This window comes from Ipomoea nil, unplaced genomic scaffold, assembly GCF_001879475.1.
Source record: "Ipomoea nil cultivar Tokyo-kokei standard unplaced genomic scaffold, Asagao_1.1 scaffold2165, whole genome shotgun sequence".
NCBI classification, from domain to species: domain Eukaryota; kingdom Viridiplantae; phylum Streptophyta; class Magnoliopsida; order Solanales; family Convolvulaceae; genus Ipomoea; species Ipomoea nil.
Window position 1 is genome coordinate 2,619,944 of NW_017618593.1, and position 144,179 is coordinate 2,764,122.

Genomic DNA, 144,179 nt, shown 5'->3' on the forward strand with positions numbered 1-144,179 from the left:
GATGAAAATAATATTTTTTTGTACAGGAAAAAAAATGGATTTATTAACAAATTAAAAAAAAAACTATAATTCGCGTCCAAAGTTCTTCAACTTTGGACGCGAATTATTAAAAGAAAATGATAAATCGCGTCCAAAGTCGAAGAACTTTGGACGTGATTTACTGACTTTGCACGTCCAAAGTTGACCAACTTTGGACGCGCAAAGTCAGTAGTCAACATTGTAATCAGATAAATTGCGTCCAAAGTTCTTCAACTTTGGACACGATTTATCATTTTTCGCGTCCAAAGCTGATTGTATATACAATCAGTGTCCCCGACATCTGCGTCCCAGCTACTTTGGATGCGAATTATGCTTTACTTTGGACGCGAATGACTGTTTCTGTACTAGTGAGGAGACGAGCAGGAGAAAGACAACAAACTTACTGTGGCCATGAAAAAGTTCGAGGACTTCAAGATGCTGTCAGCCGAAACCATCACAGATATGGAGTTCAGATTCACCAAACTGATGGGAGAAATTTTTGATCTCAGGAAGGAATCGTCAAAAAAAGAAAAGAACCTAAAGATCCTTCGAGGACTTCGCAAGTCATGGGAAATGAAAGTGACGGCAATGACAGATCACCGAGATATGAAAACCATCTCCTCGACAAAGATCTTCAGTGATCTCAAGGCGTACGAGTTTGAGCATGAGCCGAAAGAATTAGAGAACACAGAAACCAGAAACATTGCTCTAGTTGCAAGCCAGCAACCTTCAACTTCTAACAGGTCAAATTCTATTCCTAATGAATTCTTATCTGACGAACAATTTGTCGTGTTTGTACGTAGAATGAAGCGGTTTATGAGGAAGAACAATTTCCAAGAGCAACAAAAGTTTCAGAACTCCTCAAACCAAAGGCAATACGAGAAATCACCTCAAACCTCTAAACAAGAGTCAATGGATGGACAAATGCTGTGTAACAACTGTCGAAAACCAGGGCACTTCAAAGCAAATTGTCCTCATCCAATGGTTCACAAATATCAGGATCAAGAACTCAGCACCAGTACATCAAAAGATGCTGCTAAGAACAGTAAAAGAAGTGATCAACAGGAACAAAACCAACCTCGACACAAGAGAAGAAGAAGAGCTATGGTGGTGAACGAATCCGCCAAAGCAGCTCTTCAACTTCAAGCTCTGAAGACGAATGTTCTGGAGATGAAAAAGGACTGCTATGCTTATTCAGTCAGGAAGAAGGAACAAATGATCTATGCTTAATGACTGATGATGGCGAGGTAAATTCTCAAACCTCCTCGTCAAATCAAATAGAACCTAGTTCGGATAGTGAAAGAAATCCAAATGAAACTATCTTTGAGATGATGATGGATTTCAAAGTAATTAAAAACACATACTCTAAATTAAAGGAAGAGAACTCTCAACTATTGCAAAAGATTAGCTCGAAAAGCAAGTTCTTCTTCTTAAAGAGAAGTGTACAGAAAGAGAGTTGCGGGAGTAACAATTGCGTGAGGTTCTTGATTGGTTTAACAATTCATCCAACCTAATGGATCGATTGGTGAATGGATCAAAACCGCCAGGGGAAAGAACCGGAATTGGTTATGACCTCAGCTCCCCTTCACATATTCTTTTGAACAAATCCACAGACAAATATTCACACGAATGCTTCAAGTCTGTGTTTGTTCAAGGTCCAACCCAAATGTCTGAGTCAATGACCAAGATTAACAATCATGTTCAACCACAATCAACAAGCCAACCGAAAGAAAAGGCTTAACAACGAATTGTGGAACCCCGAAATGAGAATCCCTTGAAAGGCAATCCTATGCATAATGATAATGTCAAAAGGAATGGACCGAAAGGTAATAGACCTAGTTTATACCATCAAAAAGGTCAGCCTACAAGAGATCGATAACCAAACAAGGGTGAAACCGAATGTGAATTAGAGGCAAAATCGTTCTAAGTATCCAAGAAAGGAACCTCGGCGAGGAAATCTGAAAGAAGAACGAAATGGACATGCCAAGAGGTCACTTAGAAGACCAATGACAGGCAACGGATGGAGTGGACCATCCGAAGAGGATTGGGTTGTTTATCCTGAACCCTTGTCTAAAGTGCAATTTGAGAAGATACATCGGCATAAACAAACTAATTATTTTAAGCAGTATCGCAATCCACCTGGTAACTATTTTCAAAGTCGATACAAAGCCAAAAATTTTGCCAAAATCTATTATGATTATCAAGTTTTTAATGGATACAAAGGACCAAGGATGAGTTGTGTTAACTCTAGGTTCATATGGATCCCGAAATTGACAACTAACCTTCAAGGACCCGAAACTGAAGGGGTACCTAAAACTGCATAACTATTTTACAGGAAAAATAAGTCATATGGTATGTCGACAGTGGATTCTCAAGACATATGACCAAAGATAAGACAATTTTGAGCAACTATAAAGAGATTGATGGACCAAAAGTAATCTTTGGAGGAGAAACAAGTGGAAAAACTCGTGGAACAGGAGACATCATCAAAAATGGAATAACAACTCAAGATGTCTCGTATGTCGAAGGATTAAAGTTCAATCTACTAAGCACGAGTCAATTCTGTGACAAGGGATACAATGTTGAATTCTCAAAAGATGTGTGTAAAGTGATCAGCACGAGAGATAGTGACGTCGTTCTCACAGCAAAGCGAAAGAAAAACATATACGTTATCTCTTGGAATTTATCTAACACTAATGTTTGTCTTGTCGCAAAAAGTAATGCAGATCTAAGCTGGGAATGACACAACAAGATGAGTCATCTGAATCTAAAGGCCATTAACAAACTAGCCAAGAAAGATCTCGTGGAAGGCTTACCAAAAGCTACCTATCTCAATGATAAAATATGTGAAGCATGTCAGAAAGGAAAACAAATTAAGACTTCATTCAAGTCAAAAATCTCAGACACGAACTCTCGACCGCTAAGTCTCTTACAAATGGATCTATTTGGACTGGTCGAACCTGCAAGTCTAAGTGGACGAAAGTACTCTCTCATTGTAGTAGATGACTATTCGAGGTATACTTGGACACTCTTCCTAAAGAAGAAGAATGAGACTGGGGTCGTGCTACCTGATCTCTTAAGACGACTGCAGACTGAGAAAGAAATCAACATTATAAGAATAAGATCATATCAGTGAACAGAATTCGTAAACAAAGTAATCAAGGAGTTCTGCGGATAAAGTGGCATATTTGATCAAATTTTGGCTGCACGCACTCCTCAACAAAACGGAGTGGCCGAAAGAAGAAACAGAACCTTGAAGGAAGCCGCACGAACTATGATCGCACACTCAGGGCTTCCTAAACGATTTTGGGCCGAAACTATCAACATTGCATGCTATACTCAAAATCGGTCTCTAATCAACAAAGCTCACAATCTGACCCCATACGAGTTGTGGAAAGGTAAGAAACCTGTTGTCAGTTATTTTCAAATCTTTGGCTGCAAGTGCTTCATTCACAACAATGGGAAGAATCATTTAAAAGCTTTTGATGAAAGAGCTGATGAAGGGATATTCATGGGATACTCCTCAGTAAGCAAAGTCTTCAGAGTTTTAAACAAAAGAACTATGGATATAGAAGAATCTATTCATGTCAAGTTTGATTAGCAAGCTGAGAAAGTCCCGGTTGATAACGAATCATCCAACATAAGGAATCCTAGCATACATACGGATTCAAGAAATGGAGAAGAAGATAGTTCAGATCATGAGGATCTTACTTCATCTTACGAGAGATATCAACCCAGAACAAGAGAACCCGAAGTCACAGCTCAGAATGATTTAACCTTGCAAGAAGTCGTTCCTATTGCTCAATCTCAATCTGAACCAATGATCTATGTTGAGCTGCCTTATATTCCTGAAATGGATGCACAAAATCATCAAACATTTTTTGAACCATATCTAAGGTGGTTAAGAGATCATCCACCTGATCAAGTTATCGGAAACATTCAAGAAGGTGTGAGAACTCGTGCCTCCATGCATGAAAGCATGATGGCATGCTTCTTATCACAAATGGAGCCAAAATCTATCGAAGATGCTCTGAGTGACCCAGATTAGGTCATAGCTATGCAAGAAGAGCTTCACCAATTTGAACCAAACAATGTCTGGGAACTTGTTCCTAGACCCACTCATCAGAATGTAATTGGAACCAAATGGGTTTTCAGAAACAAAATGAGTGAGGATGGCTTAATTGTCAGGAACAAAGCTCATCTTGTGACAAAAGGCTATTGCCAAGAAGACGGTATTAATTTTGATGAAACCTTTGCTCCAGTTGCTAGACTTGAAGCTATACGAATGTTCTTAGCCTATGTAGCGTACAAAGATTTCAAATTATATCATATGGACGTAAAGAGTGCATTCTTAAATGGCCTTCTTGAGGAAGAAGTCTATGTGGAACAACCACCAGGTTTCACCATAGACTGTGGAAATGAAAAATTCTATCACCTTAAGAAAGCTCTATACGGGCTGAAACAAGCTCCACAAGCTTGGTACGATACCTTGTCATATTTTCTTATCAATTGTGGATTCACGAAAGCAGTTGTTGATAAAACACTCTTTCATATCAAAGATGATGATCATGTTTTGCTTGTGCAAATATACGTTGATGACATTATATTTTGTTGCACAAATCCTGATCTATGAGAAAAGTTCTCCAATCTCATGCAAGGAAAATTTGAAATGAGCATGATGGGAGAACTGAATTATTTTCTTGAATTACAAGTCAAACAATGTCCTGATGGAATATTCATCAATCAGGCCAAGTATACGAAAGATTTGATCCAAACGTTTGGTATTGATGGAAAAACTTCTGTTAAAATTCCCATGAGCACATCTTTACGAATGGAAATTGACAATGAGGGACAAGATGTGGACCAAACGAAATATCATGGGATAATCGGATCCGTCCTTTACCTAACAGCGAGTAGACCCGACATTTCTTTCGCTGTTGGGATATGCGCAAGATTTCAATCCAAACCTAAGGAAAGCCATTTGAGTGCTGCCTAAAAGATTCTAAGATACCTCAATGGAACTCAAAGTGTTGGACTTTGGTACCCGAAAGGAGGATCTTTTGATCTAGTTGGGTACTCTGATGCTGATTTCGCTGGTTGTAGAATTGACTGAAAAAGTACCTTAGGAACCTGGCAGTTCTTAGCGGGAAGACTCGTGTCATGGTTCAGCAAGAAACAAAATTCATTAGCAGCTAGCACATCTGAAGTCGAGTACATTGCGGCTGGAAGCTGTTGTGCTCAAATTCTATGGATGACACATCAATTGAGAGATTATGGTGTGATAGCACGAGAAGTGTGCATAAAATGTGACAACACAAGTGCCATTGCTATCACGCATAATCCCGTTTTACATTCTCGAACGAAACATATTGATATCAAATATCACTTCATTCGAGATCATGTTGAAAAGAAAGACATATCACTCGAATATGTCAATACAGATGATCAGCTAGCAGATATTCTTACTAAACCACTTTGTGAGAGTGGGTTTGCAACACTCCGACACGAAGTTGGTATGATTGAAAGGATCTGACAAGCATGCTTGTCGTGTGGAATCAATCTGCAAGATTCCTGAAAGATTCCAAATAGGGGATTTTGTTCATGAAATAAAGATATTATGGAAATATCTACACGCAACCAAGTGTTATTCTATCCTTATAAAAAGATGCCTAGCTCAAAAGAAAAATTCACACTAACCTACTAATCCTTTTTCCAGTTGCTCTAGTTTTCTTGATTGCATGTATGAATCAAGACAAAGGAAAGGGTAAGGTAGATGATCAAGTTGAACGATGTGCTGTCTGACGAGAACGATACTTAAAAGAAGCCAGAAAGATGACAATGGGAATAGTCACCAAAATACGAGAGCATCATGATTAGGTGGAAATTACACACTCTCTACCGGATACAGGAAGCCGAAAGGAAATGTTTGCAGATTCTCAGACAAAGAAAGAGTATTACTTGGAACAAGATCGGAAATTTGCAAACGAAAGGATTATGATTCTCAAAAGATCCAGCAATCATTCACACCAAGAATCACCGCACATCTTTTGTGGGTATCCTATTCCTAAGAATCCACAGAGTTTGGAAGATTTCTCTCATGTCCAAATTCGGTCAACATCAGAAAATGAGTTACATGTGCCCTCTCTCGCTGTTGAAGAATTGGACAATTATGGAGATAAAGCTTATATACCTGAAATGAGTGAGAGCGTTGATCATCTGGAACTCCACCTACCTTATCCGTTTCTCTAAGATTCACAAGAAAATGAAAATTTAACTTCTTGCTAGACCCATGAGAATATGTCAGTTAATATCACTCATGTAGTCTGGTTTATCCCATGGAAGTCTTAAATAAAAATCCTCATTCCTGGTCGTTGTTCGTTTAACGGTTTCATTCCTCTCAATAATGACTCTATTGACCTGAAGATTCTCAATGCTGAACATATATGAATCTGGTCAAGGGTTGTAATGACGATGGAATATATTCTGAAACAACAACTCATTTATGTTTCTATGCAAAAATTGAGCGTTATGGGAAATCTAATGGTTATAAATGCCACTATTCGTGTCAGCTCATCCAATCGACATAGGACACATAAGTTGAGAAATGGCTTTTGGAATATTTTAATATTTAGGAAGTGAAATCAAGGCTATATATTTGGCTGTCTTGATTTCTTTTTTCTTTTTAGATTTAATTTTGGATTCATTTTTTGCTGAGTTGCAGGAGGAATGGATCGATGACAAAGAAGGTCCATCAAATTTCTTTGACTATCTGGACATTATAAATAAGAATTTGAAGACGCTTAATACGGTAAAGATTGAATGGTTTAAAGGATCCAGACATGAAATGCTTTTCTTGAAAGCACTGCTCTCAAAATCAGTTGCACTAGACAAAGTTGTTGTTCAAGAATTACGTAATAGGCACAACGCCTTGGCTCTTATCAACTCAAGGAAGTTGTTGGACTTTCCTCGTGCATCTCTAAAAGCACAAGTTGTCTTCATGGAGTACAACTTTAACTATAGGCTAATTGGTCCGCCAGAAATTTAGGAATGAATTCAGATGCTTCAGTTTGGATGCAACATAGAAATGTTTTTTTTTTTAATTTTTTTTTTTTTTGGAGTACAATGCAACTTATGACTTTGTGTGATGCTCCATAGTTCTGATATGTGGCGCAGTCTTTAAAATAAATTTGTTTGCTCAATAGATTTTGTAGTACTATATATATATATATATATATATATATATATATATATATATATATATATATATATATATAAAATTTAAATTATAGACTAATTGTGAAATGATAACAATTTTTATATATGTTACTAAAGATACGAGAAAAATGTGTAAGCTCCAATGGTAACAATTGTTGATTATAGTTCAAGTTATAGGGTCGCGCTCAGGTACGAATAAGTGCCCAGGAGAGAAATGTAAACCAATCAGCACGCGCCACGTGTTAGCATTCATTGATCGGATGCACTTGCTTTCACCTATAAGTGCACATATTTTCGCCTGCAAGTGCATGTAGTTTTTGCCTGTATTCATTGATCGGGTGCACCTACTTTCACCTATAAGTGCACATACTTTCGCCTGCAAGTGCATGTAATTTTGCCTTGTTAACATTCATTGATCTGAGTTCAGTGGGTAGTAATACCCCTGAAAACCACCCGCAAACATTCATGCACCTAGGTGCAACTACTTATAACTATTAACATTCATTGATGATCTGAGTTCAGAGGGTAGTAATACCCCTGAAAATCACCCGCAAACATTCATGCACCTAGGTGCAACTACTTATAACTATTGGTGCAACTAATTATAACTATAGGTGCAACAAGTTATAACTATATGTGCACTTAGTATTGATGCTCAGTGTAAATTTTTACTTGCACCTATAATATATTTTACATGCACTTGTAATACATTTTACTTGCACTTCGATGTTTAATTATTTACAAAAATGTCATCGCGTTTTTTAAAAAAAATCAGTGTTTCCCATCCATTAGATCTGGACACGTGGACAGATGAGATGCATTCGCACTTCTCTCCTGGACAAGTCATTCGCACGGGAGTGTAACTCTCAAGTTATATATATGTAAATAATATACGTATTATATATATACACACATATGATTTATCATTCTTAGAAATTTAATTAAAATATAATAAACAATTAAATTAATTATATACTGGTTTTAATAAAATGATAATTAAATGCTCCATAATAGGAAAAAGTTAAGATATGATATGATATATATAAGTGTATGATATGATAACAATGATGGAGTCATCAATGTTATAATTAAATAATAATGGAGTTATAGCGGTGTAAGGGTATTTTTGTCTAACAAGAATTTAGAAGGGACATATTTTGTCCAATAAGATTGATGTGTACACCATTTAAAGTAAAATGTATACCTTTATTAGCATACCTAAAAAAACGAACATAAATCAAAGATACAACTTGGATTTAGACTTATTATGTTTTTTAGATATGAGAGTTTCTTTTTAATTATTTAAAATTAACAAAATATATATATAATTTATTATTTTTAAAAAATTCAAAATGACGCTTGCTAACCAGGTAGTAAAAGATTTTACCAGAAAATTAAACTCACTTGCACAAAATTGATTAATTTAAAGATTCAATTGCATTTAAAAAAAATATTGTGATTCAATTATATTATCATGTACCTTTCAATAGCATATGGTGATATAAAGTTACCAAAGAGTATTTTATGGAAAGAATAACAAGGCAAGTAGTATTGTTTAATAGTTTTGAGTACAAAGTATTGTATATTCATTGTCTGCCACAGTGATAATTATTTATACTAGTTTTTTTACGCGCTTTGCACGAATAGATTAATGTCCAATAATAATTTTTAAATAAGTATTTCAAAGTATATCAATGCAATATTATATAGGAGATGTATGTTCATGCATAGGTAAATAAATGTTGAATTTGTTTATTTAAATCGGTAATTTAAAAGTATATAAATGCAAGATAATATATGAGAGATTGGTTATAATTGTCACTAAAATAAATGTTTGCAACTTTGTAATAATGCTAGTCTAAATACTTACACTAAAAGCGATAGTCTAAATAAATACTACTTTTGATTTAAATTTCTCAAATTATTCTTAATTCTCTTTTGAGTAGCATTATCATTATCTTCATCTTCAGTACATGTCATCTTTTTTTTTTGTTTTTTTTTTTTTTATTGGTGGTGTGTCATGTGCAATTGGGTTACTAGTGGTAGCATAGACAATCGTTATGATGTGGAACCGTGTCCACCTTGCTATGTTCATAATTACTGAACTATATGTTCATAATTATAAAGTTATATATTCATAATTTTTGAACTTCATATTCATAATTATTGAACTCTATATTCATAATTACAGAACTCTATATTCATAATTACTGAATTATATGTTCATAATTATAAAGCTATATATTCATAATTTTTGAACTTCATATTCACAATTATTGAATCTCTATATTCATAATTACAAATTATATGTTCATAATTATGTTCACAACTCTATGTTCATAAATTTTTAACTATATATTCATAATTATGAACAGTTTTGGAACTGTGTCCCTCTTGCAAGGTGGACACGGTTCCACGGCATAATTTGCCTAGGATAGAGGGATACATCGTACAATGAGATTATAGTGTAGGAAGCTTTAGATTTGCCTTGCTGTGTATATGACTGTGATCTTAGTTGTGCTATGAACTCTTTATCTTACAAGCACTTATTGATATTTGGTAGTGGTAGTTTTCCCCCTACATGTTTCATGTGTTGTAAGATGTGTATCGTAGGTTATCATGTGAAAGTGCAAAATCATAATTGAAATATTAAGTTTTGTTCTAAATAATCAAATGAAGATTAATTAAACCAAAAAAAAAAAAAAAAAATCTTAGCCTAATTTTATTTTTTATTTTTTTAAAAAAAAATGCAAGAAAATCAAATGATTTTTAAAGTTCCAGATTTATAATTTTTGATGCTCAACTTTGAATGTTATGTATTTAGTCGGGCTAATTATTTGAACAAAGTTTATGTTGAGCAAACCAAGCCACACCTCTCCCCCTCTCACCAAGTCACCGTCTACCCATTTTTTCCTTTCCATTTCCCTCTACCTCCCTCACAAACAACCAACAGCAACATCGAAACAACTTTTCCAGTGCCGCCCTGTGACGTAGATTCAACCTTGGTGAGCAGTGACACCTTATGGCTAAAGTAAGATATTCTATTGCTTTGCTGGTTTTTGCTATTAGCTTTTATATATTTGTTTTCAATTTCTTGTGGTTGATTCCATTTTTGGCATAGATAAGTGTGTTGTGTATTTATGTTGTTGCTTATAATTTTTTTTTGAAAGTAAACTGCTGCATGTATTAATCAATCAAAGTCGAAATGAAGGTAGGAGGATTATCCTCCCACAACATAGAGTTTGCCTGTATAGAGGCCGACTGAGCTAACGAATGAGCTAAAATATTTAACGAACGAGGAATATAAACAACAGAGCAGGAAATTAAAAGATTCATCAAGTCCCGACATGCTGAAACAGCTAAACCATCGTAGGTGCGAAACTCCGTCGCTGAATTACCAAGGGCGTGACATAGGTCCGAACAATCTGATCGTAGCACCACCTCCACGACTCCACGATCCCTAAGCCAGGAAAGGGCCTCCTTACATGCATACGCCTCCGCCATAAAGGGTCCCTGACAAAGCGGTAAAGGGCCGTTCTTGGCTGCAATAAAGTTTCCACTCGTATCCTGTAGTATAATGCCGAACGCCCCTTTCCGAGTTGTGGCCGAATACGCCACGTCAAAAGAGCAGCACAGCTGCGCCGTGGGCTGGCCAGCAGCGTCAGTAGCGACGTGAGGCAGCTGCTGCCTCTCCGTGCGGCCTGTAGCCGAATGCCATGCGGATAGAGAAGCCATCGCCCTTTCGTACACAAGCCGTGGTCTACCCACCTTATGCTCCCACACTGCCAAATTCCGTTGTAACCAAATATTGTACATAATGGCCACCATAGAAGTAAACTGCTTTTCATCAACATTTCGCAGCAACAATTCAAGCCACACACCAAAGTCATCATCCACCGTACTCTGCACAACAAAGCCCGAAATATTCCACACACATTTAGAAAAGTCACATTGTACTAAAGAGTGTAAAATATTTTCAGGGCAAAGAGCACACAAAGGACATGCTAATGGGACATCTACCCTCCTATTATATAAATTCATGGTGGTGGGTAACACTCCTCTCACTGCTCTCCACAAAAAAACTTTCCACATCGGGGTTACCTTTAGGTTCCAAATTTTATTCCAAGATGTGAAACCATTTGGGGGTACAATAATGGCTCCCATTAAATTATGGTAGGCGGCTTTCACAGTATAAATTCCTTTGGGGTTCTCATGCCAATACCACATATCTTCATAGGCAGGGCTAATTGGTATTGCCGAAATCCGCTCAACATCCGCAGCAGAAAACAACTCATTAAGCAAAGGTATGTCCCAGGTAGAGGATGCCGGATCAATTAACCCAGAAACTTTTACTTCCCCTAGGTGAGGAGGTTTTTCTGACATAACTCTTGGCTCAGAATCACTCGGCAACCACGGGTCACCCCAAACTAAAGTGGAGTCACCGTTACGAATCCTCCGCCTAATATTTCGAATAATGAGTCCATGGGCAGCCATTATACTTCTCCAAGGAAAGCTTGGATTATTTCCAACCGAGGCATTCAAAAAGTCTGAATTCAGGTAATACCTGGCCTTATATATTCTTGCCACCAGAGATTGGGGATCTGTTAAAAATCTCCAGCCCTGCTTGCCCAGCATAGCTACATTAAAAGCTCTCAAATCCTTGAAGCCTAAACCACCATATTTCTTTGGTATACTCATTTTATCCCAGGCGAGCCAATGTATTCCTCCCCCATCCTTTCCATTACGCCACCAGAATCTGTTCATAACACGCTCCAGGTTCTTGCATAGCGAGTCAGGTAACAAAAAGACACTCATAGTAAACGTTGGCATTGCCTGCGCCACCGATTTGAGTAAAATTTCTTTACCTGCTCGAGATAAAAGTTTCTTATTCCAAGAACCAATTCTTTGCCTCACCTTATCCTCCACATAAGCAAACACCGCCCGCTTATTCCTCCCCACAAAAGCCGGTAGTCCTAAATACTTTCCAAAATTTTCTGCTTGATGCACCCCAAATTCCGCCAACACCAAATCTCTTTCAGCTTGCTGGGTGTTCCTGCTAAAACATATATTTGACTTATGATAGTTAATGGTCTGACCAGAAAGCTCCTCATAACAAGTAAGACACCGTTTGACTGCCCGTGCCTCTCCAACATTTGCCTTAAAGAACAGGAGGCTATCATCCGCAAAAAAGAGATGTGAGAGAGCAGGAGCTCTTCTCGCCACCCTTAATCCATGCACATCACCTCTATCCTGAGCCTGTTGTAATAACAATGATAACCCCTCTGCACAAATTAGAAACAAATATGGGGACAAAGGATCCCCCTGACGAAGCCCACGAGATGGGGTTAATTGACCTCCAGACACACCATTAATCATAACATTGTATGAAACAGTAGTGACACATTCCATAATTAGATTTACCCACCCTGTTTGGAAGCCTAAAGCCAACATCATTTTTCTCAAAAATGACCACTCCATTATATCATAGGCTTTTGCCATATCCAACTTCAAAGCTCCCCATCCCACCTTACCTAACTGCTTTCTGTTTAGAAAATGTCCTACCTTAGCAGCAATCAAGATATTATTAGTAATCAACCTGCCATGAATAAATGCACTCTGCGAAACAGAAATAATATCACCTAACAGGGGCTTGATACGATTAGCGATTACCTTTGCAATAATCTTGTAAACAACATTACTTAAGGCAATCGGGCGGAGGTCCGTAACCACCTCAGGGGACTGTGTTTTCGGGATTAGCACAATATTCGACTCATTAAGACCAGTTGGCAAGGACCCCATATTTAGACATTGAAGCACACAACTAGTCACATCTGTACCAACAATGTCCCAAAACTTTTGATAAAAGCCCGGATTCATTCCATCCGGTCCCGGTGCTTTGTCTGGAAACATAGCAAACAACGCATCTCTCACCTCCCCCGGATCATACGGCCGATTCAGCCAAACATTGTGGGACTGGGTAACACGAACAGGGATAGAGGCAAAAAAGTCCGCTCCATTACTCACATCGGGGTTAGCAGTAAAAATATCATTAAAATAATTCATTACGACTGCCTTCATAGCATCACCATCTACCCATCCACCCAACTCATCTTTAAAACGTAAAATAGTATTCTTACATTTTCGGGCAGAAGCATACCTGTGATAGAAACGAGTATTTGCGTCCGCCCCACGAAGCCAATGCTGCTTCGCCCTTTGCCTCCAGAATACATCCTCCTGCTTCTCCAATCTTACTAACTCAGTTTCCAGACGGCGAAAGTCTGCTAACGCCTGGGGGCTCATACGACCACGGCAATTCAACTGCTGTTTCTTGAGATTAGCAATCCGTTCCCCAAACTTATGGAAACGGTCACCACCCCACTTCTGAAGCTTCATACCACATCTCTCTACCCGGGCCTGCAAATCCTCCACCTCATGACCCCACGCCTCCTCCACAACCTCCATACAACCCTCATCCAGCAACCAGGCCATCTCAAAGCGAAAATGTCGCGGTCCAACTCGGGGTGCCCCACCTGGCCGTATGTCCAGGAAGAGAGCCGAATGGTCCGATCTCCTCGTCAGTATATTATAGACTCGGGCCCCTTCGACCACCTCTCGCCACTCATCACTCGCCACCACTCTATCCAACTTCTCCTCCACCCAATCCTCCATGCCTTCCCCCTTTTCCCATGTAAATTGATAACCAATCATGGCGATCTGTGTCAAGCCGCAGTCCTCAAGTGTTTCACCAAAACCCCTCAACAATGACTCAGGGTGTCTACAGCGTCCCCTCTTCTCATACTGAAAAAGCAAGTCATTGAAATCTCCCAAGACCACCCAAGGCAACATAGAACGAGACCTTAAGTGTCTTAAAAGATTCCATGACTCCTCTCTACTACCACGATCCGGAAAACCGTAAAAACCCGTCATCCTCCAGGGCGCAAAACCATCCATTCGTACCACCACATCCACATAGTTTCGTGAGTAACTTAACAGACTCACCGCATCATTCGATTTCCAAAATAGGGCTAAATCTCCACTACGCCCCCTATTATCCACATAGAACAACCCCTGGAACCCCAATTTCACACGTAACCGCTCAACATGATCTCTAGCAACCTTTGTTTCTATTAAAAACATAAAGTCGGGTTTCTTTCTGGATGCCATATCCAACACTTCCCGAACTGTTCGTGGATCACCCAAGCCGCGACAGTTCCAGCACAAGGTACTCATAAGGACGAGCGGGTCTGGGAACCAGAACCCGCCATGAACAAGTTTTTTGAGATATCCGTCATTGCCACATCCTCCCCAACCCTCTCCCTAGCTCCCTCACCACCCCGTCCCTCCTCCGTACGCCTTTTTGGACCACACGTCACTCCCTCCCCGTCCACCGGTTGCCCTACCGGAAGACTCCCCACACACGGCCTTCCCCCTCCCTCCACCACCGCCACTTCCTTCCCCGAGGCACACAGCTTTCTCCCTCCGTCTACCACCTCCTCCCCCTACGGGTACCAACCAAGAATGGCCCACCGGCCTAGGACCATGTGGTAACCCTGCCTTCATCTCCGCCCCATACGGATATTGATCCAAAGTGAGAGTTGAATTTCGTGCCTGTAAACAGAACTTGTATGAATGGCCTAACAAGCCACAAAAGAAGCAAAATGTGTGTAACCTCTCATACTTAAAAATCACCCAGCACCATGAATTATCCCGTTTAGCAAATTTCATCCTCCGTCGCAAAGGTTTAGCCACCGGAATACTAACACGGATTTGGTAAAACACCTTCCACGGCCGATCATCAAACCTCTCATCCCCCTTCACAAAACCACCCAAGAAGTTACCAACCTGTTCTTGTATGATCATGGACGTATAGCCCATTGGGAGTCCATAGACCTGCACCCACATATCAACACTATCCAGCACCACGTCAATCGGAAGTACCCCATCCTCCATCGGTCTACACACCAAGGTATGATTATCAAGCGCCCATGGCCCCTCATCTAACACACGTTGCAGATCTGTTTGATGATAGAAAATAAACAGGAAAAGATTCGACTGTAATTCTGAAACCTGCACACCGCACACGGGTTGCCATACGGAGGCTAAGACCTCCCGCATGAACTCGAGCTTCACAAACTTACGTGTCAAAAACCTACCAACGAGCACCCAGTCCGACGCCCCTCCCCTACCTCCGGCGCAGCGACCTCCCCTGCCGGAACCATTACATCCTCCTCGTCGAGCAAAGAGATGCCCGCGTAACCTTCGACCAACTCCTCTTCCAAGTCGGCGTTCGGCTGGTGCTCCATCGACAACTCCTGGTGCAGCGATGTCACGCTGGAAACGTGAGCAGATTCGCCAGAGAAACGCAGCAGAACGCAATCGGAACCCTAGCAAACGATCGGAACCCTAGGAAAACCTAGTAGAGATGTAGAGAGAACTCTAGAAAAACCCTAGAGAGAAAATTATTCATTTCCCGTTGTTGCTTATACTTATTTCAGTTGTTTCACATTATATTTGTGTTGGTGTGGCTTGGTTTGCTCTAATTTTAAAATTTTTATTTTTCATTTTTTTTCTTTTAAAAAAAGTTATCAGTGGGTAAGGTGGATTGAGGTTTTTCTTCGTCTTCCTCTAACCTGCATTGATAACTCTAGTTAAAAGTAAATTAAATCTTAACCTTATATGTTAGAAATTTCAAATTAAAATTCATAGAGTTAATGGAATTTGTAGGCTTGAACAATGCAAAAAAGATCCTCCAAATATTTCAATGACACATTATTATATTCCTTACTTATTTTTTATAATAAAATCAATGTATAAAAAAGATATCATTAAAAATGTCTTATTCAAATATTTTAAATAACACTAATATTGATAGATATTTATAATGTCTCTTCAATAATTTTATGATGGATCTATAGTATTGACTTAATAAAATTATAATAGTGACTTTTTAGACATGTAGTAGTGATCTGATTTGATAAACTTGTAAGAATAAGTTAATGAACTTGTAGTAGTAAATTGATAGATTTATAATAGTGACTTAACGAACATACCGTATAGTACCATAGTGATTTAATGGCGTACGGACCTTTAATAGTGACTTAATGATTTATCTTGTAATTGGGATTTAATAAACATGCAGTAATGACTTAATAAACTTGTATGTGGTTTGACAAGTCTATAATAGTATGTTTGTAGATCTACAGCAATGTCTCAATGAATATGTAGTTGTAACATAATTGACTTTAAGCTCTCTTTTTTTGAAAGAGACATTAATTAAGTTCATTTAAAAATTGAAAATAAAAAACAAAAGATTTAAGGTTTAAGCAAGCAAAGTGATGGAAAACTTGCATTGGTTCCAACAATGGCGGGGAGTGCAATATCAATATTTCATCTCAGTTTTTATTGGAAACAGAAGGTGATCCTATACAAGAGATTGTCGATAGCACATATCCTTCATACCGTAGTGGTAAGATAATGGACTATAAAATCTGGCGACTCGAGCCATCTTGGCTCCGAAGTTAGATGTTGTCGACTATGTGAATGAATACATTAATGGTATGAATGAGATGTCGTCTAAGACATATTTGAGTTGTGATTCTGTGTACAAGTCACACTAATGTTGATATATATGTTATCTGAATTTCACATTCCTGAATTCTTAAACGGTTTGAGGTGATCAGGTATACCAAACCATTCGGTTGAAGGTTGGATATCAGCTAGTTATGCTTTTGAGAAACATAGACCACTCATTGGGTCTTTGTAATGGAACACGATTGATTATCTCAAAACTAGGAAACCATGTGCTTGAAGCGCATATTATGAATGAAAACAATGCAGGTACAAATGTGTTGATCCCACAAATAGCATTGACTTCGTCAAATCCAAGGCTTCCATTTAAATTTCAAAGGAAGCAATTTCCTGTTATGTTGTCATACGTCATGACAATAAATAAAAGTCAAGGACAAACTTTAAATTATGTTGGTTTGTTATTAAAAAATCTTGTTTTTAACAATGACCAATTGTACGTAGCAATTTCAATTATGTTGGTTTGTTATTAAAAATCTTGTTTTTAACAATGGCCAATTGTACGTAGCAATTTCAAGGGTTAGCAACCCAACTGGTCTTAATGTTCTAATTTGTGGTGAAGTTTTTTTATGACTACTCAAAATGGGTTTACAAAGAAATTTTTTATAAGAGTTAATACTCATTTTGGTCCTTTGACTATTAGGTAATGCGCAATTTAGTCTCATACTATTATAAGTACCCAATTTAGTGCTCTAACTTGTAAAATCATACCCAATTTGGTCCTCCGTTACAATTGCCATCCATCCACTGTTATAGAAAGGGAAACAAAAATACCCGTACGGGCTTAGCTCAATGGTTCAGTGGCCAGTATTTGGGAGAAGAGACCAAGGTTTGAACCTCGATGGCGGCAGTGTCGAAATTATGTCTAAAGTGGGTAGATCCTTTATGCGCACCGGCATTTGACCCTGTCTGCTGAACCATTGAGTGGCGAGTTAATTTGGTCCCTGTGTTATTAATTTTTAGTCCCTCGTTATGAGACAAGTGGCGAGTTTGGTCCCTAACGCTAGTGGTGTGTTGACAAAGTTAATTCCATGGATAAAGAAGTAATTTTCTTAATAAAATTAAACTTGTAAACTTAGCCAAAATACTTTCGCCAAATTGACAAAAACCCTAATTCCATGGATAAAGAAGTAATTTTCTTAATAAAACTTGTAAACTTAGCCAAAATACTTTCGCAAAAATGACAAAAACCATAAGAGGGTGTTTGGTTGAATGTAATTTAGTTATAATTCAATGAAGGCCTCAATTACAGTGTTTGGTTGGAGAGAATTGCAATTCCCTCCTTTTGTTGAATTGCAATTCATGGGGTACCCCATGAATTTCAATTCAATGCTTGTCGGGAGGAAAAAAAAAAGGAGAAATAACAAAAATACCCATGTTGATTGTTATTATTATTATTACACAAGGACATTTTAGTCTTTATACAACTTTTTCATTTTCACTCCCAATAATTCTATTATTCCTCCGTACCAAACAATGTAATTTGAATTCTTACATTATTCTTTTCCCATCGAATTGAAATTCCTTACCCTCCTAAGTTGCTAATGTAATCAACTAAGAAACCATACTCCTGTTTTTCTAAAAAATCGAAGTTCAATATTTCAATTCTATTTATTAAAAAAAAAAAAAAACAACTTGAATTACGATTTTTTGAAAAATACACAAATTTGCTCCATAACATGGACAAGCTTGGTATCTTTTCCCTCGATTAGCATAACTACATGACATTTTAATGGGTAATAAATCATTACATCTACATCAAAAATTATCCTCAAATTGAGGGAAAGATGAAGTACCACAATTAAGAGATGACATCCTATAATTAACGGCTAATATTAGTTCATCAATACGGAGAATATTGATTATTTATTAAAACATATAAAATAGAGAAACAACTTACATGTGAATTTCGCAGCTTGGAAGTGGACGAATTTGAGATTTCACAGCTTGGGGAAGAAAAAGATCTTTGATTGTAGGTATAAGAAGAAAAGAATGACTGTTGCGCAATGAGTTTCAACATAAGAAGCGGATTATAATTTGAAATTCCTAATTTACCCCTCTATTATTAAATTGTTTTTAAGTTTCCGTTAGTTGCCGACGAAATATTAACGCTAGGGATCAAACTCGCCACTTCGCTCATAACTGAAGGACTAAACTAGGATACGACCATAACTTAGGGACTGAGTTGGAACTTGATTATAACTCAGGGACTAAAGATGCAATTTTCCCTTATTATTATTATTATTATATTATTATTATTATTATTATTATTATTATTATTATTATTATTATTATTATTATTATTATTATTATTATTGTTATTGTTGTTATTATTGTCATTATTATTATTATTATTATTATTATTATTATTATTATTATTATTATTATTATTATTATTATTATTATTATTATTATTATTATTATTATTATTATTATTATTATTATTATTATATTTGATGTTGGGACAATGCCTCCCGCCACCATATTACTTCCTACCGTATTATTTTAAAAACTAAAATGTAAACTACTAAAGTCTGTTTGTCCTTAAATGTGGTGTGCATCAATTGTCCAAAAAAAAAACTAATGAAATCTCAATTTCTTTTCTTTTAGTTAAATAAACATATACGATTAGAGTGCACTAATTATTATCCTCTTGAATCTAATCTTATAATAGTTATTTGTTGTCGAGGCATAGCCATTACGTCATGATATGATGTATTCTAAGATTTTCCCCATTTTTTATTTGTTTCATATGGTCTTTGTACTCGGAAAATAATTTTCACAGAACATTCTTTATGTTGATCTTGATTGATCCACTATCAAGATGTCTTCTTTTTTTTTTTTTTTTTTGGTGACGAGAAAAATTCGCTATGTATGAACAGATACTACATTGTTTGAGAGGAGATAGTACTTAAAAAAAATAATGTATTTTCATATGCTTAAATTATTTAAGTCAACGTGTAATGTTCATGAATAATAAGTTATTAGTTGTAATATATTGTTTAATCTTTATTTTCCTGAAAAATAAACATTCAGAAGCATCAGAATATAAATTTTATCATTTGTCATTTTCTTGAAATCAAAAAAGGTTAGTACAAATTTCAAAACTTGAAAATTAAAAGCAAGGTTGAAAAAATTGTTAGACGCCCTCTAGGCGCCTGGGGACTGCTTAGGGGCTAGATATATACATACCTAGGTGGCTGACCGCCTAGCGTCTAGGCGCAATTTTTACAACACTGATTAAAAGTAATTATTTGTTGTCTGAATAAGAAAACCATGCTCATTTATTGCCAAATAAAGCAGCTGACATTCTAATTCTTAAAAAAAAAAAAAAAAAAAAAAACTAAGTAGTCAAGTAGTGCATGAAATTTTATTAAAAGTGTGATTCATTAAATAATCAGAAAGTAACCCTTCAACAATTGATCAACAACATTTACAATAAGTGAACACAGTACACTATAAGTTTTATTTCGGTAAATTTTTGATTAACTGATCAAACCGACAAAGTTCGATTAATCGTTTTTAACCAGACTTTTTCGGTTCGATTAATGGTTAAATATATTTTTTTTAAAGATTTCGGTTAACGGTTAATTCAGTCCAAAATATGGTGGCAGGAGACACTGTCCCAATAATAATAATAAATAATAAATAATAATAATAATAATAATAATAATATAATAATAATAATAATAATAATAATAATAATAATAATAATAATAATAATAATAATAATAATAATAATAATAATAATAATAATAATAATAATAACAATAATAACAATAACAATAACAATAACAATAACAATAACAATAACAATAACAATAACAATAATAATAATAATAATAATAATAATAATAATAATAATAATAATAATAATAATAATAGCTAATACCAATTTTGGTCCCTTGACTATTAGATAAAAGGACGTTTTTGCCCTCTCTATAACGGTGGATGGATGACAATTGTAACGGAGGACCAAATTGGGTATGATTTTACAAGTTCGAGGACTAAATTGGGTACTTGTAATAGTATTAGATTAAATCGCGCATTACCTAATAGTCGAGTGACAAAAATGGGTATTAACTATTTTAATAATTTATAATTGTATTTCTGTTTAATGTGAATTTTTTTTTATATTTTGTATGTAATGAGCATTTCATATTTTTAAATTATACTATAACAAAATGATCGTGCATTGCACGGATGCAAATACTAGTTTAACATAACATTAAATGAGAAAAAATTACAACATTTAAAATAATTTAAGAGCTGAAATGAATACATAAATACTTCAGGGAAAAAAGCACCACAAACATATAATAAAATGAAGGTTAAAGTGTCATTTCGCACCATGAACCATAAGCGATTCTTCATGCTGCACCCTGACCTTTCATAATTGCTGTTTCGATCCACAAACCATTAAATTTTGTTCTGCTAGACTTTTTTACAGGTGTGAAATGATACTTTTAAAATAATTGAAGAGCTGAAATGAATACATAAATAATTGAGGGAAAAAAGCACCACAAACATATAATATAATGAATTAATACTCCGAACAAGTTTTAAATTTTGTTAAAAAGAAATAAGTTATTGAAACTGATATTTAGATATATAAACTAATACTAGTTCTTTTACGCACTTTGTGCGAATGAGATAATGCCCAATAATTATTTTTAAATAAGTATTCCAAAGTATATCAATACAATATTATATAGGAGATTTTCATGCATATGTAAATAAATGTTGAATTTGTTTATTTAAATCGGTAATTTAAAGTATATAAATGCAAGATAATACATGAGAGATTGATTATAATTGTCACTAAAATAAATGTTTGCAACTTTGTAATAACGCTAGTCTAAATATTTAGTTTTAAAGCGATAGTCTAAATAAATACTACTTTTGATTTAAATTTCTCTAATTCTTCTTAATTCTTTTTCAGGTAGCATTGTTATTGTTTTCATCTTCAGTACATGTCCTCTTTTTTTCTTTATTGGTAGTGTTTCATATGCAATTAGGTTACTGGTAGCAGCATAGAGGGATTCATCATGCAATGGGATTATGGTGTAGGAAGTTTTAGATTTACCTTGCTGTGTATATGACTGAAATTTTAGTTGTAATATGAACTCTTTAGCGTACAAACACCTATTGATATTTAGTAGTGGTAGTTTTTTTCCTACATGTTTCATGTGTTGTGAGATGTGTGTCCCAGTTTATCATGTGAAAGTATTGAACGAAATATTAATATTTATTATATTTGTATAAAATACTTGGTAAGTAAATAAATAAATAAATAAATAAATATATATATATATATATATATATATATATATATATATATATATATATATATATATATAACACATGTTTTGTATTATAACTTTGATATTTAATTACAAGATAATGTAAAATAGAAGACAATGAACAATGTAGCAAATATAATAAATTAATAAATTTGAAGGTAAGGAATCTTTGATTTGTAGAAAATAAAGATAATATAACTAATGAAATTATATTTGATCAACAACTTTGTAGTTAGGCCGCGCAGGTCTGACAATGATGTAAGAACATTGTTCGATAAAAAAAATAATAGTATAATATTAGTAATGTAATGTACAATTGTACCATTATAAAAAAATACAAAAAAAATATTAATACCATAATGGCCTAAATCATTCCAATAATGCAAAAGCATAGTTGAAATATTAAGTTTTGTTCTAAATAATCAGAAGAAGATCAATTTAAAAAAAAAAAAAAAAAAAAAAAAAACTTAACATAAATTTGTTTTTTTTTTAATAAAGGAATAAGGGTCAAATAGGCCACTGAACTGCACACAATAATACAATTAGGCCACTGAACCTAAAAAACAACAATTGGGTCCCTAAACTAACTAATTTTTTTCAATTTATCCAATTTACCAGTTTTCACAGTTTTTAACAGGTTACCCTTCCACCTAGGATGCATATGTGGCATTTTTTTTAATTAAATTATTTTAATTTTTTTAAATATTTAATAAATAAAAACTAAAACAATTTAATTTCCTATTAAAGAGACTAATCACAGTAAACAATCGGCTTCATCAATCATCGCACCTCCACCGCAAACCACCATTCGGAACTCACCACTCATTCTCCGTTCACAATCGGAACTCACCACACATCACTGCTAAGTTTTCAACCGCAATAACTTCCAAAAGGTATGGTTTAGCTTGATACTTAAAGTACATATAGGTATTCGTGTTTGTTAGTTTTATGTTAGGGTTTGGGTTGTATGTATTCTGGGGATTGGGTTTATGTAAGGGTTTTGTATAATTTATAAATTGTATTCCTGTAATATGTATACAATGATTTTAATTATGTATTCTAGGGTTTAATTTATAGATTTTAGGTCAATGATTTTAGATTAGGTTTATTTTATATTGGTTCATTTCAACATTTTTATTTTTACGGCATATGTTTGGGTTGTATGTATTCTGGGGTTTAATTTATATGGTACTGTTTGGGTGTAATTGCAGCTCTCCCAAATTTATAAATTGTATTCCTTGAATATGTATACAATAATGCTGACAAGTTTTTTTTTTTTTTCCTGAAAATGTGGTCCTTTGTTGTTTTGATGTTGGAATTTTTTGAAAACTGGCCTGCAAATGGGGCCCATGCTGAAACTTTGATGGGTATGCATCATACTAAAGTTTATTGAATTTTTTAGAGTATTTAGTTAAATGAATGCTAGGTGTCATGTTTCTATTTGTTAAATGGTACTTAGTTTGCTTTATTGTTTGGTAGTACAGTGTAACAGTGTTGTTAAATGGTACTGAGTGTGTTTGGTTGTTTGGTGGCTTAAAGATGTGTTTTGTTTTTAATTTTTTTTTAAAGTTCTAATTAACTTCTTTACTGCACTGCTAAATAGTTTTTAATATTACCATAGTTATTGCAGAAATGTGTGCAAGTGTTGAGTTAGTAGTCCACCATGGTGGAAATTTTGTAAGAAGTTCTGAGTTCAAGTATATCAATGGTGAGGTTAATAGGATACAAATTGACCCCGATCTTATTTCATATCCCCATTTAGCAAAATATATAAAAGATGGGCAGTATGGAAATATGCAAAGTTTATACTACAAAGCAACCCATGAGCCTCTGAGACAACTCAAAGTTCTGTGGAATGATGAAAGTACTTTGGACCTCATTAGTTTGGCAACAAAATGGAAGAAATGTGACATCTACGTACATCATGGAATTGATGAACCTGAAGTGATTCCAGAATTGTTATTATGTGTACCTGAGAATGTTTATGAAGGACATGTAGCTGAGAATGTGGATCAAGGTCAGGAGATGGATCATGTAGTTGAGGTTCCACTTGAAGATGATTTTGAAATTAATTATGAAGCTGAATATGAGATAGATAGTGAACATGATGAGGATGATAATGGATGGGTTACACAAGATAATGAGATTGGAAATAACTCTTGGTTAGATGTTGGGTTGGATGCATCAAAAGAGGATCTTAACATGGAAGAAAATGATGTCAGACATGGAAATGATAAGGGAAAGGGTAAGGCAAAGGCAAAGAATATATATAAAGCTAAGTCTACAAGATCAAATCAGAATGAAGTTGAGGGAAACAAAGTATGTATTGATTATGGAAGTGATAACTACTATTATGACTCCGAAGATCCACCAACTTGTGATTCAGAAGATGATGTTGAAAGGGAAGCCTACAGATGCAAATTCCCATCTTATAACCCAGCTTGTGATTATCCAGAGCTTGAGATAGGAATGTTGTTTGATGATGCAAGTCAGTTTAAGAGTGCAATGATAAAATATGCAGTGCATGAGAAGAGAGATATTCAGTTCTACAAAAATGAGAAAATGAGAGTTAGAGTGAAATGTCTGCCTGGTTGTCCTTTCCTCTTACATTGTAGCTGGGAAGAGAGGTTTAAATGTTTCCAACTGAAAACAATGGAGTTAGAACATAGGTGCAATTGTAGATATAATTTAAGGGTTGTAAGTCAGAAATGGCTTGAAGAAAAATATGAGGAGAAGATTATAAGAGATCCTACCATGAAACACACTAAGTTGAAGGATGATATAGAGTCAGAGTTGAAGATTAATGTTAATGTGATTATGGTAAGTAGGGCGCACAAAGCTATCCGGAAGAAAATTAATCAAGGCTTTTCTGAACAATTCAAAAAAATAAGAGATTATGCACAAGAATGTTTAGATTCCAATCCTGGAAGCAGTGTGCCTATTACAACCAATAGAGTAGTCCCTAATGCACCATGTACATTTCAAAGAATATATGTGTGCTTTGACGCAATGAAAAGGGGTTTTCTTGCTGGGTGTAGGCAGGTTATAGGACTAGATGGTTGCTTTCTCAAAGGAACACTTAAGGGTGAGATTTTAGTTGCAGTTGAGAGGGATCCGGATAACCAAATGTATCCCATTGCATGGGCAGTAGTTGAGATAGAGAATACTAATTCTTGGGAGTGGTTTTTAGAGTTGTTGATAAAAGACTTGGGCATCACCAACAGCCATGCATGGACAATTATTTCAGACCAACAAAAGGCTAGTGATTTATTGCTTCCTTATTTGATTTTTACTTTATCTGATATATTTTTATTAATATGATTTACTGAATTTTTTTATCTAATTTCTTTACTGATCTGATTTCTTATATTTCTGTACTTCTATTATTTCTTTACAGATTATTCTTTATTGCTAATAACACTAGTACTACTTCTTTTTTATTACTTCTAATACTAAAACTATTAATAATGGTTTTGTTTAATAATATGATGCCTTTAATTTACTGCTTTCTAATTAATATGAAGTTTTTACTGCTGCTTTCTTACACTTTGTAATATGTTTTTTTTTTATTATTATTATTTGTTTCTGGTTTTGTAGGGTTTGGTTAGTGCCATTCAACAATTGCTTCCTAATGCAGAACATAGAAATTGCGCTAGACATATCCATGCAAATTGGAGCAAGAAACATAGAGGCAAGGTGTTAAAGAGACTATTTTGGATGTGTGCTAACTCAACAACTGAGGACCAATTCAAATTCATGGTTGAGCAATTGGGGAAGAACGATATCCAAGCTAGAGATAATTTGTCCAATTATCCTGCTAAATATTGGTGTAAGGCATTCATTAGGACAGAATCAAAGTGTGATTCAATTGACAATAATATGTGTGAAGCATTCAATGGAACAATTGTCAAAGCAAGGTCAAAGCCAATCATCCCATTGTTAGAGGATATAAGAGTTGCCATGATGACAAGAATTGCAACCAAAAGACAAGCTTTGGAGAAATGGCCAGGGAACTTTGGACCAAGAGTGATGAAAAAACTTAATGCAAACATAATGGAGAGCATTGGGTGGCACGTTGACTTCAATGGAGATGATGGTTATGAGATCAAGAAAGGGAGACAGCAATTTAAAGTTAAGTTACAAGGAAGAAGTTGTTCATGTAGAAGTTGGGATCTAACTGGTATACCCTGCCCTCATGCTTTGTGTGCAATTTTTGATAAGGGTAGAGATCCAGAAGAATTCATTAATGATTGCTACTCCAAAGAAGTTTACAAAAAAATCTATAGCTACACAATTCAACCTTTGAATGGAGAACTTAGTTGGCCTAAAACTAATGCTGAAGAAATCCAAGCCCCTGTACCGAGGACGATGACGGGTAGGCCAAAGAAGAAAAGAACTCGTGAGGCTAATGAGCCTCCTGTTGGAAAGATGTCACGACAAGGCAGGATTATGACATGTTCTATATGCAAACAAAAAGGTCATTCCAAAACAAATTGTCCAAGTACTAGAGGTCAAGGTCCACCCCCTACTATTACAGGCACATCATCAACTTCTAGGTCTTCTGGTGGTGGATTGGGTATTTACACAAATCCTAATACTGGAGCAGTCATATTCAATGTAAGTCATTTTTTTATGAAATATTTCAACTAAGCATTCTAGTATTATAATATAATTGTTATGACCTAAACATGTTTGGGAATTGATTTATTCATTGTATTATGTAGCCCGGACAACCAGGAGAACATGTAATTTATCGGGGAAGGAAGAACGCAGGTGTTCTGGCTAGGGGCAGACTGTGAAGTCCATATTTGAAGTGCAAATTGTTTGTTGAAAATGTCAGAATGTTATAATATTGAAGTGCAGATTTTATGTGTATTGCTAGAATTTTGGATGCTCATTAGTACTTAGGATGGTCAGTATCTTATGAAAAGTATTTTGGAGTTTGGATGTTGAATGTAACATTTTTTTGTGTTTTGCCATCTTATTGCTATAATGGTGTACTTATTTTGTATTCTAACTATTCTCGAAAGATGTTGATGCTAATATGTTTTACTTTTTCCATCTAACAACTGTTTTTTTTTTTTTTTTTTTTTTTTTAGAACGAAAGAAGAAAAAAACCGTTAAAACAATTCAATTACTGCCAAATATACCAATAGTTCAATTAATCGTGGCCAGGAACGTTCAATAGTTTTTTAAAAAAAAAACCATCGTTAATTTTTTTAAAAAAAAATTTCAAATTAAATTATTTTAGTTTTTATTTATTAAACATTTAAAAAAATAGTTTAAAAATAATTTTTTTATTTATTAAACATTTAAAAAATAATTTAAAAATATTTTTTTAAATGCCACATATGCATCCTAGGTGGAGGGGTAACCTGTTAAAAATTAGGAAAACTTGTAAATTGGACAAATTGAAAGAAATTAGTCAGTTTAGGGGCCTAATTGTTGTTTTTTTAGGTTCAGTGGCCTAATTGAATTATTGTGTACAGTTCAGTGGCCTATTTGACCCTTATTCCTTTAATAAAAAATTCAAGAAAATCAAATAATTTTAAAGTAGTTCCTGATTTATAATATTTGATGCTCAACTTTAAATGCTATGTATTTAGTCGAGCTAATTATTTGACCAGAGTTTATGTTAAATTTTATATTATATATTTTTTTAATACATTTTAACATATTCATAATATATGTTTAACAATTATGTCAATTATACTTGGGATGAGGTTCGAACCTAAAAATTTATATAAATTAAGAGTATGTTAAGAATAATAAATAGTTAACGGAATATATGTTTAACAATTATGTCAATTATACTTGGGATGGGGTTCGAACCTAAGACCTTATATAAATTAAGAGTATGTTAAGAATAATAAATAGTTAACGGAATATTCCGTTACTAAAGTTTAAACTAACGGAATTTAGGGTTATTTAAGGGAAGAAAATAATATAATAGAGGGTAAATAAGGAAAATCATTAAAAGATACTAAAATCAAAATAATATGAACCATTCATTTTAAGAAACAATTAGTACCGACATTTTTTTTTGTTCCAGTTAAGGGCCTAACATTATTCGCTTATGTCAATTATACTTGGGATGGGGTTCGAACCTAAGACCTTATATAAATTAAGAGTATGTTAAGAATAATAAATAGTTAACGGAATATTCCGTTACTAAAGTTTAAACTAACGGAATTTAGGGTTATTTAAGGGAAGAAAATAATATAATAGAGGGTAAATAAGGAAAATCATTAAAAGATACTAAAATCAAAATAATATGAACCATTCATTTTAAGAAACAATTAGTACCGACATTTTTTTTGTTCCAGTTAAGGACCTAACATTATTCGCTCTTATTAGATTTGTATTTGTAGATGTAGAAATTATGGTGAGGGTTTCCGGCCCGTTTACGTCCCTTCTCAGTTCTCCCGGCCAATTTCTGTTTTCTTCCCAAATTTCCCTCTTGTAGTCGAAGAATGGAACGATTTTAGGTTTTTATTTCGATTGTAGCGAAGAATCACCTCCCAGGTGTCTCCAATTTAATGGCTCGGCGAAAGCCTATAAGCGATTTAACAAGTGAGCTACCAGTAGAGGTAAAGGACAGGATTTTGGAGTATTTGCCCACCCGAGACGCCGCCAGAATGGCTCTGCTCTCAAGGCACTGGAATGATGCTTGGTTGTAGCATGGGCAGCATGTGTTTGATTCGGACTTCTTGCATAATGGTGAACAGTGCTATGATGATGAAGAAGAAGAAGTAGGTATAACCTTCGTGAACATAATCAATAATATCATCTTTTTTCGTGCTGAGCCGGTTAAGAAATTTACTATAAAGATAATGGAAGGAGTTGGTCCTGAGCCGGAGCAGTCTGATTCTGATAAGTGGAGTCTTTTTCTGTCAAGAAATTGCGTGGAGGAACTTAACATATCTTTAGCGGAATATAAGTTGCCATTTTGTTTACTCTCTTGCAGGACAATTAAGCAACTGATAGTCCATTCTCTCGTTATTGATTTGCCTGTAAATGCTGTTGGTATATTTTCCAATGTCACTTCATTAGCTTTCTTTGCTGTTGAATTTAAGCACAGGGTTAATGGAATTGCCTCTAGTATTAGTATTCTTAAACTTGAAAAGCTGGCTTTCGAACTTTGTCCTGGGATCAATAAATTCGAGATCAGCCCTCCAAAGCTTGAAATCTTGTCTGTTATTTGTTCTGAAGGAGTTGATTCGAGATGGTTGGCACCTCATTTGAAAGTCATTAAGACTCTTTGGTTGTCTGGCTCTTTGTTGCGAGTGAGAATCTAACTCATTCTACTTTATGCAAATGGATATATGGATACATATAATTCTATACCTTCTGGCTTGTTAAAGTTATTGTGATGGCTAATTTTGTTTCTTTATTTCTATTTTTCAAGTGTATGGAGATGGATGTATCTATGATTACAACTGCAGTAAATTTGCAAGTTATGAAGCTGTATGGATTAAGGTTTGGTTGTGGGAAGTAGGTCACCGTTGCTATGCAAGTGCTTCAAAAATGCCCCAACCTATGTGAACTAGGAATTATGGTGGATAAGCAGAGGTTGAGTATACATGCATTTGGCAATATATAATGCTTGATTCTTTGTTTTTTCTTTTTCAAATGTCCTCAGAGTTGTGCGCATATTATTTTGTTTGCAGTATGCACATATAATATAAAAGAATATTATATATATATATATATATATATATATATATATATATATATATATATATATAGGTTAAGGTTCAGGTGCATTTAAGTGTTTCCCATGCGATTGTGCGGGTGATTAATGTGCGCGAGTTTTGTACTTAATATGCGTGAGTCTTGTGTTTAATGTGCGTGAGTGTGTAATGTTTAATGTGCATGAGTTTTGTACTTAATGTGCGTGAGTCTTGTGCGTAATGTGCGTGAGTTTTGTGCTTAATGTGCGTGAGTGTGTACTTAATGTGAGTTGTTGTTGAAACTTTAAAATACATGAGTTTTATGCTTAATGTGCGTGAGTTTTGTGCTTAATGTGCGTGAGTCGTGTGCTTAAGGTGCGTGAGTTTTGTACTTAATGTGCGTGAGTGTGTACTTAATGTGAGTTGTTTTTAAAACTTAAGGTGCGTGTGTTTTTGTGCTTAACATGTGTGAGGCTTGTGCTTAACATGCGTGAGACTTGTACTTAACACGCGTGAGGCTTGTGCTTAACATGCGTGAGGTTGTGTTCTGAAGGTGTTTTGTTTGTGTACTTTATGTGCGTGTGTTGTGTACTTAAAGTGCGTCAAATTAATGCTTAACGTGCGTCCACCCGCACAACCGCACGAGAAGCCTCAAATACACCTGATCCCTTCCCTATGATATATATGGTATAAAAGAAATTGTTTTTCTAATTGCAGTCTATATGTGTGTTATGTGTATTAGTTCAGATAATCAAATCATTGAGATGCATACCACATTTACTCAAACTAAAAAGAAGTTGTGCACCACTACTTTCAACATAACTTTAAAAGGTTACCATTATATATAAATCACTTTTACTTTTGTTGAGGCACGACGAAAATGCAAAAGCTTCTACATCACATTAAACTCCTTATTGCTTTCAAACATTTTGTAACAAATAATGATAGCATTTCAAACTTTGATTCTTTAAATGAGCTTGAGACTTTGAGCTACACTATGAAGTACCTCCAAAAATTTCAAAATACCATCTTTAGAGCATCTCCAACCCATTTAACACTAAAACACCAAAAATCTCCACCAAATGCCACATCAAAGAGAATATTCTCAGCATATTCTTACACCAAATTTTATTTATCTCCAACCCATTACACCAAAACACCAAATTTCTACCTCGATCAAATTCTATTCTACACTAAAATAATATGGTTTCTCTAATTTTAAAATTTTATTAGTTCGAATTTAATTAGTTTAATATAAATATAATTTGTAATGCAAATAATAATTTTTTTAGTAACATTATTTTTATGTTGTTGTTATGTTTGATATATTTTTACTATTTTCACCCTTGCGATGCACGAAATGAATTTGTTATAATATATTAAGAATATTTAGATCGATATACAATTATTTAAATTATAAAATTAAATATTATATAGTACAATTGAATATATGGTTTGGATCGTTTATGTTTGTTGATGTTACCATGGCTTGAATTCGAGCAAATAGTTGCTCAAATTAATAGCTAATTTGTAGATGTACGCATGCGGTACTGTAACTTTAGAGATTTTATATATCATTGTTTAGGATTTTTATAAATTGGGTAAATGTGCTCGTTATCTACCAAGTTAGTTATAGTAATCAATTGTTATCCTAATTCATTTGTATAGAGGATATATTTTTGTCTAGATATATAACAATTTTGTCATTTAGAAAAAAAAAATAGGGAAAAGGGTCAAATAGGCCCTTGAACTTTAGCTTAAAAATCAATTAGGCCCCTAAACTTTTTAAAGGTGCAATTACACCCATCAACAATTCATTTAGGTGCAATGAAGCCCAAAAACAAGTTAATGACCTGCTATCACAGGTCATTAGGGTTCAGGCCACCTTCCGGCGAATTTTTCGACAAAAAAAATGTGACCAGCAACCGACCCAAATTTGCCGAAAATTTCGCCGGTCACTTCTTTTGTCGAAAATTTCGCCGGTCACCTTTTTTTTTTTTGCCGGAAAATTCGTCGGAAGGTGGCCTGAACCCTAATGACATGTGATAGCAGGTCATTAATTTGTTTTTGGGCGTCATTGCACTTAAATGAATTGTTGATGGGTGTAATTACACCTTTAAAAAGTTTAGGGGCCTAATTGACTTTTAAGCTAAAGTTCGAAGGCTTATTTGACCCTTTTCCCAAAAAAATATCATCGATTGCAGTTGCACATTATTGAAAACCTCTTTGTAAAGTGGTAGTCGCAACACAATCTTATCCATCCTCGTCTAGATCTAACACCTTCAAGCCATCAGGATGGTGACTCGGGAGAAAGGCACGTACAATTGTCTGTGATTAACGACTGATTTTTTCAGCAATAATCCAACGTGAGTTAGTGTTTGACCTTGGCTTTTGTTGATAGTCATGGCATATGCAAGCATAACGGGAATTGCTTACGCTGGAACTTGATGGGCAATCTCGTATCAGAAGGAGTGATGAGAGACATTCGAGGGATAAGAACTTTGGTTCCTTCATGTGTCCCATTAACTATTCTTGCTCCATTCATTCATCACAGAGTCGTAAACATTTTTTTGCTCGTCGGTCAATTGTGTTACCAATGTTTCATGCTCTGTCTTCAATGATTCCTTGTCATACGCCAACTCTTCAGCAATCAAATTCAAACCCATGCTAGTTTCGCTGGAATTGACATTTCTGAAAAGTCCTTCAGGCTCTTCCCCCACAAAGATAGCAACTTCTCCAACTCCACCATAAGAAACTGTTTTTTTTTTTTTTTATATGAATCCGATAACATCAACTCTTAAAAGTGAGAAAAAAAAACAAATTAGATTATTTATAAATAATGACAAGAAAATAACAAAGTCGAATAAATAGATTGGAGTTAACTAAATATCATTGATTCTGAGTAGTTACAGAAAAAATAGGAATAAGAATTTTAATATTGTTATATTTTTAATATTAAATAGATTGCACAATATAATATTTGTTGCTATAATTTATATAATTGTATATCGATTCAAATATTCTTAAAATTCTAGTATTTTCACATGTGCGTCGCACGAAATTGAGTTGTTATATTATTTTAAGAATATTATATTGTGCAATTGATGAAATGGATTTGATCGATTATGTTTTTTGAATTATCCTTGCTTGAATTCAAGCAAATAATTGCCCAATTATATATTCAATGCACAAATAAATTTTTTTATTATATATTAGATAATAAAATTAAAGATGAAATTATAAACAATTCTAATATTTAAAAATGTACATTTATTTGATTATAAGATTAGTGCAAAAGTATCACTCAATTAATTGAATACTATAGGACTCATTTGTATGCAATCATCCTTAAAAAATCGATATCTAATATAATTTATGTAATTATATTATTACTAAAATAAATAGGAGAAAAAAGGATAAATAATGTAATTGTAATAATTATTATAAAAATAAATCCAACGATCCATGTTTAGCTTAATTACCATAATAATTATTAGTCAATTAGTAATATCATATTCATTTTCAGCGAAATTTTTTTTTCCAGACAATTAGTCAATTAGAATATCAAATACAGTGATATTTTTACCTAATTTTCATTCCATTTTTAGATAGCGGACAATTTTAATATGTCATCGCAAGCGCACGAGTCAATTGTAGTTTAGCGTGCAAAGCAAGGATCGATCCCACATGGAATTGATAAAATGCAATTTATAAACTTGAAATTAAAACAATTAACTTAACAATTTAAAGTGCTAAAAACGAATAACAAAGATCAGTATCAACTCAAATGCAAAGTAATTGAATCAACATTCAGGAAAATAAACAGAAAAATTACCAAAAACCAGAATTCTAAATTAACAATTAAATTGGAAAAGCCCGGAACATGAACTTTTAACGATTGTTTCATACCCTGTTTACAACTTCACAACTAACAGCAGCTCAAAGGGGACAAACACAATACTTAAAGCTTTAAAATTACCAACTAAACATCATAATTAATTGCAGTAATCCATTCTCCAAATAGCAACACACCATACAATGCAACCAAATTAATATGGAGTAATAAATTAAGAATTAGAAAAGAAACCAGAATGTTGCTATTGAGATAAGTTGCTATGGAAATTGTTGATCTCCTTCGCTGGAATACTTAATCACTGCCCTAAAATGGACAAATTGAATTGAGCCAAAGGGAATTTGTTGCCGAACAAATTAATTACAGCAACTGTCGTAGAAAATTTGCACCTCCAAAAAAACTGTCGATCAGAAGAAAATAGCTGCCAGAAAACCAAACCCAGCCGTACCAACCAGAATTGCTACTGGGTGAATTGATGATTCTTCTTCTTTAGAATCACCCTCTTTTATATTGCTCAGGTTTCAACCGCTCAGGTTAATATTGTCCTATTGTATTACAGATAGGAATTTTAATGTAGAATTATAGTATGGATAGAAAAGTAAGAAATAATATATTCTATTAGAAATTGTATTAGCATAGGAATTTTAATGTACAATTATAACGAATAGGAAAGTAGAAAACAAAATATTAAAATTTGAGGATTTTGGACAAGAAGTTAAAGTTTAGGATTTTGTTTTTATATATATTATATAGTATAGGAGAGATATATTCTATTAGGAATTGTATTAGAATAGGAATTTTAATTCCTTTCAAAAAAAAGAATAGAGGTTTTAATGTAGAATTATAGTACCAATAGAAAGTAGAAAACAGTATAGATATTGATATTGATTGATATTGATTTTATATAATTTTTTATTTTTATAATTTTAACGCTTCTTAATATTTTCACACTCTGGTCTCTATCAATCTCCATTTAATCATATTTCCGAGAAAGTACAACCACAGAAAGCACAGAATCAGTTAAATTATCTTCTATAAATATTAGCGCTGCTTGGGGAAGAAATTAAATTCATCGACTGCACTCAAAAACACCACTCAGCTCGCAGTAGCTACCTGCAGACTGCATACTCATACCTCATACCCCTTTAATTTGATCAGCATGGAGTTGAAGCAAATCCAAATTACTCCCACTTCCACTCTACACAAAAGAAACCCACCAAAATTATTATTGATTATGAAAATCAGTAGCAATCTCTGGCACTGCTTCGCTACCTTATGCTTCCGATCCACATCAATCAATTCAATATCATATTCATACTAACTCCTAAAATAATAATAATAATAATAATAATAATAATAATAATAATAATATAATAAGAACAGAGAATTATTGCATTTTATTAAAAAACCGTAGAGCTTGCAAAAAATTAATAAGATTATAAGATTATCAACTCCACCAGAAATCAACATGTAATATAAACCGTAGAGCTATAATAATAATAATCACCTGTGAGTCATGGAGTAAGCATTCTCGTGTTTGTTACGTTGGTTGGCTGTGGAACGTGGATATTCCCTTGACAAATAACATCGCATTAGCGGGAGGGAAGGAAAAACAGATCCCATTAGTATTTACTAATTGAAGAATCGAAAGAATTTATTTATTTTTTTTTTATAATTTGCAGATTCAAAAGTATTATATGGAGATGTCAAATTCTGTGGGCAGATTATAAGATTTCTAGTATTTATAGTGCCAGATTTATTTGTATTGTCCTATTGTATTAAGAATAAGAATTTTAGTGTAGAATTATAATACGAACAGGATTGTAGGAATTTTAAAGTAGAAAACAATATTTTTTTTATAATATTACAATAGGAATTTTAACATAGAATTATAATACAAATAGTAAAGTAGAAAACAATATATTTTTATTAGGAATTGTATTAGACTATTTTATTAGGAATTGTATTACACTATTTTACAATATTAGAATAGAAATTTTAGGAATTGGGCGGGAAGTTAAGTTGAGGATTTTATTTTTATATATAGTATAGATATAGTATAGATATAGATATAGATACATACATAGATTGTCCTATTGTATTACGAATAAGAATTTTAATGTAGAATTCTATTACAAATATGAAAGTAGGAAATAATGGGGTCGTTTACCAACTTGGAAAAATGGAGGATTTTCTAGTAAAATGGAGAAATTGAGAGGTGGAAAAAATAAAAATGGGAGAAGTTGTTTACTAAATTTCTTCTTCCAAATGCTTACTCCATCTCCATTTTCCAACTTCATGTACATTTTTGGAGAAAGAAATTTTGGACTTCTCCAAATGGAGAGATGGAGGAAAACTCGGGTGAATAGTACACACGGTTAGAGGTTGTTGGTTTTAATCCTACTGAGCGCCATTGTTTCAGTTTTAATTTTGTTTTGCGCCATTATTATTATTATTATTATTATTATTATTATTATTATTATCTTTATTATTATTATTTTTAGGAAAAATTGTAATTTATGCCCCTCATAATATGCCAATTATCAATGTCATCCCTGAATTATTAGTGGTATAAATGTTGCCCCGTCACCCCTGAATTACTAGTGATGTAAATGTTGCCCCTCAATTTTTAACACGGTACATATATTGCCCCTTCCGTACTGTACGGGAGAGGAAATATGTGTACCGTTTTGAAATAGGATGGGCAACATTTACGCTACGGGAAGACACTATATGTAGCGTTTTGATAATTTAGGGGAAGAGAAAATTTCAATTTTGATCCACTGACTATTGGGGTTGTGTTAATTGCAACACTTGACTTTCAAAAATGTTAATTTAGTACTTTGACTATGCAATTTCTATCAATTTTGGTCACGCCGGTCAAATTGCCGGCCAAATCTCACCGGAAAAATAATGGGTCAAATAACGAGGATATTTTAGTCATTTTACACAACACCCCTTTCTTCTCCGATGAGTTTCTCCATTTCCGGCGATGAACAACTTCTTCATTAATTATACGATCCCCTCTTACACTTTATGTTCTTCAAAATGAGCCCCCTGTTTGTTTTTATATGCCTGTAGAGGCAAATTTGCATATGCTCTAAGTGAAGTGAGCAATGCCTCTCTGTTGAAGCCCAAACCCGCCGTTAAACTGTCGCCGGAGGACCCCAAGCCGCCGCCTCTGTCCACGTCGTGGTTGTGTCTCAACAAAACTCCCAGGATGAACAATGGGGTGAAGAGGACCGTCCGATTCGACCCCGTTGGCGTCATCGTCGACGAAGACTGCCGACCCTGTGGCCACAAGCGCATATACGATCGCGATTTCGCCGCCGACAAGCCGGAATTTCAAGAAATCAAGAAACCCAGGAGGGGATGGGTAGTAGGATGATAAATTGAGCAATCAAGAAATCTCAGAGGCGGATACCATCAATGGAATACTGATTTTTACGCTAAGGAAGATGAGTAGTAGGATGATAAATTGAGCAATTTCAATTCAGATTGTGTGTGTGAATGAAGAAGTGGGTCAGATCTTGTGGCAATAGGAGGGGATGGAATGCAAGAAAATTATCAATTTCTCACCGGAAATGGCCGGAAATGAGGGAGAAGCTCATCGGAGAAGAAAGGTATGTTGTGTAAAATGACTAAAATACCCTCAGTATTTGACTCATTAAATTTTTCCGGTGAGATTTGGCCGGCAATTTGGCCGGCGTGACCAAAATTGATAGAAATTGCATAGTCAAGTACTAAATTAACATTTTTGAAAGTCAAGTGTTGCAATTAACACAACCCCAATAGTCAGTGGACCAAAATTGAAATTTTCTCTTTAGGGGAAATATTTACACCACTAATAATTCAGAGATAACATTGATAATTGGTATATTATGGAGGGCATAAATTACAATTTCTATTATTCTTATTCTTTGTATTATTATGATCCTCTTTTATTATAATAATAATAATAATAATAATAATAATAATAATAATAATAATAATAATAATTATTATTATTATTATTATTATTATTATTATTATTATTATTATTATTATTATTATAGAAATGTAAAATGCTATATGGGACCATTGTATTTAATAAAACCAGAAAATTAAAGAAATGGGGAGTGGAAATTGGAGAAATGGAAAACTAGAAGAATGGAGAAGTGGAAAATTAGAAATGGAAAAACAGAGAAACGAAGTAAACCACCCCAATATATTCTATTAGGAATTGTATTACACTATTTTATAATATTAGAATAGGAATTTTAACCTAGAATTATAGTACGAATAGGAAAGTAGAAAATAATATATTTTATTAGAAAGGGAGATTTTTTAGGAATTGGGCGGGAAGATAAAGTTAAGGATTTTATATATATATATATATATATATATATATATATATATATATATATATATATATATATATATTAGTGTTGTTTTAATCATATTGATGACATCTTCCAAATGATATAATTTATTTATAATAATATAAAATTTATGCTTTTAATCATATTGATGACATCTTCCAAATGATATAATTTATTTGTAATAATATAAAATTTATGCTCAAGTATTTAACAAAATACATAAATACATAAAAACAAAATAAAGGATATAAAAAGAATTAACAAATAAAAGTAGGGGCAAAACAAGAATAAAAAATTATACCAAAAAATGGAGTGGATGAACACTGTTGCGCCATATTTGACGCAGCACTGTTCACGAACGACAAAAAAATTGCCAATTTGGTGCTACTTTGGAATTGAAAAACGACAATTTTTTTGGCGCTACATTGGAGATGGCCTTAATTTACAAGTCGGTTACATCGAATTTAGAAGAGCATAGAAAATAAAAAACTTGATCAATTCAACATTTACACAACAAAGTTAAAAAATAATAAAAAAATAGTTTGAGTAGTTCTTTGGTATCAACTAATTTCATTTTAAAAAAAAAATCTAATTACTCTTAATATTATTGGGTTATTGTGGTGTTTATGTTTATTCAATTTTTGTTCAAATTTATGCTTTCAATATTTAATTATTTTTATTTAACAAAAATAAAAACAGTACTTCTAATATAATAAATTACATCAATTACAACAACAACAACAACACCAACAACAATAATAATAATAATAATAATAATAATAATAATAATAATAATAATTATTATTATTATTATTATTATATTATTATTATTATTATTATTATAATAACCAAAATAAACTTATTTTAAAATTTATACATAAAAATTAAAATAATTTAAGGATAATTCAATAAATAAAACAATATTTTATCCGATCCCTTAAAGTCATTTTAAAGGTAATCCACTTACCGTAAACAACTAATTTACGAAATATTTTCATACAAACAACTAATACTACTAATTGGTTAAAACAACAAACATAATTAGCTATGAACTAACAACTGATTGTCAAACATCCCTAAGAGTTTACCGAATAATTTATCCATAGAAATGAAGATTACATATAAGTTTTTATAATCTAAATAATATTCAAAGATATGGAGGATGAAAAAATTTATTTAGAAAATAACAACATTCTCATCAAATATGCTAGTAATGATTTAATTAAATGAAATGCTATTAGGGATGAAGCCGTGGGTCCTCATGATGTCGAGGAGGAGGGGGTGGTCACGGCTTTAGCCAAACGCCGGCGTTAGGATGATCGAAGTGGTGAGGTGGAGGTGCTTGTCTCTGGTATGGATACAAATATGGTTGACATGTCAAAAAACTTGCATATGGCGGGTTCTGGTTCCCAGACCCGCCCACAACAATGAGTACGTTAAGCTGGAACTGTCGTGGCTTGGGCAATCCACGGACAGTTTGCGAGATTGAGGACATGGTGTCCCGGAAGAAGCCTGACCTTATTTTTCTTATGGAAACTAAGGTGGGACGAATACATGCTGAGCGTCTTCGTGTTAAGCTTGGTTATGAAGGACTTTTTTACGTTGATAATGTGCGGTTGAGTGGTGGTCTAGCGTTATTATGGAAAAAGAATAGTACGGCGCGACTTTTGGGTTACTCAAGGAACTATATTGATGTGGAGGTGAGTATTACTGGCTTTCCAAATTGGAGAATGACGTGTTATTACGGTTTCTCACAGCGAACAAGACGGACAGAATCATGGGACCTACTTAAAAGTTTGGCAACACAATCTCAGTTACTATGGGTTGTGATTGGCGACTTTAATGATCTGTTATATCAGTCTGAGAAGAAGGGTGGGAATCCGCATCCAAATAGACTCCTACGCGGATTTGGGGAGACTATTGAGCAATGTGGTTTGTCTCAATTGCCAATGAATGGCTATCAGTTTACGTGGCAAACTGGTAAGGGTACCCCGAACTGGATTGAGGAGAGACTGGATAAAGTATTGGCTGCTGATCAATGGAGGGATATTGTAAATGGAGCCTCAGTGACTAATTTAATAACAAGAAAATCGGATCACTCGGCAATATTTATGGCTATCCGACATTATGGGGCCAGGAGGAGGAGAACGAAAAGATTTCGTTTTGAAATGGCATGGCTGCATGATGAGGGGTGCAGGGCAGTAGTGGCAGATTCATGGGAGGAAGGAAGGGGTGGTGCCACGCAAAATTGCATTAAACATTGTGGGAATCGCCTATCCCGATGGGGTGGAGACCGATATCACAAGTTTGGAGAGAAAATTCAGCTACTTCGTAGGGGACAGGAGCGATTGCGGGGATGTACTGATCCAACTTCCCTAGCTGAATACAATCGGCTGGAGGAGTCCTTGTCTCGACTGGAGATTCAGGAGGACGTATACTGGAGACAGAGGGCCAAGCAGCACTGGCTCAAGAATGCAGATGAGAACAGTAAATTCTATCACAGGTACGCCTCTCATCGAAAAAGAAAAAATACTTTGCATAGACTTATGAATGGTGATGGGGAGTGGGTGGAGGGGGATGATATGATAGATGTAGTGTTGGATTATTTCAAGCAAATCTTTGCGACAAAAAATCCTACGAATGGAACCCTTATTTTTGATAATGTTACGCCACGGATCACTCAAGCACTAAATGAGTGGCTAATTCGGCCATTTGAAGTGGAAGAAGTAAAGTCTGCCCTTTTTTCAATGTTTCCTGATAAGGCACCTGGCCTGGATGGAATGAATCCAGGTTTTTATCAGAATTTTTGGGATATTGTAGGAGGGGATGTCTCGAATTTTGTTGTTAATTGTTTGAATACATGCTCATTTCCCCCTGGACTTAATGACACTGATGTGGTGTTAATCCCAAAAAAAGATGGCCCAGAGTTGGTCTCTGATCTTCGACCGATTGTGCTCAGTAATGTAATATATAGAATTATGGCCAAGATGATGACGCAGAGAATGAAACCCCTGATGGATGGTATTATATCCGAGTCACAAAGTGCATTTATATCTGGTAGATTGATTACGGATAATATCTTGGTTGCCTCGGAAATAGGGCACTATTTAAACAGGAAACAGTGTGGAGTAGTGGGTTGGAGTGCTCTGAAATTGGATATGGCCAAAGCCTATGATCGTATGGAATGGCCTTTCTTGAGAGGTATGCTTGTGGCGCTGGGTTTTCATGAGAAGTCGATTGATCTTATTATGATGTGTGTCTCTACTGTTTCGTATAGCTTTTTAGTGAATGGAACGAGGAGTGATGCAATTATACCAACCAGAGGATTACGACAAGGTGATCCATTGTCTCCCTTTCTGTTTATCATTTGTGCGGAAGGTCTCTCATTATTATTGCAGAAAGCACAAGATAGGGGCCATATACATGGATGTAGGGTAGCACGACGTGCCCCCGCTGTTTCACATCTTTTCTTTGCTGATGATAGTTTACTATTTTTTAAAGCGACTGTTCAGGAGGCTATTGCGATAAAGAATTGTCTATCATTATATGAAGAATTGTCGGGACAAGTTGTCAATTTTCAGAAGTCAAGTATTTGCTTTAGCAGGAATACGGTTAATGAGGAAAGGAATAATGTGGCACAGGTGTTGGAAGTAATGCAGGCTCCTAACTTTGGAAAATATCTTGGTTTACCATCATTTATTGGGAGAAACAAGAAAGCAGCCTTTGCTTATATTGAGGATAAGATCCGACAGAGAATAGGATCTTGGAATAAGAAATTATTATCACAGGCAGGTAAAGAGATCTTATTGAAAAGTGTGGCTCAAGCTATGCCTACCTTCTCAATGAGTGTCTTTTTATTGCCAGTATCTGTCTGTGCTGCCATTGAGCGTCTTATGAATCGGTATTGGTGGGGTTCTGGGACTGATCAGAAGATACATTGGAAAGCTTGGGATAAGTTATGTCTCCCTAAGAAGTATGGTGGACTGGGCTTTAAAGATCTTAAAGCTTTTAATGTGGCATTATTGGGTAAGCAGGCGTGGAGATTGCTCACCAACACGGAATCATTGGTCTCAAAAGTTTATAAAGCAAGATACTACCCTAGAACATCGTTTATGGAAGCGGACCTGGGGAATAATCCCAGTCATTGTTGGCGGAGTATTATGGCGGCAAAAAGTCTTGTCTGTAGTGGTGTGAGAAGAAGAATTGGGAATGGAAATTCGACCTCTGTGTGGAAGCATCCTTGGTTACAAGATAAGGAGGATCCCATGATCCAAACAGAAATGCCACCCCAGCTGGCGGATGCTAAAGTAATTAACTTAATTGACCACAGGACAGGAACATGGAATTATCATTTACTTACTGATATTTTTGAGCCTGATGATGTGACAAGAATTTTGAAAATACCTGTGTCTCAGGAATATGAGGACCTATGGTATTGGCATGGGGACCCCAATGGTTGCTACTCAGTTAAGAATGGGTACAGGCGTATTGTTGGAAGTTATGAAAATAGTATGAACATGGGATTTAATAAATGGCTCACTTTGTGGAAGCAGAAAATACCACCCAAGTGGAGGACTTTTTTATGGAGAGCCATAAGTGACATTCTCCCCACTACCATAAACTTGCGTATTAAAAGGGTGGATGTTAGTCCATTGTGTGCCGTGTGTGGGGTGGAGAATAAGGATATTATGCATGCATTGGTTTTGTGTGATTATGCTAGAGCCATTTGGACACAATCAAACCTACCATTACCAAATATTATAACAAATATTTTTTATGAATGGTTTGGAGAATTGTTGAATATTTTAGACTCTGATGGAATTCTCTACGCAGCTGCAATATTATACTATCTATGGAGAGCCCGGAACGGAGCGGTATGGGACGTTTGTGTCACTCACCCGAGGAGAATGCTGGTTACGATCCAAGCTGCTGTCAATGCATGGCGCCAAATCCATTTAAATACTCCAACTGTCGTGGCAACAGAGCCTCAAGCTACCAATCACGACGCTGCATCCAATACTGCCGTGCGGCACCTGCCAAATCAGTCGCAAGGACACCAAAATCCACACAGCAAATGTTACATAGACGCAGCATATCACGATGGTACCAATTCAGCTTCGATAGGTGCGGTACTTATGGGAGAGGACGGTCATTTTGTCGCAGCATTTGCAGCACCACTGCCATATTGTTATTCCCCACTAATGGCAGAAGCATATGCATGCAAGGAGGCCCTGTCTTGGCTACGTGACCGTGGAGTACAATCGGTTGAGGTCTTTACGGATTGCCAGACACTACATAAATATTTGACACCACCATATCATTTGGCAATATCGTATATTGGTTATGCCCTTGATGGATGCAGGAACCATATTAATAATTTAACTTTTTGTCATGTTCAATTTATTTCTAGATCGCAGAATTATTTAGCACATAGTTTAGCAGCTTCGGCTTTCCATTTTGATACAGCTATGTATTGGCATGATATCCCACCCGACGCTATTTCAGCTTATCTATAAATACAACCCATGGGTTGACCTTTCAAAAAAAAAATGAAATGCTATTAAAATAAGCCTAACCTATTAGGCCGGCCTACCCTGCTGCGTAATACGGCAGGGTGTGGATTAGGAATTACAAGACCCTCCGCAAAAAGTAAGCTACATGGGCTAGCCCTACTAAGGGGCTGGGCGAGTTAGCCTGCTATTATTATTTTAAAAAAATTCTTTAAATTCTCTGATTCACCGGCCCTAATTCCATATGCGATAAATAGTAATAATACAAACCCTAAATCTCAGTTCCATAACCTCACTTCGCCTCTTGCCGTCAACCCATTTCTTCCTTGCCAATTCCCTCTCCCTCACAAACAACCAACAACAGCACCGAAACAACTTTGTTAACGCTACCTTTCACGTAGATTAAGCCTTGATGAGCAGTGACACCTTATGCCTAAAGTAAGATATTCTCTTACTTTGTTGGTGTTTGTTATTAACCTTTATATATTTATTTATTTCCAATTTCTTGTGGTAAATTCAGTTTTGGCATAAATAAGTGTATTATATATTTATGTTGTTGATTATATTTATTTCGCATTATATTTGGGTTGGTGTGGCTTGCTTTGCTCTAATTTTTATTTTTTCATTTTTCTTTTTTTTTTTTTTAAATTATCAGTGGGAAAGACGGGTTCAGATTTTTCTTCACCTGTCTTTAGCCCACATTGACAACTCTAGTTAAAAGTAATTTAAGCCTTAACCTTATTTATGAGAGAAATTTCAAATTAAAGTTCAAAGAATTAAAAGGAATTTGAATTGTAGGCTTGAGCAATGCAAAGAAGATCCTCCAAACATTTCAATAACACATTATTCTTTATTTATTTTTGTATAATAAAATCAATATATGTATGAAAAATATCATTAAAAAATATCGTATTTAAATATTTTAAATGACACTTATATTGATATATTTTTATAATATATCTTTTCAATAATTATGTTATGGATCTATTTTATTGACTTAATAGACATGGAGTAGTGATTTGATAAACGATTTAATAAACACATACAAACACCCGTGCGGGCACTAGTTGTTTGACTTTTATACACACACTAGTTGTGTGACAAACCTATAATAGTAAGTTTATAGATCTAGAGAATTAAATGTCTAGTAGTAATTAACTTAATGGACTTCAAGCTCATTTAAAAATAAAAAATAAAAAATAAAATCAATAGTGTAAAATATATACTACCTTGTATGGTAATAGAGTCAATAGTATCAAAAAAAGAAAAAAAAAATCAATATGTGTGTCATTTATTTTTAATGATACATTCATTTTTTATATAGAAATTTTATTTATACAAAAAAAAAAAAAAAAAAAAAAAAAAAGAGAGAAAAAAAGTTCTAAAAAATTTAAAGAGATCAGAAAACATTGAGGTTATATAATATATTTGAATATGATTTGAGTTCTGATATCTTTCTTCATACCAATTTCCTTTTAATTTCGTGCAAGTTGAAGAATGGAATGGTTTAAACTATTTTTGATATGATTTTGAACGACCCCAAAAGAATTGAAGTAGCGAACAAATTATATTAAACTGATGAAGTGATCAATTTTAATTACCTTCTTCTAAGAGCCAAGGGCAGAGTTTAGTCTCAAAGGCCAAGAGGGCAGTTTTGTCTTTTCCTATGCTTAGTTAGTTATGGCAGTTATAAAGCCTCTTCTCTTTCTTTCTTTTGGGATTGATTGTAACAGAACATTAGTCAGGCACTTTCCTTTTGCTTCCAATTCAACTTCATTGCAGAGTTTTGCTTCCAACAAACGTGGTGAACATTGTTCTTAGCTTGATCTTTTGCTGCTGATTAATTCTTCATGGTATCAGAGCCACGCTACCGGAGTTACACAACAGCCGTAATGGAAACCGGTAGTGGAAATCATAATCGAACTGAAGGATCTTCAAGCCAAACTCTGATGAGTCAGAATCAGAGAGCTGAGGAGTTCGATGATCCGTTATTCCTTCATGTGTCTGAGAATCCTAATCTCAGCTTGGTGTCTCTCCCCTTGACAGAATTGAACTATGCCTCATGGAGCAGATCCATGAGGATTGCCTTAGAAGTCAAAAGCAAGTTTGGCTTTGCAGAAGGAACCATTCCAATGCCAGAAGCGAATGATCCGAAGCTTGCATCATGGAGAAGGTGTAACAGGATCGTGTGCTCTTGGATTTTGAAGTCCATAAGCCCTAGCATCGCGGACAGCGTGATGTACTTTGATGATGCTTCTGAGATCTGGAATGCTCTTCGAAAGAGGTACTCTCAATCCGATCCTCATAGAATATCTGAAATACAGAATGAGATCTTTAGAAATATGCAAGGAAGTCTAACAGTAAATGAGTATTTCACCAAGAGCAATGCTCTATGGCAGTAGATGAATGCTTTGAGACCATTATTGCTTTGTGAATGTAAACCTAGATGTTCATGTACACTGATGAGTAGAATGCAGAAGCAGAGGGAAGAAGATCAGATCATTCGATTCTTAGATGGCTTGAATGAAGATTTTGAATCCATTAAGACTGGAGTCTTAATGATGGATCCCATCCCTGACATAGAAAAGGTGCTCAACATGACATTGAAGGTTGAAAGGAATATCAAAGGATCAATCAACCAAAAGAGCAATGACTTTGCTCAAGTTAATGCTGTGCAGACCAGTGAAAATGCAGAAGAACATGCCACTGTGGCAGCCTCAACTTTCAATAACAGGAAGAAGTTCTCCAATATTGGCGGGAAAAATGTACCAAAATGTACATACTGTGGGATGACAGGTCACACCATAGAAAAATGCTATAAGAAGCATGGATATCCAACAGGTTGGATCCCAGGCTATAAGACTAAGAACAAGCACACTCAAGAGTTGTAGCAGTCCTCTAATGCCTCAATGAGCCAGATAAGTGATGTAGGATTATCTGTTTATCAATTTCAAAAATTGCTTTCCTTGTTGCAGAATCAGAATAAAGGAAATCAAGCTGCTAGCAATGCTGCTGTGACTCTCAGTTCACCTGGAACTAAAGCTGATCTCAGAAACCCTATGGAAAATCATGATGAAGGTATAATCACCTCCAGCCTCTTCATTAATACTTTGCTAAGTTCAGGAAACACTTGGATTTTGGATTCAGGAGCTACAGACCATATTGTCTGTTTTTCAGAATTCTTTGAAGTTTGTCATAAGGTTCAAGGAGTGGCAGTTAAGTTGCCTAATGGTGAGACTGTGGTTGTTACTCATATAGGACAAGTCAGGTTGTGCAAAGATATAGTACTGCAGAATGTGTTATATATTCCATCCTTTGCTTTTAATATCATTTCTGCTAGCAAGTTAACTAAGCATTCAAACTGTATGCTTATTTTGGAAGCTGGTTCATGCACTATTCGGGGACCAATTGGCAGAATGGATGGTTTTGCTAAAGAAGAGAATGGTCTATACTTGATCAGTGAACCTCCTGTCAAGAATAAGGGTCAGGTTGTTGATAGAACAGTTGAAAATCAATGTAATGCTTTGACATTAGAAATTTAGCATAACAGATTAGGACATTATCCTATGAATAAGATACTTTATTTGAATGGAATAAAGTCTGTTTCTCACCCAAAATGTTCAGATTTTGTTTGTGATGCATGTCATCTAGCTAAGCATAGAAGATCTGTTTTCCCAATCAGTACTTCTAGAGCCCATAAATGCTTTGACTTGATACATATGGATGTTTGGGGCCCTTTCAGTGTAGCTTCTTTGAAGGGAGAACACTACTTCCTAACTATAGTTGATGACTATAGTAGATTCACATGGTTACATCTGTTGAGAAATAAGTCTGATGTTAAATCTACATTTCAAAGTTTCTATAATTATGTGGAGACTCACTTTTCAGAAAGGATTAAAACCATAAGAACAGATAATGGGAATGAGTTCCTAATGCAAGGCTTCCTAGATGAGAAAGGGATTGTGCATCAAAAGACTTGTGTCTACACACCACAGCAAAATGGAATAGAAGAAAGAAAGAATCAACATCTTTTAAACATAGCAAGGGCCATAAGATTTCAAAGTGGTTTGCCTATCAATTTTTGGGGACATTGTGTCCTGCATGCAGCTTATATCATAGATAGGCTGCCATCTGATGTGATTGGTGGGAAAGTTCCTTTTGAATTTCTTACTAAAGAATCTGTGAAGTATGATCAGTTTAGATCTTTTGGGTGCTTGTGTTTTGGTGGAACTATCTCACAAGGCAGGAATAGGATGCAGGCAAGGGCAAGAAAAAGTGTGTTCTTGGGGTTTCCTTCAAATATAAAGGGATATATTGTCTATGACCTCAATGATGAGACAGTTTTCATTTCAAGAGATGTTAAGTTTTATGAACACATTTTCCCTTTCAAGAAGCAAGATCTGAACAAGGCAAATGATCAAGACAGTGGTCTTCATCCTTGTTTACCTATAATTCCTATGCCACTTGAAGAACAGATGTTGGGGAGGCCTATTTATTATCCTGACACTAGTCTCATGATAATCTCAATAGCAGCACAGAGGATGAGATTATCCACAGCTCTCACATTGAGCACAGTGATGAAGCATCACCTGACATAGAAAACATGTCACCTGTTGATAATAATGAGGTGAATGGTGAAACCATTAGCATTGATCTCAATACTGATCTTCCACAAAACAATGACGATCAGATGCAGCCCAGAAGATCATCAAGGCAGAGAGTTATGCCTTCTAAACTGAATGATTATTACTGCCAATTGATGATGGGAATCAACTCAGGCATAAGGACTTCTCCACATCCTATAAACAAGTTTATTTCATGTGACCAGTTATCCCCTAGACACAAAGCTTGTGTGGCATCAATCACTTCCACACATGAACCTCAGTCTTACAATGAGGCAATTCAATCTGAGCACTGGAAGGAAGCAATGCAGACTAAGATAAAAGCTTTAATGCAGAATAATACTTGAATTTTGACTGACTTGCCCCATGGAAAAAAACCAATTGGGTGTAAATGGGTGTACAAGGTGAAACATAGAGCTGATGGATCAATAGAAAGATACAAAGCTAGATTGGTTGCAAAGGGCTATACTCAACAATTGGGAGTGGATTATATAGACACTTTCTCTCATGTGGCTAGGATGACCACTATTAAAACCTTTCTAGCAGTGGCAGTTGCAAAGGGATGGAATATCCAACAACTTGACATCAACAATGCCTTTTTACATGGGGATCTAGATGAAGAAGTTTATATGGTCCTTCCCCCAGGATTTAAGAAGGGCAGTCCAAACCAAGTGTGTAAGTTATTGAGGTCCTTATATGGTTTGAAACAGGCAAGTAGACAATGTAATGGAAAACTGACAAAGGCATTGCAAAACAATGGTTACACACAATCTTCTGCTGATCCATCTCTATTCACAAAGTCTACATTCCAGTCTTTCACTGCACTCCTTGTGTATGTGGATGATATCATTGTGGCAGGAACAGATGATATGGAGATTAAAGAACTAAAACAATTTCTGGATTCATCTTTCAAGATAAAAAATTTGGGAGAGTTGAATTATTTCTTGGGGATTGAAGCATTCAGAAACACTGCAGGGCTAAACATTTTCCAGAGAAAATACACTCTGGAGATTTTAAAAGAGAATGGCTTTCTGGATGCCAAACCAGTTGCCACACCATGCATTCCAGGTCAGAAGTTAACAAGCACACAAGGAGTTCTTCTTGATGAGCCTGAAAAATTTAGAAGGCTGGTAGGACAGTTGTTATACCTTACCAATACCAGACCTGATATTTCTTATGCCATTCAGCAGTTGAGTCAGTTTGTTGACAAGCCAACTGACATACATTTGATGGCTGCTCATAGGGTCCTAAGGTACCTAAAAGGATCTCCTGGAAAGGGGTTATATTTTGCATCTAACTCTCAACTCAGTTTGCAGGGATTTTCAGACTCAAATTGGGCTACTTGTTCTGAATCCAGGAAATCCATCACAGGCTATTGCATCTATCTTGGTGACTTTCTTATCTCCTAGAAAACCAAGAAGCAAGCTACCATCTCTAGATCATCCTATGAGGCAGAATATAGAGCTATGGCCTCAACAGTTTGTGAGATTCAATGACTGAAGTATCTGCTGGCAGATCTGCATGTTAATACTGACAGCCCCACTCCTCTCTTTTGTGATAATACTTCTGCTATTGCAATTGGTGAAAATCATGTTTTCCATGAGAGAACTAAGCATATAGAGATAGATTTCCATGTTGTTAGACAGAAAGTGCAGGATGAAGTGATCAAACTGCTAGGAATCCCATCTCACAAACAATTGGCAGATGGATTCACCAAGGCTCTATCAAAGCCTTTATTTGTCAAATTCCATGATAAGCTGGGCCTTCAAGACATTCATGCTCCAGCTTATGGGGGGGGGGGGGGGTGATGAAGTGATCAGTTTTAATTACCTTCTTCTAAGAGCCAAGGGAAGAGTTTAGTCTCAAAGGCCAAGAGGGCAGTTTTGTCTTTTCCTATGCTTAGTTAGTTATGGCAGTTATAAAGCCTCTTCTCTTTCTTTCTTTTGGGATTGATTATAACAGAACATTAGTCAGGCACTTTCCTTTTGCTTCCAATTCAACTTCATTGCAGAGTTTTGCTTGCAACAAACATGGTGAACATTGTTCTTAGCTTTATCTTTTGCTGCTGATTAATTCTTCATAAACGTCCACATGCATCATTACTCAATTAGCTCCCAATTGAATTTAAAGGCTACTCGTCATCGAATGAAAAACACACAAGATGAAAGAAGGGATTTGATAAGTGAACTGCCAATAGAGCTAAAAGAAAGAATTTTGGAGTGCTTGCCCACCCAAAATGCGGCCAGGATGGCCATGCTCTCAACCCTCTGGAAGAATGCTTGGTTGCAGCATGGGCGGCTTTTGTTTGATAGGTACTTCTTTCGAAGCATCCAAAATCACATAGCTCAAAACTCCACAAGTGCTGCGAACATAATAAATAATATTCTCTTGCTCCGTCGTGGACTCGTCAAGAAATTTACTTTAAACATCTTCTTAGAGCCTAAGCTGCAGCAATCTGATATAGAGCAGTGGTGTGGTTTTCTATCAAGAAATGGTATTGAAGAACTCGCCTTGCAATTATTTGTCGTTGGAAGTACGTTTAAGCTGCCAGTTTGTATATTCTCGTGCCCCACAATTAAGCGGCTGAGACTCGATGGTCTCGTTGTAGATTTCCCAACGAATGCTTGTTGTATATTCCCCGGAGTAACTTCATTAGTTTTCGATAAAGTTAAGCTTAAGTGGAGTACTGTTAATGTCGTTGCTTCAAAAATCTCCCAACCTATGTGAATTGGGTATTGTGGCAGCAATGGTACGCACGGTTGAGTTAATTTATTTTTTTCAACCATGATTCTTTATTATTTCTTTGTTTCTTTTGAGTTTTCAATCTCATTGTACGTGTTTTTCATTTCTTGTTGAGTTGTAGGCATGGAGACAATTAGAAGAAGATACTTTGAACCATTTGGAGGATCCAAACCGTTATTTTATTAATCAGGATATGAAGATGCTTAGAACAGTGAAAATTCACAAGTTTAATCGATCTAGGCTTGAAGTTCTTTTTGTAAAGTCGGTCTTCTCTAAATGCCCTGCATTGGAGAGAATTGTTATTCACCCTGCATGCAGTATAACATATGCCTTAATGGGGAAGAATATCCAAAGGAAGTTGACGTGCTACCCTCGTGCATCTCCTAATGCACAAATTTTCTTCATGGTGCACAACTTTACGTATAACCTTGTTGGTTACATACTTATAATGTTGTAGATGACATCTAATTGGCTGCATGCGAATTGAGTTACTCATGTCTTAACTTGGGAATTGGTTATTATTTTTTATGATGCATGTAGAGTGGCTCCAAAGCCCTTTGTCTTCTATTCTGTGTTATGAACTCTATTGATCTTGCTAGTTAATCAAGTGTTTGTGTAATTTCAAAAAACAAAAAAGGTTATGGATTTCGTTTTAAACATCTTCTTAGAGCCTAAGCCGCAGCTATCCGATATAGAGCGGTGGTGTGATTTTCTATCAATAAATGGTATTGAAGAACTGACCTTGCAATTCTTTGTTCTTGGAAGCACGTTTAAGCTGCCAGTTTGTATATTGTCGTGCCCCATATTTAAGCGGCTCAAACTCGATAGTCTCCTTGTAGATTTCCTAGCAAATGCTCGCTGTATATTCCCCAAAGTAACTTCATTAGTTTTCGATAGCGTTGAGTTTAAGTGGAGTGTTAATAGAGTTGCCTCTACTATTCCTAATCTTGAGAATCTGGCTTTCCTTGGAGATTGTCCGGGGATGGATAAATTTAAGATCATTGCTCCCAAACTTGAAAGCTTGTCTCACATTAGTGCTTATTCTTGGTTTGAACGAGATGGTTTGCACTTCAATTTCATAGACTTAAGACACTTTGCTTGTCTGGAGGCAGTTTCTTGAGGGTAAGAATATAATCTATCTCGCTTAGCTTTACTTGCTACAAATGGATGGAAGCTAAGGATTTAATAATATAATGCTAAAGTACTTATCCGGCTTAGCTTGGGCTAACTTGTACTGTTTTCTCTATTCTTTTTCTAGCGTGGAGATGTTGCCGCAGCCGTGCTTAATTCTTTGACTGCAATAAATCTGCAAGTAATGGAGCTGCATGATTTGAGTTTTACTAGTGAGGAGCAGATCGTCACTGCTATGACATTGCCTCGAAAATCTCCCAACCTATGTGAATTGGGCATCAATGGTAGATACGGTTGAGTTAGTTTATTTTTATCAATCATGATTCTTTGTTATTTATTTGTTTCTTTCGAGTTCTCAATCTCACTGTACGGTGTTTTTCGTTTCTTGTTGAGTTGTAGGCATGGAGTCAATTTGAAGAAGATACTTTGAAGCATTTGGAGGATCCAGACCGTTACTTTATTAATCATGATATGAAGATGCTTAGAACAGTGAAGATTGATGGATTTTGTTATAATAATATTATTATTATAATTATTAAACCAAGCAAGTAATTAGTAATTAGTTAATTTGTTAGAAATAATGAAAGCAATGGGTGTGGGTCATGCATTGTATGTGAAGAGTGACCTAGATTATAGCAGTAGTACATGGAGCATTAGTTTCCTAATTATTAGCTTTCCTCTAGTATAAATATGTGGTTTTTGTTCATTTGTTAATCATCCCATCAAATAACATTATTCATCCCCCTCTCTCTCTTCCTATTTATATATTATATATAAATACATAGATATATTATATATATATATATATATATATATATATATATATATAGTGAAAGGTTCCCGTGCGGTTGAAAGCTTCTCGTGCGGATGTGCGGTTGATTAATGTGCGTGAGATTTGTACTCAATGTGCGTGAGTGTTGTGCTTAATGTGCGTGAGTTTTGTACTTAGTGTGCGTGAGTTTTGTACTTAGTGTGCATGAATGTGTAAAATGCAGCAGAAAATATGGATGTCAGCTTCTTCCCCATCCCCCGTAGCCATTGCCCCCTCCCTGATGATGATGATGCGAAGGCGGGCTATGGTGGTTAAGAATTATGAGATTAATACAACAGAAATTCACACTTAGCTGGTGTGCAAATTTTGCTGTGCGTGCGTCATATATATAAACATTCAACTGCACTGAAGGTAGCTGATAATCCAGAATCCATGGCCAAATTGAAGGAAGAAGTAACAACAAGCTTGGGTGTTAATGTGCGTGGGTTTCTGTTCTGCTTCCTTCTGAGCTCGTAATTCTGAACTACTCACGCACATTAAACACAAATCTCACGCATATTAAGCACAATACTCAGGCACATTAAGTACAAAACTAACGCATATTAACATTACGCACATTAAGTACAAATCTCAGGCACATTAAGCACAACACTCACGCACATTAAGTATAAACCTCACGCACATTAATCCACCGCACAACCGCACGGGAAGCCACAAATGCACTTGATCCCTTCCCTATATATATATATATATATATATATATATATATATATATATATATATATATATATATATATATATATATATATATATATATATATCTTACATTTGGTATCAGAGCCAGTCAACCTTTACACCCCGAGATATTGTTCGTAGTGAAATATGGCTGCAAATTTCAATATTGTATGGTCGGGTCCCAAATTGGACGGGAAACTCGATTACAATTGAGCTTTGTTGATCTCAGTCTACCCAAAGGAGCTGATGCAGCCCAAACACGGCGAGATCAATTGGCATTGGGACAGATTCACCAAGGTGTTCACTACTCCATTTTTGGGCAATTAGCTCGTGCTCAAACAGCAAAGCAAGCTTGGGACATCTTCAAGGTGTGAAACAAAGGAGTCGATCGGGCACAGAAGTCTAAGTTTCAGTCGTTGATAAGGTTGTACGACAATTGTGAGATGACCTCTACAGAAACAGTAGACGCGTATTTCACTCGTCTTATTGATATGGTTAATAAGATGAGGTTATACGGAGATACGATTGAAGATGGTGCAGTGGTTTAAAAAGTTCTACGAACTATGCCGATGAAGTATGACCATGTGGTGGCTTCAATCACAGTGTCACACAAAACTGAGCTCTTATCAATTGCAGAGCTGAAAGGTATGGTAGAAAGTCATATTGATATGATTGTGTCAAAATCGGAACCACTAGCAGAAGAAGCTTTGAAGAGCTAAGTCACCCTTAATGTGACTGGCACTAATCAAAGAGATGGAGGATCTGGAAGAGGTCGTGGAAGAGGAAGGAGGAGGTTCTAGTGGAAGAGGTCGTGGTAACTTCAACCAAGGAGGAGGACGTGGTAACTCCAACCAAGAAAGAGGTGGAGGTAATACCAAACAAGGTAAATTTCCATTTCATTGCTAAAATTGTGGCAAGTATGGACACAAGATTGCAGATTGCTGGTATAGTGAGGACAATCGTGGAAATCAAGCAAACATTGCTGAAAACACTACTGAAAAGTCTAGTGAGAGTTCTGAAACTTTACTTTTAGCCAGCGATAGTTTTTCTGCAGATAAAAATATATGGTTCTTGGATACTGGGTGTAGTAACCATATGTGTGGGAAGAAAGAATTGTTTTCTGAACTGGATGAAACTGTCCGGTCTGAAGTGACATTTGGCAATAAGTCAAAAGTGCCAATTTTGGGAAAAGGTAAAATCTCTATTCAGTTGAAGGATGGTACTCACAATTTTATATCCGATGTGTTCTATGTTCCTGAACTACACCAAAATTTGTTGAGTATGGGACAATTGTCAGAAAAAGGATATAAGATAAATATTACTCAGGGGTGTTGTACCATTGCAGATGCTAAGGGAGTCTTGATTGCAAAGGTAAATATGTCCCAAAATCGACTATTTCCTTTGAAAATTAAGCATACTCTCCTTGCTTGCTTTAATTCTGAAGTTTGTGATGAAAATTGGTTGTGGCATATGCAATGTGGGCATTTCCATTTCTCTAGATTACACTATCTTGCGAGAAAGGAACTTGTTTCTGATTTACCTGTTGTGAATGTCCCTGATCATATATGTGAGATTTGTGTGATTGGGAAGAAGCATAGAGATCCCTTCCCTATGGGCAAGTCAAGAAGAGCCACAAAACAGTTGGAGATTATTCATTCGGACATGTGTTCGTTGGAGGTTCCCTCACATGGAGGTTGTAAGTACTTTATTACTTTCATTGATGATTTCAGTAGGAAAACATGGGTTTACTTTCTGAAGCAAAAGTCTGAAGCTGTGATGTTTTCAAACGATTTAAGGCTTTTGTTGAAAAGCAAAGTGGTTATGAAATTAAAATCTTGAGAACTGATAGAGATACAGAATATATTGCCTGTGATGATTTTCTGAAGAAGAAGGGTATACAACACCAGATGACAGCTAGATACACTGCACAACAAAATGGAGTGGCTGAAAGGAAAAATAGATCTATCATGGATATGGTGAGATGAATGTTGAAATCTAAGAATCTACCTAAGCCTTTTTGGGTAGAAGCTGTAACACCCCCTAATTTCCATGCTAATTAAAGCCTTAAACATGCATATATCTAAACAAAACATCAACACAGCAGAAGACTGAAAAAGGATTATATAAACTGGAAACGGAAGGGGTGCTATGCCACGCTCACACAGAGGTGAACGCACAGGCTAACATCTGCATAATTCATAAACTAAAACCATACATGTCCAAAGTACTAAAATCTATCCTTGGCACACAGGCCATAACAACACAAGATGGGAGCTACACTAGCAGGCTCTAGACCGCGCTTACGTCTAAACATCACCTGAAAGAAACACATAAAAGATGGAACGACTCCCGGTCAGCGAATAATGCTGGTAACCCACCAATACATGTGAAATATCATACATAGATAAGATATACATTTGTAAAATCATTTGCGAAACGGAATATGTATATATAAGTTCCAAAGCCGAGAGCAGAAGTCAACACAAGACTCAAAGCACTCACAACAAGGTAAGGGAACACATCCCAAGACCACACGAGATACAACGACTCACAAGAACGACTCAAGGTATAATCTACCATCACACAGTAGATTAACACCCGACATGCATAACACAAGAGAATAAGACACAACTAATGGCACCACTTGCCCAGGCAACAAATGCCTTTGTGACTACACACGTCACAAGAAGAGATACTCACAACAACGGCTACACAAGCCTTCGTGACATCACCCATCACGAATTGATATGTTTTCCTTATGCCCGGTTCCAACCTTATGGCTACCCCCAACCTTATAGCTAGTTCCAACCTTTACCTCCAGGACCCTTGTACACCAAGTCCAACCTTTTCCCTCTGAGGACCGTCGTCCCCATCCGCCGACAAACCGCCAACAAAACCACCAATTCATAGTACACGAGGGTACCGATCACACACATGGCAACACATGCCTTGGCAACACATGCCTCCCAAGAAATACGTGAACCCGACACATAGGTCACAAACTCCATAATCACATCATGGCCACCACGAGGACCACTGCCGTACCTTGGTGACTAGTGTCCCATACCACTAATCGTGCAATCCAGGTACAGCGACCCACACCACACCTCAACAGGAATCAATTAACGGATCACAACGAAGATATGAAACCATACTCAATCAAGGAATGGGTCACAGTCCAACAACAACGATGAATAACACAAGTCATCATCAACAAATAGGGAAGGACAAACAACACACACATGCTAGCATTTAAACACCGAACTAGCATTCTTATCAAACGGGTAAACCAAACGTAGTTCCGAAGAACACACAAGACTCATCACGGTTCAACGAATCACAATGTTGAACACTTAGCACGATTCAAGACACCAAAACCTACATAGGTTCCTACCATATAGTTCTAGACATACGAAACATCAAGAAGACGCTCAAATAGTTCCACAAAAGAACATCGGGAAGTCAAAAGACCAAATACCGAGTCAAAAGAATCACGGGGAACAAATCCATCAACAACACCAGTATGTTCCTCGCGTACACGGGTAGACCCCCCACCCGTGGTTTCGCCCGCGGGTACACACCCACCGGCCTTATGTTCCCCGTGGATGGGCGGCGGGTTGGCCACTGCCCGCCGTTCCGCCCGCGGGTACGTACCTGCGCCCAAAATAATCCCTTTGGGGATTTTCAACACCAAGCTCAAATTCAAATCCAAAACATGCCAAATCTCACCAAATACAACAAAATGACTTGAACCAAAGGAATAGCCAAGCAATGGCATACAAGAACCCTAAACACAAGCTCTAGATATGCATTTTCACAAGACAATGCATAAACACTCACATTTCATAGCAAAACACATGTAGAATCCAAGAAATCATCACATAGGTAAGCAAAATAGGTTTTGTAGAGCATGGGTTACCTCTTGTAGACAAAAACCTTCACTTAACACTTCACCAAGCTCCTAATAAGGCTCACCTTCCAAACCCACTTCAAGAACACACCAAAAGATCATAAAGATTCTATCTTTAAGAAAAGACACCTTAGAAAACACTTAAAACACAAGATGAACATAGATCTTACCCTCCTAGATGCTCAAATGTATGAAAGGTAGAATCTTGGAGACAACACTTGAAGATTTGACAAAGCTCGAACTTGGCTTGGAAGAAAAGCTATCTAACTTTTAGAGAGAAGGTAGAGCTCAAATTCGGGAAGTGTAAGGAGCAAGAATGAGGAGTGTCTACTAGGTTTGCGTGCATTACTAACACAAGGTGAAATGTCATGAAAACCCTTACTAAAATGAAGAGGTGTAAGGGAACAAGGGAACTCCTCACAAAGCTTAAGGTACAACCTTGACTTTGGGGTTGACTAGTCAATTACTAGTCCCTGACTATTGAATTTTCAGGAATTTAAGGAATTAAATTACCAATTGGTTTAGGATTAATTACTTAATTAATCCCATAATTGAATTTGGATTATGGGGTGTCACAGAAGCTATTGTTTATGTTGTCTATGTGTTGAATAGGTGTCTAACTAAGAGTGTTCGTGATTAGACACCTGAGGAAGCTTGGAGTGGGAAGAAACCCTCTATAAGAAATCTCAAGGTTTTTGGGTGTTTGGCATATGCACATGTGCCAGATCCATTGAGAAAGAAGTTGGATGATAAAGTTGAGAAGTGCATATTCATTGGTTATAGTGACGCTTCAAAGGCTTATAAACTATACAATCCTGAAACTAAAAAGGTTGTTATAAGTCATGATGTCACTTTTAATGAATATGGTGCCTGGGATTGGTTAGCTAAAGATGAAAGTTCAGTTGTTATTCCTGTTGTTGAAAATATTGTTGAAGAGCAAGCGATTCCAGATAATGTCTAGTCTCCTACACAGCCACAGCCGTCAGTTCGACGATCTCAGCGCGAGTGCCACTTACCAGCTCGCTTGCAGGATTATGTTTTGGGTCATGATAATGACCTGTCTGATGAAGAGATTGTTCAATTTGCTCTCTTTGCAGATTGTGATCCTTTATCTTTTGAGGAGGCTGCTACAGAAACTCATTGGCTTAAGGCGATGGATGAGGAGATACGTGCCATTGAAAAGAATGGTACTTGGGAGTTAACAGATTTACCTCCTGGAAAGAAGCCAATTGGAGTGAAGTGGGTTTACAGAACGAAGTACAAGTCAAATGGAGAAATTGACCGTTTTAAGGCACGGTTAGTAGCAAAGGGTTACAAGCAGAAACCAGGTATTGATTATTTTGAGGTTTTTGCTCCTGTAAGTAGACTTGATACAGTTCGAATGGTTATTTCTCTTGCTGCTCAAAATGATTGAAAATTGCATCAAATGGATGTTAAGTCTGCTTTTTTGAATGGTTTTCTTGAAGAAGAAATATATGTTGAGCAACCTGCAGGATTTCTGAAGAAAGGGGAGGAAAATAAAGTGTACATGTTGAGAAAAGCCTTGTATGGCTTAAAGCAAGCGCCTAGGGCGTGGTATGGTTGCATTGACTCATATTTTGTTGAAAGTGGTTTTATGAGATGTCCTCATGAGCACACTTTGTATGTCAAATGCACGGATTCAGGTGATATTGTGATAATTTGTCTGTATGTTGATGATCTGGTTTTTACTGGAAACAACTTGAAGCTAATCTCAGAATTCAGGGAGGCACTCATTAAGAAGTTTGAAATGACTGATATGGGCCTTATGGCTTACTTTCTTGACCTTGAGGTTATTCAGATGGATGGTGGAATCTTTATTTCACAGAAGAAGTATGCTGCTGATATTTTGAAAAAGTTCAAAATGGAAAACTCCAAACCAATTTCGACTCCGTTAGCTGAAAAGTTAAAGGTATCTAAAGATGAGTGTGGTAAGAATGTGAATGTTACAGCTTATAAAAGTTTAATTGGAAGTCTGAGGTATCTGGTGGCAACAAGGCTAGATATTTCTTTTGGAGTTGGGATACTTAGCAGATTCATGGAGGAACCAAAAGAATCACATTGGGCTACAGCAAAGCGAATTCTGAGATATGTCAAAGGTACGAGTAATGATGGAATTTTTTACTCTACAAATGAAGCTGTGAAGCTTGTTGGGTATACAGACAGTGATTGGGCTGGAGATGTTGAGACCAGAAAAAGCACATCAGGATATGCCTTCTATCTTGGTTCAGCCATATTTTCTTGGTCTTCAAAGAAGCAGCAGATTGTAGCACTTTCAACCGCAAAAGCAGAATATATTGCAGCAACAAACTGTGCTACTCAAGCAGTTTGGCTGAGGAGAATTTTGGAGTTCCTACAACATGAGCAGGAAGCACCTACAACTATTTTTTGTGACAACAAGTCAGCAATTTCGTTGTCCAAAAATCCAGTCTTTCAAGGTCGCAGCAAACACATTGATATCAAGTATCACAAAATCAGAGAGTTGGTTGTTGAAAAACAAATCAACATTGAGTATTGTTCAAGTGAATGTCAAGTTGCAGATATCTTTACGAAGCCGCTGAAGACAGAGACATTTCTCAAATTGAAGAAGGAAATTGGAATGACCAATATATCCAACTTGGTTTAAAGGAGGCAATGTTATAATAATAATATTATTATAATTATTAAACCAAGCAAGTAATTAGTAATTAGTTAATTTGTTAGAAATAATGAAAGTAATGGGTGTGGGTCATGCATTGTATGTGAAGATTGGCCTAGATTATAGCATGCACTAGTACATAGAGCATTAGCTTCCTCATTATTAGCTTTCCTTTAGTATAAATATGTGGTTTTTGTTCATTTGTTAATCATCCCATCAAATAACATTATTCATCCCTCTCTCTCTCTTCCTATTTATATATTATATATAAATACATATATATATTATATATTATGTATAATATATATATATATTATATATATTTAATATATATATATATATATATTTAATATATATATATATATATATATATTTAATATATATATATATATATATATATATATATATATATATATATATATATATATATATATATATATATATATATATATATATATATATATAGAGGAAGGTTCAAGTGCGGCAGTGCACTTAGGTGCGGCAGTGCGGTTAATTGTAGGCCATTAGATTAGATAAATCCAAAAGAATCACATTCATCCAGGCTTTTCCGATATTTCCGTGCGCGTTCTCACAGTACGCGAACTGCAAGGTTAAAGTCGTCATTGGGCACCAGAATATATCAAATCATAGTGTTGTGTGTTTTATGTTCATTATTGGTGCATTATTAACCTTACTGTGGTGTATTTGAGAATTCATGTTGGTGCCTTCCCGAGCGGTCAGTACGACCACACTAATAGTTATACGAATATACACCATCTATGTTATAAAATGCACACCAAAAAAACATGCACAAATTAGATACGCATCACCAAAACGCACCACTAGGTATGACTAAAACCATCACACAGTGTTCAGAATACACCATTGGGTGGTGAGTTATATGGTGTATTTTTTGGGTGTGTTGTGTGCTTTTTGGTGTATTTTTGCATTTCATTGTGGTGCTTTTTTCTAACACTATTGGTGTCTTTTGTTAACACTGTTGGTGTATACTGACAAGCGACCAATATAAATAACCACTACAATTACCATAACACCCCCACTTACCAGGACGCGCTTAAATCTTTAAATCTTCGGAAATTAGCTGCTGCCGTTAGATTAAGCAAAATGGACGACGCTGATATGACCGCACCGCCGCACCTAAAGCCACTGCCGCATATGAGCCTTATTCTATATATATATATATATATATATATATATATATATATATATATATATATATATATATATATGCATTCAAAAAAAAAAAATATATATATATATATATATATATATATATAATAGCGCTCATATGTGGTCATGTCATTAGGTGTGGTCGTGTGGTCGTATCTGTGTCGTTGAATCAGTTTAATCTAACGGCAGTGATAATTCTGAGGATTTTCGCGCGTTTTGGTAAGTGGGGGTGTTATGGTAATTACAGTGGTCATTTATAGCGGGCGGGTTCCAGAATACAGCAACAGTGTTGACAACATACACAAATAGTGTAATAAAAACACACCACAGTGAAGCACACCAATGGTGTATTCCCGTGTTATGGTAATTACAATGGCCATTTATAGTGCCCGGGATCCAGAATACACCAACAGTGTTGACAACATGCACCAATAGTGTAATAAAACACACAACCAAATCTTGATTAATATTTCGGTGTTTTATGACGAGTTTACCCTTGTAGTTCGCTGGGTAGGAGAATGTGCGCGAAAATACTAAAAAAATCTTGATTAATATGATTCATTGGATCTATCTAATCTAATGGCCTATAATTGAACATATGACCACACCTAATAACATGGCCACATGTGATCACTCCTCTATATATATATATATATATATATATATATATATATATATATATATATATATATATATATGGAGCTAGGCTAGAAGTTCTTTTAGTGAAGTCAGTCTTCTCCTGTTCTCCAAATGCCCTGCATTGAAGAGAGTTGTTATTCACCCTGCATGCAGTATAACATATGCCTTGATGGGGATGAATATCCTAAAGGAGTTGATGTGCTTCCCTCTTGCATCTCCTAATGCACACTTTGTCTTCTTGGAGCAGAAGTCTACATTTAACCTTGTTGGTTATAATGTCGTAGATGACATCTAATTTGCTGCAAACGAATCGAGTTACGCTCATGTACGTCTTAACTAGGGAATTGGTCATTATGTTTGATCATGCATGTGGAGTGGCTCCAAAACCTTTTGTCTTGAATTCCGTGTGTTCTGAACTTAGATCTTGCCAGATAATGAAGTGTTTGTGTAATTTCAAAAAAAAAAGAAAAAAAAGATAAGGGTCAAATTAAATAGGCTTTTTTCCTTTCAAAAAAAAAATAAGTAAATAAATAAATAGGCTTTTCAACTATAGGCTAAATTGTAATTAGCCCCTAAACAAAAAAAACAAAAAAAAAAAAAAAAAAAAAAAAAAAGAAGCTCCAATTAAACACATTAATTTTTCATTTTTGTGCAATTAAGTTAATTAACAAGTTACTTCTAAGTAACTTGTAATTTTTTTAATTTAAAAGTATCTTTAATTCAAATAAATTAATTACATTAACTTTTTTTTTAAAAAAAAAACCTTGGGGTACGGCTTTCCCGTCGGAGGCCAGCGACGGTGATGGTGGAGGTAATAAGAAAATGGAGGCAGCAGAGGAATCCACAGACCCGCCACTACCACCACGGCAAATTATTGTATGGACCATGGTCCACATAGTGATGTATGGATCATAAAAGAAAGTATATTTTTAATATACTGAAAGTACATTATTTGTGTACTGAATGTACATTATATATAATAATGTACATTTAGTATTCAAATAATGTACTTTTTCTGAAAACAATATACATTTTTAATATACTAAAAATATATTATTTGTGTACTAAATGTATATTATTTTATAGTATACAAAATATGGTCAACACAATTTGTGTGGATCATGATTGCGCCCAGGGACGGAGGTAAGTGTATGTTTAGGGGGGCCTTGGCCCCCCTTCCCCACCTCAAAATTTTTTAATATTATATATGTATTACATTTTTTTTAAAAATATTATATAGAATTTTAAAATTTTGTTGTTTTTTCAAAATATTTGGCCCCCCTTCACTTAATTAATCTTACAGGTAAAGTTATAAATTTTTTCATCTTCTCAACTTTTTCAGTTCTCTCCTATTTCAAATTATGCATTCCATATATTCTTGACTCACATTCAAATTAAATTTCATTTAACCTACTTACTAGTTTCTCTGCCTAGAACCATGCATATATGCGGCATATACGTTATAATAAGATAACTAGTAATTCACCCGCGCGATGCACAGGAAAAAAATTATGTTATTATAAATAAAAATAAAAAAATAGAAAAAATAAAAATATTTTAAATTGTTTAATATAATAATATTTTTGAGCTTCCATTGGTCAAGTATTTATTATTTTTATAAAATACAAAATTATAATTAAAATTTTGTATGGTTAATATAATCTCTAATTATGTACATGATTACATTGATTTATTCTTAATTGTATTTCATCTATATAGTATAATTTTCACAATACGAATAATAACTAAGATAATTAAATTTATTACAAAGGAAGGGGGATACCCATACAAACTACACCTACAACGAGGGTTGAAACCTAGACCTCCCACATAAGGGAACAATCCGATACCAGTGGACCACAAGCCACTTAGTTGTATGAGTAAATTTAAACTCTAATTGAACACATTTTTTATATGATTATATAATATATTTTTTATGCACATGTTATTCCATAAACTCAAATGTCATTTTATGAATCCAAGACCACTTTTTGTGGAGATAATTCAAATGTATTTTTTTTCTTTTAAAAGTCCTAAGTTTAGACATCCAGAAAAACATTAAAGACCCATACGATATATACATTTATATATATTTAAATTTTTATTTATGGCTTAAATGATTTTTTTTATTTATTCTGAAGTCCAATAATTGACCCACGGCCCGCAACATTTGCTTTCTTTATCCCTTCTCGTTTCTGCCATTTCTTTGAAGCGTTTGAGAGGGAAAAAAAATTATATGTAGAGGCTTGCATTAATTGCACTGTTTCAGATATTGAATAGGTTTTCATCAAAAATTTAATTAATATTGTAATCCCAAGAACCACCATAAATAACAAAAGCATATCAAATAGACTTTCATTGTAAAGCCAGAGATTTAATTAATATTGCATCGTTTCATATTTTCTATTAATCGGGAATCGGAATCCTTAATCCTAATATCATAACATTTAATAACTCCATTAGTTCAATAAATGTAATCCTTTGTTATGAGTGAGTAAAAAATTAGCTATTTTATTTTTTAAATGTTGTGCTTTTTTTTTTCTTTTTTTTTTTCGTAAAAGATGTTGTGGCTATTTTATATTTATAGCTAGTAATAATAATAATGTTGGTAATTAATTGTAATATTAATTATTTTCCAACCATATAGCTTTATTATATGTAAGATTTGTCATTAACAAAATCTATGCATATTTTTCAAGTTAATTTTTATTTTTTATTTTTATTTATAACTACTTGTTTGGTTAATTTTTGTTTCATATTCTATTGTTTATCTTAAATAATTATTTTGTTTGATTCTAAATCATGGATATCAAGTGCATTTGTTTGATTAATTATGTAAATTTGTGGTTGTGTGATAAATTTTGTATTTAATTTAAAATGCATAATAATGTAACAATTGTGTAGTATATGTATTTGAGAAAACAATTGCTATTATGTTATGTTGTGAAGAGGGTTTTTCAAGAAATAATCAATAGTCTTTTAAAACATGCGTGCATGTTTTCATTCTTTCAACCGTACAAAGTAATGTGCATTGAAAAGCATATTGCAAAATAATTTAATATAGATTCAATTATAAATAATTTATTCTAAACTTTATTGAATTTGTAATGTAATAATTATTTTGAGATATGTTAACGGGATATCAATGTATTTAATTTAGTACTTCAATCGTAGTTTGGCCCCCCGCATTGTTCCGTCCTGGCTCCGTCCCTGATTGCGCCACCGCCACCGGCTCCACCACAGGAGATTGTTCTTAATGTGTACATGCATTGCAAGGGGTACGGTGTGCACAGAAAGTTCGCCGCTACCTCAAAGGTTTCGACGGTGTGGGTTCTGGGATGGACATATATTAATTATATTTATCCTTGTTGACATAGACGGAGCCAGATGGGGGGCTGGGGGGTCAGCTGCCCCCCTCACCCCACCTCACCCCACCCCTACCCTATATTGTATATAATATGTATATATAGTACATTATTCATATAAGTATTATAAAACAGATTATGTAAACAAAAACTGTGATAGACAAGGAAGTAGCTAATGTATATGAGTTTCGGAATAGCTTGGGTTTGAGTCTTTGTATTGACAATGTTACAGTCTTCTTCACTTTTTTGATTAACACAATTAAATTTTGGCATGATATATATAACTTCCATTATAACTTTGTTTATATTAATAATGGAATGTGTAATTTAAAATGTGTTTTATATTTGAATTGTTTTATCAAATTAATTATGTTTCATATTTTGTTATAAATATTTTTATAAAGTTTTAATATGTTTTATTTTTTGCTATATCCAACAATATTTATTGTTATACTTCTTAAGTATTTCATTTTTTTTTTTAACTTTCTCTTTTATTTTAATTTTTTTCCCTGACTAAAAAAAAAATTCTGAATCCGCCATTGAATTCATCCCTACTTCTTTGCCCCCCCTCAACATATTTTCTGGCTCCGTCCCTGCTTGTTGATTAAGTGGGTCTAGAATATAAATTATATTCTTGCTAGTCAATGCATTCCGTTGGTTTTTAGTTTTCAAAAAAAAAGTGCGTCTAGAAAATAATGGATAACAATTCTCCTCAAAAGACAAGTGGCAACACCTATTCTTCATTTACAAAGACAATTTTTTGGCAAAATACTTAAACTTGGTAGCAGCGTTTGCTATTTTACTATGAGGAAGTTTAATGTCCTCGATCATTAATTTGCCTCCAAGGCATTGCGATTTGAAACTCTCCATGGAAACCTTTGAGGCAGCGGTGAACTTTCCGAGCACACCCCTCGCAATGCATAGACACTAAAAACAATCTCTTGCTGTGGAGTCAGTGATGGTGGCGGTGGCGGGTCTTTGGATTCCCCTACCGCGCGTCTCCGCTTTCTTGTCATCTCCACCATAACCGCCGTTGTAAGAGCAGTTGAGGAGAAGTCAGCAATTTGTGTTTCCTTTCTTTTTTTTTTTCTTTTTTTTTTTTAAATTCAATTTCACCAACTATTATTTGAGTTTACTTGCAAAATAAGTTAATTACACAAATTGAAAAAATTATAGGCTAAAATGCATAAAAGTGAAGAGATGAAGTGTTTAATTGAAACTTTTCTTAATTTAAGGAGCAAATTGCAAAACAAAAAAAATAAAAATAAAAAAAAAGTTGTCTTCCTTTTTTAACCTATTGACATTAATTATGAGGATCCTTAGCTTATTTCCTATGGAGAATAAAGTAATTTGTGACTTTTGTGGTATGCTCAGTAGCTCTATTGTCTGGCCCTACTATCATCTTGGAAAATTTCTATGCTTATATGTCATTGCTTGAGTGCAAGCAAGGTTTAAGGTTTAAGCAAGCAAGGTGATGGAAAACTTGCATTGGTTCCAACAATGACGGCAAGGCCGGTTTTAGATTTTTGTGGCTCTGTTCGGGTAAATAAATAAGGCCTTACCAAAATTAAAATCTTTAAAACTAATACCGTAATTTTATTATCTAAATATATAACAAAATAAAATTATCCGTGCATCGCACGCACATTGCACGGATAATTGGGCAATTATTTGCTCGAATTCAAGCAAGGATAACATAAAAAAACATAATCGATACAACTCATTTCATCAATTGCACTATATAATATTCGTATCTTTTCCGTGCAACGCACAGGTAAAAATAGACATATTATGGAATAATAATAATAGTGTGCACAAGTTTTGAACCTTAGACCTCAAAGTTAAAATACAATAAATGCATGTTCCTTCCACTTCTTTATAAAGCCTTTTAAGTTTAATTAAAAACTTTTCATTTTTATTTCGAAACTAACTAGGTAAAAATAAAATATTAAGCTTCTAAAATTTGGGGCCCCTCTAAAATTTGGGGCCTGTGCGGTAGCCCAGCTTGCACAGCCCAAAATCCGAGCCTGAATGACGGGGACTGCAATATCAGTATTCTATCTCAGTTTTTATTGAAAACAGAAGGTGATCCTATACAAGAGATTATTGATAGCACATATCCTTCATACCGTAGTGGTAAGATGGACCCTAAAAATGTGGAGACTCGAGCCATCTTGGCTCCGAAATTAGATGTTGTCGACTATGTGAATGAATACATGAAAGGTATGAATGAGGTGTCATCTAAAACGCATTTGAGTTGTGATTCTGTGTGCAAGTCGGACACTAATAATGTTGATATGTAATCTGAAGTTTACACTCCTCAATTCTTAAACAGTTGAGGTGTTCAGGTATACCAAACCATTCGTTAACATTGAATGTTGGATCTCCAGTTATGCTTTTGAGAAACATAGACGGTTCATTGGGTCTTTGTAATGGAACACGATTGATTATCTCAAAACTAGGAAACCATCACTACTGGAAATTATGAAATTTTCGACCACCTGAAAGTGATCTTAAATCAAGTTGAAAGCAAAAAGTGGTCGAAAATAGCAACAAAGATTTTTCCGGATACCAAAAACGGTCAGAACAAGGCTTTCGACTTGATTTAAGATCACTTTCAGGTGGTCAAAAATTTCATAATTTCTAGTAGTGCATGTGCTTGAAGTGCAGATTTTAAGGGAAACAATGCAGGTACCAATGTGCTGATCCCACTGAAAGCATTGACTTCGTCAGACCCAAGACTTCCATTTAAATTTCAAAGGAAGTAGTTTCTTGTTATGTTGTCATACACCACGTCAATAAATAAAAGTCAAGGACAAACTTTAGTTTATGTTGGTTTGATATTAAAAAAAAAAACATGTTTTTAACAATGATCAATTGTACGTAGTAGTTTCAAAAGTTAGCAATCTAACTAGTTTTAATGTTCTAATTTGTGGTGAACCTAGAGGTTTTTTTTATGGCTACTCAAAATGTGGTTTACAACGAATTTTAATAATTTGTAATTGTATTTCTGTTTAATGTAAAAAAAAAAAAAAGTATTATTTTTTATTTCGTATGTATTGAGCATTTCATATTTTTAAATTATACAATAACAAAATGGCCGTGCATTGCACGAGCAAATACTAGTTTAACGTTTTTTTTTTTTTTTTTTTTTTTTTTTTTTTTTTTTTTTTTAAGGTCAATCAAATACTAGTTTAACTTAAAAGGAAAAAAACTACTACTTTTAAAATAATTGAAGAGCTAAAGTGAATACATAAATAATTCAGGAGAAAAGCGTCATAAGCATATAATGAATTACTGCTCCAAACAAGTTTTAAATCCTATATATAATAAAGCTATATGGTCTTGTGAAAATTGAATGTTGCATTTAATTTTCACAAGACCATATGGCTTTAAGATGTGAAAGTCTTGTGAAAATTAAATGGGCTTTAAGATGTGAAAATTAAATGTTGCATTTAATTTTCACAAGACCATATGACTTTAAGAAGCATGCATGCAACCCCAAAGTCCATAAGTTTGAAATTAATATATAGCATAGCTATGTGGCTTAATATTTAAGATTGTTGATGTGCATATTGAGGACTACGGAGACAAAGATGCGTTATTCGTGGATTCATCGGATACTATCCAACAACACTCTCCAACTTAATTGACATGAAGTAGGCTTAGTAACATTAAGATTATATTCTCGAATTATTAGTTCTCATCTTTTATTGATTACACACTTAATTCGATAGTATTTGGAAGAAAAAAATCAATGTTCTAACTAAGATTGTGATTTTGATCTTTAAAGGTCAATTGTATGTTGCTACATCTAGAGTTAGAAATCTCAAAGGTCTAAAAATTTTGATCCGTGGTGACTCTAAAATTGTAATTCAATTACTATTGTAGTTTACTAAGTTCTTAAAAATTTATAATATTAAATACTATGTACTAAATTTTTAATATAGTTTAAGATTTGTAGTAATCACCCACTTTAAATATTATTTTAATTGTAAATATATTTATGTTCATAATTTTATCATAGGAATTCACACATAATAATTATTAAATAACAAAAATTTTATATATGAATAAACCTCATATAGTGTATATTTTTATAACATATTTTCCGTGCATCGCACGAGACAAATACTAGTTTTGTTAAAAGACTGATATTTAGATAAATAAACTAATAAACCATGGTGAGGGTATCCGGCCCGTTTTAGTCTCTTCTTTCTTCCCAAATTTCCTTTTCTTTACGAAATCGATTTCAGGTTTTTAGCGAAGAATTGAATCGCCTCTCTGTTGTCTCCAATTTAATGGCTCGGCGAAAGCCTATAAGAGATTTAACAAGTGAGCTGCCGATAGAGATAAAGGACAAAATTTTGGAATGTTTGCCCACCCGAGATGCCGCCAGAACTGCCCTGCTCTCAAGGCACTGGAATAACGTTTGGTTGCAGCATGGGCGGCTTGCGTTCGATCGGGAATTCTTGGGAAGTGTCCAACAGCGCAAAGATGATGACGGTAGAACCCTCGTGAACATAATCAATAATATCCTCTTTCTTCGTGCTGGGCTGGTTAAGAAATTTACTCTACACATTTCATATGGAGATCCTCAGCCGCAGCAGACTAATTTTGATAGTTGGTGTCTTTTTCTGTCAAGAAATGGTGTAGAGGAACTTAACATATCTTTACACAGTATTGTGAAGGAATATAAGCTGCCATTTTGTTTACTCTCTTGCATGACAATTAAGAAACTGATAGTCGAAGGTCCCTTTATTGATTTGCCTGTAAATGCTTGTGGTATATTTTCCAATGTCACTTCATTAGCTTTCTTGAATGTTGTATTTAAGCGCAATGTTAATGGAATTGCCTCTAGTATTAGTATCCCTAAACTTGAGAAGCTGGCTTTGGAACTTTGTATTGGGATCAATAAATTTGAGATCAGCCCTCCAAAGCAGCTTGAAATCTTGTCTGTTATTCATTCTATTGGAGATGTGGTTGAGTCCAGATGGCTGGCACCACATTTGAAAGCCATTAAGACTCTTTCGTTGTGTGGCTCTTCGTTGCGGGTGAGAATCTAACTCATTCTACTTTATGCAAATGGATATATGGATACATATAATTCTATACTATACCTTCTGGCTTGTTATAGTTATTGTGGTGGGTAATTTTGTTTCTTTATTTCTATTTTTCAAGTATATGGATGTATCTTTGTTTCCAACTGCAATAAATCTGCAAGTGATGAAGCTGTATGGATTAAGGTTTGGTTGTGGGAAGCAGCTCACCGTTGCTACGCAATTGCTTCAAAAATGCCCCAACCTATGTGAACTAGGAATTATGGTGGTGGATGAGCAGGGGTTGAGTATACATGCATTTGGCAATATATCATGCTTGATTCTTTGTTTTTTCTTTTTCAAATGTCCTCACAGTTTTGTGTGTTTATAGAGCTTGGGGGAGTTGGGAGGATGACAAAGAAGTTGCCTCAAGGCTTTTGGAGGATCCAGATGGTTGCTTTGTTATTCAGGAATTCAGGATGCTTAACACAATCAAGATTGAATCATTCCGTGAATCCGCACTCATAATGCTTTTTATGAAAATGCTGCTCTCGAAATCCCCTGTGCTAGAGAGAGTTGTTATTTTGAAGCCTTGGGATATGAATGACTCTGAGGTGAGCAAAATCCTAAGGAAGTTGGAATGCTTCCCACGTGCATCTCCAAAAGCACAAATTGTCTGCTTTATACCCATGGTTTTAGCCTTTTAGAAACCTAGTATGGTGTGGTGAATCTCCATGTGGGTTCAATTTGGGTGCAACTTAGAAATGTATGCAATGGTTTTGTTGGAAGTTGAAATGTTTCCTAAGTTGTTCAGCATAGGTATTTGTAACAGCAATCATAGACTCCAAGAATGCTCCTCTATTTGCTTTTGTTAATTGTACTTGTTGTTACTACTTTAGATGATGTGCGGTCCTACTGCTCAATCAATTGTTTCTTCTAACTTCAACACAATGGTGTTTCCATAAAATTTTTACTTTCTTAAAGATTTAATGTAAGTAATTCAATTATGATGTCTTTTCTTGTGACAAATTTCACCTCCTGAGACCAGTTGAGCCGATAAATTATGCTGCATTTTATTGCTCTAACATTGAGCAGTTCATTGTGTGAGTATATGCATATGGTATAAAAGAAATTGTTTTTCTAATTGCAGTGTATATGTGTGTTATGACTATGTGTGTTATGACTTATGTGTATTAGTTCAGATTATTGAGCAGCCCACATTTATTCAGAAGCATACCACATTTACTCAAACTAAAAATAAGTTGTTCACCACTGCATTCAACGTAACTTTAACATATATAAACAACTTTTACTTTTGTTGAGGCACGATCAAAATACAAAGATTTCTGCATAACATTAAACTCGTTATTCGTTTAAAACATTTCGTAACAAATAATGATAGCCTTTTCATGTGTTGGAATTCATTCAAGTAGTCCCTTAAATGAAAAGCATTTCAAACTTTGATTATTTAAATGAACTAAGCTTCAAAGCTGCATTTTGTGTGTTTGAGCTATACTATGAACTACCTCCAAAAGTTTCAAAATAGCATCTTTAATTTAGGCTATGTTTGGCGAACCTGGTAGCTGAAAGCTCAAAAGGAGTTGAAAGCTGAAAAGCTATAAGTTAGGAGCTGAGAACTGAAAAGCTGTTAAGCTAGCTGTTATGCTTGAAAGTGTTTGGTAAAATTAGCTTTTTGATAAGATGGTAAATGTAAAAAGAAAAAAAAATGAAATCTTCATCAAAGTTAAATTAGTTTGTTTACATATTAAACTTTCATTTTGTCTTTAAAAAAATTAACATTTTGAAATAAAATTACTAGCATAATAATGATCTAACATTTCATAATGAAATAGCAATATTGTTGCGAATATAATAATAATAATAATAATAATAATAATAATAATAATAATAATAATAATAATAATAATAATAATAATAATAATAATAATAATAATAATAATAATTGCGGTGAAAGCTGCGAATAAAGGAAAAGAGTAAATGATTTTAATTGGAAGGGTAAATGATGCCATTTCTTTAAAATAACAAGGACAAAGATGAAAAAAAAAAAAAAAAAAGTTAGGAAGCTACTAGCTTATTTTGAAACGCTTATCTAAGGTAGTGTTCAAAAATAAACTCTTATTTTAAGCTATGAGCTTATTTTGGGAACATTACCAAACAGAACTTATAGCTTATTAGTAGTTTAAAATAAACTATAAACTCCTAAATAAGCTCTGCCAATCAGAGTGTTACAAGTCGGTTACATCGAATTTAGAAAAGCATAGAAAATAGAAAACATAATCAATTCAACATTACCACAACAAAGTTGAATTAAGGAATGCAAAACAATAATGGAAGCAACTAGAATTTCATTTAATAAAGGAAAAATAGCGATTTTAGTCCACTGATTATACCTATATTGTAGACTCGTTATATGAATTATTACCAAACACATTTTCCCCTTTAATTATCTATAAAGTGACAATTTCAGTCCACGATTAACAAATTATGTTAATATTAATAATGCATTAAAAAATTTCAATTTATTAAGGGACCCCTTAGTTATTTTTTATTTGTATCATTTTGTATTAAGTAATTAATTAATCATTGAATTTGTCACACTTTTTTTGCCATTGGAGTGTAGATAAAAATTTACATTGTACTTCAAATTCTCAAATTATTGAAAGACATATTAGTCATTTCATATATATATATATATATATATATATATATATATATATATATATATATATATATATATATATATATATATATATATATATATATATAGAGGGAAGGGTTCAGGTGCGGGTATAGCTTCCCGTGCGGTTGTGCGGTTAAATCTAAGCAGTTGATCAAATTTAGATCAACGGCTCAAATCAATGAAAATTAAAAAAAAAAAAAAACGCGTGCTTGGAACAAAGAAGTATAAGCTAAGGTGCACCTTAAGTGTTAGATCTGAATCACAAACTCACGCACTTTAAGTACAAAACCCACACACATTAAGCACAACCTCACGCACATTAAGCACAAAACCCACGCACTTTAAATATTAACTCACAGACTTTAAGTTTCAACAACTACTGACATTAAGTACAAAACTCACGCACATTAACTACAAAACCCACGCACATTAAGCACAAACATCATGCACATTAAGCACAAAACTCACGCACTTTAAGTATTCACTCACAGACTTTAAGTTTTAACAACTATTCACGTTAAGCACATCCCCACGCACATTAAGCACAAACATCACGCACATTAAGCACAAAACACACGCACATTAAGCACAAAACTCACGCACATTAATCACAAATCCGCTCACCTTAATTCTGACCTAGATACAAAAATTACAAAATTGCCACTGCGTTTTTTTTTTTAAACTTTGATAATCCTGGACGTTGATTAAAGCGAGATGAATGACTCAGATTAAACCGCACAACCGCACAACCGCACCTGAAGCCCTCACCCGCACGAGAACCTAAATCTATATATATATATATATATATATATATATATATATATATATATATATATATATATATATATATATATATATATATATTGAAAGGTTCCCGTGCGGATGTGCGGTGGATTAATGTGCGTGAGATTTGTACTCAATGTGCGTGAGTGTTGTGCTTAATGTGCCTGAGATTTGTACTTAATGTGCGTGAATGTGTAAAATGCAGCAGAAAATGCTTCTTCCCCATCCCCAGTAGCCATTTGCCCCCTCCCCGATGATGATGATGCGGGGGCGAGCTATGGTGGTTAAAAATTATGGGAATAATACAACAGAAATCCACACTTAGCTGCTGTGCAAATTTTACTGTGCGTGCGTCATTTATATAAACATTCAACTGCACTGAAGGTAGCTGATAATCCATAATCCATGGCCAAATTGAAGGAAGAAGTAACAAGAAGCATTGGCGTTAATGTGCGTGAGTTTCTGTTCTGCTTCCTTCTGAGCTCGTAATTCTGAAATACGCACGCACATTAAGAACAAATCTCACGCACATTAAACAAAATACTTAGGCACATTAAGTACAAAACTCACACATATTAACATGACGCACATTAAGTACAAATCTCAGGCACATTGAGTACAAATCTCACGCACATTATGTATAAACCTCACGCACATCCGCACGGGAAGCAACAAATGCACCTCATCCCTTCCCTATATATATATATATATATATATATATATGAGACGATGTTTTGTTCAAATTCAAATAATTGATCAGATTGTTGAGGAGACAATGCAGAGAGTCCTATAGGAGAGTTAACACAATACTCTCCTGTTATTCAAGATAGAACAATTGACTAGTCTACATCTAATAATAATAATAATAATAAAACATACAATATAAATGTAAAACATAAATATTACTAACACACCCCCTCAAGCACAAGGGTGGATGCAGACAACATTGAGCTTGTCCCTGAGAGTCTAAAAACGCGGAGCTGGTAATGGTTTGGTGAATATATCAGCAAGCTGATCTTTGGTGGAGACGAAATTGACAATGAAATCCTCGGCAGCTACTTTATCACGGACGAAATGAAAATCTATCTCGACATGCTTTGTTCTGGCGTGGAATACTGGATTTGCTGCTAAGTAAGTGGCGCCCAGATTATCACACCACAATGTCGTAGGAGTACCAGAATGTAGGCCCAGCTCCCGAAGTAAGGAAATAACCCAGGTTACCTCGGCGGCTACATCAGCAAGACCCTTATACTCAGCTTCAGTCGAAGAGCGTGCTACAGTGCGCTGTTTCCGTGATAGCCACGTTATAAGATTAGTCTCAAGGAAAACCGCATAGCCACTAGTAGACTTCCGGTCAACCGGGCATCCAGCCCAGTCAGAGTCTGAATATGCATGCAGATCGGAAGATAGTGAAGGAGTCAGACGAAGCCCATAATCCAGAGTGCCCTTGACATATCGTAGGACACGCTTAAGTAGTCCCCAGTGATCCTGCGTTGGAGAATGCATGAACTGACAAAGCCTATTGACTGAAAAGGATAAATCGAGGCGAGTGATAGTGAGATATTGCAGAGCCCCAACAATTCTGCGGTATTGCGTCGGATTATCAAACGGATCTGGAGTCGGTGTAGCCGGTTGTGTAACTGAAGCTGGTGTAGCCAATGCTTTGCAGTCTATCATACCGGCACGAGATAATATATCAACCATGTACCTACGCTGTGACATGATAAAGCTATCCCCGTCCGATAGCGTCTCAATGCCCAGAAAGAGCGTAGGTTTGCCTAGATCCCTGATTTTGAAGGTAGAAGATAAACGCTTGAGTAGAGAGTCAATTAATGCTGGATCATTACCCAACATAATAATATCGTCGACATAAACCAGTAAGAATACGCGCGAACTTCCGTCAGTGTAGTGAAATAAAGACACATCAGTTTTGGAAGCCATAAACCCTGTTGAGATTAAGAATTCATGTAACCGTTTAAACCATGCCCTGGGTGCCTACTTGAGACCATAAAGAGAGCGTTGTAAGTGACACACGTGATCGGGATGAGTGGGGTCCTCGTACCCTGGTAGCTGTTTCATATATACTGTCTCAAATAGGTGCCCGTTTAGGAAGGCGTTGTGAACGTCTAGCTGACGTAGAGTCCACCTGTGAGACACTGCAAGAGAAAGTAAAATACGAACGGTGGTCGGTTTGACCACTGGACTGAACGTGTCAAAAAAGTCCTCGCCGGCTACTTGGTTAAACCCTTTAGCAACCAGACGGGCATTGTAACGCTCAATAGAGCCATCAGCTTTGCGTTTGGTGCGGAACACCCATTGGCAGCCAATCACATTCATAGCCGGTGTTGCCGGGACTAAGTTCCAGGTGTTATTATGCAATAGTGCATTGAATTCCTGATCCATAGCATCCCGCCATTGCGGATGGCCAACAGCTTGGGAATAACACGTTGGATCTACAGTAGCGGTGAGTGCTTGAAACTGCTCATCCGTTCCCCGTGTCTTGCGGCGAGTGCGCATAACATGAACATCACCTGAAGTAGGCCGAGGTGTAATCCTACGACGTCTCCGGGTAAGAGCCGGCGCGGGCTCTAAGGCCAAAGGTGGGGGATCCTGTGCCAAGGGTGTCTCAATTGACTGTGGTGTAGACTGGGAGTTGACCACTACGGGGCATGATCCCCACGGTATTGAAGCACTCTGCACAGGAGCAACCTGCAACGAAGCCTGCATTGCAATTGACTGTGGTGTAGACTGGGAGTTGACCACTACGGGGCATGATCCCCACGGTATTGAAGCACTCTGCACAGGAGCAACCTGCAAAGAAGCCTGCATTGCAAAGGGAAAAACGGACTCATCAAACCGGACATGACGGCAGATAAAGATTTTCCCCGTGTTTAAGTCAAAACAGCGGTATTGATGGACAATTTAATATATGTCCTCGCAAGTGCACGAGTCAGTGTAGTAACAAGGTGCAAAAGCAAGGGTCGAACCCACGAGGAATTGATACGATGCAATTTAATAACTTGAAACCAAAACAATGAACTTGATAATTTAAAATGCTTAGAATCAATCAACAACTGAAATTAATTAAGCCGAATGAAAAAACAGGTAGAAAATAATATGAGAAAGACAATTGACGAAACAAAACATAGCAGGCAATAAAGACTAGAAACATTAATCAAATGCTAGAACCGGCTAAATTCAATATAACTAATCTCAACTCAAATTCATAGAATAAAACTTAATTGAATGACAAAATAATCAGTACAAGAATTGTTTAATGGCAAATGACAATATCATCATGTCCGTGAATGAAAGCTACTAACTCAATGTAATTATGAAAGCACAGCAATCACTAATGGTAATCAACAACTTTCTTAAACACTAATTACTATACTTATCTGCATAATCAAGGTAGGCAGTACAATACTCAAATCAAAATCAAAATTGAAATTAAAGTAAGAGTTGTGGATAGCTACGGATAAATGGAATTAACAATTTTGAGTTCACACATCATCTAATTCCAATACAAATGATAAATTAACCACAATTGCAATAAAGAGGAAGAAAGAAGATAATTGCCGTGTGAATAGCAGTACGGCCCTCTAAAATTGAAGCTGCTACGCAGATTGAATTCTACCGCCAAGGATTCTGCAACGCCGAACACCGCCACTACCAGAATTCGTCGTCACCGCCCTTCGGAGAATCACCTCCGACCGGAATTGCTCCGGGGTAGATTGATGATCAGATTGGTAATCCTTGACCCTGTTTCATACTGTTTTGGCCAACCGTTTCTCCGAGCTCTCCCTGGTCAATCGAATATGCCAATTGAATAGGACCTTCCCAAACGATCGCCGCCTCTTACTCTCAAGCGATCTCTCGTCCGTCCACTCGCTATTGGAGACTGGTTCGCACTAATCACCGGCCCTCTTTGTTCGCCTCTTACGGATAATAATAATAATAATAATAATAATAATAATAATGATAATAATAATAATAATAATAATAATAATAATAATAATAATAATAATAATCTTATTAAAGATCATATATAACTAATCTACCTTTATTAAACTCCTACTGAACATGTACTACTAAAATTAATAATATTATCATTAAATTAGGATCAAAGAATTATTGGAATAACAGAATTCAAATAATAAACAAATTTAATAATTAAAACATAAAATTAAATAATATTACTAAAAACTAATTATAGCAATAATAAATAAAAATAGATAAGAACTAATCAATTATTTGCAACTTAACTTAAAAAGATTATTTCAAATAACAATAAAATATTGTTTATCAAATTTCCCCACACTTATTTCTTTGCTTGTCCTCAAGCAAAATCATTATTAAAGAGAAAGAAAAGAAATTAAAAATCAAACCAAGTATTAGATTGAGCTTTTACCTGAATGATCTTTCAAATTTATTGAACAATGCAGAGTTAGTGCCAACTCAAAAAATGTATAAAACAATTGACTAGAAATTAAAACCTTTAGCAACTAAAATAAATATAAAACCTGTGCTCGTTTGCTGAAACCCCATATATGAATTATACAAAAACTCAATAGAAAAATATGAAAATTTCACCAAATTCAACCTAAACCAAATTCAGAAATATTCAATCACAGTGCAAGTGCAAAATATGAAGGAAATTAGGATCAAGGCATTTATTAAAATTGAAATGCAATTGCTTGTCTCATCCAAAGTTCACTCATTATTTTTTCGTTTTTGATTTTTTTCCAAAGAGAACTTCCCCAAAAACCTCGCCATTTTACGCCAGACTTGTTTGGGTTTTCAATTTTGTGTGTACTCATAAACCAGACCACGACACTTATTTATTTATGGTACATGTGTATAGGTGGCTGATTCAGCGGAGTAGAATCTCTTACTTTATTGCAAACAAAATAATAAATAAATAATACACTCATTTTTATTTTTTTTTCATATTTTTCAAATCTTTTTTAAAAGATTTTTCACCTCACTTATGCCATACAGATGATCCTTGAACCAACACACTACACCACAATTTATAGCACTCAAGAATTGTTTAAGAATTTGATAAAGGTAATATAAGGTGAAAGACACATATAAACTACTAAAGAAATTGTATAGAACACAAAGGTATTTGTGATTTTCAAATTCTATTTTTTTTGGTTTTTTGATTTTTTTGGTTTTTTTTTTTTTTTTGTTTTTTTTTTTTGTTTTGTTTTTTGATTTGACAAAGATATAAAATTAAAGAAATTAACAACTAGTCAAAAGTAATATACACACTAAGAGCTGACAAAAGCCTGCATTATTTCTATCACCAATTATTCAAAAGACTTATGGATAAAGCTCAAACTAATGCTAGAATTGTAAAATAAGAAAATTTAAGAAAATGTACATAAGAAAATTAAAAAGTTTGAAATTAAAAAAGAAACTAAAAAAGGTTAAGAAAATATACATAAGAAAATTAAAAAGTTTAAAATTTTTCAATTTTTTGTGATTTGTGGGTAAAACCCCTTCCCTACACTTATTTTCAACATTGTCCCCAATGTTGTGAGAGGAAAGAAAAGAAGATAAAGAAAGTCCACGTTTATTAGATTTTTTATTTGTGGAACTCTCATACGGCCTTGCAGTTTGTGAATAACAAGAAAAAATTGATTTATCAACACTATTCAAAAGATTTTCTTTTTGAATTTTATCAAATTCCAACTTACCATCATCAGCAAAATTCAACCCATTAACTGCAAAAACTTGGGTATATCTGACAGGAAAATTCATAGATTTAAAATTTGAAAACTCAACAGTTTCATCAAGCACACTTTTGGTCAATTTATCTGCTTGAGCATCAGTAGGTATTGGGAGCAATTCTTTTTGTAGCTCTGCAGCTACCGTTTCAGGCACACAACTTTTGAGCCTATTTGGAAACGAAATTGGGGACACAAAAGGCTCGGGTGCTATATAGGGCTCTTCTTCCTCACAATCTTTATTTTGTATAGGTTCGGTATTTTCAAAATTTTCATCAACAGGGACAGGGGGCACATAAAGATTGGGAGGCACATAAGGGTTATCAGATTTATGCAATTGAGGTTCATCATTTTCAACAATAATATCATTAGCATCATTATTCAATTTTTCAATTTCAACTTGATTAGAAGTGATATTATCTTTTACCATGTTTTCATTCATAGCTTCCTCAGGAATAGGTAACTTACCTGGCACGTGCCCTTGCACAAATTTAGCAATTTGCTCTAAATGTGTTTCTATTCTTTTAAAGCAAGCCTCATTTTGTTCATCTGCTTCTTGTTGCATCTGGTGCTCATAAGCTTCTTGCTGCATCTGGTGCTCATAAGCTTCTTGTTGCATCTGGTGCTCATATGCTTCTTGTTGCATCTGGTGCTCATAAGCTTCTTACGGATAATAATAATAATAATAATAATAATAATAATAATGATAATAATAATAATAATAATAATAATAATAATAATAATAATAATAATAATCTTATTAAAGATCATATATAACTAATCTACCTTTATTAAACTCCTACTGAACATGTACTACTAAAATTAATAATATTATCATTAAATTAGGATCAAAGAATTATTGGAATAACAGAATTCAAATAATAAACATATTTAATAATTAAAACATAAAATTAAATAATATTACTAAAAACTAATTATAGCAATAATAAATAAAAATAGATAAGAACTAATCAATTATTTGCAACTTAACTATAAAAAGATTATTTAAAATAACAATAAAATATTATTTATCAGGTATCCCCTATAAGAGACTGGGTAACCTAGGAAGACACATGGTACCGACCGATATTCCATCTTGTGGCGATTGTAAGGCCGCAGATAGGGATAACAGCGACACCCGAAGACTCGAAAGAAGTTATATGTTGGGTGAGTGTTATATAGACGGTAATATGGAGATTGGAACTGTATGGCTGATGAGGGTAAATAATTTATTAAATGGGCAGCCGTTTCAAAGGCATAGTCCCAATATTGAAGGGGAGTTGAACTTTCAGCTAATAAAGCTAAGCCAGTTTCGACAATATGTCTATTCCGACGCTCAACACGACCGTTTTGTTCGTGTGTATAGGCACAAGATTGTCTGTGAGTTATGCCTAAGGATTCAAAAATAGTATGTAAACGGCGGTATTCACCCCTAAGTCGGACTGGATGGCTTTGATAGAACAGGAAAATTGCCGTTCTACCTTGGCCCGGAAAAAATTAAAGATTTTATAAATATCTGATTTTAATCTGAACGGATAAAACCAGCAAAACCGTGAGTAATCGTCTACAAAGAGAACAAAGTAACGAAAACCCGAATCACTAATGACAGAAGACGGACCCCAAATGTCCGTGTACAATAAATCTAATACATTACGGCTAGTGTTTGGAACTCTATCTAATGGAAAACGTGCTGATTTTCCGAGTTGACATGCGGTGCACATTTTTGACGAACTAGCCTTATTGGGCAGAACCAAACAATTCTTTAAGATGCGCTGGAGGACTTCAAGGTGCGGGTGACCCAACCGTTGATGCCACACCTGAGACGACGCACGGGCGGACAGGAACGCAAAATGAGTTTGCGGGACCAAGAGCTTGTATAATCCGCCCGATGTTGACCCTTTAAGCAGAACCGTTTGAGTGTTGGAATCCTTCACAAGAAACAAGTTTTTATGAAACTCGAAATAAACATTGTTCTCGTTAATAAAACGGTAAACAGACAATAATGGTAACGTTAAATTAGGAACATGCAGAATATTTGACATGTGTAACATTTTTTACCGGGATGGGATAACCGCATGACCCACACGAGAAACATCCAAACCTGCGCCATTGCCCACTTTGAGCACGTCACCACCACTGTATGCTTCGGAATGCTGCATCATCTGATCATCCGGGGTCGCATGAGAAGATGCGGCCGTGTCCGGGTACCATGCATCCGGAGTCTGAGGTTCATTAGACGTAGCAACGTGAGCCTGTCCACCGTGAGATTGCGGACGATCAGCATATCTTTTGAACCAGTACACGGCCGTATGGCCGTGTGATCTACATATCTGGCAGCGGGGTGTGCCACCGCGGCCACGGCCGTTGTTGCCCCTTCCACGGCCTTGCCGTCCACGCCCTCCACCAATCTGCCGTCTACCACCATTCTGCCGCGCCTGCTCACCAGTGCCACTGCCGCGACCAGCGAAGAAGGCTGACGGGGAGCCACCAGTGCCGGAGTCCACTGTAAAGTCCTCTGCGTGTATAAATTCCTGGGCTTGCAGATGATCAGCAAGTTGCGACAGCGTGATGGGGTTGCCGGAGACGGTGATCAAACTCGCCATTGCCCGGAACTCAGGCCGGAGACCGCGCAACACATATAGCAATTGTTCGTCCGGCGAGAGGGGGCGACCTGCGAGAGCTAGGGCTTCAACAATGGTCTGCGCCTTGCCCAAATAATCTGCCGGAGAGCTGCTTCCCTGACGCAGATTCTGGAACTGGCCGAGAAGACTGAGGGAACGTGCACGAGTGGTTGACGCCAGTGTCGTGGTGACGGAATCCCAGACTTCCTTGGCGGTGTGCCTGCCGAGAGCATGGTGCATAACCTCATCCGAGAAGGACGAGATTACCAAGGACAAAATAGATCGGTCCTGCTGGACCCAGGCGGTGTGCGCGGGATTAGGCGTCATTGTGGAGGTTGTTGCCGCAGCACCATCAGAAGCTAACGTGACGGAGATGGTCTCCGGAGGGCACGGGAAACTACCATCAATGTAACCCAGTAGACCTTGGCCACGGAGAAAGGGAAGGAGTTGTGTCCTCCAGAATAGGTAATTGCGCGTGGTAAGCTTCATGGATACGAAGTGATGCGCGGCTGAGAGAGGATTTGGCGTCGCCGGCACAGTGGGTGCGGCGAGGATGATCGTAGTGGTAGCGTTTGAATTCGAAGCCATCGTAAAGAGAGAGAGCGAATGCGGAAATTAGATCGAAGAGAGGATCGCAATCCTATCGCAACTGATACCAGATGAGACGATGTTTTGTTCAAATTCAAATAATTGATCAGATCGTTGAGGAGACAATGCAGAGAGTCCTATAGGAGAGTTAACACAATACTCTCTTGTTATTCAGGATAGAACAATTGACTAGTCTACATCTAATAATAATAATAAAAAAAACATACAATATAAATGTAAAACATTAATATTACTAACAATATATATTGGAGACAATTAGGTGAGAACCACATGCCTAGAAGAGAATTGAGAATCAATCGCAGTCATCCACATGTTCAGATCTAACGAATCAAAAACACTATTTTAAAAAAAAAAATGTGGTGACATATTCGTAAATAATTGAACTTTGAAGTGCAAGTAAACTATCTTAAAAGTGCAAGTAACAGTTTTATATAGTACACCTAAGTGCATGTAAAATATATTAAAAGTGCAACAAATAATGTATACTGAGCATCAATATTAAATGCACCTAACGTTATCATTAGTTGCACCAAACATTATCATTAAGTGAAACAACGTGAATGATGCTATAATTAGGTATACCAATGTCAAAAATGTAAATTACTTGCACTATCAAGTGAAAATGGTTGCACTTTAAGTGATTTTACTTGCATTTTGTACTTATACACTTGTACTAGTTACTTGCACTTTTAACACATGTTACTTGCACCAAAGTTTGAGTTATTTATGAAAATGTCATTGCGTTTTTTTAAAATTACATCTGATCCATTAAATCTGGATATGTGGATGACTGCGATTGCTCATCAATTCTTTTCTAGGCATTGATTCTCACATTAGCGCACCATATATATATATATATATATATATATATATATATATATATATATATATATATATATATATATATATGTGTGTGTGTGTGTGTGTGTGTGTGTGTGTGTGTGTGTGTGTGTTTGTGTGTGTGTGTGTGTTTGTGTGTGTGTGTGCGCGCGTGTGAGAGAGTATATGCTTGATAACTTGAGGTATTCAACATTACATTTAATGCAAGTGTTTCAATGTTTTGCACCATTCTACTAAATTCTTCAACAAAATTCTTGGAAGTCAAATAAAAGAAAATCCTAAAAAATATTTGGACTTTTGTGTGATTTTACTTGCACATTTTATTTGTACACTTGCAAATGTTAGATGCACTTTTAACACATGTCACTTGCACTTCAAAGTTGAAGTTATTTATAAAAATGTCAACTAATTTTTTTTAAAATTGCATATGAACTCGTTATATTTTCTGATGTACGACTCCAATTAGTTAATTACATGTAACATTGACGTGATGAATATGTAATAGTAATTAATTGATAGACCAACACTAATGTCTTGACTCTTGATGAGTATAAAGTATTGATTTTATGAACTTTTAGTATGTAGTAATTAAATAAACCTAAGTAGTGATTAAAAAATTGAAAAACAAAATCGATATGTTAACATTTTAATTAGAGTTTTTTAATAATATATTCTTTTATACAATAATTTTATTTATACAAATAGAAAAATAAATTTAAATTTAAAAAATTAGAGAGAAAAGTTGGGGATTATATAATGGTCCTGTTTGGTAAAAAATTGGCCTATAGGTCAATTTTGACTTATTTGAGCATTATTAATTGTTTGATTTAGTTAAAATATCAATATAAGTATTTGGTTAATTAGCTTTTTGCAACTCCAAAATGCTAAAATTCAAAAAGCTACTCCAAACAACTTTTTTAATTAACTTTTTCAGAAAAGAAATTATATCAAATTAAACAGCTATCAGATAACAGTTAATTTTTCAAACACTTTTCTACAACAGCTAATGTTATCAACTAGTTATACCCTCTAATTAACGTAATCAGCTAACAACTAACAGCTATCAACTAACCGTCATTTACCAAACCGGGCCAATATATTTTAATAATGATGATTTGACTAATATCTTTCGTCTTCCCAAATTCCTCCTATATAATTTCCATTTCTTTCCGACCTTGCATGTTGAAAAATGAAATGATTTAAAATTTTGATTTTGAATGACCGTAGTGTAAATGTTGCTCGTCAGTTTTTCTCCAATACGGTACAAGAGGGGCAATATGTGTGCCGTTTTAAAAATTGAAGGGCAACATTTACACCACAAATAATTCAAAAATAATATTAATAATTGGCATATTATAGAAGATCATAAATTACAATTTTACCTTAACAGGACGTTTGGTTGGAAGGAACTTAAATTTTATTCCCACTTAATTCCCACCTAATTTCAAAGGCTACTAAATTCCTTTCCCAATTCGCTCCCTCCAACCAAACGCCCCATAAAGGAAACAAAGTAAGGGGAATTTGGTAAACAACTTATCAGCTAACTTTTAACTTATTTGACCAACTTTAACTATTAACTTGGTTAAACAACTAAAATGAGTGTTTGGTAAATAACGTTTTGTCTTAGATTATTAATACTGATAAGTTAAAAATAAAAAGTTATTTGGAGTTTTTGTTTTTGTTTTTTTTTTTTTGTTTTTGTTTTTTTTTTTTTTTTGTATAAACTAATTGCATTTTCTTTTTAAAAATATAATTAGTCTTAATATTTATGGGTTATTATGGTGTTTATGGTTATTCAATTTTTATTCAACTTCATGCTTTGAATATTTAATTATTTTTATTTAATAAAAATAAAAACAATACTTTTAATATAATAAATTGCAACAACAACAACAACAACAACAATAATAATAATAGTAGTAGTAGTAGTAGTAGTAGTAGTAGTATCAATAATAAAAATAATGTAATGAAATAATCATACGAAAAAAATTATTTCTGGAAAATAATAACATGCACAAGCAACGGGAAAAAGGGCTAAGGTTGTTAGCTTGAGTCGTATGATACCCCCACTATCCTTAAAACCTTATTTAATTTACTATCTCCCAAAGATGCTAGGAGCGTTGTAGCCTAAGTTTCTCAGGATAAAACAAGTTACAACTCACACTATCCTTAAAACCTTATTTGCTACCTCACAAAGGTGCTAAGAGTGTTGTAGCCTAGGTCGCCCAATGTTTTCAGAGCTAAAAATGTAAAATATGTAATCCCAATCAACATACATGACTTAAATATTTTCAAACTCATTTTAGAATTCGATTTACACACCTATACAATTTAATATACCTTAAAAAGGATCTTATATATATAGTGGTGCAAACCCACTTCCCAAACCAATGTGGGACAAAGGCTACTTTAAAGCCTTTCCACCTTCATTTTCCAACTCAAATGTGTCTACTTTGAGAATCAATTTCTAATTCACCCATTATCCATTTTGAGCGTACAATATATCAATCTCTTCGTCTAACTACTAAGATCCCGAATCCACTTTGACCCAATCCTAATCGAAAGTGGACCCCACTAATATTTGTACCACAAAATAGTCACTTAAAATGTCATTTTATGCTATTTTTCAAACAAATAATAACTAAAATAAACGTATTTTAAAATTTATACTTTAAGGATAATTCAATAAATAAAATAATATTTTATCTCTCAAAGTCATTTTACATGTTATCCCGTTACCGTAAACAATTAATTTACCAAACATTTTCATACAAACTACTACTACTACCAATTGGTCAAAACAACAAACATAATTAGCTATGAGCTAACAACTGATTGTCAAACATTCCTAATAGGGCGTTTGGTTGGTGGGAATTACAATTCTATCCCGACATTCGAAATAATTAGCTATGAGCTAACAATTGATTGTCAAACACTCCCAATAGGGCGTTTGGTTGGAGGGAATTACAATTTCATCCCCACATTCGAAGGCAAGCAAATTCATTTGTTTGGTTGGAGGGAATTGCAATTCTGCGGAACTAAAATTCCCTCATTTTCAAGGAATTAGAGTCCCATGCCCCCTTGAAATTTTAATTCAATGGATTTTAGGAAGAAAAAAAAAAACCTGAGACAAAATTGCCCCTCTTTTTTTTTAAACCTAAAATTGATGTTCGACCTCTCTATTTCAATTATAGCGTGTCTTCTTCTTCTACTCTCAACAGAAAATGTTAATTAGTAATCCAACCCTAATCAAATATGTTTTCTCAAAAACTCTCTTATCTATTTTATTTCTTTTGTTATGCAATTTTAGGGTATATTTACAACGTGTTACATAAAATTTTAAAAGTAAAATTTGAATTTGGTCATTTAGGATTAACAACAACAACAATAATAATATAAATAATAATTATAATAATAATACTAATACTAATACATTATACTAATACTAATATTTATAAGTATGGACATTTTGAACTCTATACTACTTATTCCCGTCCAATTCCCATGTATACCAACATTGGAATTGAAATTCCCAATAATTCTATTCCTGTAAACCAAACACTGGAATTTAAATTAGCACTTTATTCTCACATTATTCCTCTCCCACGGAATTGTAATTTTTTTCCCACCTAATTCCCTCCCTCCAACCAAACACCCCATAAGAGTTTACCAAATTATTTATCCATAGAAATGAAGATTATCTATAAGTTTTTATAATTTAAATAATATTCAAAGATAAGAAGGGATGCAAAAATCTTATTTAAAAAATAACAACATTATCATCAAATATGCAAGTAATGATTTAGCTCTTAGGGTTGGGGTTCAACCTTTTGGAAGAATGCAAGTAATGATTTAATTAAATGAAATACTATAAAAACAATCCTAACCTATTGGGTCGAACTACCCTACTGCATAATACGGCGGGGTGTGGATTATGAATTTTGAGATCCGCAGCAAAAATTAAGCCACATGGGCTAGCCCTACTAAGAGGCGAGCTAGCCTGCCATTATTATTTTTAAAAAATTCTTTAAATTCTATAATTCATCGGCCCTAATTCCGAATGCAATAAATAGTAAATAATACAAACCCTAAATCCGAATTCCATAGCCTCACCCCTATGCCTCTCGCGATCTACCCATTTCTTCCTAGCCATTTCCCTCTCCCTCACAAACAACCAACAACACCACCAAAACAACTTCGTTAACGCTACCCTTTGACGTAGATTCGGCTTTAATGAGTAGTGACACCTTATGGCAAAAGTACAAGATTATCTTACTTTCTTGGTGTTTGTTATTAACTTTTATATATTTGTTTCGAATTTCTTGTGGTTGATTCAATTTTTGGCATATATAAGTGTATTATATTTGTGGTGGTGTGGCTTGCTTTGCACTAATTGTAAAATATTTTGTTCATTTTAATTTTTTAAAAAAAAATTATCGCGGGCAAGGTGCGTGCGTTGATTTTTTTCTTCGCCTGCCTCTGACTTGCATTGACAACTGTAGTTGCGTTGAGGCCAAAGGCCTTGTAGTCGAGCGGTGACGCGTACACGGGTTGCTTCTCACAACAAGTGCATACCCCAGGAATCACTCCAAAACCTTTCGTGTCCTATAAAGGATCTTACCTTGTAGACTTTTGGATTTTGAGATCCCGAACTCTACAATTGCCTCGCCAAACTTCCAATGATCTTCTCAACCCTCGAATGATTAAACAAGGCTAAGAACTAGACTTATGAATCTAGCACTTGAGATAAGAAATAAGAACAAACTTAACTATGTAATATAAGTAGTAGTTCTATTTTTTTTGGGATTTTTCGGGTATGTGTATGAATGTAAAGAACAAGATTAGTAGGATATGCCTTCTCGGCTTGTAAACTAGCTTCTCACTAGCTTACTTAGATTGAATGCATCTCACAAACAACCTAAACAATCAATGCAATTCTCATGCAAAGAAAAAGAGAGAAATTCTCATTTCATTCCAAATATTACAAGCTGATTTGAACCCAATGGTGATGGGGTTTTTATAGGGAAAAATCAGGGATTGCAAAATATAAAATATTCTAGGTTTCTTTCCTTAACTATGAAGTAAATAATTAAAAATTACAAGTTGCAAAATAAACCTCCCCTCCCCCCTTTTTGCGTATGAAATCAGAATTTTGTAGGCTGAAATTTCTTCCACAACTTGCTATCTTTCACATGGGTTTGTCATAAGCATTTAATGCTTTGTCTCCTTGAGTAAGCTAGTTGCTTGAGGTGCTTGCTTGAGCTACTTGGTTGATGACAAGCAAGGAGGTGAGTGAGCAGCTAGGTAGTGATGAAGTTGCACAAACAAGTAGGTGATTCATCAAGCTAGCAGGTGATTCATCAAGCTAGCAGGTGAAGCACACTCCTTAAGCTAGTAGCTCTCTTCGAAAGTCTTGATGTGAAGGCAATTGAATAGATTTGTTTCTCCAGATTGATCTCCTTCTTCATAAACAGATGTTGCACTCCAATTTGCTTGCACAAAAGTGTTAAAAGCCTCTTGAATCTTTTTTGACTTGGATCTTGTTGTCGGGCCACTAGAGACTTTGATGGGATCATTTGCTTGTTGTCTTTGGGTCCCATCAAGCAGCATAGCTATGGCCCCTCAAGTGAGAGGTCTCAGGTTTGAATCCCAGAGTGGGGACTTTGACTCTTTGTGTTTTAGTACTGATACTGCATTGTAATAGAGAGCCTTCAAAAAAAAAAACCATATATAAGAGAGAAATGCAAAGAAGATCCCGACGGCGGTTCATCAAAAAATCGCCGTCTATACATATATTTTGAACGTTAAAACATATGTATAGGCGACGGTTCTTTCATTGAACCGCCATCTACATATATATATATATATATACATACATATATATATATATATATATATATATATATATATATATATATATATATATATGCGGGTTCAGGTGCGGCAGTGTCTTACGGTGCGCTTATTTCTTACGGTGCGGCAACACCAATAGTTCAACAAATATGCACCATCAACGTTAGGAAAATACACCACACAAAATAGAGTAAACAGAGCCCTGCATCACCAAACACACACCATTAGGTGTGAGTAAAAACACCATACACTGTTCAGAAATACACCATTGGGGGTGGTGAGTTATATGGTGTATTTTTTTGAGTCTGTTCTGTATTTTGTGATATTTTATTGCATTTCATTGTGGTGTGTTTTTATTACACTATTGGTGCATATTGTTAACACTGTTGGTGTATTCTGGAATTTGACCGCACCGCCGCACGGTAAGACCCCGCCGCATATGAGCGCTCTTATATATATATATATATATATATATATATATATATATATATTTTAACGTCCAAAATATATGTATAGATGGCGCTTCCTCAAGAAAACCGCCATTTATACATATAATTGTTGAGATTACACGGCATAGGTTCGTCAAAAAAACCACCGTCTATACATATATTTTGAACGTTAAAACATATGTATAGACGGCGTGTAACACCCCCGATTTCCATACCGAATTTTGTAACACCCCCTAATTCCATGCTATTTAAAGCCTTAAAACATGTAGATATCTAAACCAAAACATCAAACGCAGCGGAAGACTGAAAGAGGGAAATATATAAAATAGAAGAAACGGGGTGCTATGCCACGCTCACCCAAAGGTGAACGCACAGGCTACATCTGCATTGTTTAACATCTAAACCAACATAACAGAGTACTGAGTCTAAATTAGCTCACTGGCCACAAAACATAAGAGGGGAGCTACACTAGCTGGCACTAAACCGCGCACTCGTCTAAGCATCACCTGAAAGAAGCATATAAAACATGGAACGACGCCCGGTCAGCGAATAATGTTGGTAACCCACCAATACATGTGAAATATCATACATAGTTAAAATATTAGTTTGTAAAGCCATTTTCGAAACGGAATACATATATATAAGTTCAAAACCAAGAGTAATAGTCAATACAAGACTCAAACACTCTCAACAAGAACACAGGAACACGTCCCAAGACTACAAGAACAACAACGACTCACAAGAAGTCTCAAGGTATAATCTATCATTACACGATAGATTAATACCCGACATGCATAACTCAAAGGAATAAGGACACATCAAACGGCAGCACATGCCTTTGTGACATCACCCATCACGAGTTGATATGCCTTCCTTATGCCCGGTTCCAACCTTTTGGCTACCCCCAACCTTATATCTAGTTCCAACCTTTACCTCCAGGACCCCTGTACACCAAGTCCAACCTTATTCCCCCGGGAACCGTCGTTCCCCCTCCAACAGTCCCTCCAACAGAACCACCGATTTCATAGTACACGAGGGTACCGATCACACATGGCAACACATGCCCTGGATAACACATGTTACCCAGAAATAAACACGTGAACCTTACACAAAGGGCACAAACTCCATAATCACGTCATAGCCACCACGAGGACCACTACAATACCTTGGTGACTAGTGTCCCATACCACTAATCGTGCAATCCAGGTAAAGCCACACACACATCACACCTCAACAGGAATCAATCAACGGATCACAACGAAGATATGAAACCATACTCAATCAAGGAATGGATCACAGTCCACAACAATGATGACTAACACAAGTTATCATCAAAAATATGAAGGTACAAACAACACACACGCTAGCATTTAAACACCGAACTAGCATGCTCATCAAACGGGTAAACCAAACGTAGTTCCGAAGAACATACAAGACTCATCACGGTTCAACGAAACACAATGTTGAACACTTAGCACGATTCAAGACACCAAAACCTACACGGATTCCTACCATATATTTCTAGACATACGAAACATCAAGAAGACGCTCAAATAGTTCCACAAAAGAACAACGGGAAGTCAAAAGACCAAATACCGAGTCAAAAGAATCACGGGGAACAAATCCCCAAACAACACCATCATGTTCCCCGCGGGTGGACCCATGGGTAGGCCCCTATATATATATGTATATACATATATGTATATATATATATATATATATACATATATATATATATATACATATATATATACATATATATATATATATATATATATATATATATATATATATATATATGTAGGGAGAGAGAGAGAGAGGCGGGTTCAGGTGCGGCAGTGTCTTACGGTGCGGTTATTTCTTACGGTGCGGCAACACCAATAGTTCACCAAATATGCACCATCAACGTTAGGAAATACACTACACAAAACAGAGTAAACAGAGCCCTGCATCACCAAACACACACCATTAGGTGTGAGTAAAAACACCATACACTGTTCGGAAATACACCATTGGGGGTGGTGAGTTATATGGTGTGTTTTTTGAGTTTGTGGTGTATTTTGTGATGTTTTATTACATTTCATTGGGGTGTGTTTTTATTACACTGTTGGTGCATATTGTTAACACTCTTGGTGTATTCTGGAATTTGACCGCACCGCCGCACCGTAAGACCCCGTCGCATATGAGCGCTCTTCTATATATATATATATATATATATATATATATATATATATATATATATATATATATATATACATATATATTATGTATATATACATATATATATATATATATATATATGTATATATATATATATATATATATATATATATATATATAAGAACGCTCATATGTGGTCAAGTCATTAGGTGTGGTCATGTGGTCGTATTTGTGTTGTTGAATCAGTTTAATCTAACGGCAGTGATAATTCTGAGGATTTTCGCGCGTTTTGGTAAGTGGGGGTGTTATGGTAATTACAATGGCCATTTATAGCGGGCGGGTTCCAGAATACACCAACAATGTTGACAACATACACCAATAGTGTAATAAAAACACCATAGTGAAACACACCAATGGTGTATTCCCGTGTTATGGTAATTACAGTCGCCATTTATAGCGGCCGGGTTCCAGAATACACCAACAGTGTTGACAATAATGCACCAATGGTGTAATAAAACACACAAAAATGTGATTTTTCCTATTCTGGTGTTTTATGACGAGTTTACCCTTGCAATTCGCTGGGTAGGAAAATATGCGCGAAAATACTGAAATAATATTGATTAATATGATTCATTGGATCTTTCTAATCTAATAGCCTATAATTAACCATATGACCACACCTAATAACATAGCCACATGTGATTACCCCTCTATACATATATATATATATATATATATATATACATACATATATATATATATATATATATATACATATATATATATATATATATATATATATATATATATATATATATATATATATATATATATATATATATATATAGTTAATTCCAGCAATGGTCCTCCGACTATAGTGATTTTCCAAAATTAGTCCTCGACTTTTAATTTGGACACTTTAGGTCCTTTGACTTTTAATTTCTTTCCAATTGAGGTCCTTTCGTTAGAATACGGTTCATTAGACTTTAAATGAAGGGATAAACTCGTCCTTTCACCTGCCTATGTATTATTCTTCGTATTTCTCCCTTCGTATTTCGCTGTTATACCTTGTAAACATCTCAATAATAGAGGAACGCACACACGAGTAGTTAGCAAATGGGAAACGACGAGGAACATTTTAGGGTTTCGACTAAGATTATCTTCATATATATCGCGTATACAATGGAAAAATACTAAGAATAATACATAGACAGGTGAAATGATGAGTTTACCCCTTCATTTAAAATTCAATTAATCGTATTCTGGCGAAAGGACCTCAATTGGAAAGAAATTGAAAGTAAAGGGACCTAAAGTGTCCAAATTAAAAGTCAAGGACTAATTTTGGAAAATCAATATAGTCGGAGGACCATTGCTGGAATTAACTCTATATATATATATATATATATATATATATATATATATATATATATATATATATATATATATATATATATATATAGAGAGAGAGAGAGAGAGAGAGAGAGAGACGAGTTCAGGTGCGGCAGTGTCTTACGGTGCGGCGGTGCGGCATCACCAATAGTTCAACAAATATACACCATCAACGTTAGAAAAATACACCACCAAAAACAGAGTAAAGAGAGCCCCGCATCACCAAACACACACCATTAGGTGGGATTAAAAACACCATACAGTTGTCGGAAATGCACCATTGGGGGTGGTGAGTTATATGGTGTGTTTTTTTGGGTCTGTTGTGTATTTTGTGATGTTTTATTGCATTTCATTGTGGTGTGTTTTCTTACACTGTTGGTGCATATTGTTAACACTGTTGGTGTATTCTGAAATTCTGCCGCACCGCCGCACGGGAAGACCCCACCGCATTTGAACTTTATTCTATAGGGTTGCATTCAAATACAAACTCCCTTAAAATACAAACTCCCCTTAAAATACAAACATGAGCTCGTGCACACATTAACATGCTTACATGCACACATCGCGCACTTCCAATAATTTCTGGATTAACTCGTGCACATAGTAACATACTTACATTCACACAATGCGTAGGAGAAAAAATCACAACCATTCATCGAAGCTCGTGCACACATTAATATACTTACATGCATACAACGCGTAGGAGGATAAAATCACAACAATTCATCAAAGCTCGTGCACACATTAATAAATTTACATGCACACTGGGCAGACTGCCAACATTATATAGGATTAGCTTGTGCACACATTAACATACTTACATGCACACAGTTTGTATTTTAAGGGGAGTTTATATTTTAAGGGTAGTTTGTATTTGAAAATAATCCTCTATATATATATATATATATATATATATATAAAAGGTTTGAAAAGAACTCTATCAAACCAGAAAGCAAAGAATATTTAATCTGTCAATACTAGATATAGTCCATATATGAAGGAAGAGAGATTCTCACCAACATGCAGCTATGATCCAAGCAAAGAACCTTAATTGTTTCCAAATGAAGTGCAAGCCATCTGGATTCGGCTGCAGGTATAAAATAAAAAATAGACAATCTTGCCATCTGGATTCAGCTGCAGGTATAAAATCAAAAATAGACAATCTTTCAAGTTTTGGAGCTCTAAACTTAAAATTACTAATCCCTTTACAACGAATGAATTTCAGCTTCTCAAGATTTGGAATGCTAGACACAATTCCATTAACATCATGATTAAAAACAACATCAGAGAAAATTAATGAAGTGACACCGGGAAAAATAGAAGGAGCATTTATTGGGCAATCAAAACACAAACCGTTGAGTCGCAACTACTTGATTGTGGGGCACGAGACTACAAAATGGCAGCTTATATTGACAATCACAAAGAGAGATGTCAAGTTCTTCAATGCCATTTCTTGACAGATAAAGACACCATTGTTCCAAATTCGACTGACAAATAAAGATACCACTGAGGTGTAGGCTAAATTTCTTAACGGGTCGAACACGCTGTAAGAGAATGTAAGTTATTATTTTAGAAGGCACGATACTTTCACCACTGCATTTTTGGATATCCTGAAAGAAGTCAATATCGAAAGCAAGTCGGCCATGCCGCAACCAAACATGATTCTAGTGTGTTGAGAGCAGAGCAGTTCTGGCGGCAAACACTCCAAAATTCTGACCTTTAACTCTAACGGCAGCTCACTTATTAAATCCCTACTTACATCTGCTACCATTTTAAGTCACAGACGTTGAGCCATTAAATCGAAATCAAAAGCTAAAATTGTTCTATTCTATTCTTCAACTACAAGATTTTGTATTTCGCAAATAAAATGAAATTAGGAAGAGTTGGGAAGAAAATAGAGATTGGGGGAGAAGTGTTGGAAACCCTCTCATCCGCTTTGGATTTTCTTCGACAACAAGTAGCCATTAAACTGGAAACAAAAGTTAAAATCGCTCGATTTCCATTCCAATTCAGCCCACAAGGTTTTGGAAACAAAAGAAATTTGGAAGAAAAAGACAGGATTAGGAGAAAGTAGTAGAAGGCTATGGTCCACACAGTGTTATGTGGACCATAACAAAAAAGTACGTTTTAATATATTAAATGTACATTATTTTTGTATTGAATGTACATTATAAAATATAATGTACATTGAGTATACAAATAATGTATATCCCTTGAACACAATGTACATTTTTAATATACTAAAAGTACATTATTTTTGTACTGAATGTATATTATTTTACAGTATACAAAATATGGTCCACACAACTTGTGTGGACCATGATCCACCCAATAATGATTGGGTTTCTAATACTGGGAAACTTCGGTCGTTATATTGTGGACCGCGGTCAAATCGGCACTGTTTCTTTATGTAAAGAAACGGTGCGCCGTTACTGTTAATGGAGCGCGCATTTTTGGTGTGTTAATTACCAATTGAAACTACAGTGTATCTAAACTGACACTACAGTGTATCTAAACCGACACTGCCTCACATATTATTTTATATATTATCAAATGAAACTACAGTTATATCAAAATGATAATGTAGTTGTGGTGAAATGAAACTGCAGTGTATATAAAATGAAATTGAATAACATTTCACATATTTGAGTGTATATTGTGCAATGAAGTTGTAGTTATATCGAAATGATCATGTAGTTGTGTTTTAATGAAACTATAGTGTATATAAAATAAAATTAAATAACATTTTCACATATTTGAGTGTATAAATATCGAATGAAACTGTAGTTATATTGAAATGAAACTGTAGTTGTGTTGAACTGAAACTGCAGTGTATACAAAATGAAACTGAATAACAGAGTTACTTTTTGCGGAACAGCGCGAAATGAGTGTCGTTTCTTTTCATTAAACAAAATGACGTCGTTTTGAAGTTCGATGCATGATCGATTATGCACCGCGGTGCACGATATAATTTGCCGGGAAACTTGGTTCGGGCTTTAGGTGGCAACAGTGGGTTAATATTGTTGTTGGCCCACTAACCGGCCCACTGTTATTTATGTCAATTGTTATACCATAGACTAGGATTCATATTGCATTGTGAACTTTGATACAAAACTTCTATACATTTAGTTAACACATTTTGTACCAACAGTTAACAGTTCATGTACATGTAAATAAATAACTTGATAATTGCTGACACATAATAACTACAGGTACAGAAATTATCAACTGTAAGTACAAAATATGTCAATTATAAATATAGAATCTAACTTGATAACTGACACATGATATGATAGCTACAGGTACAGAAAGTATCAATTACATATACAAAATGTGTCAACTATAGATATAAAATTTAATTTGAAGGTTATTTTAGACCAGGATCTACAATCCAAGGTAGACCCTAGTCCATAATATAACTTGCCTAAATCTTGCTCACCAGGCAAAGAATTATGCTTGGCATGCCATTATCTAATTACAACATTCAACAATCATTATGCTATGGACCCATATCCAACATACATCGTGGATACGGATTGAAACGGAGTGTGATGCAGTAACGGTGCCGTAAGTGGCACTGTTATCTTCCACCAATTTTTTTTTTTTAAATTTCAGACCGCTTCTTTTTTGATGATAAAGCATCCATTTTCGCGAGTTTCCTGTCGATCAAGCTTCCAATTCTTCTTCACACAAAAGCTCTCTTCAACGCTCATTCTCCCATTTTCATAATTATAGGAGCATATGTTCATAATTTTATCACTATATGTTCATAATTGTAAGTTCATAATGTCAGAGCTCTGTGTTCATAATTCCATAATTGTACATTCATAATTCCGTAACTGTACATTCATAATTCAATAACTGTAAATTCATAATTTTCGAAGCTCTATGTTCACAACTTTAGAGCTCTATGTTCACAATTTTATCACTATATGTTCATAATTGTAAGTTCATAATGTCAAAGCTCTGTGTTCATAATTCCATAACTGTACATTCATAATTCCATAACTGTACATTCATAATTTCATAACTGTACATTCATAATTTCATAACTGTACATTCATAAGTCCACAAATGAATAACGTCGTTAACGGTGAGACAAAATCAATTTTTTTTAATTAAAATACCGTCGTTTTCCCTGAAAACGACGTTGTTTTGGACTCGTGTCCACAATACATAGTGGACACGAGTCCACAGCATAATTTGCCAACATTCAAAGTTCCTCGGTCTTGTGCATATTGTATTGCTATTTCGTTTTTCATATTATCCAATTTTTGATAGGCATGGTCCATTAATAAAAACAGCCAAAATATAATCATTTTAACAACAATGTATTTTCAAATTTTGATTTTGATTTAATAGTTGTATTTATCTGAATATCAATTTCACTAATGATTTCTATTATAATTTATTATTTAAGACACATATTACATTTATTAAAATTTAAAACTTGTTCTAAGTATTTATTCATGAATTTTAATTTTGATTATGATATTTGAATCAAATCTCCCTCTATTACTCCGTATATTAATAGTAAAATGAATATATTTTTTTTTTTTGACAACTAAAGAACTTCATTCATCATAATAAGCCTGAAATACAACTTGGTGGGGTAGACTCCCAACCACCTAGGACAGAGGATGAAACAGCTGCCCGTGCAAACACGTGAGCAACATGATTCGCTGACCTACTAACATGGCGGACGACAACATCCCCAATGTCCCTAGCAATCAAACGACAATGCTTTATAATCATACCAGCACAGCATAAGAAATGCACAACAAGAAGAGTTGAAATTGGTGCAAAAAACTAAACAATCAGACTCAACTATCACATTGGGGTGATTCTGATTTTTCAACCAAGTGAGAGCTTCCTTAACCGTCATATAAGCGTCTCGAAAACACTGCAAGCGACCCCCAATTGCGGCAACAAAATGCCTGTTATGATCTCGCAATACCGCACCAAACCCAACGCCAGCATCAACATTGCATTTCAACACATTATTCGGAGGTGGTATCCAAGCAGAAGCAAAACGAGAAAAAACCCGACTATGGCAACTTGTCGATGCCCAACCATCATGCCAAGCTGAAACAAAAGCATGCACCTGACTCGTAAGCATGCCCATAGACCAAACTTTATTATTCCAAAGCTTGTCATTACGTACCTTCCATAACGTCCAAAAACGCGCCACCATTACCAGGATTTGAGTCTGATCACGTGAACCAAGAACCTCCTCAATGAATGCACACAAGGATCGGCTAGACAATACAGTAACTCCACCCCAAACCTGTGCAGCAATCGGGCAATCACATAAAATATGGGGAATTGTTTCGGTGTCAAAATCACATATGAGGCAACCACCGCCCACAAATACACGCTTAGTACGAAGGACCTCGCGCACGGGAAGCAGACCTCCCAAACACCGTCACAAAATTTTTCTTAATGTTTGGTGGGATTTTCAGACTCCAAAGCAGGTTCCAACTTGTAAGTCCGAGACTGGGGCAAGGGACGAGAGTGAGGAAGTTAACATACTGTAGCCATGTTTAACCAAATACACTCCGCGCAAATCACCTTTCCAACACCAAGAGTCAGCATGGTCAGGTGATATAAGAGTCCGAATAATTCTCTGTACATCATCCTCCACAAAGATGTCACACAGCAAGTCATCGTCCCAAGTACCATCCGTAGACATCAGGTTGCTCACTCGTGCATGCCTCAATTCCTCTACACAATCCCTCACAAGTCTCGGATTTGTCTTGTCTGCAACTAAGGCATACCCCAAACAAGAGTATCCAACACATTGCCCACTCTACGAATCAACCCTTCACGTAGCAGATTTTGCCCTGCAACTATGCTACGCTATAAAAAACTCGGGTTGTGGCCAATTGATGCTTCCAGAAAATCTGTTCGCGGAAAGTATCTAGCTTTGAGAACACGACTCACAAGGGAAGACGGGTTAACCAATAACCTCCAGCCCTGCTTAGCCAGTAGCGCCACATTAAATTCATGTAACATTTTGAATCCCATTCCACCAAGAGCCTTCGGTCTAGCCAGCCTTGCCAAACTTAGCCAGTGAATACCCCATGTATTTCCACTAGAATTACACCACTAAAACCTGTTCAAAATTCTTTCAATAGCATCACGAGTGGTTAGTGGTAGCAGGAAAACAGACATAGTAAAAATAGGCATCGCTTGGCCAATACTCTTCACCAAAACATCATTCCCGCTCTTGACATAATTTTTTTATTCCAGGAATTAACTCTGTCCCGAACTCTTTGTTCAACATAACTAAACACAGCCTTCTTATTATGACCTAGGAAAGATGGGAGGCCAAGATACTTCCCAAAATCCTCGGCATGCCGAACCCCAAGAACCTCAGTTAAATGAGTACGAGTAGCAAGTCAAGTATTAGCACTATACGTAACACTCGACTTCTCAAAGTTAACCAACTGACCAGATGCCTCACTATAGATATGCAAGTAGCGCTTGATTACATGAACCTCATTGATATTCGCCCGGAAAGAAAGTAGGTTGTCGTCGGTGAAGAATAAGTGTGACATCGAGGGTGCTCCGCGAGTTACTTTCAAATAGTGAAAATTACCCATGGCTTCCTGACGTTGCAACAAATCTGATAACCCTTCAGCACTTAAGATGAACAAGTATGGTGACAAGGGGTCTCCTTGTCGGATGCCCCTAGTCGGCGCTACCACACCCGCTACCTCTCCATTGACTAAGATATTATAATTAACCGATGTAACATAAATCATCACCCGGTTAATCCAATCAGAAGCAAAACCAAGTGCTTGGAGCATACCTCGCAAAAGTGTCACTCCATACGGTCGTAAGCCTTCGCCATGTCGAGTTTAAGAGCCGTCCAGCCAATATTCCCTGCCAGCTTTGTTTTAAGAAAATGGCCTAATTCACCAACAACAATAATATTATCAGTTATTAACCAATTAAAAACAACCGCGCTTTGAGAAGGTGAAATAACAATATCAAGAACAGATTTCATACGATTGGATATAACCTTGGCCAAAATCTTATAAACCACGTTGCACAGCGCAATTGGTCGGAGATCAGTAACCCGCTCTGGAACCCGCTTCTTAGGAACGAGGACCACATTAGTCTCATTTAAACCTGCCGGGATATGACCACTTGTAAAACAGTCACTGACAAACCGGGTAAGATCATAACCAATAACTGACCAAAAAGCCTGATAAAAGGAGGGTGACATACCATCGGGCCCCCGCGCTTTATCCGGCGCCATGGAGACTAGGGCGTCCTTTACCTCCGACATATCAACGGGTTGTACTAACAAAGTATTCATTGCCTATGTAATCTTCAACTACACACCATCAATAAACCCTCCTTGAATCGGACTGGCTTTGAAAATACCCGAATAATAATCCATGATAGCCTTCCTCGTTAATCTGCCTTCAACCCAGTCATTCGAATCAGCCCTCAAGCGGGTAAGAAAATTCATTTTCCTTCTCTGACTAGCATATCGACGAAAGAAGCGTGTATTTGAGTCCCCCTCCTTAAGCCATATCTGTTTGGACCTTTGGCGCCAATGTACTTCCTCTTGATGCAGCAATGCACAGAGCTCATTTATAAACACCAGAATACTCGGCCAAACCAGTGAGGTGACGCACTCTCAAGGAGTCAAGTCTATCCTTTAGGATTCGCCGTCCAAATTTTGTGAAATGCTCCCCTCCCCAACGCCAAAGGTCCTAACCACATCGTAAAATGAATGTTTTAAAACTTATTTATTTAGCTAATAATATAAAAAGTCTAATTGTCTATCATTTTCTAATAGATAATCAAAATTTATATATTTTTAAAATTAATTTGCATATGTTAAACTTCTATCATTTTCTAATGTGGATGACATTTAATATATTATTTCTTCCCTTCTATATGTGTTCCTGGATGTTAGTTTTGTTGTAACTTCTACTATTTCTCCACTTGTATGTACTATAAATACTCTGTTATTCTTCATTAATAAAATGCAATCAATTTATAGCTTTACATGGTATCAAGAGGCTGAATCTCCTACGAAGTTTTTTCCCTTCTTCTCTCTCACTTTATCAATGGCCATCAACGACGTTATACAGCTTAATGCACCTACAAATTTTCCTATTAAACTCACTACTACTTCAAATTTCCCAGTCTGGAGACGCCAAGTACAATCCACACTCATTTGGCTTCAATCTTCTTGGCTATATTGACGGCTCTACCAAGGAACCAGCTAAGTTTACCAATCCTGCCCACACCATCGCAAACCCATCTCATCTAGTTTGATTTCGCCAAGACCAGATAATCATTAGTGCCATTTTAGGGAGTTGCTCAAGCACAATCCAACCCCTAATGTCTTGCAACGGCTTGTCACCAGTTATGCTAGTGCCTCTCGAGGACGTATCATTTCCCTCAAGACCAAGCTCACTGATGGATATATTGGAAATATATGGCCCAATAATAGGGACCCGGGTCTAGGAATGCATAGCCTGAGCGCCCGAGGCCCAGAATGATGGGCCTTGACCTAGTCTCACGGGCCCACTAGGAGGGCCTCGAATTAGTCTTGTGGCCTACCATGACTTTAGGGGAGTTTGTTGGCTCATGTCCTGTATAAATATTGTGTTGTCTTGGCATTACAAATCATGTTCTACCTTTGGTCCTAAACTACTACTTGTAATAGCATTACATTCTCCTTGTAATAGCTTGATAATCACAATCTTAATACGATACACGGTCCCCGCGACCTTACGATCTCGTTTTATCTATGTTCTTATCTGTTTAGTAATTTGGGTCCACCCCGGATAATTAAATCCATCATTGGTGCTCTTCTTGAGAGCAGCTGTACAGGCTCAAGCTTGCTCTCTACTTGTCTAACATGACTATCATGATCAACTATCACATACGTACCCTTTCTTGCCGTAACCGATCTGTTTCCAATTGCAAAACATGGACCAAATCGGCTCGTATATGAGCTTATCTTGTCCCTGTCCGTCTATTTCTCACACTCCAGTGCAATGCGCACCATCCATGGCTTATTTCCTGTTGCAGCGACGGATTCTGCATAGCCATCTTCTGCACCACTAGCTGTTAGATTTTGCAACATGCAGAGATCAAGACTATGATGAAGCTAAATCACAAGTGAGTTCCAGGATGGCGATAGATTTTGAGTAGGCCTAATTGCTCTACCTCTCCTCGATTTACTTTGCGGCCGCCCCGCGCAACTGCATCAATGACCCTCATGTCATCCACCGATTGCTGGCTCGTCGCCGGAACCGTGTCATCCACCGATTGCTGGCTCGCCGTCGGAACCGAGCTACCCATCGTAGGCCCGAAGAATGGCGCATGATTGCATGAATCGCTGGGTGCAGAAGATCTGGACTGGGTGTTTGAATAAGCAACCCATCATGGAAACTATTAGCTTTGGCAATTTGTCAATGCCCTTTGGATTTGGTGGTACGATGAAGCTTTCCTTGCATAATTTCATGAAAGGAAAATCAATCAAGCGATAACCAATTCCAACGTCTGGAGATGGCGACGAGGCAAAGGCATTTCGGAGAACATCGGCTTTCTTTTTTGGTGACGAGGATTCCAGGAACTTGGGCAGGATGGAACTTGGGCAGGATGGAACTTGGGCAAGTCGTTGGAGTACGTAGAACTTGGGCAGGATGGAACGCGCCACCGAATGCGACTCTCATGCCGGCCAACGTCGCGAAAACCAGCACGCAAATGCCAACGGACTCCGAGAAGAATAGTAGAGAAGTCCTGCGAGGGAGCGGCTAGTATTAGGAAGAGAAGCCAGAAAATTCCGCCGACCTCGAGCTTCGCTGCTGCAATCTTGATCCGGCTTGACGTCGGCGACCGGAAATAGCCCCAAGGGCGCTAATGGCTCGAATTCAAGATCACGGTGGGGCGACGACGCTCCAGACCTTGAACTCAAGAAACTTCTCTTCTGAGGAAATTACTGTTGTTGACGATGAGTGTGGCGAACAAACAGGAACTGTCGCCCCTTTGCCCGGGCAGTTGCGGGAGTTTCGGTCGCATGAAGGAGACACGAAGTGGAGCGCTTTGATCTCTCTATCGAATTCGATTTGCACGAGCGCTATTGAGACTATTGATCACCCATCCGATCTGCTGCACAAGATGACAAAGCCCAAAAATGAATTGGTGGAGAAACCTTCATAAAGTGGATATAGTTGATGGAATAAGCAGTTTGCCATGGGAGGTACTAGACAACATCCTAGGTCACCTCCGATGGATGTCATTGCTAAGATGAGTGTTTTATCCAAAAAGTGGAGAAATAATTGGAGAAATGTTTCAACTATAACACACTTGTTGGTGAAAGAAACATAACTTTCAGGTTGATATGCTGTGGCGGGGAATATGGCTTGTATGTTTTTCCCAAGAGATTAACCAGGGGTCTCTTCACCCTACTCTCGATCTTCTCCGTAATATATTTATGATGGCTGCGTTTTCCACGACGGTCTATCTCGTCTTCGTCCAAAAACAAAGCATCGGTTATTATCGTAGTGGCAGCGCTAACATGTCTCTCAATAGCTTCATTTGTGCTTCTACAATTCCCACTGCTTGTGAACACAAAGGCTCTGATTCGGCACATTTTTCCAGTGGTGGCCAGTGTGATGGAATGTGGTAGGAAATGCACAGTGTGATGGAAGGCCACAATCAGGGTGGAGCCAGGATTTTGGGGTGCGAGAGGCCAATCACAATTTGAAGAGAGAATAATAAAACATATTAATATTTATTTAACATCTTTCAAAATACATCATTATATTACAAATCTACTAAAATTTGAGATGTCTTCCAGAATTCAATGGCTCAATACTTGTAAATGAATTTACTTGATGTTAAATTTCAGAATTCTTTCTTTTATAAAGGAAAGATCAATTCTTTGTGTCTTTTTCATTTCAACTCAAACCTCCCGTGTTCACAGTGTTATTTTTTATTTTTTAACAAATCAATTGAATTAACTAAAACTATAAAAAAAAAAAAAAAAGAATAAATAGACAAAGATTAAAGTAGTAGAAATTTAAAGAGTTTGGTAGCAAAATGACAATTTATTATTATAATAAACACAATTACAATGTATTCCATTTGTAAATTTAAAAAAAAAAAAAAAAAAAAAAAAAAAGACAGGTTAAAGTAGTAGAAATTTAAAAATTTTGGTAGTAAAATGACAATTTATTATTATAATAAACACAATTGATCAATTATTTGTGTCTTTTTCATTTCAACTCAAACTTCCGATGTTCACAGTATTTTTTTTTTTTTTTTACAAATCAATTGAATTAACTAAGACTGAAAAAAAAAAGAATAAATAGACAAAGATTAAAGTAGTAGAAATTTTAAAATTTTAGTAACAAAATGACAATTTATTATTATAATAAACACAATTGCAATGTATTTCATTTGCAAATGAAAAAATGACAAAGGTTAAAGTAGTAAAAATTTAAAGATTTTGATAGTAAAATGACAATTTATTATTATAATAAACACAATTGCAATATATTTCATTTCAAAAAGACAAAGATTAAAGTAGCAGAAATTTAAAGATTTTGGTAGCAAAATGATAATTTATTATTATAATAAATACAACTGCAATGTATTTCATTTACAAATTTAAAAAAAAAAAAAAAAAAAAAAAAAAAACATAGCAAATTAACAATCCACAAAGTTATCCTAGAAGCTTGCTTGGAGGGGGTCAAAATAACAAATATTTAGTGAGGGGGGCAAAAAAAAAAAAAAAACTGCAATACTAATTATAAAAAAATAAAATAAAATGGTTGGGGGGGGGGGGGGGGGGGGGTGGCCAAGGCCCCCTGCAAGTTGAATGTGGCTCTGCCACTGGCCACAATTTGGAGAATCCATATATGCATGCATGCACCACCGCCATATGGGTACATATATAATATTATTATCTACATTCTAATAAAATTATATGTGTTAATCAGTGGACAATATGCCACGTGGTACACTCCAATTATATATGTATTACATCAAAATAAAATATAATGGTCAATCCATGGTCGTGGTCGTGCGTGCCGACCCCGACTTTTGCATACCCTAACGGTGATACAAGACCCACTCTCGCTCACCACTTGATGGAAGAGCCTATTATTGGCCTATTCCATACATGTTGGTGCGACCAACAATCTATTTTTTTTTAATTGCAAAATTACTTCGAGTTCGTCTAATTTTACCCTTCTGAGGGGGGAGTCCGAGCGACAGGCCAATTCCGGTTGTTAAAAAAAAAACATATATATTGCTCGCTCAATACATTCCCTAAGGACCAGCACGGGATCCGTACCCGCTAGCTATCTGACGGAAGAACCTTTCCGTGGTCAAGCCCTCGGCTCGGGCACGGAAATGTTAACATCACCCTAAGGGGGCACGAGGTCCAACCTCGCGTACCAACCCCGACAGAAGAGCCTAACAGCCCGGTGTCAAATGACTTGGGTCGAAGAGCTATCACCCTAAGGGGGCACGAGGTCCGACCTCGCGTACCAACCCCGACGGAAGAGCCTAACGGCCCGGTGTCAAATGACTTGGGTCGAAGAGCTATCACCCTAAGGGGGCACGAGGTCCGACCTCGCGTACCAACCCCGTCGGAAGAGCCTAACGGCCCGGTGTCAAATGACTTGGGTCGAAGAGCTATCACCCTAAGGGGGCACGAGGTCCGACCTTGCGTACCAACCCCAACGGAAGAGTTTTTGGACCAAGAGTATCCTTGACCAAATAACTACATACTACGTTAAAAAAAATAATAAAAAAAAAAACACACAAAACAAAACTATGCGAGCAAAAATCAAATAAGAGACCCTGCGTCGTCCGGACAACCCGCTATCGAGCGACGAAGACTCGGATCACAAAGCTAAAAGCCTAGAAGGTGTTGGAATAAGCGAAATATTTATCAAGTTGACCCTGAAGCATTCATCCAAGCCTGGAGTCTCGAGCGGTTTCAATTGGGCCACACGTTTACTCTCTCTCGTTGTCGACTTCTCGCAACTTAGAGAGTGGGGACTGATGATAGATATATTGAAAATATATGGCCCAATAATAGGGACCCGGGTCTAGGAGTGCATAGCCCGAGTGCCCGAGGCCCAGAATGATGGGCCTTGACCTAGTCTCACGGGCCCACTAGGGGGGCCTCGACTTAGTCTTGTGGCCTACCATGACTTTAGGGGAGTTTGTTGGCTCATGTCCTGTATAAATATTGCGTTGTCTTGGCATTACAAATCATGTTCTACCTTTGGTACTAAACTACTACTTGTAATAGCATTACATTCTCCTTGTAATAGCTTGATAATCACAATCTTAATACGATACACGATCCCCGCGACATTACGATGTCGTTTTATCTATGTTCTTATCTGTTTCCTATTCACGTTACTTATCGGGTTTAGTAATTCGGGTCCACCCCGGGTAATTAAGTCCATCACTCACCAAAAACCCGAAAGGTTCTATCTAGGTCTAATACGGCCTATCTCAATGACATGCGAGCCATAGCTGATGACCTTGCGTTGGCTCAATGTCCAGTCTCAGATGAAGACCTGGTTGTGTACATCCTCTCTTAGCTAGTGGAGGAGTACAATTCTATTATTTCTGTTGTTCGCGTTCGCGAAAATCCCATTTCCTTGGGAGAACTAGCAGATATTCTTACTGATCATGAATGACAGTTAAAAGATGCCGATAATACACGACGGACTTTGTTGGCCACTGCCAATGTTACTCAACGAGCCTCGTTCCCTCCTCAGAACAATCAACAAGCTACTTCCAACCGGAGGGTTCGTCAAAACAATACTAACACAAATAATAATATTAACATTGGCACCAACAGACAAAATTGGCAAAATGGGGGAAACAACCGTTTTGGCATTATTTGCAAGTTTTGTAATTTGCCTGGTCATGAAACATGGGTATGCCGGCAATTAGCCAAGTTCTTAAAAGAACATAATAATTTTCCTATGCATGTGACGCCATCTTTCTCCTCTCCTACGGGCTACGGCAAACTCCACCGTTGGCACGTCCTCACCATGGCTGTTTGACAGTGGCGCTTCCCATCATGCAACACCTAGTGTCACGCCTCTGCAGTCTTTCTCTGTGTACAATGGTCCTGATGAAATTCGCCTAGGTGATGGTAACTCTTTAAAAATATCTCATATTGGCCAAACTACAATTCCCACTTCCTCTTCTGCACTTACTCTTGACAAGGTCCTGCTTGTCCCAAAATTACATAATAACTTAGTTTTCATATAACAGTTGTGCAAATCAATAGAGTGTTTGTTGAATTTTTCCATTCCCACTTTGTTGTGAAGGATCTTCAAACGGGGATGGCGCTGTTACGGGGGGGTGAACATTAATGGTGTCTACTTTGGACCTCTGACCTATGAGCCTACAATAAATGCCACGCATCTGTCTCATGTCTCGCAGTGGCACCATCGATTAGGCCATCCATCAAATAAGGTGTTACGTCTCGTGTTGCAACACTGTAATATTCATGTTACTGCTTCCTCACTACGTCAGTTTCACTGCTTGTCTTGCAATGTACACAAAAGTCCTAAACTACCATTCTCACAAAGTACTCTTGTTAGCATTAAACCTTTGCAATTACTTTATACTCCCTTCGTCCCATTTTACCTGTCTTACTTTCCTTTTTAGTTTGTCCCAAAATAATTTCATCTTTCCAAAATTGAACATAACTATCACTCTACATTTCCCAATTTACCCTTTTGACTTTTCAAATTTTTAGAGGTAAGTACAATTGTACTTTGTACAAATAACACTACTTTTGAGAGACAAAATTGAAAAGTTAGTAACATTTGTTATGTTGTATTAAAACCCGTGCAAAAAGCAAATGAGACATTCAATTAGGGACTGAGGGAGTACTAATGTAAGGGGAACTTCTGAGAAGTCTATGGATGAATTTTCTTATTATGTCATTTTTGTTGATCATTTCTCAAAATACATTTGGATGTATCCTTTAAAACATAAGTTAGATGTTTTTACAATTTTCCCTCAGTTGTCTGGTTGAGAAGGTTTTTGGACTCCTAATTATTCCTGTTTACTCAGATAATGGGGTGAGTTCATTAAACTAGTTCCAATATTTAATGCTCATGGTATTTCTCATTTCACTACGCTACCTCGCACTCCTGAGCACAATGGGACAACTGAACGGCGACACAAATATATCGTCGAAACAGTCATGTCTCTTCTCCACTCTGCCTCCCTGTCAACCTCGTACTGGTTTTATGCCTTTCTCACCGCTGCTTACCTCATTAATCGACTACCGACACCGATCTTAGGTAATCAGTCTCTTTCCATGTTTTATTCAAGTAGCCCCTAATGATGAAAAATTACAACTGTTTGGCTGCCTTTGTTTCTGTGGTTGCAGCCCTATAATGCTAAGAAACTGGAGCCGAAGTCACATCCCTGTATTTTTCTCGGTTACTCTAGCACTGAATCAGCCTACAAGTGTCTAGACTTTGTTACTAATCGGGTGTATGTTTCTAGGCATGTTAGGTTTCTTCCTGGTGTTTTCCCTTTAAGGAATTGCAGCTTGCAAGTTCATTAGTTTCTCACACTTCTGAATAACCACAGGTTCTGTTCAAGCCTCCTTATTCTACTATGCAGTCTGCTGAGGGTTTTCCAATGCCTATAAACTCCTATTCAGTGTCTGACTCTTCACACTCCAGTACACCTCAAGTTCCGCCACACGCTACTCCGGAAACTTCCATTGGAAATTTGCACAATAATTCTTCCAAGTTGTCGTCGCCTACTATGAACAATCCTTCCGCTGAATCGCCATCGCTCATCCCACACAATGCGTTTCCCTGTTCATCATTGAACGTTACTTCTAGCCCAAGTCCTACCACCCACAGGTCCAATGAATCTTCACTGCCCATGACTGCCTCCGAAAGTTCCCAACCACAACCTCGTTTGCGTAGGTCTACTAGACAACGTCGTCCTAATCCTTGGTACTCTGATTACGTTCTCAGCTTCACCACAACACATCCCTTGCCTCCCACTCTAGAACCTACTACCGTCACTCAGGCCCTAAAAGATGCCGGTGGAGGAAGACCATGGATGAAGAGTTCGAAGCTCTGCACTGCAACAAGACGTGGCAACTGGTACCTCGCGGAGCAGGAGTTCCAATAGGGTGTAAATGGGCCTATCGTGTCAAACGCAAACCCGATGGCTCAATAGATCGGTACAAGGCACGTCTTGTCGCTAAAGGGCTCCTACAGACTGCTAGCCGAGATTATTTTGAGACGTATAGTCCAGTCATGAAGCTGGTTACAATTCGCATAGTTTTGACCATTGCGTTGAGCAATCATTGGGCCGGGGTCTGCGCCAAATGGACATTAATAATGCGTTCCTACACGGAACGTTGCATGATGAGGTGTATATGGAGCAGCCACTCGGCTTCATTGATCCTATGTACCTGACTCATATATGCAAGTTAACCAAAGCTCTGTACGGGCTTAAACAAGCACCATAGCCTGGTAGCAGGAGTTCTCAAATTTTTTACAGCGTTGTGGGTTCTCAAAATCACAGGCAGATGCTTCACTATTTGTTTATTCTGCTAATGGTGTTATTGTTTACTTTTTCTTGTACGTGGATGACATTTTGCTCACAGGGAATGATTCTGTGGGGTTCGATCCGTTCGTAGGGACTTTATCGACTTAGTTTGCTCTTAAAGACCTAGGTGCTTTGCATCATTTTCTTGGTGTTGAGGTTGTTCCTACTGTTAGTGGTGTTTTCTTGTCGTAGAGCCAATATATCATTGATATACTGACACAGTTTAAGATGGATGGTGCAAAGGATGTTTCAACACCACTGGTTGCCTCGGAAAATTTGTTACCAATCCAATCAAACAGTGCCTCAACTGATGTTACTAAGTTTCGTCGCCTCCTGGGCCTACTTCAGTACTTGGTGATCACACGTCCTGATATGGCGTTCACAGTTAATTGCCTTTCACAGTTCATGCACACTCCTTCTGAGTGTCATTGGCAAGCTGCTAAACGACTTCTCCGCTATCTCAAATGTACTGTTTTTCATGGTTTGTTCCTTCGAGCTGGTCAACCGCTGTCGCTACGTGTATATACTGATTCTGATTGGGGAGGTTGCACCACTGCCGGACGGTCAACAACGGCATACTTGGTGTATATGGGCAACAACCTTATATCTTGGAAGTCCTTGCGTTAGAAGTATGTTTCTCGATCATCTACGGAAGCAGAATATCGTGCTTTAGCAATGCAATGTGGAGGTTCTCTGGATTAAAAATCTATTATAGGAACTGAAGTTGAGTCTCGAGAAGCCTCCGGTGGTGTTCTATGATAACCTCAACGCAACCTATGTTTGCAAAAATCCAGTGTTTCATTCACGCATGAAACATCTGGCTTCGGATTACTCTTTTGTTCGAGAAGCCTCTGGTAGAAGTTACCAATGGTATGCTGGTTGTGCAAAATATTCCATCCTCTGCTCAGCTAGCTGATCTTTTTACCAAGTCGCTTGGTCGTTATATGTTTCTTAATTTTCGGTCCAAGATTGGAGTCTCCGACGGATCCTCCATCTTGCGGGGGCGTGTTAAGCATACATGTGGATGACGTTTAATATATTATTTCTTCTGTTCTATGTGTTCCTGCATGTTAGTTCTGTTGTAACTTCTACTATTTCTCCTCTTGTATGTACTATAAATACTCTGATATTCTTCATTAATAAAATGTAATCACTTCATAGCTTTACAATTGTCTAGATTATGTCGGAATTATACAGAATCAGTTAACGTACTTCTTGTCAATATTATATATTGACAATATTTTGGAATTTTTACCAAGAAGTTGCTAGAATTGTTGCATTGTCCACGGATGGAGAGATATTTGGTCTAGTCTTACGCGATTTAACGTTGATAATTTTTTCATTGACTACACTTATGACTATAACTATGATGGTTATGTTTTGTCATTTGTTGGGTTTTATGTAATCAACAAAATTGTCCTACACCACAATGGACTTAATGAGACACGTCCAACGACTGTGGAGGATAGTAGTCCATCATATGATACTGATAACTTGTAACATTCTATCACACAAAAAGAAGTTCATGAAATGCTCCTTAGTCTCTATTACATGCTTCCGCCTTGCATATTCTCTTACCTTACTTTGAAGAGATTGCATCTTTATCGAGTATATGTTCATTTAAGTCAAATATTTAATTATTGCATATTTTTTAATGCAACTTCAATTCCTTGTTTTGAATATGTTGATTTTGATGCCTCTCATTTAAATGAAAATGATTTAGTGACTAGTAATTGACCTATTTATGTCAGGAACTTTTATGACTATCAAACATTCTTTCCAAAAGGTCCAACCATGGGGTTGCTTGCCTACTGCGCACAAGGAGCCCCCTCACTTTGAGAGGTTGCTTCCACACTGTGGCTGGTGAGATTCGATCTCTAATCATTCTTACCAATTGAGTTGCTCATGGGGCAACATCTTGAATGCCTGTTCAAATATACTTTTTCAACCTAATGAAACACAAAGAGTCAACAACTCCTCCACTGAAGTTTGATCTCACGACCTCCCATATGGGAGAGGTCTTACATGCCATTTGAGCACAAGGTGCTTGGCGATTGTATTCAATCTAGTTTGAACAGTTCTAAATATAGTTGGGTTCATTTTCTTTGCAAATTCTCTAATAAAATGTTAGCAACGGAAGAAAAAAGTTCTCTAATAAAATCCTAGATGCTCAAGAAATGAAATAAATTTGGGAGAAAAAGAAATGAAATAAATCTACATATAAGCTATGCTAGCAACCATTTTTGGTATATATATAATTATGGTAGATACACGGCTAAAAATCAAGGGTTTTAAATTAAAAGCAGTGTTACCAACCACTTTTGGTATGTACCTGCAAAATTTCATCCATTTCCACTATTATTACCAATCACGTTTTCGGTGGTTGGAGAATTTGGTCGATGAAGACAATCGTGTCAAATCTACCGATCCCTTCAAACTTTGAAACTTCCCTCATATAGTAGTACATAGGGTCAATGCCTGAAATACTATAGTATTAATCACATTGTTACTTGCTTCTTTGAGAATGTTGTTATTTAGGATAGAGTTCGATATACCAATGGAAATTTTAATATACAAATGTTGTTATTGGAGCTTATGCATTTTTCACATGTCTTTAGAAACAGAAAAATTGTTAAAGAATTCCACAATTGGTCCATAAGAGAAAAATTACACTTTTGATCCTTTGACTATTGTGGTCTTGTTAATTTGAGTACTTGACTTTAAAAACTAATAATTTAGTCTCGTAACTATAAAATTTTTAACACATTTGGTCCTCCTGGCCAAATCGCCGGCCAAATATTGCCGGAAAAACGTAATTCCTTTAAAATTGATTATTCATGGAAAAGCAATAGCGCCGGCTGCGTCGCCGTTCCTTCCTCCATCTCCGACAGACACCTAAGCCATCTACTAATAAATGTTTTTATTTATTTTATCTCTCTCTCTGTAGACACCGAAAATTTGAACCTGATAAATGGACCGATTAAAGTGTTATTGGGTCAATGTTGAGAATGATGATTGGGCCAATTTGATTAATTGGATCATGGAAATTAATTTAATTTAATTAACCCAATTAAGTTTGATTTGGGCCATTAAATTAATTAATTAATTGGCCCAAGCCCATTTCATGTTTGAATTCAAATTATAATTAATAATTTAAATATAATATTAATTTTATTATATTTGAATTAGATAATTATAATTTAGTTTGAATTTGAATTAGATTATACAATAATGAACCTGGACTTGATTCTAGGCAAGGTTCATTTTCTAGAATAATTAATTAATTAATTAATTAATTGATTAAAGGGGGAGTTTGTTGAGGAATGTTGGTTAGGCTTCTAGTATAAATAGAGCCTTCATTTCATTCCAAAACACACTTGAAAGCTTGAAGAACTTGAAAGCTTGGAGAACTTGAAGGCTTAGAGCTTGAAGGCATTGAACAACTTGAAGACTTAAGGTGTTGAGAGCATTTGAAGAGCTTAAAGGCATTGAAGAACGCTTGAAGATTTGAAGACATTTTTGTTGATTTTGCAGACAATTTGAATCCATTGCAGGTACTTTGGAGCTTTGCAGAATTGATTGTCTCGAAGATCTTGAAGTCTTTTGAAGGCATTTGAGGATCTTAAAGCAGCTTGAATCCATTGCAGGTGTTTTGAAACTTTGCAGGGTTGATTACTTCTAAATTCTTGACGCTCGTTGTTGGAAGTTACGCCACTTAAATCCCGGAAGCTACGCCACTTGAATCCCGGAGGCACGCGCCAATTGAATCCCGGAGGCTACGCTAATTGAATCCCGGAGGCACTTCAGTAGATAACATTAGTGAAGAATCAGAGGACTAGACAGAGATTTCGTACCTGCATATTAAATTATACATACGCTGTACAAGAAATTTTGTGGATATATACAAAGTTTACTTTTTTGTGTTTACAGATTTTGGCACGCCCAGTGGGACTACTCTGCCTCTCATCTCTTCACTATTGATTCACGAGCTCTACAAGGAAGGAATCCAAATGGCATCAAGAAATCCCTTCTCCAAGATGACCTATGCTCAAGCTACCCGCTCCAAGGCATCATCCGTGGCCGGTTCCGGTGATAGCCAAAATGTGGAAGGAGCAATGACTCGGAGCGAAGTGAGGAACCTAGGGGTGCAACTGAACGAGACCCAGAACATGGTTCGTAACATCGTCCGAAGGATTGAGAGCAACTCCACCAAGTCATGGAAAGCCGCATATGACAAGGGTTCATCTTCGACGAGGGAAACTGTTGGCGACAAGAGTCATATGGGCCCTACTACCCCAAAAGGAACTCCCAGCAGCGGGAGTATGACTCCCCCAAAAGGAACCCCTAGCAGTGGTAACTCGTCTCCTACATCTCAATTATCACCTCTGCAGAAAACATCGTCAGAATTGACTCACAGCTACACAGTCATGCCCGTTATGACGACGAACGCAGCTTCGGTGGAGGAACAGCTAGCAAACATCACCAAAGCTCTTGAGGGGATAACTACGTTCATGCATAACCAAGAAAGGAGAATCAATGAGCTCAGTGAAAAGGTTGAAAGCGGAAGAAACGACGAAACAAGTCGAGCTTCCGAGAAGCAGCCTCAAACCCAAGAGGATGATATTGATGTCGAGTCACCGCGTCATGAAAGTAGGCAAGGAATGGAAGAGACAATCTCTCGTCCACCACCCGCTGAGAAAAGTATTCCAATTTCTGAGGGCATGATACCTGTTGAGCAGTTGAACGACTACATCATGGAAGCAATTAAAGGGAAGCTCGAGGGAGGAAAATTTTCGCACACTTACACTAAGCCCTATACTCAGAGGATTGAAGAAATGAAGATGCCGCTGGGCTATCAACCTCCCAAATTCCAGCAGTTTGATGGAAAAGGCAACCCGAGGCAGCACATCGCCCACTTCATTGAAACCTGTAATGATGCTGGAACATACGGAGATCTCCTCGTCAAGCAGTTCGCCCGCTCTCTGAAGGGCACGGCCTTTGATTGGTACACCGACCTGGAGCATGGTTGCATTGATAGCTGGAATGATATGGAGCGCGAGTTCTTGACCCGCTTCTATAGCACAAGAAAGACTGTCAGCTTCTTGGAGCTCACCACTACCCACCAATGGAAGGGTGAACGTGCAGGATCCTTCATCGAGAGATGGAGGGAGTTGTGCCTTAACTGTAAAGAGAGGATATCACAAAGCTCCGCAATTGAAATGTGCATCCGAGGCATGCACTTTGAGCTCTCTTACATCTTGCAGGGAATCAAGCCTAGAACATTTGAAGAACTATCCAGTCGTGCTCATGACATGGAATTGAGTATTGAAGCTAATGGGGGACTAAGTATGTCAAGTATTCCCGACTCATCAAAGGCACCTGCAAACCAATACGTCAACAAATGGAGTAAGTTCTTTCCAAAGCAAGAGAAAAAAGAGACGATGAACGTGATGACAGGACCAATGCGGGTTTTCACCAAAGTGGTTGAGAAGCCCAAGCAAAGATCATTCATTGGCCCATCAAGGGGAGCTAGAAAAACAATTGTGGAAGAGTGGCAAGAGAAACAATATCCATTCTTGGATTCTGACGTTTCTCCTATGTTTGACGAGTTGCTGAAACTCAAATTAATTGAGTTGCCTGAGATGAAGCGCCCCGAAGAAGCTTCTAGGGTAGATGACCTCAACTATTGCAAGTATCATCGTCTCCTCGGACACCCAATTGAAAAATGCTTCGTCTTTAAGGATAAAGTGATGGGGCTTGCTCGTGATGGAAAGATAGAGCTTGCGGATGCTAGCGCAAGCATAAACCAAATTTCATGTGGGAGGTTTGCTCCATTACTTATAGAAGATGAGGAGAATAATGGGGGCAAGCAACATAAATGCACACTTCCATTTAAAGTAAAGCATGCTGGCGTCCAGTATTTAAAACCATCACAACTTGATCCTGCTAGTCATATTAGACCATTGAAGAAAATGACAAAGCAATGGGTTGAGAAAAAGTCGGCAAGGGACCCTGTCCATGACTCGAAGAAGAAAGGACTTCCCAACAAGCCACGGGCACCAGTTATCCTAGCTCAATACATGCCAAAGGGGTTTCGCCTAAGTAGAACAGACATTCTTGGAACTTGCTTGAATACCAATGAAGAACATGTTGGAGTGGGAGAATCTTCATTCCCCTTGATTGAAGGAAGCAGCGAGGTCCAAACTCGCAAAGCCGCGTCTTACACTGCGGAGATAATTTTCAAAGATGAAGATCTATTGCTTGGTGGTGCACCACACAATCGCCCGCTGTTCGTAGACGGTTATGCACGCGAGCAAGGAATCAAAAGGATTTTGATTGATCAAGGATCGGCTGTTAACATTCTGTCACTCCAAGCTATGAAAGAACTTGGCATCTCTATCGACGAGCTCTCTCAAAGCCGCCTGATGATTCAAGGTTTTAATCAAGGTGGGCAAAGGGCACTAGGTACCATCAGACTCGATCTCAGGGTCGGAACATTGAACTCAAATACACTATGTTATGTGATAGATGCAAGGACGTCTTACAATTTGTTGCTAGGCCGACCTTGGATACATGAGAACGGAGTAGTCCCCTCATCATGGCACCAGTGCCTCATGTTTGAAAAAGGCGGTGTGATAGAAAAGGTGGTCGCTGATGAAAGTCCGTTCACCGAAGCAGAGTCGTACTTTGCAGACGCAAAATTTTACTTGAAGAAACAAGTTATTGTTGAAGAGAATGACAAAATCAATGTTGACACACCTCCCGATCCAAAGTGGAAAGGAAAACAAGTCGTAGACCAAGCTCATTGCCATAAGGAACTTGTTTTCCCGCTTACAAGAATTGAACCATTGAAAGCTCCCCCAGCCAAACCGCTTGGAGAAGAAACCAAAGATAACGATGCTCGGGATGGAATAGATGAAATGTTGCCTGTTAAGCGCACTAATGGCTTCGACCCCAATGCTTATAAACTTCTAGCTAAAGTTGGCTACAATCCCAAGGAACCGCAGAAGTTGGGGAAGCTTATCCCAGAAGCCGGCAGTAAAGGCAAGTCAAATCAGCAGGGACCGCATGAACGTAAAGGATTAGGCTATGGGCTCCCTAAACCAGTGCGAATCTTCATAAACAGAGCCGCAAGTAATTGCATCACGTCTACCGATGAAGAGGAACACCACAAGAGGCAATCAGTCTTTGATAGGATTGGCAAGGTAGAACCACGACGGTCAGCCTTTCATAGGCTCGGGTCAAATCCCAAACCTGCTAAGAGGAAGTCCGTACATGACATACTCGGAGCTGCTCGAGTTTTAAAAGAACACACCGATACTTCTATTGAAATAGAGTCTTCAAAAAGGCTTAGAAGTATAGTTACCTCTCGTATGAGACGAGAAGTTGATGTCCATGTTTCATGCAGCGAAGTCTTGAAGGTCCAGCCCAATACCATCATATACACCCATGTGCAAGAAGGAAAAGAAGTCCTTGATTCAGGTTATGGAGCGACACCAAATCAAGATGAGGTGCCATCTTCATCTTGATTGACATGATGAGATCCCGGTTGCGGGGGGCATGTACAACTTGGTTGATGGAAATGATGTGCAAGTTGGCCCTATTAAATAAACAAGACTACTTGATGATCCACCAAAAATGCAGCACGTGGTTAAACTGTTAATGCATCTCGCTTGTCTATGGGTGGGTCCAAGTCATAGACGCTCCTGGCCCGCATGAGCTTAAACTGTGAACGGCTTTACTTTAAAAAAAAAAAAATATTTGAACTACGTTTGACTTGATCTCCTTCGTGGGAGTACGTAGGCAGCTTAGAAATTTTATTGTCTAAGTTCAGTCATAACAAAATTTTTATATTTTTGTTCAAGATAGTGGGTTTATTCAAGCACACGTTAATTATTGGCATGGAAAGGAGGGGAACAGTCTAGGAAGCATTACGAGTCTTGGAATGGAAGAAAATTGTCAAAGCATGCATCCTGCAACAATTGGCCAATGTTTAGTATTTTGTTCATATCTCGGTCTACGTTGATCCGATTAAGGTGATCTACGCGTCGTTGGAAAGATAACTTAGAGAGCTACAACTTTCATGAAGACATCAAAGCTTGAATATAACTGTAGAAAGGTCAAATTTTGAGGAAAAGTGAAGACACGAATCTGTCCAGAATTTCTTGCGTTTAAATTTTATTTAAACCGAGAAGGTTTACGGATTAATTGTTACGATTGTTCCTGCTGCTAGATATTACCAAGCTCTCTTTTTACCCCGCTAAAACATTGATCTTGAAAGTACATCATTTTGAATCACGTTAAAGTTATGCCGAGTTTGAGAAAGTCGGGAGGAATAACAATAATAATTAATGTTATTAATTATTATTATTACTATTATTGTTATTATTATAGTTATAGTTATTATTATTAAAATATTGAAAAGAAAAAATGTGAAAAGAAGAAACTGAAGAAAAACAACGAAAGTGAAAAAAAATGAAAAGGAAAAGGTGAGTGCACATATATTCTATTTGTGTGCGTATATAATAATGCATATGTATGCACGTTAGAGGTAAATTGTATTGTGTTCTATAGTGGAAATATTAGGTGATTAGGTGGTCCAGCCGAAGCCTTGTTTCATCATTCCCAAAAAAGGTGATGGTCACGTGTGAAATCTGCAAAGGGATTCAGCTTTGCAAAAGTCATGTTCTTTCTGTGGCTTCCCAGTGTTTCACCAAAGGCCCTCTTGAGTTTCCCAGTGCTTCACCGTAAAATCACCAAGTCATGCGGCAAAACTTTTCCTCGATCTATCGACGGACGAGAAGCGAAGCTCCAACACGGACCTCCAGCGAATATTTCCTGCGCCAACAACAGTAGGAAAACAGAGTTCTGCGATGGTGATCCAACGGCGACTACCACGAGGAACAAACTCCAGTGAAGGCTAGCAACGGTCTCCGGCAGTTTGACGGCTCCTGCGAAGAACTCCGGCGGTCTCCGGCGACTTTTAAAAAAAAAAAAAAACAAAACAAAACAAAAAAGCTTCCGGCGAGGGGGCTGGGTAGTGTCGACTTCCGAGCAGCAGAAAAGCATAGACGGGCAGAGGGAAACTTCTGGACTCCGGCGATAGCCTCCGGCAGCGCTGTTCTCCGGCGAGAGGCTGAGCAACGTCATCCTTGAGCGGCAACTCCGGCAGCAGCAACGGTCAACGTCAGGCAGCAGCAGTGCATGGTTCCTGGGCATTAATGGTGAAAAAAAAAAAAACGTCCAGCGAAGGTGAAGGAATGGAATTGGACGGCGGACTCCAGCAGCGATCGGCGACCTTTTGCGAAGAACCTCCGGCCAGTTGCTATGGGCCTCAACGGTTCGGGATGCAGTACGCGGTACGCGGCAACGACGGTGGTGCAAGGATCCACTTCCGGCAACGCCGATCTCCAGTTAGCTTCCAGTAGATGCAGCAGCTCCGGTGGTCCCTAGTGGGTGGTGACCTTTGCGAAGAATCTCCGGCTGCAGCGTTGGCGACGGACTTCGATGTTTTGCGACACGGTAGAAGGCTCCAACAGCTGCGATTTGCGACAAAATAAAACACTACGCAGCAGCCGGCAACCTCGACAATTTGCGATGCGGTAGAAAGCTCCGGCGACCGGCGGCTTCTGTGGAAAAAAAAAAAAAAAAACAACAACAAAATTTTCGCCGAGGAGCTCCAGCAATCGGCAAGATGGCGGCGTCGGCGGCTGAGCGGCGGTCTCCGGTGATGGGTTGCGCAGTCCAACTCCGGCGACAATGGCAAGATTCCAGCGGCTTTTAGGCAGAATAGAGCTGGGCAGCGAGTGTTAATGGTGAAAAAAAAAATCCAGTAGACTCCGGCAAAAAGCAGCGCTAGTGGTTGAGCGGCGATTCCTGGGGGAAATTATCCTTTAATGTCGTGCGGTTGTTTCTGGCGTTCCCTTCTTCTTGTTCCTACAGATATATATGTGGGGGGAAATGAAAATGAAAAGGTAAGAGTAAGAAGTGTACCTGGTCGAAAATTCAGACTATGAGTGCTTCTCAATCTTTAGTAGCAGGCTTTCGGCGTTGATGGTAAAGTTGATAGGTTCTTGCCTCAATTTATAGGAGATGCCAAGCGTTTGATTCGGAATGGGAGAGTTAGATTCGTAGAGTTAATGTTTGAATGGGAGTCAAGATGAGGTGTGATACGCTTCTAATCTGATCTTGTTGCAGGTTGTTCGGGCAGTTAGTAACCTGATTCCAGGCACCCAAAAAAAAAAATTAATTTAATGGGTTAATGACATCTTGTTGAATTAGAGGAAGTTGATTATGGATCCAGATATTCTGTTCAAGTACAGTACATAAATTAATGGGTCCAATTGTGCAAATGAGTTAATGGGTTATGGACAAAAGTGTGATTAAATTAAGGTCATCCTGGCAGTGGGTGGGTTCGTATGGAATGGCTCCAGTTATACTTTGCAATAAGGGTCAATTTGCTATTAACTAGAGGCCAAACTTGGTTTTATTTTATATAAGTGATTTTTTTTTTTTTTGGACTCATAAAAATTCCAGGCATATGTTATTAAAATGGTTTGGGCTCATTTGGTGGCAATTCAATCTTTTGATTTGGGTTCGCGAAACGTCCGGACATACATTTGGGCCCATGGAATTAAAACGCACCTTGATGAAGTTGAAGGATCATTTGTTAAGTTTCGAGACTTCCACACTCCAAGCACGCGAAGCGGCATGTCCTGACAAGTCTCGAGGGGGCAATTTGTAGACACCGAAAATTTGAACCTGATAAATGGACCGATTAAAGTGTTATTGGGTCAATGTTGAGAATGATGATTGGGCCAATTTGATTAATTGGATCATGGAAATTAATTTAATTTAATTAACCCAATTAAGTTTGATTTGGGCCATTAAATTAATTAATTAATTGGCCCAATCCCATTTCATGTTTGAATTCAAATTATAATTAATAATTTAAATATAATATTAATTTTATTATATTTGAATTAGATAATTATAATTTAGTTTGAATTTGAATTAGATTATACAATAATGAACCTGGACTTGATTCTAGGCAAGGTTCATTTTCTAGAATAATTAATTAATTAATTAATTAATTGATTAAAGGGGGAGTTTGTTGAGGAATGTTGGTTAGGCTTCTAGTATAAATAGAGCCTTCATTTCATTCCAAAACACACTTGAAAGCTTGAAGAACTTGAAAGCTTGGAGAACTTGAAGGCTTAGAGCTTGAAGGCATTGAACAACTTGAAGACTTAAGGTGTTGAGAGCATTTGAAGAGCTTAAAGGCATTGAAGAACGCTTGAAGATTTGAAGACATTTTTGTTGATTTTGTAGACAATTTGAATCCATTGCAGGTACTTTGGAGCTTTGCAGAATTGATTGTCTCGAAGATCTTGAAGTCTTTTGAAGGCATTTGAGGATCTTAAAGCAGCTTGAATCCATTGCAGGTGTTTTGAAACTTTGCAGGGTTGATTACTTCTAAATTCTTGACGCTCGTTGTTGGAAGTTACGCCACTTAAATCCCGGAAGCTACGCCACTTGAATCCCGGAGGCACGCGCCAATTGAATCCCGGAGGCTACGCTAATTGAATCCCGGAGGCACTTCAGTAGATAACATTAGTGAAGAATCAGAGGACTAGACAGAGATTTTGTACCTGCATATTAAATTATACACACGCTGTACAAGAAATTTTGTGGATATATACAAAGTTTACTTTTTTGTGTTTACACTCTCCACCACCGTTTTCGCCACTTCTCTCACAAACGTCACCGGCTTCATCGTCGTATTTGGAATGGCGAGTGCGTTGGAAACACTGTGCGGGCAAGCTTTCGGAGTGTTGCAATTCCAAAAACTGGGAACAAATACCTATGCGGCAATCATCGCTCTTCTTGTGGTGTGTATACCATCATCGATTCCTTTGGGTTTACTTAGACAAATTTTTGATACTCATCAGCCAAGATCCGGAGATCTTTGTGGAAGCCGGAAAATATGTCGTTTGGCTTATCATGTCCATATCCGTACGCGATTCTCCAATTTATTACTCGGCACTTGTAGATGCAGAGCTTGATCTTTCCCATGCTGCTAAGCGAAGCCGCCACGACATGTTTATATGTACAGTTTGCTATTACCCCCTTAATTAGAAAACTCATCCCTTAATAAAATAATGGTTTCATTCCATTATTTCCCTTAGCTTCTTAATTGGTAATTTGATTTTTATGCTTGGATTAATGCTTTTAGATTTTTTTTTTTTTGTTCATATTGATGCTTTGGATATCTTTATATTAGAATAAATTGTCTTGATTTTTTGTTCTTGTATTTTTAAAATATGTATTCCCATTATAGGATCATACATAATCAAACAGCAATATTGGTAATCATTTCAATTCCACCCTACTACCAAACATGCAAAATACTTTCACCAAAACTCATTATCATTACTAAGTATTTGATTCCATTCCGATTCTGATTTCCATGTGCAAATCAAAAAGAACCTAAGTTTCTAAAAGGCTAAAACCATGGGTATCCAACCAGTTCTTATGTATAAGCTCATAGTAATTGCCCGAGGGAAGTACTCCAACTTCCTTAGGATTTTGCTCACCTCGGAGGCATTCATCATATCCCAAGGCTTCGCAATAACAACTCTCTCCAGCGCAGCGGATTTCTAGAGAAGCATTTTCATAAAAAGTATTTTGAGTGCAGATTGAGTACATGTTGTATTCAATCTAGTTTGAATAGTTCTAATTAAATATAGTTGGGTTTATTTCTTTGCAAATTCTCTAATGAAATGTTAGCGATAGAAGAATAAGGAGAATATCTCAATATCCTAGGTCAGAACGTGAGAACATTATAAATACACAACAACTACTCCACAAATGCACTACAGCTGCACCACAACTGCACCAACTAGGCTTGGCTAGAGGGCAGATGGAGTTGCAATGCATTCGCGAGTAGTTGCAGTGCATTCGTGAGATTATCACATTCTCACCCAAGGCATTGGTCCATAATATAAAGGGAAAAGGGTCAAATAGGCTCTCAAACTATTGCTCAAAAGTCAATTAGGCCCTCTAACTTTTTGAAGAAGCAATTACACCCATAAACAATGTATTTTGATGCAATGAAGCCCAAATACAGATAAATGACCTGCTATCCTAGGTCATTGCAAATCCGGCCACTTTCCGGCATATTTTCAGGCAAAAAAAGTGATCGGCGATCGGTCGCCGGTCACAGAAAAGGGGACCCCTCCCGGAGAAGACAGGCAACCCAAATCTGGGAGGTGATAGGTTCGAGCCTCAGTGGAGGCGATTAGTAATTTGGGTGTCCCCCTTCCCTTGTAAAAAATAAAGGATCGTCATTAAATCAGGGCACTACGGTATGTTCGTTAAGTCACTATTATAAATATATCAATATACTACTACAAGTTCATTAACTTATTCTTGCAAGTTTATCAAATCACTACTACATGTCTACTATGTTACTATTATAAGTTTATTAAGTCAATACTATAGATCCATCACACAATTATATTATTGAAAAGACATTATAAAAATCTATCAATATGAGTGTTATTTAAAATATTTGAATAAGACATTTTTAATGATATATTTTTTTATACATTGATAATAGAAAAATAAGTAAAGAATAATATGTCAATTGAAATGTTTGGAGGATCTTATTTGCATTGTTCAAGCCTACAAATTCCATTAACTCTTTGAACTTTAATTTGAAATTTCTAACAGGGTTAAGAATTAATTTAGTTTTAACTAGAGTTATCAATGCAGGCAAGAGGAAGACGAAGAAAAACATCAACCCACCTTACCCACTAATAATTTTTTAAAAAAGAAAATAAAATGAAAAATAAAAATTTAAAAATTAGAGCAAAGCAAGCCACACCAACACAAATATTATGTGAAACGAATGAAATAAGCATAGCAACAACATAAATACATAATACACCTATCTATGCTAAAATTGGAATTGACCACAAGAAATTACAATCAAATATATAAAAAGTTAATAACAAACACCAACAAAGTAAGAGAATCTCTTACTTTAGCCATAAGGTGTCACTACTCATCAAGGATGAATCAACTTCAATGGGTAGCATTAGTGAAGTTGTTATACGGTGTCGTTATTGAATTGGTTGTTTGTGAGGGATGGGGAAATGGCAAGGAAGAAAAGGGTTGACGGCGAGAGGGGGAGAGGTGATGCTATGGAATTGCGATTTAGGGTTTGTATTATTTACTATTTACTGAATCTGGGATTAGGGCTTGTGAATTAGAGAATTTAAAGAATTTTTTAAAAATAATAATGCCAGGCTAGCTCACCACTTAGTAGGGCTGACCCATACGAATTACTTTTGTTGGTTCTTGAAATTTCTAATCCACACCTTATCTACCGTATTATGTAGCGGGGTAGGGCGGCCCAATGGGTTCGACATGTTTTTAAGTATTTCATTTGACCAAATCATTACTTTCATATTTGATGAGAATGTTGTTATTTTTAAAAGAGAAAATGGTCAAATAGGCCCTCGAACTTTACCTCAAAAGTCAATTAGACCCTTAAACATTTTAAAGTTGCAATTAAACACATTAACAACTTATTTAGTTGCAATGAAACCCAAAAACCTGTTATCATATGTCACTAGGGTTTTGGCAACTCTCTAGCGACACTCCGACGAACGTGGACGTTCTACGTTTACCCTCAAGACCAAACACCCCTTTAAACATCTTCTAGGATTCAAACGGAATTCTCCATTGTTTCCGATGACCAAGAAGATAAAGCTTCCTTCGATTTTCAAGAACAAAGCATACCACCAGATGAATGTCACGCCAAGACTTTGTCTTTCCAAGCAAACATCAGCGCCGTAGCCTGAGCCGGAGACGTCATCTTCAAGACTGTCAACTCTGTCTACTTGGACACCTCTGACGGCCTCGAGACCTAGGAGTCCTAGTTCACTAACACATCGGAATCCACCAGCTTCTCAACGGAGTCCGATGAAACGCAAACCCGATGGCTCAATGGCTCAATGTACACATTATTTTTAATTATTTCGATTTAATAATATTATACCTTTTTTATAAAAATTCGAAATAATACTTTTAGTACTATCAAATATTGATTGACAAAAAATCATCTTAATTATTAAGGCAATTAATAGGTATTTAGCTTTTAACAGTTTTCAAATATATGAATTATACATAGTAGCATGGAATCAATTAGTAGGACAATTATATTAGGTAATCTAATTAATAATTTACTTTTTTAAAAATTATATCCCCTTTTTAATAATGAATATTTTCTTAAAGTATATACACAGACTATGCTTATCAATATAGAATTAAAAGAATATATATATATATATATATATATATATATATATATATATATATATATATATATATATATATATATATATACTTAATGTATAATATTATTAGTACAAAATCAATTATACTTCCCTTAATAATTAATTATTAATATTATTGCCTAATATCATAATAGCAAAAAAATTATAACAAAAAATCCCCGTGCGTTGCCTTAATTATTAATATGATTGCCTATTATCATGAATCAATTATACTTTCCTTATATCAATGTACACGGTAATTTGCATATGACAGTATGAAAAATTATTTTTTTAATTACCATAGTGTCTAATTAGTCAATTAAACTTCACACGGAATAAATTTTATAAACTAATTAATTAATTACTATAATATTCTTTCTTTCCATAACTAATTAGTCACACACGGAATATTTATGAAATATATATAAAGTAATTATATACATGGATATGAATATATAATTTTTATAATTAATTAAATTTTAGTCAACTAAACTTCACACGGAATAAATTTTATAAACTAGTCAATTAATAACCATAATATTCTTTCTTTCCATAACTAAATTCTCACACACGGAATATTTATGAAATATATATAGAGTAATTATATACACATAGATATGAATATATAATTTCTATAATTAATTAAATTTTAGTCAACTAAACTTCAAACCGAATAAATTTTATAAACTAATCAATTAATTACCATAATATTATTTATTTCCATAACTAATTAGTCACACGTGGAATATTTATGAAATATATATAGAGTAATTATATAGACACGGATATGAATATATAATTTCTTTTTAAATTACAGAAAAGCAGAAAAAGGATTTAGCTTTAAAACAAGTTATAGAGAAAAAAAAAATGGTCGGGTGGCAAGATTTAGAATAATGTAGTGGAAAACGGTTCCTCTTCATGTGATGAAGATACTTCTTTTGGTTCTGAGAAAGAATTGAAGTCTAGTAGATTAAAATATCCATGTATGTGCATGTTTGAAAGTACCATTTAGTATTTTTTTTTACTTTTATTGACCTAAATTTGATTTCCTGTAATTAAATTCTTATTAAAAAAAAAACTAATTTTCTTATATTTGTTTGTTTTTAGAGTATGGATTATTTGTTTCATTCAATTTTTAAAAAAATGGTGGGTTGTGTTTTACGTACTGAGTATCTTATCGTATTTTTTATTGTTGTCTTTGTGTTATGCATGGAGGATTTTTTTTTTTTATTAATAGAATAGATTATCATATGATTAATATTATTAAAGTAATAAACTTATATATGACAAATTACTACATACAATTATGGTAACATTTATTTAAAATCTAATGAAATTAATGTTTTCTATACTATTAATAAAAATAAAATTCTCCTGTGTAATTTCCAACCCAAACTTTTATTAATAATATGATTATTTCCCTGAAAAGGGGAAAATGGAAAACAATTGGTACTATCAAGAATTTATAAGGAAGATTGTGCGAAAATAATAGAATAAAAATGAATATTAATAATTAATTGCATAAATTTAATAATAATGATAATAATAATAATAATAATAATAATAATAATAATAATAATAATAATAATAATAATAATAATAATAATAATAATAATAATAATAATAATAATAATAATAATAATAATAATAATAATAGAGTTAATACCATCCAAGGTCCTTCGAGTATAATGATTTTGCCACGTTTAGTCCTAAACTTTCAAATTGACCATCTGTGGTCCTTCGACTTTCAAATTTAACCATTCGTGGTCCAAGTTAACCACCCATGGTCCTTCAACTATTAAATTTTAACTAACCATGGTCCTTTCAAAAGGACCACGATAGGTTAAATTTCAAAACTTGAAGAACCATAGGTGGTTAACTTGGACCACGAATGGTTAAATTTGAAAGTCGAAGGACCACAAATGGTCAATTTGAAAGTTTAGGACTAAACGTGGCAAAACCAATATACTCGAAGGACCTCAAATGGTATTAACTCAATAATAATAATAATAATAAACTTATTAAAACAATCAGTAATCTATACTATATATATAAAAACAAAATTCTCCATTTTAACTTCCCGCCCAAAAGATTCCTATACTATTACAGGGCGTTTGGTTGGAGAAGGGGGAATTATGTGGGAAAGAAATTGTAATTCCATGGGAGATGAATTACTGGAAATAAAGTGAGAATTTAAATTCCAGTGTTTGGTTTACGAAAATAGAATTACTGTGAATTTCAATTCCAATGTTTGGTATACATGGGAATTGAAAGGGAATAAGGAGTATAAAGTCAAAAATGTCTATTGTTGTTGTTAGTCATTAATTTTAGGTTAAAAAATGAAGGGGTAATTTTGACTCATCACTATCTTTTTTTCTTCCTAAAATCTCAGGAATTAAAATCCCAGGGGGGACATGGGATTTTAATTCCATGAAAATGGGGGAATTACAATTCCATGGAATTGCAATTCCTTTCAACCAAATAAGGGAATTTTGTGGCCTTTGGAATTACGTGGGAAGGGAATTTAAATTCCCTTCAACCAAACGTCCGGTTAAGGTTTGCATAATATTATAAAATATATGGTAATACATTTCCTATTCATACTATAATTGTACATTAAAATATGGTAATACAATCCCTAATACAATATATTATTTCCTACTTTCCTATTCCTACTACAATTCTAGATTAAATTTTATATCAATTTGCCTTATGTAAGATATCGTATGGCAACGCACGGGTAATTTTAAATTCATAATGACGGAAAAAAAATTCCGTGCAACGCACGGTTAAAACACTATGTTTAAAAAAAATACAATTTGATAAATATTATAAATTAATTAGTACAATATCATTTATATTTATAATAATTAAAGAAAATAATAAATACTTCAAATATGTGAACCAATAATTTCAAAATGAAATTTATATACAGTTACAAATCAATATAGCGTGATTAGATTTACTTTAATTAGTTTTAATTCCCTTAATGATATGACTTTTCTTTATCAATTTTTTATGGGAGACTAAGGGAGTGATTGAGTTACTGAAAATTATTTAAATGAATACTTACTAATAAAAAATATTTTTAAAATATTTTGTAACCCCTCATAATATGTGTAAATCTTATATTTTTAAAAAAATACAATTTGATAAATAGGGAAAATTGTAATTTATGCCCCTCACAAATATGCCAATTATTAATGTTATCCCTGAATTATTAGTGGTGTAAATGTTACCCCTAAATTTTCGAAACGTGACATACATTGCCCCTCCCCTGAATTATTAGTGATGTAAATGTGGTTACCCGTCGTCTTTCTTGTTCGAAGACCACATTTTTTTCCTCAATTTTTCTTTCTTCGATTGTTCTCCTTCGGTCGACAACAATTTTTCTCCTTCTTCATATTAGGAGAGGGGCAATATATGTCACGTTTTGAAAATTGAGGGGCAACATTTACACCACTGATAATTCAGGGGTGACATTGATAATTGACATATTTGTGAGGGGCATAAATTACAATTTTCCCTTGATAAATATCATAAATTAATTAGTACAATGTCACTTTTTATAAATTATAATAATTAAAAAAATCAAATATGTGAACCAATGATTTCAAAATGAAATTAATATACAGTTACAAATAAATATAGCATGATTAGTTTTACTTTAATTAGTTTTAATTTCGTTAATGAAATGACTTTTCTTTATCAGTTTTTTATGGGAGGCTAAAGGAGTGTTTTGCTGGAAAATATTTTAAAGGGAAAATTGTAAAAAAAATGCCCCTTTATAATATGTCAATTATCAATGTCATCTCTAAATTATGAGTGGTGTAAATGTTGACCCTCAATTATCAAAACGGTGCACATATAGCCCCTCCCGTAACGGACATGTGGTTCCCCGTTAGTGTACGACACCGTTAAGTCGGAGTAAATATGTAATTTAGTTGTTTTTCCCCTCCCTCGATTCGAAGTACCAGTAATGGACAGCGATGGGAAACCACAGGTCCGTTACGGGAGGGGCTATAGGTGCACTATTTTAATAATTGAGGGGCAACATTTACACCACTCATAATTCAAGGGTGACATTGATAATTGACATATTATAGAGGGGCATTTTTTACAATTTACCCTTTTTTAAAATAGAAATACATACTAATAAAATATAATTTAAAAATATTTGTTAACTTCTCATAACATGTGCAAATGTTATTTTTTTTAAAAAATATAATTTGATAAATATCATAATTTATGTTTATAATAGTTAAAGAAAAAAATAAATAATTCAAAGATGTGAACCAATGATTTTAAAATGAAATTAATATACAGTTACAAATAAATATAACATGATTAGATTTACTTTAATTAGTTTTAATTTTCTTAATGAAATGACTTTTATTTTTTCAGTTTTTTATTAGAGACTAATAGAGTGTTTGGGTTGCTGGAAAATATTTTAAAAATAAAAATACATACTAATAAAAAATAATTTTAAAATATTTTTTAATCCCTAAACATGAGAAAATTTTATATTTAAAAAAATACAATATGATAAATATCATAAATTAATTATTGCAATATCATTTATGTTTACAATGAGAATAATTAAAGAAAAAATAAATAATTAAAATATGTGAACCAATGATTTCAAAATGAAATTAATATACAGTTACAAATAAATATAGAATGATTAGATTTCCTTTAATTAGTTTTAATTTCCTTAGTGAAATGACTCTAATAAAAGTAAAATTGTCCTTTACAACAATCCAGCCCAAATTAATATGAATATTAATTAATTAGTAAAAAAATTAATAAAGCTTAATTGATAACAATTTTATTTGAAAATTAACTAATATCTAATGAATTTTTACTACAAATTAAAGTCAATATGTACCAAAAATCCAAATATTATAATTTGAAAAAATAAAATAAAATATTAGTATATTACAATATGCATTATTGGGATTCATGGTCAGGGTTAGGAGATCAGTGGGGGGTGTTGCATCCCCGTCTCCGTCGCCTATTCGGGTGAGACTCAGGTTGGCTTGAATTGATATTCCTAATTATAATTTTAGCATTCCAATTGGCATAAATCTCAAAATATTATCAAAGAATTTCCATTGAAAATATACTAATCTCATCACTCACTGAACGTATATTATATAAAATAATATATTATTAATATTCAAATAATGTACTTTTTTTTAATAAAAAATACATTTTTAATATATTAAAGTATATTATTTATATATTAAATGTATATCATTTAGTAGAATACTTTTAAGTTTTAACATTCAAATATATTATTTGTATTCTTCCAAATTCAAAAATCAAAACATCTGGCAGTAGACACTAGACAGTGGTCACTGGTCAGTGGAGTAGAGAAGGCGAGGGTTTCTGAGACTTTCAAATAATGAATTTATAGTTTTATTTATAACCCACACCTGCTCCAAGTTTTCCTGTATTCTTCCCATTTCCAAACTCAAAAGTCAAAATATCCAGTCAGTTGACAGTGGAGCAGAGAAGGCGAGGGTTTCTGACACTTTTTCCCTAATCTCTTTTTTTCTTCCCAAATTCTTGGAAATTTCTTTTGGTTCCATCATCTAGTGAGCTTAATTGCAATGAAAATTGAGCAATTTTAACTTCTGTTTCCTGTTTAATGGCGAGTTGTCGTCAAAGAAAATCCGAAGCGGATGCAGGAAGGGAGGTAATAAGTGAACTGCCAGCAGAAGTGAAGGAAAGGATTTTGGAGTGCTTGCCAACTCGAGACGCGGCCAGAAATGCTCTGCTCTCAACTCACTGGAACCATGTTTGGTTGCGGCTTGGGCGGCTTGTGTTTGATAGGGAATTCTTCAAATGCTTCTCAAAGTACGAAGATGAGAAAGGTATGGCTCAGATTAGCGCAATAAATGATATTCTAATGCTCAGTGTTGGACCCGTTAAGGAATTTACTTTACACGTTTGCTACGCATTGGATCCTAAGCCCCAGCAGTCTGATTTAGATAGGTGGTGTCGTTTTCTTTCGAGAAATGGTCTACAGGAACTTAGCTTGTTTATTTCGGATAATCATCAGCTGCCATCTTGTATATTTTCCTGCCGGACAGTTAAGCAATTGTTTCTGGGTGATTTAATTTTTGATTTGTCGATCCCTCGTTGTATATTTCCCAGCGCCACTTCATTAGTGATAATGTTAAGGGAATTGTGTACAGAATTCCTAATCTTGAGGAGCTGTCTTTCAGTCGTTGTAAAGGGATCACTAATTTTGAGATCAGCAGTCCAAAACTTAAAAGCTTGAGGGTTATCGGTTCTCTGTGTTGGTAGCTTGATGATTCCAGGTGGTTTACCCTGTATTTGAGAACAATTACGACTCTTTGCTTGAGTGCCAATTTGTTGCCTGTGAGAATCTCTACTTTTGCATTCTTTTCCTTTATGAGTAGTTTATGCAAATGGATTGATTGTTAGTATTGACAGAGTTCTTCAATGCACATATGATTTTTTTTTTTTTTTGAAGTGTAAAAATGCAGGAATAGCCACAACGACATTCCCGACCGCAATAAATTTGCGAGTGATTGAGCTGTATGAGTTAAGTTTTTCATGTGGAGAGAAGCTTGCCTTTGTTTTGCAGTTGCTTCAACATTCCCCCAACCTATGTGAGCTGAAGATTACTGCATCAGATAATGTAAGACACGAAACCTATGGACTATATATTTCGCGATCATGAATTCATGATTGTTTCGTTTCCTCATGGTTGTATGTGTTATTCACTTGTTCATTTCTTCTTGTGTGATATTACAACGGGTACAAGACTGTTGGAGGATCCAAACAGTTGCAAGCAGGATCTGAAGATTCTTAACACAGTCATGATTGAAGGGTTTAGTGGATCTACACCTGAAAAGTTTTTTGTGAAAATGCTGCTCTTGAAATCCCCTGCACTAGAGAGATTTTTAAGTATGGAATATGCTGATATTGATATCTCCGAAAGCCCAGATTGTTTGCGTGGAACACGGCGACATTGTGTCAGGACTATTTAATTACATATGGTTTTAACCTTGTAGGTGTTTAATATGATGAGGCTCCATGGGTTCAGTTTGGATGCAATATAGATCTGTAAGGCCATGTTTGTGGTGGAAGTTGAAATATTAATCTTGTAAGATAAGGATGGTACCTTGTTTCCTATGTTGTTCAGTAAGTATTATGTTGTAAAGTATTTTGAATCTGTCTGTACGGACAACTCAGTTGGTACTTAAATCGTGGTAGATTGAAGGTTATGATGGACTTAACTTTTATTGAGGGTGAAGTTTTTTGAATCCTCAAGCTGTAGTCTCTCCAAGAATGTTTCTCTTTTTGCTTCTTTTAGGTGTACTAGATTTTACATTTGCTGGTGTTTCTTATGACTTCATTTAGAATTACCCAAACATGTTTTATTTTCATTTGTCAGTGTAGAAGAACAAATACCAATTTTGGTCCCACGAGTATTAGCAAAATGATAGTTTTGGTCCACATGTTTAATTTCTACCAATTTTCATCCACGACTATTGTTTTAGTACCAATTTTCATCCACAATTATTGTTTTAGTGCCAAAATTCATCACGCCGGTCACTCCTTCGTTTAAGACATGCCGGAATATGAAATTATTAAGGGTAGTTTCGTGCTTTTCAAATTAGGATCCATATTTGAGCATGAATAAAGGGATTTAAGCCCTAAGATCTATCCAAATTCGCAGTTTTCCTCGTCAAATTAAGGTAGGATGGGGAGGAGAACTGCAAATTGGGATTAATCTTAGGGCTTAAATTCATTTATTTATGCTCAAATTGGAATATTAAGTTGAAAATAACGAAAATGCCCTTAAAATTTTTAGATTTCGGGATGTCTTAAATTGATGGGTGACCGACGTGATGAATTTTGGTACTAAAATAATAGTCATGGATTAAAATTGGTACTAAAACAATAATCGTGGATGAAAATTGGTAGGAATTAAACATGTGGACTAAAACCGTCATTTTACTAATACTCGTGAGACCAAAATTGGTATTTGCTCCTGTAGAATACCAAACTTGTTTATTATGTTTCAAAACAACTTCAAAAATGTCACTAATAATAATGGATTTATGTATTTACAGTAGTGAATTTCTTTACTTACAATAGTAATTTGTGTATTTATAGTAATAATTCATATATCTATGATAATGAATAATTAAGAAGGTTGGGACGGAGCCAAAGGGGGCAGGGGGCAGCTGTCCCCCTCACCCCACCTCCAGGTCACCCCATATATAATTTTTGTATGTATATATGTATATATAGTACACGTGTTAGTATTAGTAAAATAAAATTATTGAATGTCAACAAGAGTAATTTAGATGAGTTGGTTGAGTATATGTTGAGTTATGATTAAGGATAGGGGTTTGAATTTTGGCACTAACATAATTTTATAATTGGCTTCAATAGTTTTTTTTTTTACTCCTTATGGTTTTAACACAGTCACGTTTTTAATATTTAATACACACACATATATAAAAAACATTCTTTTATATTAATAATGAGATGTGTTTATTTTTTTTAAAAAACTATCTCTTTTGTTATAATGTTTCGTCTTTACTGGAAAAAAATTCTGAATCCGTCCCTACTTCTTCGTCCCCCTCAACCGAATTTCTGGCTCCGTCCCTGTAAGAAGGTAAAATTTTTGAATAAAGTCTACATTGCAAGGTGGACACTGGTCAATAGTATAACTACAGGATAAAAAAAAGATTTGTACAATAGTTTAATTTGGATTCTCTTTAAAATATTCAGATTAAATCAGATTAAAGTCATGGAAGCTACTTTTGCATGTTGTATTGGTAGAAGATGCTAAATTATCTTAACAAATTGTGTGAATGGATATGAAATGGGATCAAACTCCTTATGGGAAACAACATAACAATGTTAAATTTTATATTGTTAATTGTTAAGTTTTGTAACTTTTTTGTTACGCCATTATGAAAACAAAAAAAAAAAAAAAAAAAAGGTTAAGGCCAAATGAGGAAAGATTTTATAATTGTACAAAAAGGTAAGTAAAATGTAAAACTCATTATTGCAAATAATTACACCTTATTTTCGTTATACCATTACTTTCATTGGCTCTTATTATATTTATTATTATTTAGTTAGAATAATTTTATATAAAGATCTTTCAACTCATACTTTCAAGAGTTAATGAACAATTTGGTCCCTCAATTATTAGCGTACTGTCAATATAGCCCCTCAATTGCTTATTCATCGATTTAGTTCCTGAAAATAATTATTTTTAGTCGATTTAGTCTCTCAGGCCGTCTTCCATCGATGGCCGAAGGGACTAAATCGACTAAAAATAATTGTTTTTGGAGACCAAATTGACGGTCGAAGGGACTAAATCGACTAAAATAATTATTTTCGGAGACCAAATTGATGAATAAGCGATTGAGGGACTACATTGACAATTCGCTAATAATTGAGAGACCAAATCGTTCATTAACTCTACTTTCAAACTATAAAATAGTCATAATATCAATATATAAATAATGAACCAAAATATTTTGATTAAAAATGATTAATCGAAAATTTTCAATTATATTGGCTAACCGTGCTTTTATCAAATTATGAACACCCTAATCTAGGCCTAGAAACCTTGCTTATGGATTTCAATTATTCTCATGATCTAATTAACTTTTGGGCCTCAATTCCTCGAATTCAACTGGATTTGAACCTGGAGCCTATTCCCCTCAATCGCAGTCGTTATATCGTGGACCGTAGTGTACGTGCACCGCGGTCAAAATGGCGCCGTTTCTTTTAATTAAAGAAACGGCACGTTGTTACTATTAACAGAGCGCGCATTTTTTTTGTGTTTTAATTACCAACTGACATTACAGTGTATCTAAACTGACACTGTCTCACGTATTATTTTATATATTATCAAATGAAACTGCAGTTATATCAAAATGATATTGTAGTTGTGGTGAAATGAAACTGCATTGTATATAAAATGAAATTGAATAACATTTCACATATTTGAGTGTATATTGTGCAATGAAGCTGTAGTCATATCGAAATGATCATGTAGTTGTGTTTTAATGAAACTATAGTGTATATAAAATTAAATTAAATAACGTAACGAACATTTTCACATATTTGAATGTATAAATATAGAATGAAACTGTAGTTATATCGAAATGAAACTATAGTTGTGTTGAACTGAAACTGCAGTGTATACAAAATGAAACTGAATAACAAAGATAGTTTTTGCGGAAACGGGTTCCGTTTCTTCGCATTAAACTAAACAATGTCGTTTTGAAGCTCGGTGCACGATATAATTTGCCCCTCAATCGTTATATCGTGCACCACGACGCACATAGCAATGTTTGCCCCGCCCTCCTAAAACGACGTCGTTTTGTTAAGTAGTGTGGGGAATTGACGCGACAGAGTATATGTGTATTCTGTTATACAATTATGTACATTTTATTATACAATTATGTACATGCTGTTATACAATTATGTACATTTTTTATACAATTATGTACATTCGAAACATGTACCAGGACTATGTGGTCTAATGGTATCCGGGTTGGACTTCCATTTGGAAGATTGTAAGTTCGAGCTTCAGTGGAGGCGTTATTAGCTCTTTGTGTTTCAGTAGTTTGAGAAAGTATATGAACAGATACTACAATGTAATAGAGCTAGTAGCATTCAAAAAAAAAAAAAAAATGTACATTCGAAACATGTGATTTTTTTTAAGAGTTAAAAATTTATGTGTATTTTGTTAAGAGTTATGTGTATTATGTTAAGAATTTATGTGTATTATGTATTATATTAGATTATGTGTATGATCTTTTTAAAAAAGAAGGTATTCCGTTATACAATTATGTACATTCTGTTATACAATTATGTACATTCTATTATACAATTATGTACATTTTGAAACATGGATTTAAAAAAAAAAAAAAAAAAAAGAAGTTAACAACAAACACAAAATAAATAAATAAAAAAAAACGGAATTTCAAAAAAAAAAAGTACAAAACAATGTCGTTTTGCACTGTGCGCCCTGGGCACGATATAAATTGCCCCAAGGTTTAAACAAGATGAGAATTGAGGAGCAATTATTATATTTTTAAAATTAATAATAATATATTCCTTTAATTTAAACGTTTTAAGTGAGAGTGTATAAACTTAGATAAAAGTTTAATTAACTGATGGAATCGATGAATTTTGATTAATTATTTTTTAACCAAAATACTTGGATTCCATTAATAACTAAAAATGTTATAGAATTTCAATTAACAGTTAATTTAGTTTGAAACTATCAATTAACCGAAATTTACTATTAATTAACTGAAATTTTAAATAAATAAATATTGTAAAATCAACAATCAGCCTTCGCCCTTCACCCCTGCGACTCAGCCGTCTCCCCGCCCCCACTCTCCACTGCGATTCTCTAGTCTTCCACTGAGCTCCATTGGCGGCCGGCATTCTTCTCCGTCTGGCCTTTGCTACTCTGCTCCACGGCTAATCTTCAAGAGGAATAGCATTCCATTTCCCTTCGGCTTTTCTAACCCGCAAAGGCCCAAACCAACCCAAACATCAGAGGTGAGGGTTTCTGTCACTTTTCCCTCAATCTCTGTTTTCTCCCCAACTCTTAGCTTCCTAATTTCGTTTTATTTACGAATACTAAATTTACAGTTTGTTATAATAATAATAATAATATTATTATTATTAGTAACTAGTATTTACACCCGTGCGATGCACGGAATGAATATGTTGTAATATATTAAGAATATATGAATCGATAAATAATTATTTAAATTAGAACATCAAATATTATATACTGCACTTAAAGATATGATTTGAATCGTTTATATATTTTGATGTTATCATTGCTTGAATTTGTGCAAATAATTGCTCAAATTAATAGCTAATGTCTAGATGTACGGATGTGGTCCTATAATTTTGAAGATTTTATTTATCATTGTTTAGTATTTTCATACATTAGGTAAATGTGCTTGTTCTCTAACAACTCAGTTATAGAAATGAATTGCTATCCATATTCATTTGTATGGAAGATATATATATATATATATATATATATATATATATATATATATATATATATATATATATATATATATATATATATATATATATATATATTTGTCTAGATATATAGCAATTTTTTCATTTAAAAAAAAAATTAATATCATCGATTATATTTACACATTATTGAAACCTCTTTGTAGACGACATTGGTAGTGACAACACAATCTTGTTCATCTTCGTCTAGAGCTAACATCTTCTCCATCAGGACGGGTTACTTGGGTGAAAATATATAATGGTAGAATATCACTCAATTAGTTATCCTTTTATATTTTCAGTCAATTCGTAATATCAGATTGATTTTCAGCCAATTATTCTTTTTTATTTTCAATCAATTAGAATATCAAATGTAGTGATATTTTTACCTAACTTCCGTTCCATTTTTAATTTACCTTTACTATTGTTTAAAATATGCATTTACTATTGATAATGTAGAATATTATTATTGGAATATTTTCCTCCAATTTTTAATTTTCATTCCATTTTTAATTAAAATGCAATGATCTTACCATTTTTTAGTCAATTATAGATCATTTTTTATTTGCAGTCAATTATTAATATTCATTTCCTTTTATATTTTCAGTCAATTAGTAATATTAGATTCATTTTCAGTTAATTATTCTTTTTTATTTCCAATCAATCAGTCAATTAGAATATAGATGCAGTGATATTTTTACCTAATTTTCGTTCCATTTTAATTTGATGATGTAAAATATTATTAATGAAATATTTTCGTTCCATTTTTTATTTATCTTTACTATTTTTTAAAATATGTCTTTACTATTTGATGATGTAAAATATTATTATTAAAATATTTCCTTTCCATTTTTAATTTTCCTTTACTTCTAACCAAAAAAAAAAAAATAAAAAATAAAAAAAAAAGACTTTGGACTTCTCAGTACTTGCCCACATTGATTTTTTTTTTTGGTATACCCAGGGTTTCCACCGTTGGACACAGTGACTAATCCCCTCGCTAAATTGTAAGCACCTCTTTTGGGTGGGACAGCTGGCTTAGAGATTTAAGGCTGCTCCATTCCCAAATCCAAGGATCGAACCCTTGACCTTTGGTTAAGGATGGATGAGTCCTTTACACTCAACCACACCCTTCAGGTTACTTGCCTACATTGATGTGCAAGCAATTATGTTTGTAAGAGGAACATTGCTCCTCTTTCCAAACATTTTCAATGTGATATCAAAATGATCCCACATCATTTACAAAGGGAGCCCGTGACTTCCTTTTGTCTTCTCCTTATTTTTTTTTTAAAAATTTTAATTTTATTTTGTATATCGTTTTGTTTGGATTATTATTTATTATTATTATTATTATTATTATTATTGACAAATTCGTCATTTTAACAATTTATCTTTAATCAAAACACCAAAATTATTATTTAATAACTAAGTAATTTGCTCCAAACTGCTAAAATCTAAAACAACACATATATTTTGAGTTAACCTTTCCTAACCCCCAATAATAAATAATAAATAAATAAAACTAAAATAAGAAGACAAAGCTAAGGTTTCTTAAATAAGAACCTTTTGACTTCTCAATACTCGCCACATCGATGGACAAACAATTATGTTTGTACCTCTTATATAGAAGAGCTCAGGAGCTCATCTTTTCAAACATTTTCAATTTGGGATGAAAATAAACCCACATCATTTACAAAGGGAGCATGTGGCTCCCCTTTGCATTTTTTTTTTTAATGTTAATTTTAATTTTATTTTGTTTATAGTTTTGTTTGGATTATTATTATTATTATTATTATTATTATTATTATTATTATTATTATTATTATTATTATTGTTATTATTATTATTATTATTATTATTATTATTATTATTATTGTTGTTGTTGTTGTTGTTGTTGTTTTGTTGTAATTTTATTATTTGACAAATTCACCAAAATTTTAAGAAATTCGTCTGTTTAATATTTTATATTTAATCAAAAAATCAAAATATTATTTAATAACTTAGCAATTTGCTCCAAATTGCTAAAAACTAAAACAACACATACATTTTGGGTTAATCTATCCAAACCCCACTAATAATAAATAAATAAATTAATAAAAACTAAAATAAGAAGACAACGCTAAAGCTTCTTAAATAAGAACCTTTTGACTTCTCAATACTTGCCCACATCGATGTGCAAGTAATTATGTTTGTAAGAGGAGTTTTGCTCCTCTTATATAGATAAGCTCTCTCGTTTCAAACATTTTCAATGTGTGATCAAATCCATATCATTTACAAAATGAGTCGGTGACTCCTCTTTGTTTTTTCTTGTTTTTTTTTTAATTTTAATTTTATTTTGTATATAGTTTTGTTTGGATTATTATTATTATTATTATTATTATTATTATTGTTATTATTATTATTATTATTATTATTATTATTATTATTATTATTATTATTATTATTATTATTATTATTATTATTATTATTGTTATTGTTATTGTTATTGTAATTGTTATTGTTATTGTTATTGTTGTTATTGTAATTTGATAATTTGGAGAATTCTCCAAAATTTTAAAAAATTCGCTTGTTTAACATTTTATATTTAATCAAAACATCAAAAATATTATTTAATAACTTAACAATTTTCTCCAAACTGCTAAAAACAACACATACATTTTGGGTTAATCTTAGTCAAACCCCCTAATAATTTTTTTTTTTTAAAAAAACTAAAATAAGAAACCATTAAAATAAGGTTTCTAAGAGCCTTTTGAAACGTTGGGCTTCAATAGGTTGAGTAAGTCTATATGAACAGATACTACATGTAACACGGTGAATCGAATAGTTATGCTGTGGAACCGTGTCCACTTTGCAAGGTGGACACAGTTCTATGTTCATAATTACTGAACTATATGTTCATAATTATAAAGCTAAATATTCAGAATCTTTGAACTTCATATTCATAATTATTGAACTCTATATTCACAATTACAAAACTCTATGTTCATAATTACTAAACTATATGTTCATAATTATAAAGCTATATATTCATAATTTTTAAACTTCATATTCACAATTATTGAGTCTCTATATTCACAATTACATAACTATATGTTCACAACACTATATTCATAATTTTAGAACTATATATTCATAATTTTTTAACTATATATATAATTATGAGCAATTTTAGAACCGTGTCTACCTTGCTAGGTAGACACGATCTCCACAACATAATTTGACGTGTCAATAGTACTCAAAAAATAAAATATTTGCCTTTGGACTTCTCAATACTTGTCCACATCCACATTGATGGACAAACAATTATATTTGTAAGAAGTGCATTGCTCCTCTTATATAGAGGAGCTCAAGAGCTCATTTTCCAAACATTTTCAATGTGGGATCAAAATGATCCAACATCATTTACAAAGGGGAGCCTAATTTTAATTTTATTTTGTATATCGTTTTGTTTGGATGATGATGATGATGATGATTATTATTATAATAATAAATGTTTGTATATCATTTTGTTTGGATATATATATTCCTAATCTTTGAATTTCATATTCACGATTATTAAATCTCTATATTCATAATTACATAACTATATGTTTATAATAATGTTCACAACACTATGTTTATAATTATAGAACTATATATTCAAATTATAGAACTATATATTCATAATTATGAACAATTTTTAAACTGTGTCTACTTTGCAAGGTGGACACGGTGCCACAACATAATTTGTCGAGTCAATAATACTAAAAAAAAAAAAAAGAGTCTTTGGACTTCTCAATACTTGCCCACATTGATGGGCAAGCAATTATATGTTTGTAAGAGGAGCAATGATCCTCTTATATAGAGGAGCTCAAGAGCTCCTCTTTCTAAACATTTTCAATGTGGGATCAAAATGATCCCACATCATTAAAAAAGGGGAGCTACCTTTGTCTTTTTTTTTTTTTTTTTTTTTTTTTTTTTTTTTTTTTTTTTAATTTTAATTTTAATTTGTATATAATTTTGTTTGGATTATTATTATTATTATTATTATTATTATTATTATTATTATTATTATTATTATTATTATTATTATTATTATTATTATTATTATTATTATTATTATTATTATTATTATTATTATTATTATTATTATTTATGAGTTAATAGATTTTATTTAATTTCCATTTGAGATTTACTTACCAAATAAGTTTTACTACAAAAGTTTGGGGGGAAAAATGGATTAGGATGATTTTGTTTGTAATTATATATATATATATAGATATAGATAAATTGATTCTATTTCATTTTTTAAACAAAATATTCCTTAAAGATTAATAGTAAAATGAAGCTAACTTATTAATAACTGATTCTATTACATTTTGTTACGCAGAATTTTTCTTAAAGATTAATATAGTAAAATAAGTCTCAATTTTTTATGCAAAATCTTTCCTAAAAGATTAATAGTATCTTAATGATTCTTTTTCTTATACTGCTTATTGATTCTTTTCCATTTTTCAGAGTGTAGAAAAAATTCACATGGCTAACATTTTCTTCCATTCATTTCTATTTTTCCATATTATTATTAATATCCTTCACAATATTATTCTATATTGTTTTGGCGTACGGCTTCCTTCCATTCATTTCTATTTTTTCATATTATTATTAATTGTTTAGGCGGGAACTTGTAAATGAGGATATTGTTTTTATTAATTAATATAGAATATAGATTACCAATTAAAATTAAAGTTTTTATTATAATTGAACAATAATATTACCATTATTATTTGAAGATTTTGTAAAACAGTAAGTAAAATTGTATTACGGGTAGGAAAATATATGTACTTTAATTTAAATTTAAATTATTAATAATTAATTCTATTTTATTTTTTAACAAAATCTTCCTTAAAGATTAATAGTAAAATAAAGCTAAATTATTAATAATTGATTCTATTACATTTTTTACGCAGAATTTTTCTTAAAGATTAATATAGTAAAATTAAGCTAAATTATTAATAACCGATTTTATTACATTTTTTTACGCAGAATTTTTCATAAAGATTAATAGTAAAATAAGACTAAATTAGTAATAACCAATTCGTTTTCTATTTTTTACGCAAAATCTTCCGTAAAATATTAGTAGTAAAATATCTTAATGATTATTTTCCTTATACTGCTTATTGATTCTTTTTCATTTTTCAGAGTGTAGAAAACATTCACATGAATTATATTTCCTTCCATTATTTTCCATATTTACATATTATTATTAATTTTCTTTCCAATATTATTATTAATTGTTCGGGGGTACGACTTCCTTCCATTCTTTTTCATTTTTTTCATATTATTATTAATTGTTTAGGCGGGAGCTTGTAAAGGATGATTTGTTTTTATTAATTAATATAGAATATAAATATAGATTAATATAGAATATACATTACCAATTAAAATAAGTTTTTTTTTTTTAAAAATATTATATTGAACAATAATATTACCAATTATTATTATTATTATTATTATTATTATTATTATTATTATTATTATTATTATTATTATTATTATTATTATTATTATTATTATTATTATTGGTTCACATAGTTGAATTATTTATTTTTTTATATTTAATTATTATAAACATAAATGATATTTTAATAATTAATTTATGATATTTATCAAATTTTATTTTTTAAATATAGTGTTTTATCCATGCATTGCACGGAATTTTATTTTTGTTATTATGAATTTAAAATAAAAATAGAAAAAATAAAAAGATGTTAAAATGTACAATATAATAATATAGTTGGACTTTTATATATTTAGTCAAGTATCTATTTCATAACATACAAAAATAAAATTTAAATTTTGTATGGTTAATATATTCTCTAATCATGTACATATTTATATAAATTTATAGAAAAAATTCATATAATTAAGTTGATTTATTCCAAATTGTATTTCATATGTATATATGAAATTTAAAAATATGAATAATAAAAACTAAGAGAATTGTACTTAGAAATCAATAAAAAATATAAATTCTAAATTTTGTATGAATAAATAAATATTCTAATCGGACGCATATCCTTATATGATTGTATAATACTTTGTATATACACATAATATTTATTAATATGTATATAGAAAAGTCCTATAATATAATTTCATTAATTATAATTTATATTGATAGATTTATACTTAAAAAATTATATTTAGAAATTTAAAGAGTATATGTATGTATATTAAAAAAAAATATAAATATTCATGTTTTGTTAATTTTATAATTTCATTTCTTTAATTATATTTCATATTTTATTAATTATAATTTAATGAAAGTGTCACAAATATGTCTACGGAAGAAATCATATATTTCTCAATTTCATTAATTATATTAATTATTATTACCAAATATTGTGGCAATTACCACAATAATTTCATTAATTATAACATTTGTTTTCTTCCAATATTTAAATACATTACCATAAAATTACCATAATAATAACACAAAAGAAGGAAAGAAAAATTATGAGAATAATCTATATCTATATATAATTAAAAGTAAAATCCTCCTAACCAAGTTTATCCCCAAAACTTAGGGGTATATATATATATATATATATATATATATATATATATATATATATATATATATATATATATATATATATATATATATATATATATATATAAATTGCATATTTACCATATATGCATATTTACCATATATGCATATT

At 35.0% G+C, this 144,179-nt stretch overlaps 4 protein-coding genes and 2 long non-coding RNA genes across 8 annotated transcripts; 4 read left to right on the forward strand and 2 right to left on the reverse strand.

The window, feature by feature from the left end:
* Nucleotides 1-3,957: 3,957 nt before the first annotated feature.
* Nucleotides 3,958-20,816, forward strand: LOC109149898. Its single transcript, XR_002049024.1, has 3 exons — nt 3,958-3,967; nt 17,782-17,787; nt 20,735-20,816. It is a non-coding gene; the product is annotated as an uncharacterized LOC109149898 (long non-coding RNA).
* A 2,412-nt stretch (nt 20,817-23,228) lies between these two features.
* LOC109149897 lies at nt 23,229-47,153 on the forward strand. Its single transcript, XR_002049023.1, has 3 exons — nt 23,229-23,239; nt 29,334-29,407; nt 47,143-47,153. It is a non-coding gene; the product is annotated as an uncharacterized LOC109149897 (long non-coding RNA).
* Nucleotides 47,154-55,244: 8,091 nt separating this feature from the next.
* On the forward strand, nt 55,245-71,027 carry LOC109149961. Its single transcript, XM_019297944.1, has 5 exons — nt 55,245-55,249; nt 58,056-58,062; nt 69,875-70,335; nt 70,463-70,623; nt 70,712-71,027. The coding sequence occupies exons 3-5, from the start codon at nt 70,006-70,008 to the stop codon at nt 71,025-71,027; spliced, it is 807 nt and encodes a 268-aa protein (XP_019153489.1). The 5' UTR covers nt 55,245-55,249; nt 58,056-58,062; nt 69,875-70,005.
* Nucleotides 71,028-74,770: 3,743 nt separating this feature from the next.
* Nucleotides 74,771-75,745, reverse strand: LOC109149962 (uncharacterized mitochondrial protein AtMg00810-like). Its single transcript, XM_019297945.1, has one exon. The coding sequence runs from the start codon at nt 75,743-75,745 to the stop codon at nt 74,771-74,773; it is 975 nt and encodes a 324-aa protein (XP_019153490.1).
* Nucleotides 75,746-81,593: 5,848 nt separating this feature from the next.
* LOC109149963 lies at nt 81,594-82,748 on the reverse strand. Its single transcript, XM_019297946.1, has one exon. The coding sequence runs from the start codon at nt 82,746-82,748 to the stop codon at nt 81,594-81,596; it is 1,155 nt and encodes a 384-aa protein (XP_019153491.1).
* Nucleotides 82,749-130,784: 48,036 nt separating this feature from the next.
* Nucleotides 130,785-132,716, forward strand: LOC109149892. 3 transcript variants are annotated; one of them, XR_002049020.1, is made up of 3 exons: nt 130,785-131,291; nt 131,616-132,085; nt 132,212-132,716. XR_002049020.1 is itself a non-coding variant. In XM_019297888.1 (3 exons), exons 1-3 carry the CDS (start codon nt 131,187-131,189, stop codon nt 132,257-132,259), a joined length of 321 nt encoding a protein of 106 aa, XP_019153433.1. In that variant the 5' UTR covers nt 130,799-131,186; the 3' UTR covers nt 132,260-132,716. The 3 variants fall into 3 exon arrangements, 1 of the variants encoding a protein (XP_019153433.1); XM_019297888.1 differs by having other exon boundaries at nt 130,799-131,291; nt 131,918-132,085; XR_002049019.1 differs by having other exon boundaries at nt 130,805-131,802; nt 131,918-132,085.
* Nucleotides 132,717-144,179: the final 11,463 nt, after the last annotated feature.

What these genes read in the sequence shown, in the direction of transcription:
- LOC109149963 (XM_019297946.1), bottom strand. Translation starts at nt 82,748, where the DNA reads ATGGCTTCGAATTCAAACGCTACCACTACGATCATCCTCGCCGCACCC.
- LOC109149962 (XM_019297945.1), bottom strand. Translation starts at nt 75,745, where the DNA reads ATGGCTTCCAAAACTGATGTGTCTTTATTTCACTACACTGACGGAAGT.
- LOC109149892 (XM_019297888.1), top strand. Translation starts at nt 131,187, where the DNA reads ATGCTCTGCTCTCAACTCACTGGAACCATGTTTGGTTGCGGCTTGGGC. An exon ending in AAAGTACGAAGATGAGAAAG is followed by an intron (nt 131,292 to 131,917) that starts GTATGGCTCAGA and finishes TTTTTTTTGAAG; the next exon opens with TGTAAAAATGCAGGAATAGC. An exon ending in AGATTACTGCATCAGATAAT is followed by an intron (nt 132,086 to 132,211) that starts GTAAGACACGAA and finishes AACGGGTACAAG; the next exon opens with ACTGTTGGAGGATCCAAACA.
- LOC109149961 (XM_019297944.1), top strand. Translation starts at nt 70,006, where the DNA reads ATGACAATTAAGAAACTGATAGTCGAAGGTCCCTTTATTGATTTGCCT. An exon ending in TGTGTGGCTCTTCGTTGCGG is followed by an intron (nt 70,336 to 70,462) that starts GTGAGAATCTAA and finishes CTATTTTTCAAG; the next exon opens with TATATGGATGTATCTTTGTT. An exon ending in ATGGTGGTGGATGAGCAGGG is followed by an intron (nt 70,624 to 70,711) that starts GTTGAGTATACA and finishes GTGTGTTTATAG; the next exon opens with AGCTTGGGGGAGTTGGGAGG.